At 56.8% G+C, this 138,709-nt stretch overlaps 3 protein-coding genes across 5 annotated transcripts; 1 reads left to right on the forward strand and 2 right to left on the reverse strand.

Annotated features, from left to right (window-relative positions):
* Positions 1-216: 216 nt before the first annotated feature.
* CAPN11 (calpain 11) lies at positions 217-18,535 on the reverse strand. The gene is made up of 22 exons (XM_059702251.1): positions 18,310-18,535; positions 13,325-13,578; positions 12,896-12,965; positions 9,961-10,079; positions 8,873-9,006; positions 8,511-8,679; positions 6,336-6,419; positions 6,155-6,240; positions 5,856-5,930; positions 5,544-5,704; positions 5,193-5,362; positions 3,799-3,810; positions 3,294-3,505; positions 2,690-2,729; positions 2,291-2,356; positions 2,168-2,225; positions 1,994-2,058; positions 1,641-1,709; positions 1,195-1,273; positions 986-1,102; positions 486-544; positions 217-374 (listed from the first exon to the last, which is right to left on the reverse strand). The coding sequence occupies exons 1-22, from the start codon at positions 18,533-18,535 to the stop codon at positions 348-350; spliced, it is 2,352 nt and encodes a 783-aa protein (XP_059558234.1). The 3' UTR covers positions 217-347.
* A 7,337-nt stretch (positions 18,536-25,872) lies between these two features.
* TMEM63B (transmembrane protein 63B) lies at positions 25,873-50,147 on the reverse strand. Of its 3 annotated transcripts, none has more exons than XM_059701569.1 (24): positions 49,875-50,146; positions 43,019-43,201; positions 42,662-42,741; positions 42,380-42,418; positions 41,360-41,450; positions 39,988-40,025; positions 38,945-39,087; positions 38,800-38,851; positions 38,220-38,328; positions 37,584-37,654; positions 34,376-34,456; positions 33,469-33,592; positions 32,735-32,868; positions 32,457-32,594; positions 32,170-32,323; positions 31,177-31,283; positions 30,857-30,943; positions 30,601-30,666; positions 29,279-29,441; positions 28,617-28,722; positions 27,515-27,682; positions 27,159-27,274; positions 26,908-26,988; positions 25,873-26,669 (listed from the first exon to the last, which is right to left on the reverse strand). In XM_059701569.1, the coding sequence occupies exons 2-24, from the start codon at positions 43,175-43,177 to the stop codon at positions 26,478-26,480; spliced, it is 2,499 nt and encodes an 832-aa protein (XP_059557552.1). In that variant the 5' UTR covers positions 43,178-43,201; positions 49,875-50,146; the 3' UTR covers positions 25,873-26,477. The 3 variants fall into 3 exon arrangements, with proteins under 3 accessions (XP_059557552.1, XP_059557553.1, XP_059557554.1); XM_059701570.1 differs by lacking the exon at positions 49,875-50,146 and adding an exon at positions 49,284-49,414; XM_059701571.1 differs by lacking the exon at positions 42,380-42,418 and having other exon boundaries at positions 49,875-50,147.
* Positions 49,490-62,250, forward strand: MRPL14 (mitochondrial ribosomal protein L14). The gene is made up of 3 exons (XM_059701572.1): positions 49,490-49,612; positions 59,236-59,327; positions 61,752-62,250. The coding sequence occupies exons 2-3, from the start codon at positions 59,257-59,259 to the stop codon at positions 62,116-62,118; spliced, it is 438 nt and encodes a 145-aa protein (XP_059557555.1). The 5' UTR covers positions 49,490-49,612; positions 59,236-59,256; the 3' UTR covers positions 62,119-62,250.
* The last annotated feature ends 76,459 nt before the right edge of the window (positions 62,251-138,709 follow it).

Raw genomic sequence — 138,709 nt, forward strand, 5'->3', positions numbered from 1 at the left:
CCCTGAGCGGGAGAGAGAGGCCATGCCAGGAGGGGTGGGCAGCGGGCAGGGGTGGGCAGGACAGAAAGGAGTCCTGGGGAAGTCTCACTTAGCCTTTAATAACGGGTGCTGAGAGGGAGAGGCTGTGGGGTGAATCCAGGAGCCGGGCTGGGGAAAAACAGAAACACTGAGCTGGGCGCTGGGGGCGGAGGTGCGAGGATGGAGTAGGCATGGCCTCGGGGACCTAGCTGCCCATCCCATCAGCAGATCGCAGAGTTGAGAGTGCGAAGAGTGCCCGCCCCTCTGGGCGGTTGTTGTTGTTGTTGGTGGTGGTGGTGGTGGTAGGTAGCCAGGCTCCTGCAGCCCCTCTATCCCCACATGGTTATCTGCAGCCACTGTGGGGAGAGAAGAAGCAGGTGTGAGGGTGGAGGTGGGGCAGGACAGCTGGGGAGAGCAGAGGGCAGGGGAGCCAGGGGTGGGGGTACCGGAAGATCCCTCCCATGTACCTGGTCCAGGTCCAGATGGATATGCCCAGTTTTCTTGGGGTCCATAGTTAGAAAGTATGCTGTTGGGGGAGGGGCGAGGGGAGAGGGTTGAGCGGAGTCAGTGGCTGTATCTGAGAACCCACTCCCAACCAGGGAGGGTGCACGCAGCTGTCCCTGCCTACCCCCCAGCCCAGCAGGGGATTCATGAAGCCAGGCCCCGTTCTGAGTGATCTCCATACATTCACCAACGCATCTATCCGTACTTTCATCCTGTGAGGGCAGGGCCATTATTACTCCCATTTTATAGGCAAGGCAATGGAGGCACAAGAGAGAAAGTGACTCGCTTAAGGCCCAGAGCAGCCACGGGGGGAGCTGGGATTTGAACCCAGACTAGCTGTGCCCTGTAACGGGGAGTGGAGGGGGGCTTTGGAACAGCTTTCCGCATGTGAGTATGTGGGAGAAGGCCAGTGGTCCCGCCTGGGGTGGGGAAGGGAGGGGGAGCGGGCAGGTGCCTGACTCACTGAACATGGCCTTCAGCCTCAGGAAACAACTGATGAAGCTGTCGAAATCCATGAGCATGTCGTCATTCGCATACCTGGCCACCAGAACCTGCGTCACCTTGTTGTTCACCTTGATGCCTGGGAGAGAGAGGGGAGCAGAGGAGAGTCCGATCCTCTGTCCACTGCCTCCCTCCTCCCGGCCCCAAAGCCCCCTCCTGGCCCCTGGCCACCTGCTTTCTCAATTGCCAAGCGCATCTCGTAGGAGTTCAAGGTACCCGAGTTGTCCTCGTCACATTCTTGGAAGATGTCCTGAAAGGACCCACAGATCAGGTGGGCCGTGTGCGCGGCATGGTGGTGGCAATCATTACTCGGTGTGGTTGACTCACAGCTGCTACCCGGGACCCTCGGGGCTCCCTGCCCTGGCTCATCCCCTGAGTGCCCACGATTCCTGTCTGCTGGTGACTGCGGGGTGGATTCCAGGCCTGGCAGCGGGCTTGGCACCAACGCTTCGGCAGATCCTGGCCTGCTGAGTGTGCATGTGTGTCCATGCATGAGCGTGTGTGCATGTGTGTGTCTAGTCAGAAGCTCCCCTTCTCGCTTCATCATTATCAGTCCCCATCCCTCTTGAGGCCGACCCTCTCTCACCCCCATGAGGTGCCCCCTCCATGCCCGTTACCGTCCATTTCTTGATTTTTCTCCACAGGATCTGGAACTCCGGAAGCCCTAGCTTGCCAGAGCCATCTTTCTGGGGGGTGGTCAAGGATATCTGAGAAGGGAGTGGGGGGCATCCGGGGGCCAGGGAAGCGGAGGGACTCAGGGGGTAGGGGAGGCATAAGACCAGGGGAGTCCTGATGGTAACTGTGGAAAGAGCCAGAAGAGCTGGCGTCATTTGCTACCCCAGAGCCTACTCCCCATCAGGAGGGAGGGCATGGCTGGCCCGAGAGGCGGCCACATGGGGACCAGGCTGAGGGGTAGGGGGGCAGGGGCAGGAGGGCACTGGACAGGACCGCCCACCGGGCGGGGGGATACGTCCATGATGTTGATCATGCAGCGGCACACGTCCACGCCGAAGCCCTTGCACTTGAAGTTTCTGACTGTGAGGGGGGAGGGCAGGAGGGGAAGGAGTGAGTGGAGGTGTGGGGGCGCAGACAGCGGTCCGGGTGGGGCCGTGCCGTAGGGGAGGGGCGGGGCTGGCAGACTCACGTTTGGAGACCACCTTGTTGAGCAGCCTGTGGAGCGCGTACGTGCCGATCTCCAGGTCCTAGGAAGGGGGACTGTCACCCTGTGCAGCCCACTGAGCCCCAGCCCCCGGCCCTCAGCCCTCACCTCTCCTGCCACTCTCTCAAACAGATGCTTGAAGTCCGGGTCTATGTCACTCTCCGAGATGACCTCCTGGAGGAAGAGGAATGGGAAAGGAACCCAGTCCAGAAAGTTCCTTCACACCCGCCAGAGGCTTCCTCCCATCCCCCCACCCCAGAGCCCCCCTCATCTCTTTTTTTTTTTTTTAAAGATATTTTTATTGAATTCAGAGCAGAAGGGAAAGGGAGAGAGAGATAGAAGCATTCATGGTAAGAGAGAATCATTGATTGGCTGCCTCCTGAACGCCCCCCACTGGGGGTCGAGCCTGAAACCCGGGCATGTGCCCTGGCCAGGACTTGAACCGTGACTTCCTGGTTCATAGGTCAGTGCTCAACCACTGAGCCACACCGGCTGGCACCCCCTCACCTCCTGGAGTATCTCGGCACAGTTGGCTTCATCTAGTTCCCTGGGCAAGAGAGAAGGAAGCTCGGGGTTACCAGGGGTCAGGGAGACAGGGGTGTCCGTGGGGGTGGGTGGTGGGAGGGGAGCCAGTCATACATCTGAAGCAATATGGGATGGGCGTGTGGCAGCTGGGTTCCAGTTCTGCTTCTGCCACTAACTGGGACTTCCCCTCCTGTGCCTCAGTCTCCCTGACTGTAAAACAGGGACAAGGTTGGGGGGACCAGATGACTGCTCCCTGAGCTTTAATTATGTTAAAGCTCTCTCTCTCTCTCTCTCTCTCTCTCTCTCTCTCTTGGTTAATCTTAAGGATATTTTTTCATTGATCTTTAGAAAGAGTGAAAGGGAGGGAGGGAGGGAAGGGGGGCAGAGAGAGAGAGAGAGACATCAATGTGAGAGAGACACATCACTTGATTGCCCCTCCCCACTCCCAGCCCTGACGGGGGCCAGGGATCGAACCCACAACCCTTGGTTCATGAGCCAGTGCCCTAACCATTGAGCGGCACCGGCCAGGGCAGCTATCTCACACTCTGGAGCAGGCGGCCTTGGAGCAGCAAGGCGGGCCCCTCACCAGGACTCGCTGTGCTTCTCCGTGAAGACCCGGAGCAGGAAGTCGGCGTCCTTGTGCTGCTCGAAGGTGGAGGGGATGATGATGTATTCCCCGGGCGGCAGCTGGAGGTGGCTGCTCACCTCCCGCGAGGTGGTGAAGATCTCCGAGAAGCCATGGTCCGGGTACTTCAGGAAGAACTCCTTCTTCAGGTGAATATCCTGGGTGTCCTGCAACTATATGTGCCCTGGAGGTGGGTACCGGGCTGGCCTGGGAGGGCTGGGGGAGAGGGGCCTCCAAGGAGAAGCCTGGCTGGGCAGGGTTTCGGGGAGACATCCCCACCGACTGACCGGTTCTGGACACCACCCACCTGGTAGTGACCCTGGTGTGACCTCTTTTTCCCTGGCTTCCACCCAGGGCGTGAGGGGGCTGGAATCCTAACCCAGTGGCCCCCAGAGCCCTTTGCCAAACTCCACCCTTGGCCCATCCACACGCGTCCTGGCCAGGATCAAGCCCACGTCTTCTGTACCTCCTTTGGCACCTGGGAAGGGAAGAGAGAGGAGGGTCAGGTCCCCAGGATGGTGAAGGGGCTCCAGCCTGTGGAAGCCATGTGAGAGGTGTGCATAGTGTGTGTGTGTGTGTGTGTGTGTGTGTGTGTGTGAGCGTGCACACAGGGTGTGTTAAGGACACCGGGGACTGGTGATGAGGTGAGGCATGGGCTCTGTTAAAAGTCCTAGCCTTTATAGTCACTCAGCTTCGGCCAGCAGAGTACAGTTCACACAGTTTGCCAAGGGGAGAGTTTTACCACTGCAGGTTGAGGACAGAATACAGCCCCCAAGAGGTGAGGTGACGTGCCCAGTGCACACTGCTGAGACTTGGAAGAGCTGGGGTGAAAGTCTAGAGCAGTGGTTCTCAACCTTCCTAGTGCCCCGACCCTTTAATACAGTTCCTCATGTTGTGGTGACCCCCATTGTTACAAATTGAACATAATTAAAGCATAGTGTGTTTTCCGATGGTCTTAGGCGACCCCTGTGACAGGGTCGTTCGACCCCCAAAGGGGTCGCGACCCACAGGTTGAGAACCGCTGCTCAGAGAGCATTTTCTTCACCACGAGCAGCTCCCGCTGTCCTGCAGCTGGTGGTGCGGGCCATGACACTGAGCATGGCACACCGATATGTTTGCGAAAAGGTGAGATAAACCAAGACAAGCAGGCTGCTCTCCAGCAGGGATGGCCAGGACTTCGCCATGCTGATGGCGCTGTAGCCTGGCGGTGGGCGGGGAACAGCCGTTCCCCTGGAGGACCGCCCCTCACCTTGGGAATGCCTTCCTACAGGTGTGTCTGTTAACCTGACAGACTCAGCCTAGAGGACGACCTGGCTCGTGTCCTGTTTCCGTCGCGGTTGAGCCGCCGGAGGCTGGACTGGGGCCTGGCAGACTCGGTGAATACGTGAGTGAACAAATAATGGCCGTTTCTAGGATTTTGCAAAGCGTGGTTCGGGAGACACTTGTCAGGGATTTCTCTTGGTCGCTGGAGTCAGTGCTCCTGCTGGGGCACCTGGGGGAGGCTTGGGGGGCTGGTGCCGACGTCTCCAAGTGTCTGGGAACCGGGACACAGGTTCTGCGGCTGCTGCGTGGAGGTGTGAGCTGGGGCAAGTGGCCTCACTTCTCTGGCCGTCGTAGTTTCCTTCCTCTTCATAAAAGGCGCTACTATTCACAAGGGCCTTCGGAAGGACGCCTGGCACAAAGGAAGCGCTACCTCAGTGTGTGATAAAATAATCTGTCAGAAGGAAACAGCTGGCCCCGCCTCAAAACACAATGCCCGACTCCAGACAGAGGCAGGGCTGCGGAGCCTGTGGGGGAGGGGCCCTCCCGGGTGAGGCCCGGGGAGGGAACAGAGTGGCTGGGGGCCTGCTGGGTGCCCACCTTGTAGAGGACGAAGCCGATGGTGAGCAGCTGGGCGCCCTGGGGCCGCGCCTGCCGCCAGTTCTTCTGCATCAGGGCGACCAGGCAGGTGCAGATGACTTCATCCTCCTCTAGGTCGTCGTCCTCCTTGAGGAGAGAGATCCTAAACTGGGGGTTGGTCCAGAATGTGTCTGTGGAGAAAGCAGATCAGGATGGCTCTGCCCTTCCCAGGGTGCCCTGGCTTCCCAGCCACACGCCTGCCTCCTCAACAGGTCTGACGGGGCCCCTGACCTCGTGGTGGACCCTGACCCCTGGGCCCCAGGCGGGGCTGTGTGGTGAGTCGGTGGCTCCTCCCGGGCCCCCTGCACCCACCGATGTGGTTCCTGCAGCCCCCCGCCGTGCTGCCCCGCCGCCAGCTGCCCTCGTAGAAGGTGGTGTGCCAACAGCTCTTGTAGTCCCCCAAGAGCGCGTCGGGCATCAGGCTGCAGATCTCCAGGGAAGTGAAATTGCTCATGAAGTCTTGGTAGGACATCCTGTGGTGGAGGGGTGGATGCAAGAGCCCATCATCGGCGCACCCACACCCATGGGACCCCTCTTCCCAGGACCCCCACATCCACCACCCAGTGGGAGCTGGGGAGGAAGTGGGGGACTCGGGGGAGGAAAAGCCCTTCAGGCTGCACTGACCAGAACTCCCCATCCTCCATCTTGTGCAGCAGCTGCTTCCGAGTGTCTGGGGACACCTCTTCCCACTCCTTGGCACTGGAGCAGGGACAGGCAGTGAGGGGGGCAGGAGGTACCTCCTTTTCTCCCAGACATGCCCCCGCCCCTGAGTGCCTGCCTACTGGGGTCCTGAGCTACATGGAGAATCTAGAGGGGAGGGGTGCACCTGAGTGCGCCCGTGGGTCCCTCTGTGGCATGGCCTTGCTCATGGGCCTGCTGTGTGCTCTGCCCCTTACCGGAGGGCACTGGTCCGGGGCACCTACTTGTCACTCCAGGCTCCATTCCACTCCATTCGGCCCCAGGGATTCCGGATCCGAATGAGGGTTTCCCTATTGCCGCGATAGGAGACCTGGGTCGGGGAGTGGGTCAAGATCAGGGGCATGGGGGCAGGAGGAAGTTGCCTCCTCACGTGCCCCCCAGGTAAGGTGCAGTGGTCGGACTCACATCCCGGAGGCCGGTCACTGAGTAGGCATGTCCTCTCACCAGCATCCTCTGGGTTACGGATTCCAGCTGGCTCTCGCTGGTGATCTGCGGAACAGAGGGGAAGGAAAGGGATTCAGGATCCGGGCAGAGGGATTGGGGGGCTGAAGACAGGAGTCCTTGAAGGTTATACTTTGCATTTCCAAAGAACTGAAGATGCAGCTGTAAGACAGAACACAGAGAGATCTCATGCGCCCGCAGCCAGTTTCCCCTGCTTGGAACCTCTCACAGAGCTACTGCTCAATGTCAAAGCCAGGATGCTGGTGTGGCTGCAATTGACCACTTTTATACAGACTCCCTCGTTTTTACTAGTCCTCATGTGTGTTCTAAATAGTTGTATCACACGTGTAGTTTCGTGTATCCACCACCAGTGGTGATAGATCTCTGTCCCCCAAACACCTCTCTTGTCCTCTATGACCTCTTCTTGCTACCCTCCTCCCTAACCTCTGACAACTGCTAATCCAGTGGTTCTCAACCTTCCCAATGCCGCGGCCCTTTAATACAGTTCCTCATGTTGTGGTGACCCCCAACCATAAAATTATTTTCGTTGCTACTTCATAACTGTAATGTTGTTACTCTTATGATTTGTAATGTAAATATCTGATATGCAGGATGTATTTTCATTGTTACAAATTGAATATAATTAAAGCCTAGTGATTAATCACAAAAACAATATGTAATTATATATGTGTTTTCCAATGGTCTTAGGCGACCCCTGTGAAAGGGTCGTTCGACCGCTAAAGGGGTGGCGACCCACAGGTTGAGAACCACTGCTCTAATCTGTTCTCCATTTTCATTTGTCATTTCAAGACTGTCATATAAATAGAATCATACAGCATGGAACCTTTTGGGATTGTTTTTTTAAAATATATTTTTATTGATTTCAGAAAGGAAGAGCGAGATAGAAACATCAATGATGAGAAAGAATCATGGATTAGCCTGACCGGCGTAGCTCAGTGGTTAAGCTTCTACCTATGAACCAGGAGGTCATGGTTCGATTCCAGGTCAGGGCACGTGCCCAGGTTGCAGGCTCAATCCCCAGTGTGGGGTGTGCAGGAGGCAGCCAATCAATGATTCTCTCTCATCATTGATGTTTCTATCTCGGTCTCCCTCCCCCTTCCTCTCTGAAATCAATAAAAAAAATATTTTAAAAAAATAGAATCATGGATCGGCTGCCTCCCGGCATTGGGGACCGAGCCCGCAGCCCAGGCATGTGTCCTGACCAGGAATCAAACCCTGACATTCTGGTTCATAGGTCGGTGCTTAACCATTGAGCCATGCCTGCCAGGCAGATTTTTTTTTTTTAATTCAACATAACTCCTTTGAGATTTGCCTAAGTTGTTCACATGCCAATAGTTCATTTTTTAAAATCCTCACCTGAGGATATCTTTTTGTTTTGTTTTTTTTTTAGAGGGAGAAGAAGGGAGAGAAACATCAATGTGAGAGGAACATTGATAGGTTGCCTCTCCCGTGCACCCTGACCAGGGATTGAACCTGAAACCTAGGTATGTGTCCTGACCAGGAATCGAACTTACAACCTTTTGGTACATGGGACGATGCTCCAACCAACTGAGCCACCTGGCCGGGGCTAGTTCATTGTTTCTTTTTATTGCTGAGTAGTGTGCTCCATGGTATGTGCGCCACTGATTAACTATCCACCTTCGAAGGACATCCAGGTTGTTTCCAGTGTCTGGCTATTATAAATAAAGTTTCTATACACATTTGTGATCAGGCTTTTGTGTGAACATGTCTTTACTTCTCCGGGGTAAATGCACAAGAAGGCAATCGCCGAGTCATACGGTAGCACTCCAGGTGCGTTTGTCCAGCTGAGCAAGTGTTGGGTGAGTAGCCATTGCATACCAAGTGCCATCCTAGGGCCCAGGATCAGGCAGAGAATGGGACCGAGAAGTCAGTGCCTTCATGGAAGGTGAAAACTGACTGCAGAAGAGACTAGGCTGTGAATAAATACACAGAGAAGAATTGTGTGTTGTGATTTCAATGGGGGCCGGGGCGGCTACTGGATTGGGAGGCAGGAGGGCTCACCCGAGGAAGGGGCACTTGAGCTGAAGTGTGCGCGCGAAGGTGCCAGCTGTGCGGTACCTGGGGGAAGGTCGTGAGGCAGGACCACGCATGACTTACTTCGATGGAGCAGCCCATGAGGGAAGAGCGGTCTGTGGCCTTCCTCAGCATCCTCAGCAGGTTCTTCGGGGGCTGCTGCAGCTCGAAGCTGTGGGTCACGCCCCCCGTGAAGTCCTCAAAGCCCTCCATCGTGTTGCCCCCCGCCAGGGCCTCGTAGGACCCGCTCAGCCTGTGGGCACAGCGAGGGCGCCGTGGGCTCCGGGATAGAGCTGCGAGCTTGGACACCAGGGGGTAAGGCGAGGGGAGGGAAGGACGCCCTGCCACCCCTCTCTCTGCCTTTCCCCTTGATTCCAGCTGCCCCATCGCTGCCAGCGGGCGGGCAGGTTTGGAGCAAGCCCAGTTCCTGGGCTCAGGGCACTCACTTGGCGTAGGCCTTCTCCAAGAGGGCACTCCAGAACTCAGCGCGCTCGCCCGAGTGCACAAACAACAGCTTGCCGTTCTTTGTGGGTAGCCGGTCATCCACCACCACGTTGACCCACTGCCCAAACTGCCAAATCTGTGGGCAGCAAGGTGGGCCTCAGGGGGCCATGAGGCATCTGGCTTCTGCCTGCCACCCCCTTCCGCTAAGCACAAGCACACACACACACACACACACACACACACTCACGCACGCACGCACACACACACACACACACACACACGCACACACACGCACACACACACTCTTTCTCTCTCACACACACACACACACACACGCACGCACACACACACGCACACACGCACACACGCACACACTTGCATGGGAACTCTGTTACACCAGCGCCTCCTGGTGGGCAGATTCAGTGGCACGCCAGTGTCAAAGATGTGACTCCCCAGAATGGCTGACGAGAGACTGAAAGAGGATGAGAAGCCTGAATTTCACCACCAGCCTCATCTGCAGGTCCTGCCATGGCCTCCTGGGGTACCCTGGCTGGACTTTTGACCTTGGCTGGACTTTAGGATTCCTGAGGTCTTAAGTCTTAAAAATTCTGTGATTCTCAGATATGTTTTTATGGCATGGTGAATTTATCCACATGTTGCTAAATTTGAAGAGCAATTGTGATGAGACTCCCAATATCATACATACACACATATATGTATATGTATGTGTGTGTATGAGGGGGAGAGAGAGAGAGAGAGAGAGAGAGAGAGAGAGAGAGAGAGAGAGAGAGAGAGAGACATCGATGTGAGAAACGTCAATAGGCTGCCTTCTGCACATGCCTGGAACTGGGGTCAGGATTTGAACCCGAAACCTAGTATAAACCCTGACTGGGATCAAACTCTTGACCTTTCGGTGAATGGAACAATGCTCCACACTGGCCGAGGCATAAATGTCATTTTTCAAAAAGAGAAGAAAAAAGGTAAACTTCAAAGCACATAGTCATTCTTTCCCTCCCTCCCTCCATACTTCCCCGCCACACACACACACCCGCCCCCCACAAAGCCTCTCTGACTTCCCATTGCCCTTCACCTGAAAATGGAAGATGCCAGCATAGTTTTTCTTGAAGCTCTGCCCCTTGGGCACCACGCGGTACAGCAGCTTGGGGCACGTGGTGAGGGAGCCGATGGCAGCCAGCAGCCAGCAGTCCCCTGCAAAGGCAGGCAGGGGCTCCCCCTGAGCGCTCCCACAGTGTGGGGGTCCAAATCCGACCACTGAGGAGCAGGAGCTGGCTCTGTGGCCCCTCTCTAGCCGGCCCTCCCACTGAGGAAGCTAATGGGGGGCGGGGAGCAGGGCAGGAGGGACAGCCTTTGCGGTGCGGGTGCAGTAAGCTTCTCCCCCGTTTCTTTTAGGTGAGGGATTTACCAACGAGAGCCGCGGATTTACCAATGAGAGCCGCGTGCTTCTGTTTTGGGATCTGGGGAGGAGGCATTTTTGGCCTCGGTGTAGCTCCTCCCTCTGGGACCTGCCTCCTTTGGGAGAGAGCCAATCATCTCCCAGGGCCCCCACCTCTACCCCATGGTTACACTGGTGCAGCCAAGACATCTCTCCCTGATGTCACCCACGTAATATTGGAGACCCAAGGGGCTCAGCCTGTACCCCAGGTCTCTGGGGCCAGGTGTTGGGCAGTGTGCCCGGGCTGAGGCCATCCATTGCCATCTGTCCCCTGGGATCTCAGACCCCGTGGTGGGGCTGGGGGGCAGGTGGTGCCATGTGGTGAGTACCCTGGGCCAGGTGGAGGCTGAGGGCCCTGGGCCAGCGTCTGGGATGACCCACGGCCTCCAGGCTGCGAGGTGCCCGGGAGGGAGGCAGAGGGTGGGGAAGGGAGGTTAAGGACACATCAATCCTCCGTTGCCAAAAGGGCACCCAGGGAGGAGCCAGTTTTCTTCTCCAGTAGCCCGGGGCTGCTCCAGCGCATGGGGCCCGAGGTCTCCTTGGCCTCTGCCCTGCCCACACCCCGCTCTTCCCACAGCCACAGGTCGGAGGGAACCCGCCCGGGCCTTCTCCCTGAAGATGCCAGGAGGCGTTTGGAGGAAACCATGGAATAGGACCAGGTTTAGGGAGGACAGTCTCCCTCGGGACTGTGCACGGGAGCCTGTGGGAGAGGGGCCAGGGGCCACGCTCTGCACCCGAGAGGCCAACGGGGAAGCCCTGACACCTGCCCCGGCTCCAAGACAGGGCTCTCCGCCCCCAGGAGGCGGGGCCTCCTCCCTCCCCTTCAGTGTGGGCGGGACTTCGTGCTGTGTGTGAGTGTGAGTGTGTGTGTGTGTGTGTGAGTGTGTGTGAGTGTGTGTGTGCGTGAGTGTGTGTATGTGAGTATGTGCGTGAGTGTGTGTATGTGTGTGCGTGAGTGTGTATGTGTGTACATGTATGTGTGTTGTGTGTATGTGTATATATGTTCTATGTGTACGTGTGTATATGTGTTGTATGTGTATGTGCATGTGTGCTGTATGTTGTATGTGTGTTGTGTGTAGTGCGTGTGTGTACGTTGTGTGTTGTGCGTGTGCGTGTTGTATGTGTGTTGTGTGTGCGTTGTGTGTATGTGTGTTGTGCGTGTATGTGTGTTGTGCATGTATGTGTGCATCGTGTGTATGTGTTGTGTGTGTTGTGTGTGCAAGTGTGTGTATGTGTGTGCGTGTGTGTATGTGCATGTGTGTATGTGGGGGTGTGTATGTGGGGGTGTGTGTTGTGTGTATGTGTATGTGTGTTGTGCATGTGTGTATGTGTGAGTATGCATGTGTTGTGTGTATGTGTATATATGTGTTGTATGTGTATGTGCGTATATGTGTTGTGTGTGACTGTGTATGCATGCGTATATATGTGTTGTATGTGTGTTGCGTGTATGTGTTGTGCGTGTGTTGCATGTGTATGTGTGTTGTGTGTGTTGTGTGTGTTTTGTGTATGTGTGTTGTGTGTGTTGTGTGTATGTGTGTTGTGCGTGTGTTGTGTGTGTATGTGTGCATTGTGTGTATGTGTGCGTTGTGTATGTGTGTTGTGTGTGTGTTGTGCATGTGAGTGTGCGTGCGAGTGTGTGTTGTGCATGTGTGTATGTGTGCGTGCGAGTGTATGTGTGTTGTGTGTGTGTTGTGCGTGTGAGTGTGCATGCAAGTGTGTGTGTGTTGTGCATGTTTGTATGTGTGTTGTGTGTGTATGTGTGTGTGTGTGTGTGCGCGTGTGTTCTCCTGGGAATAGGTGGTAAGACATCACAGCTCCCCCCTTGTCTCTCTCGGATCACTCACACCGGGGAAGCTGGCTACCATCGTGGACGCGGATCCGCCAGCCCCGTCCAACCTTCAGGCGACCGCACCCCCGACTGGCGTGCTGACCGCAGCAGCTTCCCCGAGGGCCCCGCGCCCCCCCCCCCCCCCGCCGCCCAGCGGTGCTGCTTCCGAGCTCCTGCCCCACAGAGACTTCAGGTGACAGCACGTCTGTGGCTGTAAGTCACTGAGCCTGAGGTGGTTCATTGTGTTGTGGCCAATAGCGAATATAACCCCCCCCAGCCTACCCCCTGACCCAGAGGGCAAGGGGGAGGGCGGGACCCAGGTGAGGGGGCAGCAGGAAGACCCCCTGGCACCCTCACTGCCATCTCCTCAGAAGGGGGTGACAGGGAAACGGAAGGTGTTGTCTGAACCTAAGGGCTCCCAGTTCCCCCTCCTCGAAAGACACTTTGGGCCCAGCCAGCATGGCCCAGTGCCTGAGCGTTGACCTATGAACCAGGAGGTCACGGTTCGATTCCCAGTCAGACACACGCCTGGGTTGTGGGCTCAATCCCCAGTAGGGGGCATGCAGGAGGCAGCCAATCCACGATTCTCTCTCATCACTGATGTTTCTCTCCCTCTCCCTTCCTCTCCGAAATCAATAAAAATATATATATTTTTAAAAAGACACTTTGGCACCCCCCACCTCCACGCTCCTCCCCAATTCATCCCGCCTCCAGGGGAGTCCAGCCTCCCTGCACCCCACTCACCCAGCACCCCCTGGCAGATGTCCGTGGGGCTGACCCCGTTCATAATGAAGTGAGGGTTGCTTGTGATTTCCTGCAGTGAAGGCATAAAGGTGTCAGGGAGCCCAGGACACCCCCTCCCTCCTCCCGCCCAACGACGTTCCTGGGGAAGGGTCCCCCCCTCCAAGCTCTAGGGGGCAACGTGGGTAGGGGCCGGGAGGGACAGGACCCGCTCGGCACAGTTGTAGGTTGCGATAGTGAAGGTTGGCGAGGACTTCCCCGGGGGTTGCTGAGAGGTTAGGCACGTGCAGAACTGTCCCCGGCCCTGATGGAGGTGGGGCCTCGTGCCAGGGCCAGCAGAGGGCTGAGGGGGCTGGAGAGGATCAGAGGGACAGGGCATCACCGTGCTCCACACCCCCCCCTAGGCGCCCGTGCTCCCCCCCCAGTGCCCACACTGGGCCGCCGCCAGCTGATGTTCTGCACTTTTCTGGAGTTGGGGCCCAGGTCCTTGAAGCCCAGAGAAGTGGGTTCGGCAGGAAAGGCGGGGTCCTTGAACAGTTCCCCCTTCCTCAGACAGAGCTCCCGCAGGTCCTCAAAGCTCTGGTTTCTGTAGTTGTGGGCGTTGTTGTGTTGGCCCACGCCCTTGGCCTTGAGTCTGTTGTGGCTGATGTGCGCCGCCATCCCCTTATTGATGAACTCCGAATCCACTTGATCATGAAAAGACAAATAACCCCGTTAAAAACACGGACACAAGATCTCCACAGGTATTCTTCGGAAGAAGGTATGTAAATGGCCAATAACCACATGAGAACGATGCTCAGCCTCTTTCGTCACCAGACAGCTGCACATCAATGACAGACCACCTCACACCCACCAGGATGGCTGTAAACCAAGGCTGACAATGACAAGGGTTGGCCAGGAGGTGGAGACACTGGGGCCCTCGAACACTGCGGGCGGGAAGGCGAATGGTGCTGCCACTTCGGGAAAACAGTCTGGAGCAGCGGTTCTCAGCCTGTGGGTCGCGGCCCCTTGGGCGGTCGAACGGCCCTTTCACAGGGGTCGCCTAAGACCATCCTGCAGATCAGATATTGACATGACGATTCATCACAGTAGCCACATGACAGTGATGAAGTAGCAACGGAAATAATGTTATGGTTGGGTCACAACATGAGGAACCGTATTTAAAGGGCCAGGAGGTTGAGAACCACTGGTCTGGAGGCTCCCCAGGCAGTCAAACAGAGAATCACCACAGGACCCAGCAATTTCACCCCCAGCTATATACACCCACGAGAAATAAGAACACATGTCCACTCAAAACCCTGTACACAGATGTTCCCAGCAGCAATATTTACAATAGCCAAAAAGCAGAGGGGGGAAACCCCAAATGCCCACCAGCTGATGTGTGGAATACACCTACAATGGAATATTTTTCAACATTTACTTGGCAACAAAAATAAATGAAGCATTGACACGTGCTACAGCATGGATGAACCTTGAAACCATGATGCTCAGTGAAGAAAGCATTCGCAAAGATCGCACATTGTACGATTCCAACAATATAAAGTGCCCCGAATAGGCCAAACTATATAGGAAGAAGATGAGGGGTTCCTGAGGACTTAGGGGGATGGAGGGGTTGGGGGTTGATGGCTAAAGGGTACAGGCTTCTTCTTTGGGGGGCGGGGAGAATGAAAATGTTCTACAATTGATTGTGGTGATGGTGGTACAAAAATGTACGAAAACCGTTACATTCGTGAGCTGTATGGCATGTGAATCATATTTCAATAAAGCTGTTGAAAACATGATCCCCAGCCCTGGCCGGTGTGGCTCAGTTGGTTGGGCATCGCCCTGGGCACTGAAAGCACAGGCCCAGGTTGGGGGCTCGATCCCCAGTAGGGGGCGTGCAGGAGACAGCCAATGGATGTTTCACTCTCAGACATCCATCTCTCTCTCTCTCTCTCTCTCTCTCTCTCCCCCTCTCCCTCTCCCTCTCCCTCTCCCTTCCTCTCTAAAAAAAATCAATGAGAGTGTTTTTTAAAAATGATCCCAGAGCTTGCAGCAGACACTGCCTATTGAGGAGCGTGGAGACAATGGAGGGCAGAGGGCAGGAGGGCAGAGGGCAGGGGCTGCTCCCCGGGAGGGGGAGTCCAGGCGGGCGGTGGTGCTGAGCCTCTGACGGGAAAGGTCAGGCTGGCGGCTGGGGCCCGGGACACCTGCCCACACGGCCTCCCGCAGAGGGACCACACGCTGCTGCGTCCCTTCCCGAGGACGAGGACGGCCTCCCACCCACACGCCGGGGACTGACTCCCGCTGTCACCAGCAGTGGACCCCGGACAAGAGCCGGGAGGGGGAGGGAGGGGGGGAGGCCACATTGCCGAGATCACTCTGGATCTCCAGTCCTACCCTGCTGGCCCCCGGGGGGGTCCTTCCTCTGGAATAAGGAGGAGCTTAGGGGGAGGGGAGGAAGGAGGAGGTCTAAACTAAACAGAGCCCAGCTGGGGCCAGCGTCTGCGAGAAACCTGAATGAGGAAAAGGAGGGGGACAGCTACAGAGAGGGCTGTCCAGAGGGGAGCCTGAGCCCCCCGAGGACTCGGGTCTCAGGGGCCAGAGCCGGGGTCTCCCCTATTCTCCCTCCCTCGAGCTGACCCCCAAGAAGAGCGGGAACAGCAGAGCTAAGGGTCCTGAGCACCTGTTCTGTGCCCCGCACACGGCCCTGAGGTAGGGCCCTGCAGACCTCCGCTGACCAGAAGGGGAGGCAGGAGCCCAGAGGTCAAGTCGCCTGCCCAAGGTCACGGAAGGAAGGCTGGGCCTGGGACTAGGCCCTGACCTTTGCCCTTCCCCCGCCTCCTGGAGGTGCCTGTCCTCAGCGGGGAGGCCTGTGGAGCCACAGCCACCTTCCTCAGCTCGGGGGCTCGCGGGCCATTTGTGGCTGATCTGATGCCCCCTTCCTCTTCCCACCCAGCAACCCATTCTCCCACCCACGTCAGCGTCCCCTTGGGACTTCCCCGGTCCAGTAATGACCCCTGTCGTCTCCTCTTGTTGGCCTGACAGGCCCAAACCTTCGGGCACGGGCCGCCTAGGTCCAGCTGCGTCGGATGGTTCCCAGCTCCGTGCCTCTCCCAGAGCCGGTGCCCAGTAAGTGGTGGGACCTGCAGAGCCCGACCCAGCACTGCCCACAGGCCAGGCCTGGGCATCGGTGAGGGCAGTGAACGGAGGTCCTGCCGCAGCCCAAGGCCTCGCTGGGGTCCCTGGGGGGTACCTGGGGCCTGGAGGCTCCGGGGACCCACTAAGGAAAGCTTCTTGGCTGTAAGGATTAGGGTGGGTTTGCTGAAGAAAGACTTGGGGTCCTGTCCTTGGCTCCGGAATCCACAGAGCCTGTGGCTTTGGCGGCAAGATATTAGGAATCCTCCCTCAGAAAAGTAACTAGCCTGTATCACAGTAAGAGTTAATGGTCTCTGAGGACTCGGCACAGGCGTGGCACGGTTAAAACGTGTTACACGCATGAACTCATCCAGTCCTCACGACACCCTTTTGGCTAGGTTTACTATTGTCTCCCCGCTACAGAGGGAGAAACCGAGGCACAGAGCGGTCGAGGCCACACACCTGGTGGGCAGCAGAGGCAGGGCCGCACCTGGGCGGGCGGGTCCGTGCTCCCACCCAGCACACCTGCTGCTCTCCTGGGAAGGAGCCTGTGGAGGAGCAGGTGCTGTGCTGGAGAGGGCGGAGGCCCATCCCTTCCTCCATCTCACTCCAGCCTCTGGCCTGGCCCTCAGCTGTGGGGGCGACAGAGATGGAGGAGGTGCTGGAAAAGGGGCTGGGCGGCAGCTGATTCCGCTTGAGCAGAGCTGTGCCCTGGGCTGCTCGGCCAGAGTGAGGAGCTGTGTGACCTTGGGCACGTAGCTTTACATCTCTGGGCCTTGGTATAAAGAGGCTACTGTACCCTTCCTTGCAGGGTGTTTCAGGGTTAAGGGATGCGACGCCCATGGAAAAGATCGGTGTTTAGTAGGTGCTCAGAGAACGCTCCTCGCCTTCTCCCCACCACCCTGGCTGGTCAACTGGTGTTGATTGAGGGCCTCCTACTAGGGTCACGTGGCTCCCTGAGCACCCTCCTTCTTGGGACTCATGGGTCATAGGAGAGCAGCACACGCACTCATCACGGTGGGGACGTCTGTGTTCGTCTGTCTCCATCACTAGGTTTGAGCGCGTCTCAGCCAGCCTTTGGGAATGTGTATTCTGTTCTGGGCCTGGAGGAGTCAGAAGTGGACAGTGCCCCACATGGACTCCGAGAAGGCCTCCCCAGGCTGTCCCTCCGCACGGTCAGCTCGCGGGCCACAGAGACAGGGAGAAGGGGCCAGGGAAAGAGGCCGCTCAGGCCGGGATCATCAGGGAGGTTCTGGGGAGTGACTGCCTCCTGTCACCTGCTCTGCGCTCACCCCCCTCCCCTGGGGTGGAGGGCACCAGGAGATCCTGGCTCTGGAAGAGTCGGGGGAGGGGCAGGGCAGAGGGCGGTGCAGCCAGGATCGGGGAGTTTTTCCTCTGGCCTTCTCTCCACCGCTCTCTTCCAGGCCGGCCCTCTGGGCTTCTCTTAGAAACGGTCCCGGAAACTCCTTCCCACTCCCTCAGACAGGGGAAACAGGGGTGTGCTGGCGTGTCTGTGGAATGTGTGTGTGTGTTTCTGTGGAGTGTGTGTGTGTGAAGTGTGTGTGTCTGTGAAGTGTGTGTGTGCCTGTGATATGTGAGTGTGTGTGTGTGAAGTGTGTGTGCCTGTGATGTGAATGTCTATGAAATGTGAATGTGTGTGTCTGTGAAGTGTGTGTGTCTGTGAAGTGTGTGTGTGTGTATCTGTGAGGTGTGTCTGTGAGATGTGTGTGTGTGAAGTGTGTGTGTGTCTGTGAGGTGTGTGTGTGTGTCTGTGAGGTGTGTGTGTGTGAAGTGTGTGTGTGTCTGTGAGGTGTGTGTGTGTGTGTGTGTGTGTGTGTGTGTTGGGGGACACGTGGCTCACTTCTCTGCTAGGAGCCAGGGGAAGGCTGTGAAGGGAGACCTGCAGGCCTTTCCCGAGGAGGGTCCAGAGACGGGTGGAGAACCCCGAGGGGACGAGAGGAGGAGCATGAAGAACCTGTTTGCTTCGTTGCCTGGCCTATCGCAGGGCTGGCAGGGCTGGAGCCTCCCAGGGCCGCCCACAGAAGTCAGGTGGGTCAGTGGGGTCAGTGGTTATCAACTGGGGACGATCATGCCCCCAGGGAATGCTGGGAATGCGTCAGGGCGTTTTCGGTTGGCATAGCTGGGGAGCGGGGTGGGGTGCTCCTGGCATCCTGTGGGCAGAGGCCACGGCTGCTGCTAACCATCCTAAGTGCCCGGGACAGCCCCGTGACCGTGATCCTGCACACATGTCAGGAGTGGCGAGGGTGGCGAACCTGGGCTAAGTGAATGGCGAAGGGCACCCACATGCCAGGCGAACTGCTCTGTGCCCGGGCTGTCCCCCGGCTGTGCAGAGGCCTCCTGGGGGCCTGGAGGACCCCGGAAGGTGCTGGTGCCAAGGGAACATCGGAGGGCAGACACGGCGATGACGGTGACGCCTCTTCCCTCATCTCCCTGGAGGCCTCCGCCCCAGTCAGCACCCAGCTCAGGAGCATTCTCACCGCCCTCACTGCAAACCTTGCTTGACATCCTGGACACCTAGTCCCCGGGGCACTCAGCCTGCTGGCAGGGAGGACTCATACACACACACACACACACACACACACGCACACACGCACACACGCACACACGCACGTACGCACACACTCCACCCCATTATCAACAAGCCTTCCCCAGAGAGGGCACGGGCCCATGCCCTGTTAGGTGGGCTAGGTGGGGGCATGGCCTGCAGACACGGACAGGGCAGGCTCTGGGAAGGACAGGCAGCCGGCGGAGCATGAGCGCCCAGGAAGCCTCTGTTCCAGCGCATGTCCTGTTTGCCCCCTCAGACTGGGCGTCATCTCAGAGAGTGGGGGCAGGGCTGTCCCCCATCAGACAGGACGGCTGAGGACCCACAGCTGGGAGGAACGAAGATGTTGACTGGATTCCCCGTTAGGGAGCTTCTGAGGAGCCAGGGCGGGGCTGAGGTCTGCTCCTGGGGCCAGGCCCAGGTGAGGGCCCGAGAGGCTGGGAGGCGGGGTCTAGGGTGTCCCTGAGGCTGGCTCCGGGGCAGGGCTGAGCCCCCACAGGCTGGGGGGCGCCCGCTGGCCACTTACCTCCCACCCACAGAACAACTCAGTTCTGCCCAGCCCTTCCTCTCCCCACTGCGGTCTGCTGTGCTCCCCGCGCTCCCCAGCCCTCACCCGCACCCCCAGCCCTGAGGCCTGGTGCCTGTGAGCCTGCTCCTGCGGCCGAGGGCCTGCTTTCCAGGCCGAGGACAGCTCTCTGTCCCCCGAGCTTTATTTCTGTCGCTGGGGCTCCCTCACGCCGGCCTTGTCCCAGGCAGCTGTCGCAGTGGTGAGCAGTCCCCCCCTCGCCCCGTCAGCCTCTCAGTGGGACCAGGAGGAAGCTCCTGTGTCTGAACCACGGCCTGTTCTCTCCCCAACTGTCTGAGGAAGAGGACCCTCAAGGGGACACAGCCCCTTTTCCGGGGGGGAGGGGGCGTGGGGGGCCGGTCTGCAGAGCACAGGCCTGGGATGTGCCCCGGATCCTACCTGGGGAGTACATCATTTTGGTGGCTAGTCTGGTACGTGACAGTTGAAGGTTCTGGGGGGAGGGGAGGAGGACCCCACCCCCGCCCAGAACGCTCCAATTGCAGTGGGTTCTTAGGTCGGTGGCTCCTTTTAACAGCTGCCTTTCCGGGCTCTCTCCTCCCCAACGCCCCCAGGGGGCGCTCTGAGGCCCTCTCCCCGCAGGGATGGGAGACTCAGCACCCACCCAGGGGGCCTCCGCCGGGTGGGCTGTCCTCACGTACAGGATGGGGCAGAAGTGGGCTTACAGTTGTTCCTAGGAAAATAATACAATAATTAACAATAATACAAAAATAAACTCTGCTTTGTGGACTCATAACTGTAAACCTACTTTTGTCCCACCCTGCTTATCCAATCAGGACAAGTTCTAGTCCGGCTCCTTCAGCCCAGGGCTTGCCCCTGACACCCCAGCCCGATTTTTTATCCTGAAACTTCCTCATTTCCAAAAGCCACTCCCTGCCTGTCCTGTGGCTCCTCTCACAGACGCCAGGTGTATAGGATGACGGGCCACCCTACCCCAGCATGACCAAACCTTAACCCATTCCTTCTGCAATGACCCTATTTCCAAATAAGGGCATGTGCAGAGGTCCTGAGGTAGGACTTCAAGGTATCTTTTTTCGGGGGACACAACTCCACCCTTGACCTCTCCAGGGCATGGTTAGCCTGCTGGCCTGGCTGTCAGGCCTCTCCCTGGGGAAGAGGGACTCTGGCAGGCAGTGCTGCCTGTGGCACAGTTTTCTAGCACAGAATGTAGGGCCATTGAGGATGGGGACTGTTGAAGTTGCCCGGTGCTCCTCGGCCCTGCCAGACGGTGCATCAGGCACAGGGCAAACGCTCAGGCAACTGAATGGAATCCCAGAGCCTTGTTCCAAGTGGACTGCAGGCAAGTGCTCTCTGCCTCCCTTTTAGGTCTCAATTTCCTCATCTATAAGAATATAAATGACTAGAGGCCCGGTGCATGAAATTCGTGCATGGTGGGTGTGGTGGAGGGTGTCCCTCAGCCCAGCCTGCACCTTTTCCAATCCGGGACCCCTCGGGGGATGGCTGACTGCCTCTCACAATCTGGAACCACTGGTTCCTAACCGCTTGCCCACCTGCCTGCCTGTGTGATTGCCCCTAACTGCTCCCCTGCTGGCCTGATTGCCCCTAACTGCTCCCCTGCTGGCCTGATTGTCCCTAACCACCTCTGCCTTTCCCTGCACCTAGGACCCAGAATTCCCTCCCGCTGGCCAGCTGCAGGCACCCAGGACCCTAGCCGGCTTCACCTGGGCTGGCCGCAGCCGCAGGGGACTGTGGGGCGGGCCACTTGTCCCTATCCCAGACTGCAGCCTGGCTGGTCCCCATTCCTCTCTCACGAGCTCATTTGTGCGTGGCTCATCCCCATTCCTCTCTCCCCAGTGTTGAGTGTCTGAGCTGTTATGGCGTGAGGGCGTGAGGGTGTGATGGCCATTTGCATATTAGCTCTTTATTATATAAATTATAGTTTACTAAGTTCTTTGTGTGGCAAACACTGGACTAAGAACTCTTCACTTCTTGAATCCTTAAAACAGCTCAAGGCCATGGTATCATTATCCCCATTTTATTGATGAAGAAAGTGAGGGCCAGAGGTGACACAGTAAAAAAATATGTATTTGGTCTCTGCCCTGGTTCCTGACATAGAGCTCCGGAATCCCTAAGGGTTTCCTGAGGGATAGGAGCACCTTTTGTTCAATGAGGTGGCTCTTGGCGCCTTCTTGATGGCCTCAGGATGGGGGCTGTCGCCAGAATGTCTAAGCCATGAACTTCCGGCCCCAACCTCCTCCTCCAGGGAGGGCGGGGGTCTGGGGACTGAGTTAATAAGCCATCATGCCTAGACACAAGGCGGAAGGAAGACGAAGCAGCCGATGAGAAGCAGGAGCGTACAGGAAGAAGAAGAAGTGGAGGCAACAGAGAAGGGAGCTAAACCAGCGCCGGATTCCTCCCGTTGTCTGTGATGCAGACCAGGGATTGCCAACCGCTGTGTCACAAGCGTTTGAAAACATGCAATACCTGACTATTTAGTCAGGGCACTGGCCTCTTTCCCCTTAGATGGTAAACAATATGGCAGCAGCCAGCACAACCATAGCCATCCTGTGTGAATGAATAAAAATTACACCTATTTTTTTTTTGTCAGGTTGGCAAAAAACTCAATGTATTTTTTTGTGTGCCACAGAATTTTAGTAATTAGTTTATGTGCCACGCGATGAAAAAGGTTGAGAACACCGATGTAGACGCTACCTGCCTGTTAGTCGCATAGTAGCCGTCGTGGTTATCGGAGAAAGAGAGACTACATTTACAGAAATTATAATTGTCCTATTTTACCTTCAGTTATGGTTGTTCATCTCTTCCTGGGCCTAATCCATACATTAAACTTTGTTATGTATCGGAAAACACAGACTCTATAGGGCTCAGTGCAATCTGCAGTTCCAGGCACCCACTGGGGCCTTGGACCATGTGCCATGGATAAGGGGACGGCTGTAGTAGAATACAGTGCACACGTTTAATGCTGTTGTCACCAGGAACCGATACTTCCATTGTAAGAGACAAAGACATGAAAAATCAAAGAAATAAAAATAAAAAAATTCTACCTTGCCTCTGTGATGAAACCTCCATAAAACTTCCGGAAGTACCGGGTTTAGGGAGCGTCTGGGTGGGGGACGTATCCACCTGCTGGAGGGTGGCACCTCCCAGCCCCACAGGGACCGAAGCTCCGGGGTCCCTTCTGGCGCCCCTGTACTTCCTCATCGGGCTCTCCCCTTGTACCCTTCATCATGTCCTTATATAACACACTGCTACATGTAAGGAAGGTGTCCCTGAGTTCTGTGAGCCGTCATAGCGAATTATGGAATCTGAGAAGGGGGTGGTGGGAACCCCTGCTTAGAGCTGGTCAGCCAGAAGTACAGGTGACACCCCAGGACTTGGGACTGGCGTCTGACGTGGGGGCGGTCTTGTGGGACGGAGCCCTGACCCCACGGGATCTGATGCTGAAGCCTCATCTTATAGAAAAACTGAAAGTTTAACCCTGCTATGCTGGCTTCTGTAAACGCTTGCTTGCTGGCTTGAATAAGAAGGAAAATTAGCCTACTCCCATTCCAGAGAGGCCATCAACTCTGCCCCAGACAGAGTTGTCAGTGCTGGCACCAGGCCAGGCCTTGGGATATGGTCTCATGGCCCCTTCCCAGCACACGGGCCTTCTTTCTCAGGAGGCCCGGAAGTCTCATTCCAAATTTGGGAGACAAAGAACTAGAAAAAGTATAAATAGGGAAGGTTTCCTCCATGTTGGGGGCTCAGAATTTGAAAGACACATTTTTCTCTGGGCCCGTGCATAATTATAATAACATGTAACTCCCCTTTCTAGTGTTGCTTGGTTTTTCTCTGGTCTTCTGTAACCATGCTATCTTCAGGGAAGACAGTCCAGAGCTGAACTGGATTGCAGGACTCCCAGCTGGTGCCTGCAGAGCTGGAGGATTGGTTGGTGTGGGAACCCCCCCCCCCCCCCCCACAAATTTGGTGTCAGCAGTACTTTGTGTGTAAAGGACATGAGTTCTCCTTTTTGAAACACCTTGCCCAAGGCCACACAGCTGGTAAGTGGCCGAGCCGGGATTTGAACCGTTATCTTCTGCTGGCCCCACTTAGAGAGGAAGTGAGGTGGGCTTTGGGGCCCCCTGTGGTCTCCGTCTTCCTTCAGGGATTCCACCACTCGGCTCTTGGCTCCTTCGCAGCACCCAGCACTAGGCTGGCACTCAATCCCTGCTCAGGAAATATTTGTCAAATGACAGTGTGGTAATCCCTCCTCGTGACCCGGGTTCTGCCCATGAGGAGGTGCCAGGGGCAGGGTGTGGGTGAGAGCAGGCGTTCTCCTCTCTGACAGCCTCCCACCTGGGGCAGGGCTCTCCCGGGACCTTTGTTCTGTCTGCTGTTGGGGCCTTACCTGGAGTTTCACATCGGAAACACTTGAACTTGGCCTTCAGCTCAGGTGCTTCCAGAAGACCCTTTAAGGCGGGGTTAGGGGAGACCCTCCCCCGGGAAGGGAAGGCATGCTGAGCAGTGAGGAACCAAGGGGTCTAGGCTGACGATCTAGAGCCCAGGCTGAGGTCTGTCCAGGCCAGGCTTGCAGATAGACAATGGGCTTGGCAGGCGGGTGACGATGATGTGCCTGCCCCCTGTATGGGCACAGCCTTCGGGAGCCCCGAGGGGCCTTCACGAGCCAACACGCTCGGTTCACAAGCACTCCGGCTGGCACTGCGCTCCCGCCCCTGGCCTGGCAGCTCCTGCAGCCCCAGGACTCTGGGACTCATTTCCCAGAGCTGCAGATCTGACCTACGCCAGAAGGCCAGGCCCGCCTCCATCTCCACTGTGTTTGGCCCACATTTGCCCATGGCCAGCCAGCAGGAAATACTGGCCCTCCAAGCAGTTCCTTGTGCGGGTGGCTTCTCTCACCCCAGGCAGTTTGCTTCTGCCCCTTGCCGGCTCCTGGGCGATTGTTACTGTCTACTGTCTACTGTCTGCTGCTCCCACTGCTTGCGGTCTCTTGTAGACAGTCCGCAGGCCTTGGCAGACCTGTTCCTCCTCCTCCTCTGAGCTCTCTTCTCCCCTGGGAGTTCCTGGACTCACTTTCTCCTTGTGTGGGTCCTGCTGGTAGGTGGGGGGAGGGTAAGAGGATGCAGGGCCTTAGGGGTCACCTGGTCACATGCCCTGATTTTGGAGGAGAGGTGGCTTTCCTGGGCTTGCACAGCGTCAGTGACAGAACCAGAGCTGGGGTCCTGCAGCACACACAGTGTACACTCTTGTGCGTGTGGTCGGGGAAGGGGGTGACCGCATGCCTGTGGGCCTCTGGAGGATGGGCTACAGCAGTCACAGGACATTTTTTTTTTTTAATATCTTTATTGATTTTAGAGGGGAAGGGAGAGACAGAAACATCAATGAAGAGTCCTAGCCAGGAGGGGATAGAGTGTCGGCCTGCAGACTGAAGGGTCCCAGGTTCGATTCTGGTCAAGGGCATATGCCTGGGTTGCGGATACAGGCTCCATCCCTAGTAGAGGGCGTGCAGGAGGCAGCCAATCAATGATCCTCTCTCATCATTGATGTTTCTATTTCTCTCTCCCTCTCCCTTCCTCTCTGAAATCAATAAAAATATATTTTTAAAAAAAGAAACATCAATGAAGAGAGAGAATCATTGACTGGCTGCCTCCTGCACGCTCCCTACTAGGGATGGAGCCTGCAACCTGGGCATATGCTCTTGCCTGAAATTGAACCCAGGGCCCTTGAGTTCACAGGCCGACGCTCTATCCACTGAGCCAAACCGTGTAGGGCCATAGGAAATTTCTTAGAGAAGGTGCATTTGAGCTGGGTCTTAGAGGATGAATAAGAGTTGATGGAGGATGGGAGGGGGCTTTTGGGGAGGGCCTTGAACACTCATGAGGGTTAAGGAACAGATGGGCTGGGGTCAGTTCCCCGAGAGCCAGCAGGACCTTTCAAAGTCCCTCCCAGGCCGGTTTAACCTTGGCCAACCCCAAACCCTCCCTGGGCCTGTGTCTTCATCCACAACAAGAGGAAATCCACACTACTTTGTAGGTGCTATTCACGATCATAGTATTAACTATAATTGATGTTTATTGGGTGCTTATAAGTAAGTGCCAGGTGCTGGGCCAAGTGAACCCTTGACATATATTATGTAATCCTTGCAGCAAACCCACGCCCGACTCGAGCAAGGTCTCTGAGTAAATGCTTTACAGCTGTCATGGCCATTCAGCACAATCCCAGGCACATACTAACCCCTCAGTAAGTTGTGTAACAATGGCAACAAATCATGACAACAGAGTTTGGTTGACGACTGCGGCGCTGTTTTCTTGCCTCTTCCCCTCCAGTGCGGTCTGCTGAGCCCCTTCCTGGAAGCAACTTTCTTGGGAACTTCCTCCTCCAGGAAGCCTTCCTAGGCCAGCATGGCACTTGCGGCCTTTCACAGCCTTTCCACCCTGCATCTCTATTCTATTTGTATGGTTCTTGGGGATTCAGAATGTTGGCCTGTGTCCCTGTCCCTCAGTCTGAGTGGCCCCCAAGTTCCTCAGGGCAAGGGATGGAGGCACAGTGGGCGGATGCAAGGGGAGGGGGGTGGCAATGTGAGCACAGCAGGCCCCTCCCCTGAGACCCCCAGAAGTCTCTGCACAGGAAGTCTACCCAGGGTCATGTGGGAACTCCTAACAGATCCTCCAGACTCACAGAAGGGTGGCTGGCCCCCGGCCACGTGTCCAGGGCAGCAGCACAAACAGGACACCTGTCTCGGAGCTTTTCTTTCCATTTTTATTTTAAAGGAAAAAAAAAAAAAAAAAACAGTGCAAAAACCCATTTTCCAGTGTCAGCCATGCCCATCCCCCACCCCAGGTCACCCCCTGGTTCAGGCCTGACTCTTCCTCCCACTCGGCACCCCCTCCCCTCTCATGCAACCCTCAGGGCTGGGGCTCCACCTCCCTGGAGTGCCAGATCCCAGGGGGCCGTGGCAGGGAGGACAGAACTGGGGCTGCCCCGATCTGCCTGCACGCCCCCTCCCACTCCTCGTCTCCAGCCATGGCACCAGGTACCCACCTTGGCTCTCATTAACCCTTTTCTGACCACACGACTAGCCTGGGGCGGGGGCACTGATCTGGGGGAACTGTGTCCACACCCCTCTGCCCCGGGGCCGGCTCGGGGCTCTCCTCACTGAGGTTGGGGCTCTCTCTCCCCCCTGTGGTGGGGGAGAGCAGCAACGCCCCAGGTTTAAATACCTTAATGAAAGCAGGGATGGGGGAGGAAGGGGCTTCAGATCTAATAAATTATTAGCGTTTTTTTAGTGTCCATGAGGGGTGGGTGGGTGGGGCAGGGCGTGGCCTCCAGGGCCCTCCCTCCCCTTACTGGTGAATCTCATTCTCTATGAGGCTGTCCTCGCAAGACTGGAAGTCTGTGTCCGTGAGGCCATCGGGTGGCATCAGCAGCTCCTCATCCTGGGACGAGGTGGACGGGGGCTCGTCCCCCGAGCTTCCAGGACCCCCATCCCCATCCCCGTCCGCCTCTGAGTCCTGCAGCACCTGAGCGATGTATTTCTGAAGGGGGAAAGGAGTGAGGCGTGAGGGTGGACAGCTGCCCCTTGTGGGGAGGGGTGACGGACGGACGGGGAGTCGCAGGGCCTGCAGGGGAAGGGGCAGGACCCTGTGCCCAGGGGAGGCGGGCAGACCCCAGTGAAGCAGGTCTCTCCTGCCCCCATCCCCTTACTGGAGGATAGTGGGTTGGCCGGCTGTCTCCGAGGCCCCTCCCACCCTGGCCATGGAGTGGAGCACTTACCGCAGATTTGGGGACAGCGGCAACAGTGGGGGGACGGCCATTGCTTCTGGAGTCTGCGGTATCTGTCTCTGTGTGCTCAATCTTGAGGGGCCGGGATGAGTCAGGGATTGGGGGGGTGTCCTTCGTCTCAGCCACCATCACAACCCCACACCCTTTCGGCACCCGCTGCCCCTGCCCTCAGCTCCCAACCACCCCCCTGGACGCCCTGGAGCTTCAGCCCTCGGCCGCCCCCGGACCCCCTCGCCCCACACCTTGTAGTTGTGGGCACTGAGGTATTTGAAGTGTCCGAAGCAGACGTGGCAGAGACAGATGACAATGGTGATGACCAGGACCACGAATGTGAACATGGACGTGGGGGCTAGGAACCCTGTTATGGGGGAAGGGGGGGGGGGCAAAGAACGGGCTGCTACCTCTCCTCTGGTCCCCTCCCAGGGGCTCCCACTCCGTTTTCTACCTTCTGAATGCAGCCCCACACTCCCACGTGCTGCCGCCTCTCCCTGGCCTGTCTGTGCCCGCTCCCCCACCACGGACCTTCCTGGGGCCTGCTCTGCCCGGACTCCGGAGGGAGCCCCACGGCCCCACCCCAGCCCCGGGGGAGGGCCCTCACCGGTGCGCATGGTGGAGAAGAAGAGCAGCCAGAAGAGGCAGAGGATGGGCGCAGCCACCACCTGGTTCACAGCCCCCGAGTGGATCTTCTTGTCCAGCTTGGCCGGCAGGTAGGCGTAGTAGAGGTTGTACCTGTCTACCAGGTGCTTCAGCAGCATGTACATGAGCCCTGGGGGAAGCCACACGGGCCCTGACCTCGAACCAGCGCCGCCAGACCTCTGTGCGTCCGGCACAGGTTGTCCGGGTCCTTCCGCGGTCCCTGAAGGGCCGGCCTCCCTTCTCCTGCCTCGGCCCACACAGGCGCGTGCCCCCAGCCCCTGCAGGCCCAGGCGCAGCGTCCTCTGCTGCCACCCCTCGTTCTGCGGCCCCTCACTGGCCACTCTACTATGAGAAACCCGCTCGTTTGGGTCAACAAGCATCCTGTTAAAATCCACACTGTCTTTTCCTGCTGCTGTTCCTAACAGACGAGTATACATTAGGAGGCACCTTCTGTCTTCCTGGAGGCGGAGGGGATGGGAGCTTTGGGATGAGGACAGGGAAGTTAGTTTGGGAGTTTGGAGCCTTCAGTAACCGGGGAGGGTGGTTAATGGGTTAGGATGTTTTTTGGGGGAAGTAGAGGCCACACGTGAGGGCAACAGTTGAAGAGAAACTTTGCTAAATTTCAGAAAGAAGAGGGACTGGCCTATGTCACACAGCTCAGTCAGGCGCTGGAGGGATCCAGCCCCACCCTGGACGCAGGCCTTTCCTGAGTCTACAGGGCTGTGTACAGGAGTGCCCACGGCTCCTGTGTGGCCGTGTGTGACGGCTCAGTGGGCATGTGATGTGTGTCCCAGTAGATCCCGTTGGGTGGAAGCCTTGGTGTGGGCGAGGATGGTCATGTTGGGGTGACTGTGCCCGAGGGTCCAGCCTGAGCTGAGATGGCTTTTCCCCTCCTCCCCCCAGGCCGGGTCCCAGACTGAGCCAGGAACCGGGTGGGAGGCCGGAGGGGCCGGTCTCCCAGCCAGGGCCCTGTCCACTCGGGGTGGCCTGCCTCACTAGAGTGGAGAGCGTGAGGTCCTGGGTCCCCCCGAGCAGGGCCCAGGTCCCGGCGCGGCGGTGCCTACCGAAGGGCACGATGATGGGGCAGGTGATACTGTAGGTCATGACCACCGTGAAGACGCACATCATCCAGGCGTAGGCTGCGCCAAACTGGAACTCGTAGGCCTGATGCTGGGGGGGAGATGGGCAGGAGGTGGCTCAGGGCGGGGAGGGAGAGCCTGGAGGGGCACAGGGCAGGTGGGAGGGGAGGGGGCCAGGAAAGGCAGTGGGGAAAAGGAACCCATTTCCAGGGCAGGGCAGGGCAGGGCAGGGCAGGGCAAAGCAGATGAAGAGAGGAGCTGTGGCCGAGAAGGAGGTCAGGGTGGAGAGCGACAGGGCAGGGCAGGGGCCTTCAAGGGAGCAGGGACTGGCAGGGGGTGCACTTGGGAATGGATGCTCAGAGTCCTGTGGGGTTAGGACCAGGGGCCCTAGGGGTAGGGACCTGGATCTCCCCCAGCTCCCACCACAGAGCACTAGACCCTCAGAACTGGCCAGGGCCTTCAGGGTTATCTGTGTTGACTCATCACTGTGCCTAGGGGAAAACTGAGGCCCAGAAGGGAGGGGGACAGCCCAGGGCCGGGAATGGGGCTGCCCCAGCACCCAGAAGCCCCACACGCTAGCACTGCCGCTGTTTCTGGTCGGGCCCACCAGGGGGCGCTGTGCAGGCCGCTGCGCCGGGCGGCCGTACCCGCTTCACGTTGCGCCTCTCGGCGGCCGAGCGCGCCAGGCAGAGCCGGATCATGTACATGAGCAGGCCTGGGATGCGCAGCAGGTCCATGGCGTTGCCGATAAAGGCGGAGGCAATGACGTAGTTCACGAAGAAAGCGCCGTTGTCGGGCAGGAACACGCACCTACGGGCACCGGGTGCTCCAGCACTGTACCCTGGGGGGCCTGGGGGCCTCCTGCCCACTGCACCAGCACCATACCCAGCCCCCCACAGCTGCCTTGTGGGCACCAGGTGTCCCAGCTCAGCCCTCAAGCGCCTGGGTGGTCCAGTCCCCCCAGAATGTGAGCCCCATAGGCAGACGCCAGGGTGTCAGCGACACCTCGGACACCCTCCATGTGCGTGGACACCCAGAGGTGCCCTGAGAACCTGTTCCCCATAAAGCCCCATGGAGAGGGTGCTTGAGACCCCTAAGGCCACCAGTATTCAGGGTATGACTCCCGAGATCTCCAGAGACAACCCCTGAGACACCCCCCCCCACCAAAGATCCCTGAGACCGTGTCCCGGAACACCCAGAAGGCTCCCCTCTGTAGGACTTAACTGAACCCAAAGTTACCCCCGAGGATGAGCCTCAGTCACCCCTAGAACACAAGCTCAGAAATCCTCCCCTAGAGATGTTCAGAGGGAAGAGCCCAGGACGCTCATGACGCCCCAAGTGTGAGCCCAAGATTCCCACAGGTGGCCCAGAGCAAGACCCCAAGAGCTGCACCCACAGTACAGCCATGGCACACCTCCCTAAGACACCCTCCCAGGGACTCCCCGAGCAGGTGCCCAGAAAGAACGCCAGTCACACCTCTGGACAGGAGCCTGAAGCGAGAGAGGTGTTCCCAGAACTTGTGCCCCATAAGTACCCCAAAGTGTGAGCCCGAGTCCCCCACAGATACTCTCCAGAAACCCTCAAGGAGACCTCTAGGGACCCCCAAGATCCCACCACGCATACCTCTCCAAACCTCCCAAGGGACACTCTAGACTCTCAGAGTCCACCCCAGAATCCAAACCCAGAGCCCTCAAGCGCCCGCCCGCTCCCCTCCGTGTGGCCTTAAATACACCTTGAGGGTGACCTTGGAGTGAGCCCCAACACAACCCCAGGGACAACTCCCAGGCACACGCCTGAGACACGTGAGGGTCCTCTGGGATGATCCCGGCAGCCTGTGATGTGAGCCCCTCTTCCTCCCGGCTGCAGGGGTAGGGAGCGTTCCTGTGCCCTCCCAGGGGCAGGAGGGGTCTCCCAGGCATTCCCATCCTCCTTCCAGTCTTCTTCCCTGGGGGCCCCCCCGGTCACTCACTCAAACCGAATAGCTGCCTCCGCCAAGAATTTCTTGTCAAAGAGCCAGCGGAAGAAGAGGTCCAGGCTGGAGAGGAGGAGAGGTGTGGTGGGGGGCTGGAGCAGGGATGGGGAGTCCCAGCCAGGAGCCTCTGAGGATGCCCCTAGACACGGGGTCCCTCGCTTGGGAGGGGAGGTGGGAGCCTGAACTGCTCCCTCTCCCCATCCTGCGACTTCCCCGCTCCCCCGGCAGCTCCCGTCCCTTCCTGCGGACCCACCTGCTCAGTCCCAGCGAGGGCAGGAGCAGCACCATGAAGATGAGGAAGGTGTAGCACTTGTGCATGGTGGTCCTGTTCTCCCCGGAGCTGAGGCCGGGGGCAGAGGGGCCGAGGTCAGGCGGGCCAGTCCCCATGCTGCTCCCCCAGCCAACACAGCGTCCCAGGAGGGGCCCCTGGGGAGAGGGGCTTCCCACGGTGAGGATGCTGGCACCACCCCTTCCCTGCCAGCTCTGGGGCCCCGGGGCAGGGAGCCTAAATGGCAAAGGGCTGTCCAGTGGCACGGGTGTGCCTCTAGGGGTCAGGACATGGAGGGGTCTCACCGTGTCCAGTGGGCTTCGAAGAAGGCAGAGTAGTAGACGATGGTGGGGAGCAGGGCGGAGAAGCACCACAGCAGCAGGGTGGGGAAGAACTGGGTGATGATGGGGTTCTGCAGTGGTACATGGGGGGGGGTGAGTCAGGTGAGGGAAGTTAGTGGGTCCGGCTTGCTTTGCTTACCTGCCCCCTCCCCCACTGAGCCCTGCACCCACATCAGGAGTCCAGAACACCTGGAGGCCAAAGGTTGAGGGTTGGGGCCAGGGCCATATGCACAACCCCAGGGTGAAATATATTAGTATTTGCTGAGTATGTACTATGTGCCAAGCACTGATCATGTACTTTACATGTATTCCTCGTAACACTATTACTCTGTTTTACAGATGAGCAAACTGAGGCAAAACCCCCACACAATTCAATAGCTAATCCAGCTCGTAAGCAGTGGGGTGGGGATTTGAACCCAGGTAGCCTGGGACTTATTTACTGTGCTATTAACGCTCAGAGATTTCCAAACTATCCTCCTTTGAATGATGTGGCAGGAGGGGTGAGGGGAGACCAGGTAGAGTGTCCCCCACTCTGTTGTCATCTGAGGAGCCTTGATTTTCCACATTGGGTTTCATGTAAGATTCCTTCTGATGAAAGCTCCAAGTCAGGAAGCCAACGACCTACTCTGAACCTTCTATTCTACTGTTGGGGAGAACGAGGGATGAGGGGTAGGACTTATCCAAGGTCACATGGTCAGTTAGGATGGGCCTGGGCTCCCTTTCTTCCCCGGTGTCTCTTTGTGTGTGCACATGGAAGGTGGGCTCCCCTGGGGGAAGGTGGCGAGGAACCCAAGGGAAGCACACAGTGGGATCTGCAGCCCACGGTCACGGGGGAACTTCTTGGTGGGGGGGGCTGGGCAGGAGGCATTCTGGTTCCCGCCCCTTCCCTGGAGGGATTCAGAGCCCGATTTCTGTGTCCTGAGACACACAGTGGAGGGGTGGGGTACGTGGCCTCACATTGAGGTACTCCACGGGCTTGGTGACGTTGAACTTGTCCATGGTGGTGATGATGATGGCCGGGGTGGTGAGGAAGAAGAGGAGGATGAAGAGGATGACATTGATGACCAGGCAGCGCAGCCACCAGATGAAGCCGCGGATGGAGAGGTGCTCCCTGGGAAGGAAGGGGAGGCAGTCACTCCAGGGACCGGATGCCTGGTTGGTCCCCAGGGACACCTAGCTCTCCCTCCCCTCCCCTCTGCCCACTGGAGCCCACCCAGGTCCCATGAAGCCTGCCCTCTGCTCACCAATAGATGTTCTGGGGGTCAGGGGCGTAGGTCACGGTCCAGTTGGAGATGTGCAAGGACTCGCTGCAGGACGAGGAGCGTGGCTCCCCGCGGCAGGTGCAGCCCTGGCATTTACACACGTTGAAATCCTTCAGGATACTGTGGGGATGGACACCAGTTACCGGGGCACCAGCCGGTGGGGACCCCACTGCCGACAGCTGATGAGCCCAGGGACCTGGGAGTCCCTGCTGATCACTGGGGGCCTCGGGCTGGGGGCCTCAGGCTGGGAGGAGGCTCACATGGCGGTGATGGTCTCATTGTGGAAGGTGACGAAGGCCATGCCAAGAGGCTTCTCGTTCACCTTCTCCCTCTCCCGCTGGTAGTCCTCCTTCAGCTTCTGCTCCAGCTTCGTGTAGTACTCGATGGCCTCCACCTGCCAGGGAGGGTGAGGCAGATCTGGGCAGAGAGCCCCCAGCACCAGCCGGCACTGACCTACAGCTTCCTACAGGCCAGGCACTGCTTTGAGCTGTCCGTCTCTCACGATCCTATGAGGTAGGTACACTTAGCCCCATCTTACAGATGAGGAAACTGAGGCACAGAGCAGTTAAGAAACCTGCCTAAAAGCCAGTGAGCCAGTAAATACAGCACAACGCTATCCTCTCAGCTCACCTCTTCTGATTCAGGGCTTGAAAATTTGGTCACTGTAGGGACGGGGGACAACCCAACCATGGGGATGGGGCTGCAAGGACTGGAGGAACAGGTGGGGGGCCGCTGAGAGAGGTGCTGCGCCCTGCCCTGGCCGGCTCCAGCCCGGCCTGGCCTCCTCTGGGAGTCTGTTTACCTTTGGGCATTATGCGCAGGGCCTGCTGATATGTGTGTTCCCAGCGCTGTGGGACATACATCGCAGGGAGCATCCATCTCTGCTGTGACCTGTCCCCTCAGGACCTTCCGACTCCTCCCCATGCCACCTGCAGCTTTGGGGCCCCGGTGTGAGCCCAGGCCAGGCACGCCCCTGGGCCAGCCCACCTCATACCTGCTCACAGCCTCGCACCACACAGCAGCAGAGGTGGCCACAGGGCTTGGGGTTGATCATGGTGGGGACGTTATCTTTGCTCTGGAGGTTTGTGAAGTACAGCTTTCCCCGCTCAGCCTTCTTCCTGTGGAACCCAGGTGCCCAGTCACAGCCTGCCTGGCTGGGGTAGGGCTGGGGGCTGGGGCAGGGGCAGGGGCGGGGGCTGGGGAATAGGGCTGGGGCAGGGCTGGGGCTGGGAGGATGGGCAGGGGGCCCAGCTCAGGGGTCATTTAGTCCACTCTCCAAGGACGGGGCTATCTTGCATGGTTTAGGATACACGGTTCAAACAAGTCCCCATCCCAGGGTCTGCCTACCCATCCCTTGAAGGCCAGGAATTCTCCCTAGAGCAGTGATAGCAAACCTATGACAGCGTGTCAGGGGTGACACGCGAACTCATTTTTTTGGTTGATTTTTCTTTGTTAAATGGCATTTAAATATATAAAATAAATATCAAAAACAGAAGTCTTTGTTTTACTATGGTTGCAAATATCAAAAAATTTCTATATGTGACAGGGCACCAGAGTTAAGTTAGGGTTTTTCAAAATGCTGACATGCCGAGCTCAAAAGGTTCGCCATCACTGGACTATAGTCTGGCCTCCATTCCTGACACTGTAGTTAAAGAAGGAAGGGTCTGTCCTCAGAGGGGGTGGGGACGAGGAGCCCCCTTCCTTTTGCAGCCAACTCTGACTTCTAGGCCTGGCTGTCTCCAGAGCTGACCTGATGAGCACTCCAGGGGCTGAATTAACATCAAATGCCTCAGGAAACACCTGGCAGGGGAGCCGGGCTCCTCTGTGGATCCAAGACACCCTCCTCCATGGGCAGCAGGCCCGTGGGTGTCCCTCCCCACCTCCAGTCCCTGGCCCATTACCTCTCTGCGTCGAGGAACATGAGGCGAGCCACGTTGTAACATGGGCGGGCTTCCAGGACCGTGCAGTTGGGGTAGGCCTCCCTGAAAGAGAGTCCACCATCTTCTTCAGCGGGGACCCTGCCCACACGCCCCAACTTGCATGCATGACCCCATCACCTTCAAGACACACATCCTCAATTCAAGCAAGCTCTTTCCTAGTCTACACAAATGGGAGTTCTCCGAGAACACAACTTTGAAATTCCTCCTCATGCGGACCTGAGTCGGGGGAGTGTGCACAGATGTGTGGGGACTGTGTGAGCGCGTGTGAGCCGCCACGACTGTGGTCTGATTCTTGTCCAAGGCTGTGAACTCTACGTCGAGCGACTGTTTCTCCTCGTGGGTGGCTCCCTTTACCCTGTCCCCAGAACGTCTGGGTCCAGTTCAACATTTAGCCTTGACCATGGACTGACCCCAACCAACCCCCAGCCCAGGCGACAGAGTGATCTCTGCCCCAAGCCCCACCAGAGATCGATCCTGAACCCCGATCTAAGACTGACCTCTAACCCTGGACAGAGCAAAGACGGATCCTTTGCTCTGACCCAAACTGATCGGTAACCTAGACCCAAGAATGACCCTCTAACCCTGACCCTAGATGGACCCCAACCATGACTTGAGACTGACCACAGACTGTTCTTGGCTTTCAGTACCTGGTACCTGGCAGGGCTCACGGGGTACCTGCTGACTGGTCTTAATCCCTGATCTGGACTGAGCCCCATTAAACATTGTCATGAAGGGCCAGTAAGTGTTACAGATGCATGAGACACGGTTCTGAAGCAACCAGATGGACCACACACACACACGAGAGTCTGGAAACTGAAATCTGGGATGGGGATCTTGAAAAGCACTTCCCGGACCTTCCCGCTGACAATGTTGTTTTCAAACCCTTTTAGGGGTCCTCTTCGGAAGGGCCTCGCCCCTGTGGCAGGGCGAGCCCTCGTTCTCACCAGACTAATCGCTAATCCCTTAATCCCCACCACACAGGATTTTGCACACAGGATATTCCCTAACTCTGCTGGGCCAGTCCTCCAATCCAGACAGACCCCAGGCCTGGACGACAAGCCCTGCCTAACACTGTCCACTGGCCCAGGGGCTCCACGAGGACAGGAAGCCTGTGTATCACCACATACCCATGCCTGAGCCAACAGCTCGCACACAGTAGGTGCCCGATGAACATGTGCTGGAGCCTGGATCAATGAAATGGCTACGCCATGATATTCACCCCATGTATCTCCCAAACTCCAATTAGGACCACCCTGCTTATAGGCTAACCACCATTTTAATCAAAGGCTATTTCCTAAACAGAACCACAGCCCGACCTCTGAAACAGACGACTTGGATCACGAGCTCCCCACAGACAGCCACCATGTCTGGATCTTTGTCTTCCTGGTATGATGCACACAGTAGGTGCACAACAAATGTGTGTGGAATGAATGGATGCTTGGCTGTGGGGTTCACTCCCTCACTGCATGCAGGTCTCTGCTCAAATGTTCCCCTGTCAGAGTCCACCGCCCCCCCATCCCATCCGAACACCCTTCCTGACTCCTTCACTCCGCCCCTCTTCCAGCTTTGGTTTTCTTCTTTTTTAAATATATTTTTATTGATTTCAGAAAGGAAGGGAGAGGGCGCGAGAGAGAGAGAGAGAGAGAGACATCAATGATGAGAGGGGATCATCAATGCGCTGCCTTCCGCCCTGGGCATGGAGCCCACAACCCGGGCATGTGCCCTGACTGGGAAATGAACCGTGACCTCCTGATTCATAGGTTGACGCTCAACCACTGAGCCACACCAGCCAGGCTGTTTCCTTCTTAGCACCTACCCCTACCTGACACAGTGTCTATTACCAGTTCATTTGCTTACTGTCCTCCTCAGCCCCCTAGAATGTAAGCAGGTGAAGGCGGGGACTTCTTCTTTTCTGTTTATTGTTATTTCCCCAGTTCCTACTTCAGCGAAGCCACAGGGCAGCTCAAGAGATACTTGTTATTAAAGGACTCATCAGTACAAGCCGTCAGCTGACGCCAATTGGACGGTAATATTAAGATGTCACCTAATTCGGAGCATACGCTGTCCTTAATCCTGACCCAGACTGCCCCCTAATGCTGATCACGGCTTGAACGCCAGATAGGACCCAAATCATTCTCTCATACTGACCAAGTCTGATTTAATGCTGACTGCTGTGAGGGCGGGCCTGGTTCTCATTTACTTATGCCTGGGGTATAGGAGGTGACTAATAGATGCCTACTGAGTGAATGAGTGTTTATCTACCCATGCTGATCACAACGCAGTCATTTTCCCATAACACAGAGGGAGGAACCTGACCCTGACCAGACTCACTCTCAACTGTCCTGAGCCGGAACAGCTCCTGACCTCTGATCCCGGCCAACTGACAGTGAGTCCAGACCTCACCAAATCCCGATCCTGACACAGATAGCCCTGATTCAGACCATCAGTGCCCCTTATCAACTCCTAATTCTGACCACAGACTGACCCCAGGCCACTCTGTGATCAGGCCCTGGACTGGCTCCTGAAGCTGACCTCCGTACGGCGAACCCCCGAGAGCTCGACGATCCTTCATTCACACGTCTAGTCCCGAGGCCCACCACACTGACTCGTGCCTGAGCACCTGAGGAAGTTTGCTGAGCGGCCTGATGAATGATGCTAGGATCCCTGATCCTGCACACAGACCGTCTGGCACCTGGGGCTCCTGGAGGTGTACATGCCCCTCCCGGCTGAGACAGCCTCTCAGAGCTGGGAAGAGCCTCAGAGAGCCCACGGCCAGGCGCTCCTGGGCTCCACGATGAAGCTTCTCCCCGATGAAGCTTCTCCCCGCCAGGCTACACACAAACTCCAGACTTTATGAAAAAGCTACACGTCATGGACCCTCGGGCAACAGCCCACGATCCAGCTCATGTCGGAAAACGGCGGGGGATGGAGGGGTCGGGGGTGGTTGTGTGGCACAGACTGGACTCACTCTCAAGTATTTCTCTTGTGTTCCTAGAGGTGCCGATCACCCAGCCCAAGTGTTAGGCCTTCCTAGAGCCAGAGAATTCTTTAGTCCAACCTCCACCCTCATGCGGCCCAGGCCTTGGAGGGGGAGGAGTGGGAGGCGCGTGAGGAGGGTCTTGGGAGTTGAAAGGCAAAGTAGGGCTGGGGTAGGAGTGTGGCTACTCACTCAAAATGCTTCTTGATCTTTTCTGACTCTGCATATTTGGAGATTCCATTGATGAAGAGAGTCCGCTTCACCTGGCGTGAGAGGCGGGTGAGAGGGACGGAAGATGCAGGGAGGGGTGGGGAAGTGGAGAGCAGAGAGGAGCAGACAGAGGTGGACAGGCCTTGGTGAATTTCTAGTAGAAATCAGGCAGTGAGCCTAACGGAAGAGCCATCTGGCCCCTGCAAGTGAGGGCTTGCAAGTGAGGAGATGGGGTGCCAGTCTCAGATCCTCAGGCCGTGAAGACCCAGAGCAATGGCTGGCATGGAGTGTGGGCGTTTGCTACTAGTTTAGGGAATCAGTGGAGAAGGGGAGGGGATTTCACAACCATGGCATTTCCTGAACGCCAGGCACAGCACGGGTGCTGTCCATGCATCACCTCACCTCACCTTCCCACCACCCTCAGGACAGGCACTGCTGTTACTTCAGTTGTCGGAAGAGGAAACCAAGGAGGTAACAACTAACTTACAGGGTGGGGGCTCCTGAGCTGCTGAACCAGGAGTCCAACCGAGCTGGCCTGACTCTGGGGCTGATGTACCTCAAGCTGAGGCAAGAGAGGCAGTGGGGTCCCCATGGTTGTCCCGGCGCTGCCCCACTCACCAGGTCATCCTCCTTGTAGCGCATCTTGGACGTGTGTCTGCGCATGCTGTAGACGGTGAGCAGCAGGTACAGGAAGGCGAAGGAGGTGTGCAGCCAGAGCAGGTGGTTCCTGGCAGAGCAGAGGGCACAGAAGCCACAGGGGCTCGAAACCCACTCAGACAGCCCTGACTTCTCGGTGGTAATCAAACCCCGGTTCAGGGCCACTCCACGGCCACGTCTTCTGGAACGGATACCCCACAGAGAGGGCCCACACCCCACATCCTCTAGACTCCGAGACGATCCCATTCCAACGGAAATGTCCCAGAGGTCACCTCTTCGTGCCCTCCCCCCTGGCTACGCTGCCCTCCACCTGCCCCCAGGTGGCCTCGCCGGCCTGGCCTGAGGCTGCATCCTCCTCTCTGTACCTGGTCCTTCCTGGCCACCCACAGCCGGTTCTACCTCTTCTGCTTCCACCCCCAGCCTCTGGGCCCCACAGCCTCAGCCTCAGCCACTGTCCCCCGACACTCCCTCTCCTTCCCTCCTTGTCAGGGCTCAGCTCTGACCCGGACCCTGGCCTCACAGACCTGCTTCTCAAACTCACCCTGATTTTAAGTTAGCAATGGTGGTTCTCCCGAAGCTGTAGGCATTGTTCTCTGGGGGGTGAGGAGAGGGAGAGGACGGCGGGCGTCAGGGCCTGTGGCCTCCGGCCCCTCCTTTCCGCCCCACCCATCCTGGCCCTCACGGACCCAGCAGGTCCCCTGAGAAGTTGACAGGCAGCACGATGCCCACGGAGAGGACGCCCACGACGACCAGCAGCCCGATGATGTGCCTCTGGAAGGACAGGTAGTGCACGGCGTCGCCCCCGCACTTGTCCCGGATCTCATCATCCCTGAGGTGCAGGGGACAGAGGCGGCAGGTGAGGACCAGGCCACGAGGGAGAGGGACCTGCCTGCCCTTGCCCACCCCACCCCACCCCCACCCCCAGCCCCAGCCACTGCCAATCTGGCAGCAGTGTGGGGCTGAAATGGGGTCTGAATCTCCTATTTGCTGGGAAGGGAGGGAGAAGGAGCGGGAAGGGAAAGGGGAAAAGAAGGATGAAGGGAGAGGGGAGGAAAAGGAAAAACAGAGAGAAGGTGAGGAATAACTGAGGGAACAGGAAGGAAGTTCAGAAGGAAGAGGGGAAGGAGAGAGGAGTAAAAGAAGAAAGAATGCACAGAGAAATGAGGGATGGAGAGAAAGGGAAAGGAACAGAGGAAGATGGGAAAAGTGGGGTTGAGGCAGGAAGAAGCAGCCGCAGGAGGCTGGAGTGGGGTTTGGGAAGCAGGCCCCTTATGGGTGCTGGTGCACGCAGTACGTGGCACATGTGGGGAGGGCCTGGGGGCTGCGGGTGGCAGCGGTGCTGACCTGTGCGGCTTCCTGCCTCTCTCAGCGCTCACTGCCTGCCTGCCGCACTCGCGATCTGCCTTCTGCTGGAGACTGGCTCCTGCCTGCTGCTGGCGGGCTGCTCCCAGCCTGCCTGCTGCTCCCACCCACAGGGGCAGGGAGAGCGGTGGGCGGAGTGGGCCTCCCAGGCAGGGGGCACAGGAGACCATGGGTGGTCGTGAGGCTAGCTCAGGGCTCCGCAGAAGCCAGGGCCCCAGGGCCAGGCTCCTGGAGGAAGGAGGAGGGTGCTGGGCTGGCTAGGAGCGCTAAGGCCCTCAACGCTGCTGGCCTCTGGATTTTGTGGGGAGATGACAAGTTCTGAAGTTTTTCTGTTTCTTTCTTTACAGCCTGAAGACCATTCACTTACTTTATCCTGAAGATGGCTGTCAGCCAGGAACAGAAACCCTGGGGGGACAGAGGGCCATCAGTGGCAGCCCCGGCCCCCACCGCCCTAAACCTCCCCCCCACTCAAGTCCCGCTCACCCTGGCGCAGCTTCTACAACCTCCCCCCGACCCCCAAGAAACTGGCTCACCCCAGGGAGGGAGAGAGGGAAGGGCCAGCCTTCAAGGAAGAATGGGGCCAAGGGCAGAAGGGACCATGCCCAGAGCTACGATCCCCGCAAACACCCCACAGGGCGGCAGGCTGGAGCAGGGTAGGGATGGGTGGGATTCAGGGATCGAGGAAGAGCAGCAGGGACCGCCAGACCTGTAGCTAAGACGGAGAGTTGGCAGCATGGCTGCCACAAGCAGCGGGCTGGGCCACACTGCCTGGGATCCTGCCACTTGTCTGCCGGCACACCCCAGAGGTCGCTGAGCCCCATCTCCCATCCACAAGTCCCCAGACTCAGAGCCGGGGGATGCGGGAGAGGGCTGGGCAGGAAGAGCCCTTCCCCACCTTCCTGCCAGGGAAAGGTCCAGGCTTCACACAGGTCGGGGGAGAGAGCTACCCTCTGGCCAAGATGCAGGACTGTGCTACCTGTTGCCAATGTCACCGAGTCTGGGGACCATCTGGGCGCCTCTGGCTGGCAGGTGACGCCTTCGCTTAGCCACTTACCAGCAGGCGGCCAATTCAGGAAGCGGACAGGCCTCTTCTGCTACAGCTATCTCAGCAGCTGCTGCCCAGGGGCCGCAGCCTAAGCGGACTGACCAGGGCCACCCTAGGGCCTGAAGATTAGGGTCTGACCAGGACACTCACCCTGGCAGAACGCCAGGGCCAGGCAGGGAACGCCAGGGCCAGGCAGGGAACGCCAGGGTGTTGGGTCTGGTGTGAAAGGGGGTCTGGGGACGGCCGTGAATCCCCAAGGACAAGCCGTATCTTCAGGGGCCCCTGCCACTCGGCTCCAATCCGCCAGCCTGTCAACTGGCCCCACCCACCCAGCCAGCCAGGGGCTGCCTGCCTGCTGCCCCCTCTAAGCAGCACAGTGAGTTCTGTATGTCTTGTAAGCGGCATGGAAAGCTCATTATTGCTTCTAAGACCACGTCTAAGGAAAAAGGGGTCCTTAGAATTAAGCAAGAGGCAGGCACTGAACGCTACAGTGGAACAAGTCTGAAATCACGAATTAGGCTGGTGCCAGCGTGGAAGCTGGCATGGAGGACAGCGCCAGGAGTTCTGGTCTGGGTGGTTATCCTGTGGCTCCCATAGCACCACAGGTCTGACTGGTCACCGGAAGCTGGAGGCTGCGGCGCTCCCCTGCCCCAGAGGACCAGGGGTGGCTAAGAAGTCTGGGGAGGGCACTCACGTTGTCTCTTTGGTCAAAGTCGACGGAGCTGGAGACAGACGTGAGACGCTCATACCGGTCATGACTGTCTCCGTGCATAGCTGAGGCCACACTGGGGGTGAGGAGACGAGAAATGAGAGCCTGGTGAGTCTGAGCCCCTGGCGAGCAGGGGTGAAGCGGGTGGGCTCCCCCTCCAGAGCTCCAGGCGTTAGACAAGGCACAGAAAGCGCAGTGGCTGAGCAGCAAGAAATGACTACCCTCTCCCTGCCTCCTGTCAGTCTACCTCTTCCCTTCAGTGGGGTCTGGGGAAGCAGACACAGGCCGCAGGGGGAAGGGAGGAGGGTGTCTTCATCATCGCCCCCTGGAGGTTGAAGTGAGTGTGTGAACCCGCCCTGAAGGTCCGGAGCTGACAGGGCACAGGGCAATGGGGAAGTTGAAGGAAAGGATGGACTAGGAGAGCCCCAGAGGGTGGGGATAAGGGGGGCAGGAGGGGGGGGGATGCCTCCCAGGTGGTCCTGATCCACCCTCTTCCCTGTCCCCAGCAGCTGCCGAAATTCCAACACCAGTCCTACAGACAAGAGACCGAGATGTGACACAAAGGGCTAGACTGGGGGCTCCTTGGGCAGCTCCCCTCTCAGGCCTTCAGGAGAAGTGAACAGAGAACCCTGGAATATGAAGAACCAGCTGTTAGGGAAGCCACAGGTGACACCCAATCTTGTCTCTGCCACCCACAGGGTGAGTGTACTTTGAATTTCCGGGAGGATGGCCCCTCCACTCCAGCCAACCAGGGCCACGAAGGCTGGGTGCACGGGGAGGGCTTCTCCCAGGCAGAGAGCCATGGGGAGAGATGGGGGGGTAAGGCAGCGACAAGTTGGGGAGCCCCCTGCTCTGCAAAGCACACCGCCTGCGTTAATCCGAAAATGAGCCTGCAGAAGAGACAACTGCGAAGAGAAACCAGCAACTTGGCAGAAGAGGAGAGAAGCATGAGAGAAGGAAAGAGAAAGCTGGTTTAGTGGATGAGGGGGCTGGTGCCCCACATACTATTCCTGTTCCACTCGGTCCCTCTCCTGCCGCCGGAGCCTGGGGGCAGAGAACAGACAAAGTTAAGGGGGGGGGGGCGGGGGGAGGGAGGAGGGTCCCTGGAAATGGCAAGGGACAAAGGCCCAACTAGGGGCCCTCATGCCCCCCTTGCCTGCTCTGGGACGGGCCCCTCTTTGTCCCCCCAACAAGGGGGGATGGCAGAGGGCTGGCCCTTTTCTAGAGGCGTGTGGGACAAGCTGTGTGCATGTGTAGGGGGGGAGGGGAGGAGCCCCAAAGCTTTACCTGTCTGCATCTGTCACCAAGGCCAGCCGCCCATAGTCCCAGGCTACCTTCCGGAGGATGGAGAACAAGAACAGCAATGCCTGAGGGAAGAGGAGGGGTTGGCAGGTGGAGAGGCCACTCACACACTGGACTAGCCAGAAGAGCAGGGGCAGAGGGGCCAGCATCTTGTCTTAGAAGGGGGTGGCCCTGGCCTGGGTGAATGGTCAGAGGCTAGGCTTGGGCTGTGTGATGGGGATCCCTCCTGCAGTTAAGTCTGGGGAGTCAGGGTCAGGTGGGAGAGTGGTTAGAGCTTCAGGCATAAGCCAGCTCTGTACAGAGTGTGGGTGCCAAGGGTGTGGGTGGCATGCGAGCACTCACAAGGAAGCACATGAAGTCGAGAGCCAGCACGGTGGGGACGCCCCCAAAGGGCAGGCCCTGCAGGACGGTGCTGCGGATGCGGGCGCTGTAGCAGTAGTCCTTGGGGTTGCTGTTGTTGAGGGCCGTGTTGCCCAGTGTGGCCAGCAGGAAGGGCAGCATGGCTGCTACTGCCGCATGGTCCTCCTGGGCAGAGGGCAGAGTGGTCAGCAGGGGCTTGGCCCCGGTCCCTCTCAGAGCTCTGGCAAGGTGGGTGAGGGGAGGGGGAAGCGAGGGCAGGCCACCGGGCTCCCTGGGTGGGTGGAAGCTCTGGCCTCCAGAGATAAGGGCCGGGAAGGGGCGGGTTGAGTCACATACGTTTACCTTCACTGGCTCTCAGGCTGTGACGCCACCCGGGTCTGGGGAACTTGGCCCAGATCTGGACTGGGGAGACTGGTTTTTCTAAGCTAGAAGTCGTCTGCGGGCCTCTAATACCTACCACCCACCACCTCCACACACTTGCAAATACTCTCCAAACACAGTGCCTCTGTCTCCTTCTTCCCCTGCGTGAGGCAGGGGGCCCGGCTGAGCCTGAGAGAAGATGGGGAGGGGTCCTAGGCTTGAGGATCCAAGGCTAAAAGGAGGGGTCTCTAGGCCAAGGGAGGGTGGGCCAGGAGCCAGCGACCGCACCCTGATCTTCTCTTTCTACCCCTATTAGAAAAATGGCACGTTTTCATTTGCTTTGAATTTTCAAGTGTTAATCACCATCCCAATATAACTGACTTCAAAAATAAGATATTCATCTTCAGAGCTGCCCCCTCTGTCCCCAGAGTAGGGGGTCTGAGAATAGGGCCAGAGTGGGAAGTCGATTAAAAAGCAGGACTTCTGGATCTGTGTTACTTGCTAACCCAGTCACTGTCGCTTACTCTCATTCCTTGTCCCCTGCCCAGGCAGCAGCTACCAGGGGTGGGCAAACTTTTTGACTCGAGGGCCACAATGGGTCTTAAACTGGACCGGAGGGCCGGAACAAAAGCATGGATGGAGTGTTTGTGTGAACTAATATAAATTCAAAGTAAACATCATTACATAAAAGGGTACGGTCTTTTTTTTTTTTTTTTTAGTTTTATTCATTTCAAACGGGCCGAATCCGGCCCGCGGGCCGTAGTTTGCCCACGGCTGCTACACCCTTCTCCACTAGACTGCCTCACCTCCAATGATTTCTGCAAAGGAGTCACCTGAACGGTGTGGAGACTACAACTCCCAGAGTGCCCTGCTCCAGAGGCAGGAGCAGGGCAGGCTGGGAATGCCGTGCCTCCAGCGAGCTTTTCCATTGGCCCAGGAAGGGCGAGTGGGCGGGGTCCTCTTAGCCTGCCCAAAGCCCTGGCTGCCGGGTGCTGCCATCCAGTCTGGTTCCCTGCTACTGTAGGGCGGTCCAGCCCTGGATGGTCCGACGGTCCAGGCGGAGGGTGGGGAGAAGAGAAGAGACAGGCAGCCCAGATGCCTGGGTTCTGGAAGTGCCTGGGGACGGCCACGCAGGGCTCTGGGGAGGCGCCCAGGGAGAAGTGTGGCTGTGGCATCACTGCCCCACCCCGTTTCACTGGAGGGCCCCTGGGGCCCCCTCCTGCTGACAACACTGAAGCTCTGCTTTGTGGGGGTGGGGAGGGGTGGTGTCTCCAGGGAAGAAAGGAAAGCAGACAAAGAGAACAACAAACCCAGAATTGGTGACTGCAACCCGGGGTCGTGTCCCCACAGCCCCATGGGGTGACTCAGAGTTTTTCCTGCCCACCAATTCCTGCACACAACACCGCCCCCCCCCCCCGCCCCCAACACTTAAACCACAGGGCAAGAGGCACGAACGCTTAGATGGAGGGAGAATTATGTGTTCCATTTGGTCCCCGGGAGTCTCTGAAAGCTTGGTAGGAAGGCTAAGGGAGTAACTGCCCCGTGTGATACGCCTCCTCTTCCCTTCCAGCCTAAGTTGCCTTACACCACCCCCCCCCCCCCCCACACACACACACTAATTTAGTCATTGTAGCAGGTGTCATTTAAGGGTACCCACAGTTTCAAGAATACATATATGGCCAGAACCGGTTTGGCTCAGTGGATAGAGCGTCGGCCTGCAGACTCAAGGGTCACGGGTTCGATTCCGGTCAAGGGCATGTACCTTGGTTGCGGGCACGTCCCCAGTGGGGGGTGTGCAGGAGGCAGTTGATCATCAATGTTTCTCTCTCATTGATGTTTCTGGCTCTCTATCCCTCTCCCTTCCTGTGAAAAATCAATAAAATATATTTTAAAAAAAGAAAAGAACACATATATGATTTCATTTAATCCTCGACAATCCTGAGTTAGATGACTTTGGCATTTTAAGATGAAGACATGGGGGCTCAAAAAGGTTAAGTAACTCCTGAAGTCACACTACTAACAAAACGATGGGCCTGGGATGCAAACCTAGTTCCACTTCTTTCTAAGGCTAGACCACCCTTCAGGGCACCACGGCGCTCTTCCGGTGCATAGGGCTAGCATAGGGCTCTGCAGACCACGGAAACGCGGTATATGCTCATTCAGTGTCCTCTGGCGAGAGAACACGGGAGCACCGGGGGTGTGCACCTAGGTTTGTAAATGCATGTTGATGCATTTATGTGTGTTGTGTGGGGTGGGGGGAAGCTAGGTGTCTGCATGGCAGCCCACAGAGATAGAGCGAGTGTTGGGCTCTAAGTGGGGGTATGTATGTGGGGTTGTCTGGGAGCCTGGATGTGTAAACACAAGGTGCCCAGAACTCTGGGGTACTAGGGGAGGCAAAAGGTAGGTATGGGTCACTTGGGTCTCTGGCAGTTGAGAGGCATGAACCCCCAACTCCAATGCACTCCAGAAATTAAGATAGCCCATTCCCACTCCTTGTCTGTTTCTCTCCTCAACTCCAAGGCTCCGCCAGGTCAGAAGGTAATGGGTACAAACCTCTGGAGCACCCCCCTACACGCATCTTCTCCAGTTGGAAAGATGTGGAATATTCTGGGAGCTTCTATATGAAGGGAACCAGGTAGGGTGCATGAGGAGGGTCCAGGTAGATGCTTAGTAACTGAAATCACCATGTGCATCCGGGACTTCCTTTTTACAGTCACAAAGCACTCTGCCCCCACCCCGCCCCCCAATTGCACTGATCTCCCCACCAATCCATGAGGAAAGCAGGGCAGGCTCGATCAGAGCACTATCCCCATTTTCAGGGACCCAGGGAGGAGAAGCCCCTCAAAGGAGGTCACAGGGCAGGTAGGATGGAGCCAGGGCTGGTGGCTCTGTTTGCTGACAGGGTTACTCCACGCTCTTAATTGTGGGGGTGGGTTTGCTGGGCTGTTTCACCCAGGGCAGCTGTTTCCTCACTGAGAGCAGCAGAGAGGGAAGAGAATGAGGCAGAATTTTTTTTTTGGGGGGGGGGGTAGGTAGTAGAGGAGCAGGAGAGTTCCTCCACTCCATGGGGTTGCCAGAGCCAGCTGTATCCCGGAATTTCTCTCGTCTGATGCAGGCTTTTAGCTGGAAGTGTGTAGAGAGTGATGGAAGATTTTATTTATGGCTAACTGAAGGCTGTTATTTTACCATTAAGAAGAGTGTGCATGGCAGGGGTGGGTGAGTTATAAGTTACAAGTCTGTTCTTACAGAGTTACTTGGGAAGATTTAATTTAGGGCTTGAAATCCTAGGAAGATAGTGTGATCTAATGGGAGGAGATGAAGACGAAGGCTACTCTGTTACTATGTAACCTGGGCCTCAGTCTTCTAATCTGTAACAGAATTAATAGCCTCTCTCTGTTCCTACCAACTTCAGAGGGATAGGCAAAAATGTATCCACAAATGAGCAGGAAAAGAATGCATTTATCAAATACTTCTTTAACTCTTATTCTGTGCCAGGCACTGTTCTAAGCACCTTACAAATATTAGCTCATTCACTCCACATCACAACTCTGGGAGGACAGTGAGGTACCGAGAGGGTACATAACTTGCCCAATGTCACACAGCCAGTCTGTGGTAGATCCGGAAATGGACTGAGGCAACCCAGTTGAAGTCTATGTTCTTAACCACTGCACTTTGCTGCCTGGGCCAACAGAGGAGCCACTTCTACCAGGAAGCTGGGGGCTGCCAGCTATCACTCTGGAAAATGCCACACCCTATTTTCTACCTGTTTGCCTTCCCTCTTGCTTGTAGCTCCCAACGCGCCCCCCCGCTACCCCCCCCCCCCCTTCCCCACACACACACTCAGGCCTTGGGTTTGTGATTTTAGGTTCTGGGGCAGGTGTAGGAAACAAGGCACAAAGCCTGGTGGGTAAAAGCACAGGCTCGAGGATGAGACAGATCGGGCTTGACCTGGGCCAATTACCATCCTGGGCCTCAGTTCCTTCATGCGTAAAATGGGGCAATAATGCAGTCCTGTGATTGTTTTGAGGATTAAACAAGATGACTTACGTAAAGCTCTTAATGCAGGTCAAGGTACATAATTGGTTCTAAAAAAATGCCTTCTGTTATTAATAAAGTGTGGGGGAAAAAACTGTTCAAAATAAAAAGAAAAACAAAACATATAATTTAATATGATAGAGCCCCTCAGTCAGGATGGGCTTCTTGTTTCCACCTTCGGGCTTATACCACATTCGGGACTCTGCCACTGAGAGGCAGGGAATGTTCCCAACTCTTCAATCGTACCCACTCCCTGGGTAGCAGGAGGTGGGAGTACAGGAGGGTGATGCTATGCTAGAATGGGTCAGAAGTTCAGAGAAGAGAACCCGTTATTGATCAACTACCAGGCAGGGTGCCAGACTCTACCTGTGTTGTCTACTTTGATCCCCACGATAAATCTTGAAAGGAAGTGATAGCAAACACACTTTTTAACTGAAACTGAAGTTCAGACAGGTGAGGTAACTTGTCAAGGTCACACAGCTCAAGAGTGGCAGAGCCGGAATTTGAACTGAAGTCTCTAAGACTGTTATAATTGGAGGGAACTTGTGGCATGTCTAAAAGGGGGTTCTTAGCGACCCTCCACCTGCCTTGTGCCTTGCAACATCCCCACCCACCCACCCATGGACCAAGACTGAGTCGGATGAGCCAACAGCAGGCCTCGGCATGTGCCACCTGGGGCATGTCAGGGCTTGGACCCTCTGGTGCCCTGGAGGACGGCCATGCTGCCAGCACACCCCCACTGGAAGCCAGGCAGACACTCCCACTCCCCTGCTCACAAGTGCCTGGGAGGCAGGGCCAGGGGCCCTCCTCGGAGAGGTTAGGCTCAGCCTCATCTTCCTAGGCTGCTGCAGACCCAGAGTGAGGCTGGAGAGTGGTATGGAGCCGAGAACCCCCGGCCCCTCCCTTCTCCCCTGGGGAAGCGTAGTGCTCAGCGGCCAGACCTCTGCCCAGGGGACCCAGGCAGGTGGCAGCACAGAGCAGTCGGACCAAGGGCAGTCGGCCCCTCTGACCTCTCCTCTCCACTTCCCAAGCGTCCTACTCTTCTGGGACACAAGGCGCCAAAGCTGTGAGACTGTCCTCCCACGGTGGTCAAGAAGGCCAGGAGGGACAAAGCGCGCCTCCTCCCAGCTGGGCCTTTGCCCCACTCCCGGTTCCGCGCTGACTCCTTTCTCCACCGCAGGCCCGGGCGGCTCATGAATGAACTGCACTGTGTGGGGCGCACGGAGAGGACGCACGCTCCCGGGGCTCGCCGCCTCCCCAGCCTGCCGACCAGTCCCCAGACTGGCTGGGGGCAGCGGCCGGCCTCGTGCCAGCACCCGCGAAACCTGCGCTTCCCCGAGCTCGAACCCCTGCCCTGGGATCGGCCTCGGGGGTACTTGGACCCGGGAGCACGAGAAAATATAAAAGAAACCGAGGCCATCGGACTTGGAGACCCTGGAATCCAAAACTCGGGGGCGGGGGCGGCGGGTTCCCCACAGCGGCGGCGGGTGGACTGGGCGCAGCTGGAACCCCGGAGGGCCGCGGAGGGGAGGCGCACCTGGACTGGGCAGCAGGGAGAAGAGTGGTTCTAGGGTGGTGGGGGTCCCACCCCTCCGGATCTCCGGAGGGGTGGGGACAGAAGGCGGTGCACATCTGGAGCCCCGGCAGGGGTCGGAGGGCTCGCATCTGGCTCAAGATGGTGTGGGGTTAGGGGCAGCGCGCGGCACCAGCAGGTCCCGCGGGCCCGGGCACCTCTGGGTCCAGCCGGAGGTGGAAGGGAGGGGACGCGCAGCTGAGTCTGGGGTTTTTCCTTGGGTGGTGGCGGGATCGTCAAAGAGGAGAGAGGGGGGCTGGGGAAGGGTCGCGTACTCACCCCCAGGCGCAGACTCGGCTCCGGCTCGGAGCCCCTGGTTGGGGCGGGGCGGGGCTGGGGGAGGGGGAGGGGGAGTCGCTGGGCGGCTCGAGCTCCCGGCTCCTGCGGCGGCCGCGGCAGTGTCCCGGGAGGGGGGCGGAGGAGGGGGACGGGGCGGGGCCACGCAGGGCCCACCCCCACGCCAGCACACGCAGGGCGCGCGCGCACTCGGAGCGGGGCCCGCCCAGCCGAGCCGGGCGCAGGCGCAGGGAGCGGCCGCGTGGGGTGCGGGGGGAGGCGGCGCTTGGCCGGAGGGGCCCGCGGCGGGATATTCCGGGGCGGCGAGAGCGGTACGGAGGGGAGGCGGGGGTGGGGGCGTCCTGCTCCGAACTCTTTACTTCCTCCGCTTTCCCTGCAGGCAGTGGGGGAGGCGCACTTCCCGGGTGGGTGAGCGGAGGCCGGAGAGGGCTGAGGGTAGGCGCATTGGGGCACAGGGGCTGTGGGAGGCGAGGCGAGGCCTCGGGCCCGGACCCTCCTCCCTCCCACCCCCACGGGCGGCGCGGGTCTCCCGTGGCTTCTGCGCCCCGCGCCCCGCGCCCGGGCGGCGCTCACCTGCTTCCCAGGAGTTTGGGGCCGGCGGCCTGGGCAGGGGCGGGCTGCGGTCAGGCCTTGGCGAGGTGTCCTCGGCCGGTCCCTCCGGCGCGGCGCGTCCCTCCGAGTCTGTCTGCTTCTCTCGCCCCCGCTCCCCTTCCCAGCTTGGATCTGGAGATAACTTGGTGACTTGTCGGTCAGGCGCTTTGTGGTGTGGAGAGTGAGTCCACTGCTTTCGCTGTCATGCGAGGAGTGCCTCCGCGGCTCCCGGGGGTTCCCTGGTTTCTCATTTCATCGGAGGCGGCGTCTGCCAGGGATTAAGGCTGGATGGAGAGCTGAGCGAGAGATGTGTGTGTGCGCGCGCGCGCGGGTGTGCGGACACGGGCACAGGAGCGTATCACCCACACAAACAGGCACAGAGCACCAACTGGTTCACTTAATTGTGGGTTCCTTCCTCGAAGGTTTTCTTCCCTTCAGTCTTGAAGGGGCTTGGTTTGGAGACAGAAAGGCAAGCATTGCTTTTCACAGAGGGCAGGCAGCACATGAACTTCGCCAGCCTAAGAGATGGAATGGGCTGCATTTATAAAGAGGTTAACAGAAGGGCCTATGGCAGAGTCATTTGGGGTTACTGGGATATTGGGAAAAGCTGGGAGGTTGGGAGATGCTTAACCCTGGGCTGCCGGACCTGGGAAGGGCACTGCCCACCTGCCGGCTGTGTCTCTGGGGGCTTTTTGAAGCGTTCGTTAGTAGCTTGTGGAATGAGGTGATCAGTTTTGATCTAGTGCAATTCAAACTGAGCTCCCAGTCAGAGTCGCACTGATTAGTTGGAAATCAGTTTAGTGGATCACAACCATCATTAAAGAAAAAGAAATAGAAGATATCGGAGTGCGTTGTCCTTGTAAGGGTAAATATCGTTTCTTGACACTTGTTTCAGGTACACACACATGTGTTAGTGCATTAAGAGATGTTAGAAAATGTTTCTGTGTCTAACAGAAAAGCCAGAAACATATTGGTTACCTGTTTGCCCCCTTGCTTTCTTTAACCTGAGTTTTCATTAATTTAAACCTGTCCTGGAGGATGCAGTTAGCACACCAGGAATATACAGTAAAGAGCAGAGTGGGTCTCCTTCAGGAGTTGACTGCCCAAGAAGAAAGGCGGTCAGTCCCTCTTCACTCACTGGAAACGCGTGGGATTGGAGAACAGGATTTTGTTAGAGTAGGAGCAAGCCGATTAGATGAAAAGGCAGCTACTCTGGTTTTTGTTGTTTGTTTGTTTTTTGGATGGAATTGTCCATTTTACATCAGAGCTTCTTGGATGTGTATTTCCTATGAAACTTTTTACATCTGTTGACTCTATGGCTGTAAAGCTGCCGTGATCCCTGGCCAAGTAACACTGTGTCGGATATCTGGGAAGTGGACATGGAGGCCATGCGTACCTGGTGTTTGGACCTCTGAGGATCACTTCCTGGTTCATGGGCCATTTATTATGTATTATTATTTTTAGGAATGCAGTTATCAGTCTGAACCTGTGATGGGTTCCTGATCTGTTCCTGCCAGTGCCTAACTAGGGTCTCCACGTGTTAACAGATAGGTGAGAAGAGTATTAAGGGCATTGTGGAACCCTGGAAGGAACAGTGGCCAGAATGTTTTATTACTGCTCCTGAATACGAAGGGTAAAAATCTCTCCTGGAGTCCATTTTTCAGGAGGTACTCTCATGGGCAGGTTCTCCTCAGCAACTAGAATCTTAGATGATGCAGGAGTTCTTACAGCCTGTCCTGCCCCACTTCTGTCTTGGGGATGATGACACCTGGACCCACATTAGGTGGTTCTTCCTATTGCTTTTATGGTTGTGTGAGATCTTAGGAGGGTCTCAAAAACCCGTAATGATTTCGCCGTCTTTTTAAAGGCCGATGGCTTGTTCTGGGTTGTAGCTCACTCTGGTGCGATTTTACAATCCAGCCAGCATGTAAGAAAGAACTGTGATCCACGTCCCAGAAATGTTGCTCTGGTTCAGTACTATGCTCTCTTATTAAGAAAGGTACTAGGTTGCTTGTTATTCACGAGTGAAACAGCTCAGAGTTGGAAAGTCTCCCTGTCCAAACCTTCAAAAAAAAAAAAATCACCGATGTCCCTAGAAAAGAGAGGGAGTACTTTTCCATGGTGACTTTAACTTGAAAAACACTTTGAGGCCGGGCCAGTGTGCCTCAGTGGCTGAGTGTCGACCCATGAACCAGGAAGTTACGGTTCGATTCCCAGTCAGGGCACATGCTTAGGTTGCTGGCTCAATCCCTAGTAGGGGGCATGCAGGAGGCAGCCGATCAATGATTCTGTCTCATCATTGACGTTTCTCTCTCTCCCTCTCCCTTCCTCTCTCTAAAATAAATAAAAACATTAAAAAAAAGAAAACCACACACAAACTTTTAGGACGGAGTGATCTTAAAGAGACACTAATAGTGCTGCCCTGAGAACAGGGAGTGAGGATTTGGGAAACAAACTGCTTATCCTGCAGACTTGGTCCCTGGTCCCTACCTGCTCAGTGTAGAAAGGGACTCCCCCCTTTAAAAGGACCACTTACATGAATGAACCTAAAGCACAGCCACTTCCGTGCCTCTGTTCTTCCCAGTTACCCTTGCTTGGCAGGGAGTCATTGAGGACTGGAGTAGTGGTTCCCAAGGTCACAGACTTAGCAGAGGAGGGGAGGACAGGGTGGAGACGATACGTTTCTATCAGCAGCATTTCCTGTTTGAGTCCAGGGACTCCTCTAGGCTTTCCTCCTTTGCCCATCGCCCCATCTGACAGCGCCATAAACCTGGCTTCTTGCCGCTGGCCCACGAGAGGTGGTAATAGGTAGGAAATGCGTACACGGTTGAGTAGAACTGAACTTTGTGCACTTGCTCTGAGTTTGCCCATACTGATTATTACAAACTTATTTTTGGACTATAGATGTTTGGATACCTGTGAAGTCGGGATCTAGGGGGCGTTTGAATGGTTGAGAATTGTCAGGTACATTTTAAAAGTATTTTTAAATACTTTCGTGACAAGGCGGGGAGAGGCGAATAAATAAATGCAGGACAAGAGTTCTGGGAACATTTTTCTTTGGTGAATCAAATTGAGGAATGGGGTCTTCAGTGGCAGCCCTGGCACGCCCAGCTCATCATGCTGACGAAGACACTGTGAAGACTCGGGTTGGCAGGGGAATCAGGTCAGCTCAGCTCTTTTCCTAGGCTGTGCTGGGTGTAGTACAGATAGTTATTGAAAAGACAGCTTTTTAATTCCCGAGTTTTTAAAGATTGCACGGCAGCCTCGATGGAGAAGAACGAGCCCTGGTCCTGTGTGGGGTGTGTTTTCTTCGGTGAGTTTTATTAGTGGTGGAAGCAGCATCTTAGCTGTGCAGGTATTGTGCAGGGTATGATAGAAACGGCCTTCTGATCTTGAACAAGTCAACAAGTCACTCAGCGTTTCAGGCTTCATTTCTAGTCTGCAAAATGGTACTTGCCTTACTGAGCCCCCAGAACCACTCAGAATCCTTAGCTGTTCAGCCCCTTGCAGATGGTTGCCCTTTGTTATTTGTCTTTGTGTTTCCATTGGGTGCTCAGGAATGAAATCATCCGAGAAGGTAATCTGCGGCGAAAGTACTTTGAGAATTGTAACATGCTGTACTTGTGTGAGGTTAAAGAAGATTCCTGAAAGAGGGCCGTTGGACAACAAAACAGGAATGAGTTTTTAAGCAACAAATAAGAGTACTTGTTGGTCCAGAGTGACTGGGGTGAAACCTGCAGGAGATGGCAGGGTCCCGGGATTTCCTTTCCTTGCTTCCTCGAAGCTGCCAAGCCTCTGCGTTTTCCTGCTTTAGCTAAGAGGACACTTACATCCGCAGGCTGGTGGAGTTTCTCCTTGTTGTGGGTGCATGCTGCATTTGATTTCTTTCTTTGTTTTTTAAATATATATATATATATATATATATATTGATTTTAGAGAGAGAGGAAGGGAGAGGGAGCTAGAAACATCCATGATGAGAGAGAACCATGGATCGGCTGCCCCCTGCACGCCTCACACTGGGGATAGAGCCCACAACCCGGGCATGTGCCCTTGACTGGAATCGAACCCGGGACCCTTCAGTCCTCAGGCTGACGCTCTATCCACAGAGCCAAACCGGCTAGGGCTGCATTTGATTTCTTAGTGTTTCTTTTCCGTCCTGTTACTTAGTAACAGAATCTCCTGTAAGCACTCCTTTATGATTGTGGAACTTTTATTCGTTTAGTCTCTTTTCTGTAGAGCCCATTCCTGTGGAAAGGCCTTTGACATGTATGTAACATGCCTGACCTAAAGATGGAAATCGTTCATGTGGAAACAATGTATAGTTATACATAGGGCTGTGATACTAAGTACATTTCCCTGACCCTCAAGTAATGGTGCTTTCCAGTTTTCCACAAAGCACCCATTGTTTTTTCAGTCAGTCTCTCTGTGTATTAAAATTAGTTAAAAATGAGCTCTCAGTGGGTAGGAGGCCCTCCCAAGTCACTGGGAGACAGGCACAAGCAAGACCACCAATCCCCCTACACAGAGCCTTCTGGAGCTGGGGGATGAATTGCAATTGCAGATTAATTTTATTCATTTGACAGATACTCACTGAGCTGCATTTGTGTGCCAGGCGCTGTTCTGGGTCCTGAGGGTGCAGCACTGTACAGGGCAGGCAGGCAGGCAGGCAGGCAGGCAGGCACGGCCCTGCCCTGCCCTCACTGAGCGCCCCTCCCATGGGACCTATAAGGTGATGCCAAGTGAAAAACTCACCTATGTGTACCTGAAGTGTACAGTCCTCCCTGGCTTCCACCACTTAATGTTAAGAAGGCAGACCTTAACGTTAAATCAGGTGGAAATGGGCCTGGTTCTTGGGTTGTAAGTAATTTATTCTTGTAAGTAATTTATCATTTCCTTCCTTCCTTCCTTCCTTCCTTCCTTCCTTCCTTCCTTCCTTCCTTCCTTCCTTCCTTCCTTTTCTTTTTTAAAATATATTTTTATTGATTTCAGAGAGGAAGGAAGAGGGAGAGAGTTAGAAACATCAGTGATGAGAGAGAATCATTGATCAGCTGCCTCCTGCAGGCCCCTTACTGGGGATCGAGCCTGCAGCCCGGACATGTGCCCCTGACCCGAATCGAACCTGGGATCTCACAGTCCCCAGGCCAATGCACTATCCACTGAGCCAAACCAGCTAGGGCTTCTTTTCTTTCTTCTCTCCCTCCCCTCCCTCCCTCTCTCTGTCCTTCCTTCTCTCCCTTTCTCCTTTCCTCCCTCCCTCCCTTTCTTCCTTCGCCCTCCCCTCCCTTTACTTGCCCCTCCCTTCCTCCTCCTTTCCCCTTCCCCCTTTTGGAGAGGTTGTGATTCATAGTCCAAACCTGAAGGGCAGTACTCAGTGCTGGCCAGAAAGTGGCATGAAAAGCCACCTCTGGCCCTGGAGTCGTGTGAACACCTGGCCTCCCTGAGTGAGAGTGTTGTAGAGGAGGAAGTATCACTGGGGTTATTTTCCGTGCACACATAAGACTCCGTGCGGAATAAAGCATTATATATAGACTACATTTGAAGTGAATCAGGGCCTGTGTCTACAGGATGGATTTATGTTAGGAAATAACATCAAGGCCAATCAAAGTTACTTTGAAGTAAATTGCTGCCTCCATTATCCTTCCTTGATTCAAACCAGTCATTTAGTGGTGGGATGAGGTGTTTTTCTATAGTGGGCAGTGTGGGCACCAGGCCTGGGAGATGATTCCGGGGGCCTGTAAACAGCATGGGCTAATCCTGCCACCACGGCACTGTGGTTCTCCTAAAGCATGTTTGCCTGTGATGTCCTGGTTCCCGACAGACAGATCAGAGCTCTACAGCAGCGGCCGCCAACCTTTCGGACCTCACGGATTACCAGTGGTCCGTGGACCACCGGTTGCTGGCCGCTGCTCTACAGTGTGTCTGGAGCCGTGAGTAGGGATGTCTTCTCTTTGGCTACTTCGTTTATTTCATTCAACCAGTGTTTATTGCACTCCTCCAGGAGGACCTGCTGAGGTCTTGCTAGGGTGGGAGTAGAGGAGGCCACAGACTTTTTTTTTTAAAGGAATAAAGGATACACACACACACACACACACACACAAAGTGAGTACATTTGGTTCTTTTGTGCTTTCAAGTTCGTAGGAAGGCTTACTGTTGTCCATTTGATGTCTTAGGCCCTTTGGGCCTGAGGGTCATCATTAGGTCACCAGGAGTAGTGCAAAGTCCTTGAATCAGGCCCTTTCTTGTGAAACTGTAAGAGCTGCTTGGAGACGGGAATGTGTACTCTTGTGTCTGAGGACAGCACAATTATTCCTCATGATCTGAGTCTGTGCGGTTCCTGAATTCCTGCAGTGAGTTCAGACGCCACGTTATCAAGATTTCTGTGGTTTCTGAGTTTGAGATAGTGGCAAGAACTAGAATGTTAAGGGTTATCAGCCTTAAGAAAAGAACAACAACAAAAAACCCCACAAGGGATATCAGCTTTATTTTTTAAAAAGTACCTAAATTTGCCCGGCCGATGTGGCTCAGTGGTTGAGCATCAACCCATGAACCAGGAGGTCACGGTTCAATTCCCGGTCGGGGCACATGCCGGGGTTGTGGGTTCGATCCCCATGGGGGGTGTGCAGGAGGCAGCTGATTGATGATTCTCTCTCATCATTCCTCCCTCCCTCCCTCCCTCCCTCCCTCCCTCCCTCCCTCCCTCTCCCTTCCTCTCTCTGAAAGCAATAAAAACATATTTTTAAAAAGTACCTAAATTTATTCGCTGTTTGAGTTTGGATCCTGAAAGTTGGAGCATGAGAGATCTTGGCACGGGCTGCCCGGATGTCCTCAGCGCTCAGGGGGCACCTGATGCTGCAGTTTTGCCTGAGGCTTCATGGAGGAACTGCCCTTGGAGTTGGTCAGACTTAGCCGGGCAGAGACGGGCATCGGCTGTGGGGCTTGCGAGCGCGGCACCGCGAGGCCTGGGTGTGTTTGTGCACGCACTGCCCTGAAGAGTTTAGGCACCTTGAAGGTGGGGCTTGTTACACTCGAGTCGAGAAAGTTCTGGGAAGCCCCAGGCACTTCTGCAGTTCTCGGACTAACATTAGTGTTACTGAGGAAGCAGAGTGGTGTGAAGAGGCAGGTGTCTCCTGAGGAGAGGACGTGTAGGTTGTGGGTGGTGCTGGGCTAACCTTCAGGGCTCCGTGGAGGAGCTGAGGAGCCGCCTCTCTCAGGAGCAAGGCCGAGATGGGCGGTAACTGCAGCCTGGACCAGGACTGCTTTTCAGAGCAGGTTTTTTTCAAAGCCAGTAGTCAGTTATTGCTCCAATATGGAGCTCTTGCCACCCATACCACAGATTGTCTCAGAAACTTAAATTGGGTTAAAATGAATAATTTTAACCCGATATTCATCTATATTTCAGTTGATTCAGCAAACATTGAGTTGGGTATGAGTAAAATGTGCGTGGAACAAGGATGATTTAACAGTTGGAAAAAAATATTAATTTTTAAATTAAAGTTACCATGTTAACGCTGTTGGCCAAGAGCAGGGGCTCAGGAAGCCGGCGATTTGGGTTTAAGTTACAGCTCTGTCATTCCTGGCTGTGTGGCTTGGGCCGCGTTACCTCACGTCTCTGGGCCTCGTTTCCTCGTGCACAGCCTGGGGCCAGTGGCAGCGCCCATTTCATAGGGTTGTGTGAGGCTTCAATGGGATGATACTGTAAAGCATTTAGTCTAGTGCCTGGTACATAATACTCAATAAATACTCAATAAATGTTCTTAAAGGGAACAGAAAAAGACCAGATTACCCCTACAGCTGCTTCTGACCCTGAGCTTCCTTGTGTGGCGTGAGTTGTGTACGGCAGAGCGAGGCTGTAGGGTGTGGTAGAGGGAACCTTGGATGGAAGCTGGGCCCACTTCTGGTTCTGGTTCGGCCCTGGGCTAGTTGTGGGGCTTCTACGTAAGTCACTTCATCTCTCTGTGTCTCAGTTTCCTAGTCTGGAATGAGATGTGACTAGATGATGATGACGATGACGATGAGGACAGCTAATAGGTACCGAGTGCCAGACACCGCGCCCTGTGCTCTGAACGGATGTGTTGCAGATGGGGACACGGGAGCTCCGGTTCCTTCTGCAGGGTTGCCGCGCTCTCCAGGTAAAGCCTGCCGCATCCAGTGGTCCTCAGTGCTGTGCATTAGATGTTAGTAGTTCTGCAAGTTAGCCGACTCCCTCTGCATTTAGTCTTGTGGCCATCCTTCCATTTTGGCCAGTGCTTACTGGGTTGTCATAGGGAAAACACTGGAGAGTAGGCCTGAGATCTGAGGCTAACTTGCAGTTAAAAAGCGTTTCTAAAGTGTTAGATATTCCTGTGGAGGTAAATGTGGGTTCCCCGCCCCCCACACCCTTATGAAATGAAGTCTCACTTGAGGTGCTTTGAACTTGGGCAGGGCTGATGTAAACACTTCAGCGGGGAGCCGCTCTCCGCAGGGCTCTCCAACGAGGCCCTCTGCAGCCAGACATTTGGAGGGAAGAACGGGCGTGTTTTGCAGTTGGAAATACTAGCTGGCTGCCGGTTTTTCTTAAACATGCCCCTCACGGACGCCCAGGTGTTGCAGGAAATGGGGGTGCCAGGTTCTAGGGAGCCACTGGGCTGTGGCTGTGCAAGCTGGAGCCATGAGTGTCCCGTCGGGGTTTGCTCTCCCGTACCCCACGTGAGCTGCAGGGTGGGGCAGGTCGTTTTTCTGTGTTATAATGTTGTTTGAGATTCTGACCCAAATGGAAACTTTGGTCAGTGACTTGTCAAAGGCATCGTCTGGCTCCACTTTGCGAGCCTTGAGGTGTCCAAATGTTCTGGCGTTTACATGACATTTGGGGGAAAGGTGATGTGACAGACAACCTGGGCAGTGGCTCAGATGATCTGCTTTCTCTCCGGGAGTAGAAGTTCTGGTTTCAGGCGGCCATGAGTGTCAATATTGTGCAGGTTTCCTCTGTGGGGACCTGGAACGTGGACGCCGGCGGGGTGTGTAGCAGGGATCGATGCTTCCCTCCGGCCGGTGGGAGTGGTGTGGTGGTGAAGGCACTGTCTGTGCTGTTGCAGTCCTTATGGCGAGAACTGCTCTGGGTCACTCCGGCTCTCTGACCCCAGTTAGAATATGAGTCAGCAGAATTGCAGCTGGAGTTCCAGCTAATCACCTGCGTATCTTTTAACCACTAAGATTTATATTTAGTGGCTAATGATCTTGTGCTGGAAGTGCCATCTCCCACACAAGTCCCCAACAGTCTTTTATTAAAAAACAACAACAAAGAAAACTGGCTCTGCGTAAGGCCACTGACTTAAAAATAACATTTCCCCCTTTCCTTTTTCTGCAGGATCTGCCCTCTTGGGATCCCATGGCTTTCTTTCCTGGGCTGAGGGGCCCTTTCACCCACATCAGCAGAGCCCTCAGCCAGCGCTGTTTCAGGTAACTTTCCCCAGGAAGTTCTTCAAGCTGCATCTTTGATAAGCCTCCCTCCCATCAGGGCTGGGTATTATGGTGACTAGAACGGGAGCGGAAACTCAGGGAAGTGGGCCGTGGGTCAGGAAGCTGAAGGAATCAGACTGGGCTGGGGCCTGGTGAGGTCAGGTGAGGGGCATAGGTACGGAGGTGACGGTGCTGTGAGAGGCAGGATAGGGAAAGGCATGTGGTGGAAGATGGAACTGTTCAGTCCTTGCCAGACTTCAGTGAATCTGACATCTCTTAACCCTACCGCCCCCCCGCCCCCCCCCCCCCCCCCCCCAGTGCATTGAAACCTCCTATTTTAAAACTGGAATCATTTTTTAAAAGTTACTTACTACCAAAATCTCAAGCATGACAGAAGTGTGACAGCCTGCCCTCCTTTTAGACGCTAACCCAGGGGGAGAGCACGGCTGCACTCCTGTTGGCAAACATGCCTTTTGGCCCCATCCGTGCACTCATTTCACAAGCGCTTACTGAGCACCGTGTCTGGGGTTGGTAATAGAGAGATGAATGAGAATTGCTTCCTGCCCGGGAAGAGTTCTCACAGTTGGCCATGGGAGCAGACTTGGAAACAAATAACTGGAAGGAAATGTGACCAGTGTAATAATAGAGGTTTGTGTGGTGCTGTGGAAGGCCCGAGACCAGAGCTGCTGATGGAGGAGGAGGAGGAGGAGGAGGAGGAAAGGAGAGTGGAGGCGGCCTTCCCAGAAGGGAGGAGGGAGCAGGCCCTGGGCAGGCCTCGGGGAGGGCTGCGAGGGGCGTGTGCTTGGCGAGCTCCAGAGCTTCCCGGCCACTGGGGCACAGGGCGGGCGTGTAGGTGGTAGGAGGTGGTACCTTCGAGGGCAGGTACAACGGGGCCAGGTTGTTGACAAGTAGAGAGTGGGAAGCCATTGAACACGCCCAAGCAGGGGGTGGCCTCAGTTTATATTCTGAAAAGAGCTGCTGGTTGGCATAGTGAGGCGCACTGGGAGCCAGTTAGGACACAGTGTCTTGGTGTGAGAGAGTGAGCCGCTGAGCCTAGGAAGTGTTGATGGGGTGCAGGGAGAGGGCAGAGCTGCTGAGGAGGCAGTAACAGCGGGACGTGGCCGCAGCGGAGGGTGATGGAGAGAGAGGTGTATGGCTTGGGCGCTGGAGCTTCTGGAGAAGCCATTGCCTCGATGGGAAACGCAGCCGCAGGAGGAGGAGCGCCAGGGGAGGCGACAGGGTCCGTGTGGGGCCTCCTGTGCAGTAGCTGTAGGATGTGTAGTGAGTTTAGAGCGGAAACACAGGACTAGAGCACAGGAGACAAGTGGGGCTGGAGGTGGAATTTACCAGTTGGAAGCAATGGGCATAGATAGAATTGCCCAGAATAAGCATGTGGGGGGAGGGGAGAGGACCTGGGGCTACCTGGGGAACACCAGCACGTAAGGGGCCAGCATCAGGAAAATGGAAACCCACTGTCATCAGGTTACTTAATGATAGCTTGTCTGCCTTCGATAGGTACCTGTTTAAAAAACAAATTTCTAAAAATCTACACTAATAAAAGAGAAAGATGCAAATTGACCGCACCTTCGCGACACCCAACAGCCAGTCAGGAGTGAGTATGCAAATTAACCCAACAAAGATGGTGGGTTAATTTGCATAGCAGGTGCCGAGTGGCTGGGGGGTGGGGCGGGACGCAGGCATTCCGCACAGCCCCAGCCGCTCTGGGCCTCTGGGCAGCGTGGGAAGGCGGAAAGGCGGCTCTGGGCCACAGTGAAGGCAGAAAGATGGCTCCGGCCAGAGCAAAGGCGGTGCTGGCAGCCAGGGGAAGGAAGCCCATTCTTGCACGAATCTTCGTGCATCGGGCCTCTAGTAAAATAATAATAATAAACCACAAATTTATTTTGAGTGGGGGAAACTGCATTAAAACAGAAGACTGTTCCCTTGACATATTTCCTGTCTCTGCTTTGTGGTGTCAACAGACTCCCTTAGCAAACCTACTCACTCATATCTCTGGTTCCCAGCAACATATAGATGAGAAAATTTGGGAATCAGTATAGTCTGGGGGAGCAGGGTTGGTAGGCTAGGCGGTGGGTGAGGCCTGGCCCATGAGGCATTCCCTTAATACTCAGAGTCCTTTTGGAAATCAAAGGCTTTCAATGTAGGCTGCCATGAAGTTTGTTGTAACAGAAAAGCGGCTTCTCTTTAAAACCCATCCGAGTGAAGTTCTTGACCCGGCAGCGGGAGCTCCTGTCTGTGCCGAAACTGTCGCGGGAACAGAGGAGCCCTCGGCAGCACCTGCCTCCCCGTCAGAGCTTGGGTGGTGCTCTGTTCAGCGTGTTGTTGCTAACGTGCGCTCTCTCCCATCCCGGCCTCCGCACTGGACCGGGGGAGGTGCCGACCTCAGACTTTTCTCTTTCCCACCAGCACCACCGGGACCCTGGGTGCAATTCAGAAGATGACGCGGGTGCGTGTGGTGGACAACAGTGCCCTGGGGAACACCCCGTACCATCGCCCTCCTCGCTGCATCCACGTCTACACCAAGAATGGGGTGGGCAAGGTGGGCGACCGGATACTGCTGGCCATCAAGGGACAGAAGAAGAAGGCGCTCATTGTGGGGCACCGCATGCCTGGTCCTCGGATGACCCCCAGGTTCGACTCCAATAACGTGGTCCTCATTGAGGACAACGGGAACCCGGTGGGGACCCGCATTAAGACACCCATCCCCACCAGCCTGCGCCGGAGGGAAGGCGAGTTTTCCAAGGTGCTGGCCATTGCTCAGAACTTTGTGTGAGCAGAGCCCAGCCGCCGCGGCGGTGGGGCTCCTGAAGGAGCAGTTCCGATAACCGCGCCCTTGCTGGCGGGGGGTTTGGGGCCCCGTGGCTGGGGAACAGTGTCCTGTGAGGAATAAACATTTTCACATGTGTCTCCTTCTTGAGCTTTCTGGAATGTGGTGGTGAGGTCAGTGGCACGGAAGCAGTTACAAGGTGGCCAACCCCTGTCAGGCCACAGACGGCAGTGTCTGCCCGGAGTAGCCCCTGAGCTCCCCCAGGAGCATCAGGCTCTGGGCGATGAGGGTGCAACCCAGTGCCGGTTTGTAAACGTACAGTGGGATCCGTCACTTCTGACCAGGCAGACCCTTCCCCCGGTCGCAGGGTCCTGTCCCCGTGTCAGAGGGCGGGGCTGTACAGTGGGTGTGAAGAGGCCTGGGTGGCCCTGAACAGGAGCAGAGTGACTTGTTGGATGTAGTGGGTGTTGCCTTTCGGCTCTGACGGGACCCAGGCAGCGATCCTTCCTCTGCCGTGGCGCGCCCCCTGCCAGGGGCCAGAGCCACCCCTAGGCCCACGACAGGAGGCTTCCTTCTCTGCGTGTGGGGAGAGGGACTAGCCCTGTGTTTTGTGGGTGACTGATCTGGGGCCTGGGCAGGTGATTCAATGGCAGTTTATCTTCCATTTATTTATGGGTCTCCTTGGGGCGGTTTGGGGCCTCTCTTGGTTCCTTTGATGGAACCTCATTAACTCCTTTATGAATTCATTCATTCAACATATCATGGGCACGAACTCATTAAATAACCCAGTGGCCTCTGTGAGGCAGAGCCGCCTAATGATCAAGAGCTCTGTTCTGTAGCCAGACTGTCTGGCTTTTATGGTGACTTTGAGCCAGTTCTCTAACTCCTTTGTCCCTCAGTTTCCTTCCCAGTAAAATGGGGTTATAATAATGATACCTACTCATGGGCTGATGTGAGAGTTTCATGAGTTAGTACCTGTGAATGCCTGGCAGTAATAAGCACGTGACAGATATTAGCTATTTTAAAAATATATATATATTTTTTTTTTTATTGATTTTTTACAGAGAGGAAGGGAGAGGGATAGAGAGTTAGAAACATCGATGAGAGAGAAACACCGATCAGCTGCCTCCTGCACACTCCCCACTGGGGATGTGCCCGCAACCAAGGTACATGCCCCTGACCGGAATCGAACCTGGGACCCTGGAGTCTGCAGGCCGATGCTCTATCCACTGAGCCAAACGGTTAGGGTGGTGTTAGCTATTTTCTATGATCATTGCTGAGCATGTGCAAGCACAGGGAAACAGGTGAGTCTAAGCAGATACGGTCCTTGTTCTTGTGGGGCTGACAGTGTCCTAGGGGACGTCGACACAGATCACACAGTTACTAGTAAATGCAGATCCCTCGGTGTAAACAAGGGCCTACGAATGAGGAATTCGACTTTTCCAGGGGGCTTGGAGGCAGCTTCCGAGAAAGGGTTGCATCAGCTGCATTCTGAAGAATGAACAGGCATTGTGGCAGGAGTCACAGCAGCGGTTACCGGGGAGTGGGGAGGAGTGTAGACTGAAAAGGGGGCAGGAGGGCGCTGTATGGGTGCTGGATTGTTTGAGGTCTGGGTGGAAGTTGCATGAATGTGTACATCTGTAACTAGGAAGCTGTACTCTGATGCACTTTATGTACTTTACTAGAGGTCTGGTGCATGAAATTCGTGCATGGGGGCGTGTGTGTCCCTCATCCCAGCCTGCACCCTCTCCAATCTGGGACTCCTCGAGGGATGTCCGGCTGCCCGTTTAGGCCCAATCCCAGTGGGCAGTTGGACATCCCTCTCACAATCCAGGATTGCTGGCTAACCGCTTCTGCCTGCCAGCCTGATCACCCCTAATCACTCCCATGCCAGCCTGATTGACACCTAACTGCTCCCCTGCCGGCCCAATTGCCCCCAACTGCCCTCCCCTGCCGGCCTGGTCGCCCCTAACTTCCCTCCCTTGCCAGCCTGGTCGCCCCTAACTGCCCTCCCCTGCCAGCCTAGTTGCCACTAACTGCCCTCCCCTGCAGGCCATCTTTGACTACATGGGGCGGCCATCTTGTGTGTTGGAGTGATGGTCAATTTGCATATTACCTCTTTATTATATAGGATACCTTAGTAAACATAAATGGAGAGGCATTAGCTATGTGGCAGGGGGAGGGGGGGTATTTCAGGCTGAGGGAAGAGCATGTGCAAAACCCTGTGGTAGGAGAGAATGGGGTAACCACCGGGGGCGGAAGGAAAAGCCAGTGTGGCTGGAGCAGGGAGCACAGAGTGAGCGCGGTGCAGGGTGAGGCTGCAGCAGGTGTGTGGGGAGGAGGGTTCCTTTTCGGAGGGCCTGGGGTACTGCTGTGGAGTCTTTAGCTAGCAGGGCAGGGTGTTGGGAGGGAAGCATGGTTCTGTTTGCTCTGTGGAGAGGGCTGGGGGAGGCCAGAACGGATGGGCATAGGCTTTGTTGGAGACTGCAAGAGGATGACATATGTTGGACTAGGACGGGTGATGGAAGGGAGTAGAATTAGGTGGTCGAGTTGACTGGGCCTGGAAATGCGTTAATACGGCGGGGGAGGGCCAAGAGTGGGTCCTGGGTTTCTGGCTTCCATCCATGTCTGTACGGTTCCTGACCAGCCCTGAACTGGGGTGCCCTAGGAGAGGCCTGGGCGTGGGGGAGGAGAGCAGCTGGGGGCATCTGAGTGGGGGTGCCTTTGAGACAGCCAGCAGATGTCAAGTAGGTAGCTGGATATAAATAAATGCTTAAATTGGAATAGCACTTAGCATCTATTTTGAAAGCATCTATGTGTATATGCATATTCTTGGTGCTCCTCAGACCTTAGGTTTGGCAGACACCGGTCCTGTTTTTTAGATGGAGACACTGAGTTTCAGAGGCCACATGATTTCTTAGGGTCTCCACACCTAGTAGGTGCCCAGGCTGGTCTCAGAGCCCGGGCCCGTGACTTCCAACGCAGGTCGTCCCACACCGTGAGGGCGGTTTGCTGCCGAGGAGCCCTTCCCATCTCGAGTCGATTCTCACTGGCTGTGACCCTAGAGAATGGTCCCGTTCTCCCGTGTTCAGTGCGCACGCTGGGAGCCTCTGGCCTGCTAAGCCTTGACTGCAAGGAGGCGAACACGGGCTTTTAGCGTCTGTCTTCCCGGTTGAGCGGCGCACTGCTCCCCGGGCCTTCCCGACGGAGCTCGATTCCGGGCACGTCTGGGTATTTTAGGAGCTGACATCCCTCTCCATCTGGCCTCTGGCAGGGCCAGTAGACTCCGTGGCGTGGTCGCTGCAGTGGCGCCTGGCCCAGGAGGAGGCATCACGCCCAGGCCAGGCCGGCTTCGCTCACGGTGAGTGTCTTCAGCAGCAGCAGCTGGGCCTCAGCGAGCTCTTCCTTTCTGTTCCTGGGCTGCTCCCCAAAGCCTGCAGAGGAGGAGACCCTGTCCCGAGGCAATGGGGAGGTGGGCTTGGCATTCTCATCCCGGCACCGTCTGCCCAGGGCCTGGGCCTTTGCTCCGACCGGGCAGCTTGACCTGAGTTGCCGTCTAGCTTTGCAGGTCACTTGCTTTCTGGGGTCGGGCTCGCTCCTTTCTCTATGCTTGGCCAGCAGAACGTGTGCTCATCCTTTCACGAGTTCCCAGGCCACTGGCTGCTCAGCTCCATCCCCTCACCCCCTTCCTCACTCAAACAACTGTCCTCGCTGCCCCGCTCCTGGTCTTCCGCGGGCTCACCGCTCCTCCCAAGGTGTTCTTGCTGCCCGCTGGAAGGCTGCGGCCTCCACAAAGCCGCTGGCCAGAGCCCACACTCTGACGCAGGCCCGCGCCGCACACAGCCCAGAATAGCCCAAGTTACTGCTCTTCCAGCTGCCCTATCACTTTGCACACCGGGCTCCAATTTGCTGTCCACCCCCCACACCCCGGTCTCTCAGCCAGTACTGCTTTCTTTGCTCATCAAATATTTATAATCACAGATTATGTTTCCCTACGAGTATAAACTTGCTTTTGTTTTTTTCCCTTCCGTGCCCTGAAGAAGCTGCCCCTGACGGGTCAACGAGCCTCCTTTCTCTGGGTTCACAGCCTTCGCTGCAGTGGCCGCTGAAGTGCCTGCCGAGGCGTCCGGCCCCGCTCCTGGTGGGGCTCCCTCTGCTGCACTGCCGCGGAGGGAAGGGGGTGGGAAGGGCTGCAGACTGGAGGCTGTGGTTGGGAGACCTGGGCTGCAGTCGGGCCTGTGCTGCGAACTCCAGGTGCCACTCTGGGCAAGCCACAGCTTCGGGGGTGGCGCGGAGGCCTGGTGCTCGGGACCCAGCAGCGGGGCGCCCCGCTGGAGCAGACCAGGCCTGGCTCTGACTGCAGCCCTTGCCCCAGCCACCTTGAAGGGCGTGCCCTTGGCTGCACATGGGGACCCGGCCAAGAATGTGCAGAGATCATCCCGTCACCCTGAGCACTCCTGGAAAAGCGGCCAGGCCACTTCCTGGATGACAGGCAGTTCCCTCCTGGAGCTCTCGAGCTCAGCCTGGTCTCAGTGCCGGCAGGGCAGCCGAGGGCAGTGAGAGCGCTCACTGTTACAGGCAGAACGCACCCGAGGCAGGAGGCATGCCGCCTCCCCAGCAGGGGGGCGCGTCCCAGGCCTGGGGGGGGGGCGGTGGGGTCCTCTGGCCTCGCCTGGGCACAGCCTCCTGAGGTTCCCTCCTCCACTCTCTCATCGCCTTTCTTGGCTTCTCATGTTCTCTCATGTTCTCTGAGAATTCTTGTTTTTGAAGAAAATTGCATGATACTGGAATACTTCACTGAAATTCAAATCTGCCCGGCAGCTGCATTCCTTTCCTCCCCCTAATTTGGTAACTCAATCTTTAACAAAAAGGTTCGGGGCTTTGTTTTATTCTTTCCCACCTGGAGGATGGCTGTAGATCAGAGGTCAGTTCCCCCTCAGCAGTTTACACAATTGCCGAATTGTTTTGCTAAATATTAGTAATTTTCCAAATTATTTGGGCTTCCGAAGCTGAAAATGGTCATAAGTTTGCTTCTCAGTTTTCAACATCAAGCCAGTTTCTTTGTGTTTCGGCCAGTGGGTTCCACCCTGACTCAGGAATAGGGATGATCAGTTGTCATTTGCTCGATATTGTGACAGGCGACCTCGTAAGACATGCCAGGTGTCAAGCATTCCATCTAAAAAGGAAAGGCAATTTAAACGCATTTTATTTTGAGAATTTCACAAGAGCTCTTGAATAATTGGGATGCCCTTGGATATTATGAAACCTTGATTGGCAGTTGATTTTAGGCCAGATGTTTACTTGGCAACTCGAGTCACCTCTTGGTCAATTAGGACTGATCAAAGCCATCCGTCCTGCTCCCCCCTCCTGGTACCACCTCCCGAGGGCAGGGAGGGGAGAGAGGAGAGGCCTTGGAGAAGCTCTCCCACGCGCTGGCCTTTGCAGGGATGCCGTGCCTGGCCCCGGGTGGACTTCCTGGGCTGGGAGTGGGCTGGCCGCCCCATCCCACAGGCTAACCCAGTGCTCTTGTTGGCTGGTTCCCACAGGCCAGGGACTAGAGCTCTCATTTGTCCACTTACCTCACTGGCACTGTCCTTAGCCAACTGAGTTAACTCATCATTTTGCTGCCAGCTCTGGTTAAAGGTTTGCTGGTGAAGAAGAATGAAACCCTTGCTTGAAGTGGGGTTTTAGGGTTGTCCGTGAATTTTGTTTCTCCAGGCTGGTCCCCACAATGTGCCAACACTGGAGAATCGGTGGTAGAGTTCTCCATTTATTTTTCAGCCTGTGCTGCAGGTCTTCTGTCCCATAGGCTTCCCTTTGTACTTAATTAAGTTGCTTTCTGGCAGGTAACTGCTTGCAGAGAGACATTACATGTATCCATATTTTTTCTTCCTTTTGTTACACATAAAAGTTAATTTTAGTCTTACCCATTCCCTATATAAAATGTCTTTATGTTTTTTAATTAAAAATATTTTCATTGATTTTTTTTGAGAGAGAAAGAGAGAGAGAGAGAGAGAGAGAGAGAGAGAGAGAGAGAGAAACATCAATGTGAGGATGCCTCCTTACATGACCCCTACTGGGGATCGAGCCCACAGCCAGGGCATGTGCCCTGATCAGGAATCAAACCAGCAACTTTTATTTATTTTTTTGTTAATCATGACCTGAGAATATATTTTTTCATTGATTTTTTTTGAGACTAGAAGGGGGAGGGAGAGAGGGAGGGAAGGGGAAAGAGAAAGAGAGAGAGAGGAGAGAGAATATTGGTGTGAGTGAGACACATTCTTTGGTTGCCTCCTGCATATGCTCCGACTGGGGCTGGGGATCAAACCTGCAACCCGGGTACACACCTTTGGTGAGCAGGCCGATGCTCTAATCGCTGAGCAACACTGTCCAGGGCTGAATCGGCAACGTTTGGTGCACAGGACGATGCCCAACCCTCTGAGCCTCATTGGCCAGGGCTGTTTTTTAAGAGCCTGATGCTGAGTGAATTAGGAGTGAATTGTCATGATGTCTGCATAAAAAATTACCTACTGATGAATCTAAATGAGTATATGGTGATTGTGCCATTCTTTCCACCTTTTTTTAAGTTTAACATTTTCAAAAAACAATGTTAAGGATAAAAGAAATAGAAAGGAATTGTTGCTTTAAAAATTCTGATGAAAAATAAAAGAAATAAAAAGGAATTTTTGCTTTTCAAAAAATTCTGATAAAACCAAACCTATGTTTGAAATGCGTTCCCCTGGCCAGGCCCAGGCTGGGTCCGCTGAGCTTGTAGCTCTGCACTGACCACTGGGGATTGCACAGTTCAGAAGCAGGAGTCCGGGTTGCGGAGTCCACCTGCCCGCTGCCCACACTCCAGCTCCTGGCCCCTCCTTTCACACCACCCCTCCCCTCTCCCTGTGACCTGGGCTTGGTCTGTAGTCTTTCCTTCTTTCAGTTTAGGAACATGACTATTATATTTCCTTTAACTCCATGTTCTGAACATCTGGCACATAGTAGGTATGCAGTAAATGTCATTACTAAATTGCTTCTGTTCAAGTTTGTGGTGCATTGTTTTTTAAAAGTATGTATTTTCATTGATTTCAAAGAGGAAGGGAGAGGGAGAGAGAGATAGAAACATAATGCATTGATGAGAGAGAATCATTGATCGGTTGCCTCCTGCATGCCCCCTACTGGTGTTCGAGTCCGTAACCTGGACATGTGCCCTGACTGGGAATTGAACCGTGACCTCCTGGTTCAACCACGGAGCCACGCCGGGCAGGGCTGTGGTGAGTTTTTAAGGGAAGGGAGAACTCTGTGCTCCCTAAGTAACCACTGTGAGGAGTGTGTACTTGGTTTCCCTTTGGTGACACGTGGTTGGGAACGCACAGGTGCCTTTCTCACTGGGCAAGGGCTTGCCAGAGCTCACCCACCTGTGAGTTCATTTCACTCTGACCATGTAGAGTTGGGGGCTGAGGAGGCCCCCGAACTTCCCAGGTGGAAGTAGAAGACTCAGGATGAGAACTCGGCTTTTCTGGTTCCCAGTCCAGGTCTTTTCAGTTCCTCACAGCATCAGTGAGCACTATTTCTTTTTTAACCACCGAGTTTAAACACTTTGGACTAAAGTGGGATTTTTAAAATCTTCACTGTGCCTACCCAGCCCGTGGGGTGGGGGGGAAGCAGCTGCTTGTGAGGAGTCGGGAGGATCTCGGCTGCCCTGCCGAGCCCGTGTTCCCGAGATGACGTGGCGGTTTGGTGTGCGTGGCGATGGGCCGCAGAGCAGCAGAACGCTTGTGCTGCTGCGGTCCGAAGCCTCCCTCTGGCCCCTTCATTCCCACGGGGCCCCCCAGCTTCAGAGCCTGTCTCACTGCGTTCTCTTCCTCCGAGCAGCAGGGCGCTTCCTCAGGGGGTCCTGTGGTTTCTGAGCACCACGGGGCAACCATGACCTCTGCCAGCGCTCTTTCTGCACCGCTGTCTCACCTCCGCCACTCACCTCCGCCACCCACCTCCGCCACCCACCTCCGCCACCCACCTCCGCCACCCACCTCCGCCACTCACCTCCGCCACTCACCTCTGCTGGCTGCGAGGGTTCCTCCGGCCTCGGTGACACTGTGGGTGGCATGTTGGGCTGCTGTCCTTATTTTATAGACAGAACGCTCAGCGCGCAGTGGTCTCTTTATTACTCTGTGGCCCTGCTGTGCCCACACGCCAGCCTGGCACGCTCACACCTTTGTCACTGTCAGGCCCCCTGGCTCTGAGCAGGGTCCGGCTGCTCACTGCTGTTCCGCTCTGCTTCGTGGGTGCACAAAATATTGGCAGCTCCGAAGTTAAAATTTGGATTCTCAATTTAGGAGCGGCCTCCTATGGGAGTTGGCAAAAACGAAGACATTTACGGAGTATTTCCAAGGACCGCTGCCGGACAGGGTTGCTTATCTCCGTGTAGATCCTTACCCAGTGGATTTCACCCACACTGGCCGGACGCCCAGTGTTTCCTGCTCACAGGACACCTCCCCATGCCAGGGCCCGGCTGATAACCCTGTTACACTGGAGTGCGCATTCATGTGCAAAGAATCAATGTGTGACTTTTTGGAGAGGACCCAGGGTGAGGTGTGGCTTTTGGCCATACCTTTGATGTCTGACCAGGACGAGCCAGGAGGACAAGGAGCCCTTACCTGGAACTTGGTGTCTTTCTTTTCCAAATATAAAATACTGTACCTTGCCCTGGCTGGTGTGGCTCCGGTGGCTGAGCATCATCTGGGGCACTGAAAGGTCACCAGTTCGATTCCTGATCTTGGCACATGTCCAGGTTTCGGGTTTGATCCCTGGTTGGGGTGCATGCGGGAGGCAATTGATCAGTGTCTCTCACATCAATATTTCTCTCCCCCCACCTCTCTCAAAATCAATAAAAACACATTTTAAAAAGTTCTGTACCCTATCCTGAACTTGCTTTCGATCACAAACATTTTAATACCTTCAACTGTTCGGGCAACAATAAAAAAGACAGCTACGGGTGGCTGTGGGGCAGGTTTTCTACAGTGGTTCAGAGGGCAGCACTCCCTTCAGGCTGGGGGGATGGGAGGGTCGAAGGGACAAGGCGAATTTAAACAGCTCCATCCTGGGCTCACATTCATTGGTGTCCTAGGAGGCCGTCAGCAATCCTCGGGCTTAGGCAGGGACAGGAAGAAAGGGAGTAAAAGTAGGAAACCGACAGGAAGATGCAGGCGATGGCAAGTGACGATGCCGCTCTGTAAGTTGGCCTCAGCGCTCTTCAGGCCCAGGTGTTGGTTGCTTCTTGCTGACAAAGCTCTGCCACCTTCCTCCATCTTATTCCCCGCCCCCCCCCCCCCCATCCCCACCCAGAGGGCTGTGGAATAGATGTGCTGACTAATGGGCTAAAGTGGGACTTTTAGGAGGAAAGAAAGCTGTGTAAAGGATAAGGCAGTGGTCCCCAACTGGGGACATTTGTTTGGAGACATTGTTGGTGGTTAGAACAGGGGGTGGCATCTAGTGGATAGGAGCCAGGGAAGCTGCCGGAGGTGCTGTGATATACAGGGTAGCACCCCCCTCCCCCCCGAACAAGGCCATCCAGCATCCAGCCCAGGTCCAGGTGAGGAGCCCTGGGGTGAGACTAGGTGGGACCTAGTGTAGGGGACAGAGGATATCTGGGAGTCAGAGTGAACTGTCGGTTCCTAAGTAATGGTGTAGGATTATAGGAATGCAATCCACACTAAAATCCATGAAACTGCACTTGATCACTATTTATCTGCCCACGACCCTGACTTGAGCCTTAAAGGTGGAGCAGGTAAGTCCTCTGGCGTAGCTCAGTAGTTGAGCGTGGACTTATGAACCAGGAGGTGACGGTCCCATTTCAGTCAGGGCACATGCCTGGGTTGCAGGCTGGATCCCCAGTGTGGGGTGTGCAAGAGGCAGCCAATCACTGATTCTCTCTCATCATTGATGCTTTTATCTCTCTCTCTCTCTCTCTCTCTCTCTCTCTCTCTCTCTCTCTCTCTCTCTCCCCCTCCCTCTCCCTCTCTGAAAGAAATAAAAATATATATATTTTTAAAAAGGTAGAGCAGGTAATGGGGAATTCAGAAGGGCTGCAGCTTACTGAAGAGTTGAGAAATAGACCAACAGCGTCAAGGCCAGCAGAGCACGGGGCACTTGGCTCACAGAGTGCAGATGGAAGAACTTGGTCCACATGAGGGCTCCGGCGGGGGGGGGGGGGGGGGCGGGGTGCCTGAGGTCAAGGCTGCCATTGGACTCAGCCATTTGCTATGGTTGGGTCAACTGGGCTGGTCACTGTCTCAGAGCTTCTGCCCGTGTCTTCATTCTCCATGACTGTCACAGCCGTGGCACCACATCCTTCCTACCTCACAAATCCTACAACTGTGGGGTCACTTGTGGCTTTGTCCCACTTTTTCTCGCCCACTTTTAGTTTTCAGCAAGTGCTGCCCGTTCTGCAATGGTAGAAGCGGCCCTCCTCCTCGTCCCCCATCTCGGGACCCTCGCCACCTTGCCACACTGCGGCCAGGTTCCTGCGACAGTCCTGCTGCCCCCCGCCCCCCCCACCCCAGTCCGGGTCCAGCACGTGGTTGTAGGAGCAGAGAAGAGACACCAGTGCCCTGAGGGCATCCTTGTGTCTGTGTTGTGCTCGGGCTTCACACGCTCTGTTCCAGGTGGTCCTCGCGATGACGTGGTGATCGCTGTGCCTGACGCCAGTCTGAGAAGAGGGAGGGGACAGGCAGTGTGTGGCAGGCCGGGATTGGCAGGCAGGCCCGCCCGACCTCACAGCTCCTGCTCTTTTCCGCTGCGTGGACCTGCGGTGGAAATCTTTCCTGGTCCCGTGCCCTCCCTCAGCTATCGAAGTCGTCCTCCGGGAGCATCCGCTGGGTGCCCACTGCAGACACTCGCCGTTGCTCCGGTTGCCCCTCGGTCAGCTCCTTCCAGCGGCCACGGCAGTGCTCCCCGCCGGAAGCCCGCTCCTCGCCTACGTGTCAGCACCGTCTCCTGGCCCTGTCAACTCGAGCATCTGCTCCGGCCAAGGACATGGGCCTCTGCCTTCCACTCTGTGCGCCCAGCCAGCGGGGGGCTCCCTGGGCTCGGCGTGCATCCGCAGCAGCAGGACTGAGCGGCGCTCCCTGTGTGCTGGGTGTGTGTCCTCCTCACCTCCACGCCTGGCGGCCTCTGCTTCTCCAAACCCATCTCCCGGCTGGAGCTCCCAGGCAAGGAAGGCCAGCTGCACAGCTGGCTCAGCGGCCTCCAGGGGGCAGTGGGTTTGTCAGCTCACTCTTGGTTTCCCCAACCCCGCTGCTGCCTCCATAAACGTTTGCTGTGTGGCCCCCGCGGGAGGCAGGCGGAGCCCAGCGCGGGGCAGGCTGCACCTGTTCGGCTGGAAAGGTCCTTTCCCCCTGGAGAGGCGGCCCCTCATCCCACGCAGCCCCCTCAGTCATCCCCTCCGTTAAGTTCTGGTCCACTGACAGCTATGGAGCCCCGGGATTGACATCTGGATTTGTCCTCCAGGGCCCCTCATGCCCCTTCCCACCTGCCTTGTGCCCTGAGCCCGGAGACTGGCCCGTGTGGACTGCGTGAGGCTCCAGGCCTCTGGCTTCCAGCCGGGCGTGGCCAGTGGGAGGGGCAGCAGGAGGTGGAAGGACAGGAGGAAAGAAAGGGCTTGGGGTATTTATCACTGCCCGCACCCTCTCTCCTCGCATCCCCCGCCCCCACCACTTGCCCCTCTCTCCTGGCAGGGCTGGCAGGCTGGTCATATGCCACCACACTCGCCCCAGGGGCCATGGCCCCAGGGCACTGCGGTCCGGCTGCACTGGCCCACACCTTTGCAGAGAGTCCCTTTGTTAAATGCTCCTCAGATGACCCTAACCAGAGTGACCCAGCTGTTACTGCGGGGACCCAGAGGGCACAGCTGCTTCCTGCCCAGAGGAGCTGCGGGGAGGTGCAGAATGGGTTCACTCCACAGTGTCCGGATGCCTGTGTGCGTGACCCGTTAGCCCGGGCGAGTCAGAAAGGCTTCCCGAGGAGATGCCCGGAAGCTGGAGGATTAGGCAGGCCGTCAGGTGACGGTCTGCAGTGCCGGCGCCTTTCAGCCCAGCCCAAGCCAGGGTGCCCCCCAGTGGGAGGCACCTGGACCTGCCAACTGTTCGGGGCTCCAGGAGGCGGCAGTGAGTGAGGTGGCGGGGGGTGGGGGATGGGGGGTGTCACATTTAGACCTTGTCGCTGCCCGTCCTTAATGCTCAGTGGCTCCTCTTCCCAGGCGTGCGTTTGTCAAGCTTGCCCAGCGGCTGTGCAGAGGAGCCCTCTGAGGGGACGGTGCGGGGCCAGGCCGGCGGCAGGGGGTCAGTAAGTTCAAGAGATGGTGAGAGCATCAGGGCAGAGCAAGTCAGGGATGGAGGGTGGGGTCAAGAGAAACTGGGGGGAATCGGAATTTAACAGGTTGAGATAGTTCGGCGTAGAGGAGTCAGGCTGGAGGCAGGGCAGTGGGCCAGAAATTCAGGTTGGCACCACCAAGCTATTGGGGGACAAGTTATTGAGGGGTGAGCTTTGTACCCAGAGGAACTGTGTGGTGGGAAACCAACTCGGCCAGCTCGGGGGTGGCTGGTGGTGGCCTGGGCCGAGGAGGGCAAGAGTGGTGCCCCCACATCCCTGTGGTGGGGAGACCTGCTCCCATTGCCGTCCTCTGTGCTTCCCGGCCCCGCCCTCGCCCTCAGGAGCTGCCCCTCCTCTGAGCCACGTCCTTGGAATAAGGTGCAGCCGTGCACCCTGCACCTTGAGTGTTAAAGCTGCTGGGCCACCCGCTTGTCACACTGGCCCAGAGGTGGACGAGGCCGGACCTGGTGAGTGAGTGGAGGTGGAAGGAGGCCAGGTGCCTTCTTCCTAGGTCTCCCAGTGTGGGCTGCGGGTGGGGCCCCTCGGGTTCTGGGGAGAGGCTCTGGGAGGAGGGAGTTCTTTTCTGGTTGTTGAGTTGGAGGGTTTGGGGGACAGTGGGCTACACTAAACAGTCAGGGGAGAGAGCACGCGGGACCTTTCACAGCCATCAGGACATGCATGGTTCTTGACCATGAGGTCACCGGAGGAGAGGAGATGGGAGGGAGAAAGGAGCAGTGAGGTAAGAGGTGGGAGTGGAGCCCAGCCAGTGTGGCTCAGTGGTTGAGCATCTGCCCATAAGCCAGGTCACAGTTCGATTCCTGTTCAGGGCACATGCCCACACAGAAGGCTCGATCACCAGTAGGAGGCATGCAGGAGGCAGCTGATCGATGGTTCTCATTTCTATCCCTCTCCCTTCCTCTCTCTGAAATCAATAAATATATATTTTTTTAAAAAAAAGAGAGAAAAGAGGTGGGTGAAGGAGGAGGAAGCTGGACAGGAGGTCGAGAAGCAGTGGTCAGGGAGGAGGAAGAGGCTGCCGAGTGGAGTCCTGGAGGCAGCGGGTGAGGGGCAGGAGGGAGTGTCCCTTGGCCAGATGTGGTGGGGGCCATTTGACGTGAGGTCTCTGGGGGCCATTTGACGTGAGGTCTCTGGGGGCCATTTGACATGACCACATGGCCGTCATTGGCGGAGGGCTGGTCAGAGGCACCGCAGTGGGTTAAAAAGAGGATTAGAAGGGGGTGTCCCCGGGAGTGTGGGGGACTTCTTCAAGCGTGTGGGCTGTGGCTAGAGGGCCACAAAGAGGAGAGTGTTAGGCTGGGAGAGACCTGAGCACCTTTGCAGACATGCGGGTTCTTCCCCTCGCTGTGCGGGGAGATGTTAGCAGGTGTTAAAATAAACCACAAACGGAGACCAGCCTTGAAGATTTCCCAAGGAGACAAACCAGTTTAATCACACAAGCAAAGCTTAATTGTAGCTCACCGTGTGAGTCTCCCGTGCCCTGTGGCATTTCCTGTTTATGCTCTGGAATTCAAAAGCAAAATGCGAACTGTTTCCTCAGGTGGATAGGAGGTATCCCCTGCCCAATGCCTGTCACTTCAGAAAATACTAATATTGTGACCCAAATCTGTGAAGAAGAGACAGACAGGCACTGCCTTCTCACTACATGAGCGGCTTCTCAGCACAAGCCCCCGGCCTCAGTCCGTGTCCGGTCTGCGCGCTCCCGGTCTGCGGGCTGTCTTTCTGGTGCGCGCACAGTAAGCGTTGACTGATGGCTGCTTGGCGACTCCGTGGTTTACTTCTGTCATTTCTGACTGCTGACGCTGGTGAGCGCTAAGAGGTCAGCGTTGGCGTGAGAAGACCCACTAGCGCGGTCTGTGTTTCACTCCTCCCAGCCACCCAGGCCCGGGAAGCTGACCCCTGGGAGGACCATGGAACAAACCGCCTGCTGGCGAGACGGGCCCCGGCGGGAGGTGGCAGACACCCCAGGAGGGATGGATGTGGGGGTGCATCTGACTTAGACGGCAGGATGACTGGATGGGGACAGTAGACGGCCGTGCGGTGCCACCCTCAGGTTCTGCATCCTGACCCCCAATGACCATTGATGGTGCCTCGTGCCCTGTCAGACACTGTGGGGGTGCCTCGGGGTTCAAGCAACAGCAAGCAGCCGGTGCACACCCACCCGCAGCTCCCTTCCAGGGGCTCACCTTGTCTTCCCAGCGCCGTAGGTCTGTCTGTCTGTCCCCCTGGGTTTGCCGGTGCTGCAGATGCGGGAACCAAAGCTCAGGCCGGTGGAGTAACTGTGTAAGGTCCCGGGGCGGGGGGCTGGCGGTGCTGGGGTGCTTAGCCTCTGCAATGCTGCTGGAGGAGGCCCCGGCCCAGGGAGACCAGGGTGCCCAAGCAAGCACAGGGCACCCTGAGCCTGGAGGCAAGCGCAGGGGGGTGGGACAGGAGGTTGAAGTCGTGCACCCTAAAGGCCTTGGAGAGGGAGGCCGTCCACTGAGTGTGGGGGTTCAGAAGGAGGGAGAGCCGAGGATGGAGAAAGGTTTCCCACCTGTGCACTGGAGCGGGCTGTCCAGCAGGGCTCAGTGGCCGCCTGGGGGTGGGGGAGGCGAGGGGGTGGCTGGGTCATCCTGGGTCAGGGTCTGAAGGGCCCCGCAGGGAAGCGCCCCTCTCCCCCAACAGGTTTGTGGCCCCAGGACAGAGTTAATGCCAACTCCTCTTCTCCCCCTGTGTCTGAGTTTGTCTGTTCCTGGGCACCATGCACGGAGCTGTGTGCGTTGGAGTAGGAGTCTGACTCCAGGGCAGCGTCCTGTCAGACTCCAGAGCAGTGGCTCTCAACCTTCTGGACCTTTAAATACAGTTCCTCATGTTGTGACCCAACCATAACATTATTATCGTTGCTACTTCATCACTGTAATGTTGCTACTGTTATGAATCGTCATGTAAATATCTGATCTGCAGGATGGTCTTAGGCGACCCCTGTGAAAGGGTTGTTCGACCGCCAAAGGGGTCGCGACCCACAGGTTGAGAAAAGCTGCTCTAGGAGGAAACATAGAAAAGGATGTGTCTTGCTCTGTCGCCAGCACTTGAAAGGATGCTAGCACCAGGGACCTCGCTTACCCCCAACTGTCCAATTTTTGGCCCCCGGCGCCTAGTAGGTGACCTCAAATCTGTCCCGCCATCACAAAAGGGCCCCATGCTAACCTGACTAGCTCATGGAAGGCCTTGCAAACTCAGAGACTTTAGGTAGCAGCAAAGGATCGTCCGAAATGAAAACTTTTTAAACTAGAGCAGTTTATGGTGGGCAGTCATGTCCTAGGCCGGTATCTTCCCGGAAAAAGGCCAATCTTTACCTTACCCGAGCTTGTCTATTGTCTTACTGCATCTACGATAACATAGCTTTGGATGTCAAAGTGATTCTCCCTTTTCTGGACCCCTCAAAGCACAGGCACCCTCTGCTGAGACCACACGTCCCCTCAGTGTCACTGAGTTCATTGTTGACTGTTAACTATCCCGCACCCACCTATGTAAAGACGCATGTGTCTGTCATTTTACTCTTTATCCCTGTCCCAGAGGTTTCCCCCCTTGGCTTTCTCCCGCCTCCCTAATCTATCACCAGTGGATTTCATGTAACCCACATAAGTCTCCTCTTTTGATTGTAGTGTTAAAACAAGGTGCAAAACTGCCATTCTCCGGAGCATTATCTCAGTCCCTTGAGATTCTGCTTCCCGGCAATTGTTGACAGTTTGTTTTCACTAAACTCACGAAAATTCTTCACAGGTTTGAGTGTTTCTTATGTTCACAAGGGGAAGGGCTGGGGCTTCTGTTTCTCTTGAAACCCTGAGGACAGGGTTTGGTCCCTTTGGTCTCTGCTTCTCCCAACACATCTGTGCGCGCGCGCGCACACACACACACACACACACACACACACACACACACACACACGTGCTGGGGTCTAACCCCAGCAGGTCCAGGGGTCCCCAAACGTGTGGACAGAGTCGGTGAAGAAGGAATGACACAGAGACAGCGTTCAGTTGATCAGCAGCCTAGCCAGGATCTCTAGCCAAGTTCTGGTCAGGATCTCCAGCGAAGTTCTGGTTAGGATCTCCAGCCAGGTTCTGTGTCCATGTTCTCTTGCTAGGTTCTCCAGCCAGGTTCTCCAGGTTCTCCAGCCAGGTTCTGTAGCCATGTTCCCTCGCTAGGTTCTCCAGCCAGGTTCAGTCACCAGGTTCTAGTCAGGTTCTCTTGCCATGTTCTACCCAGGTTCTGTAGCCAGGCTCTGTCTCTAGGTTCTTCAGCCAGGTTCTCTAGCTAGGTTCTGTCTCTAGGTTCTGTGGCCAGTTTCTGTCCAGGATCTTTTGCCATGTTCTCTCCAGCGAAGTTCTTCTGTCTCTAGGTTCTGTGTAGGTTCTGTGTCTAGGTCCTGTGTCCTGTTGTCTTGTTACGTCTGTATTTATACCAGTTGAGTCCAATCCTATCAATCTCTATTCCAAAGGTTAGGGCGTTTCTTATCTCCATTCCAGGGAGTAAAGATTATGTAGCTTAAGCATGATTGTTCGTAGTTAAAGTGATTAATTACCCGCCTGGCACTTAGTTAAGGGGTTTTATTCCCTCCCTAACTTCAGGGGAAAATCCCTACCTGGGGAAACAACCTTTCTCAGAGAGGTGACCTTGGTTAAAACACATAGTGCCAAGAAGGTGAGCAAACATATTAAGAACAGTATGCCATATATGCCAGGTCCCTTGAAACAGCAAGGATGGACCGGCTCCCGGCACACATGCTTCAGTCAGAGCTGCCCAGAGCAGGACCTCTCTGGGCCCAGGGCTTGTCCCAGGCCTCCCTGGGGCCGCATTGTGGTGTGACCCAGAGCGGGCGGGCAGGGAATCTGCTCCCAGCATAATCGCTCCTCAATTTGTCCATGGCAGGTTTAGACTGAGCGTAAGGGGCTGTGGGCTCCGGGTGAGCCTTGATGCCTGCCCTTGAGAAGGTTCTGGTTGCCTACAGGGCATGGCCAGCAGTGAAGGAGGCCGAGGGCAGGGATACACAGCAGCACCTACTGTGTGCTTTAGATGAGTTCATTCACTCCTCATACCTGTGAAGCACATTGTAAAGTGGAAACTGAGGCTCAGGTGTTAATTAGTTGCCCACGGCAGGAATGGAGCCAGGATTTTGGCCTCAGTCTGGCTTCAAAGGTCCTCTCAACCCTAGATGGACTTCTTGTTAGCAAAACCGCTGGAAGAGGCTCCGTGGCCCACCCCGTTGCTCTGAGCACATGACACGCCATTGCTATGGAGAGAGAGGCACAGAATTAACTGGGGCCAGTGCTTCTTAGCTGTTAGGGCCCTTTGAAAGCCTGGGACCTGGTAGGGATGACGGACTCTCTCCCACAACAGGCCATCACGCAGAGGCACGCACAGATAGCTTTGGGCACGATTTCAGGGGTTCGAGGCCCCCGAGGCCCCCAGTGGTTCCCAGGTTGAGCGTTCCCATGAGAGGTGTTCCTTAGCAGCGTGATAGACGAGAAGAGGTGACTATCCATGCCCCGCACAGGACACGCATCACCGTGCACGCGGAGGTCTGTTTGTGCGCGCTCATTTCAGCCCCGGTTTTAATAGCAAGACCTGGAACCAACGTGATGACCACTGGTAGTGGCTGGTTCCATAAGCAAGCGCCACACACAGCTCCGGGAAAGGATGGCACAGGCACAAATAGAGCTCCTCTCCCAGGCATGTTGTTGAGTGGGCGGGGGGGGAGGGGGGGAAGCATGTTGAAGCGTGATACGCACACACATCACTTATGCAAAATAAAACACAATAAAAGCACTCAACAATAGCACTTATTACCTACACATGCAGATAAATATACGTGAAGGCATGTATAATGGCCTGGAGATATCCGGGACGCTGCTAATAGCGAGGGTACTTTGGGGAGGGTAGAAGGTCCCGGACAAAGGTGACATAGCCTGTCTATAGTGCTGTAAATTTTTTATAAGGAGAATATATCCCTTTATTATTTGTGTACTCCATACTAACTTTATTTCTTATTTCAGAGAAGAAAGGAGAGGGAGAGAGAGAGATAGTAACTTCACTGGTGAGAGAGAATCATTGATCAGCTACCTCCTGCACACCCCACACTGGGATTGAGCCCACAACCTGAGCATGTGCCCTGACTGGGAATTGAACCTTGACATCTTGGTTCATAGGCTGATGCTCAACCACTGAGCCAAACCAGCCAGGCCTTAATACTAACTTTAAAATGTGGCACACACAATGGGCATATGGGAAAGGAGGAAGGGATGCTGAAAGAGGTAGTGCGGGGTAGGGAAAAGCCTTCATGTTGGACAACGTTGTATCCCAGTCCTGACCTTGACAGTTACCTGCCAGTGACCTTGGGCAAGTCATTGGGCTTGAACTTTGAGTTCTTGAGGCTTGAGGTTGAACTCTCTGAGCCTCAACTTCCTCGTCTGTGTAATGGGATGATAATGTTTGTCTTTCAGGGAAAAATAACTCATAGCACATAGTAGGTACTTGATGAACTATGGCCATTATTGTTATTTCAATTTTCAGCTGAAAAGATATGAGCTATTACTAGGTGACAGTTGGGTTAGGACTTAGGGACCATCTGATTCAATCTGAGATGACTTCCTGGAGGAAGAGGAGGAGTTTGAGCTACTTAAGGGGGAATTAGGGCAGCAGTGAGAGAGAAGGCTGTGTGCAAAGGCCAAGAGGGATATCACAGACAAGGACACTTGGAGTTTCTAAATTAGTTGCCCATAGACACAGAGTGAGGAAGTGCAGAACTGATCATACAGAAGGAGTGAGCTTAGGAGGAGAACTTGGGAAAATGCAGAAACGGGGATGGATCTGCGGGAGGGAGAAGAGGGCAGAATGGGCTTGGGTACCAGAAAGACTCCTGAAGACAGGGGTGTGGGGCATTTAATGGCCAGTGCGGCCTGGGTGAGCACTCCGTGAGGGTGGGGAGGGCCGGCCTCGGGGAGACAGCAGGACCTAAGGTCTTATATTTGCAAGATGCGTTTGACAGAGGCCCCGACCAGCAGCCCTCCCGCTCCCCCAGGCCCGATCGGGAGGACTCGGGAGGCTGCTGTCTTTCCCCAGGAACCTCCCCAGGTGGGTGAGTTGAGCGCTGGCTGGTGGTGCTACACCACCTTCAGTCAACGTGTACCCTGTGACCCGGCAATTCTGCTCCGAGGTTCTCAGGCCCACAGGAGCCACGTGCAGTGGTGCTCACGCCAGATTATTGAGGGCCGTTGAGGGAACCTCGGTGCCCAGCACCCACAGCGTGAAGGGTGCCCACCGGGGACTAAATATGCCCATCGCCACATGGATGGGGTTTTTAAAAACTAAAACTGAAAAATACGTGCTCAGGTTTTGCAAAAACACATACAAATGGTTGGCTACGGGGTGGGGTGAGGAATGGGGACAGAAGTGAGATAAACACAAAGGGTATGTGGTGAGAACCAGTCTTTAGGTGAGAGGGGAGGCAAGCCCTCATTTCTGTGTGCATCTCGCCATCTAGTGGGCATGGTGGCTCCCTGCTCCCTGGGTCCCAGAGTTGGTGTGCAACCTTGGTGCCAGGGCACCTGGGGCAGCGGGGGGCGGGAGCGGGGAGGGCCTGGCTGGGTTTGGCTGTGGGCAGGCTGCCAGGTCGGGGGTGGGGGGCTGCACCAGTGCAGGGTGGGAGAGGGTGGATGGGCTTGCCCTGCTTCCCCTGAGGGCCCTCTGTGCCAGGGGGCCACCCCAGCTGTTGCAGGCAGGCAGGTGTTCCCGAGGGGCCAGAGCACGAGGCCCAGATGCAAGCGTGTCACACACAGCCTTCACTCTGGCAGGGTCATGATGAAAGCAAAGAGCGGCGAGGGGAGAGGGCAGAGACGCTCAGAGCCCAGCGAGAACGAGGGCTAACCGGAGACCCCCTCGCCGAGGAGCGTCCACACCCGGACCGGGCACCAGGTGGCCAGGGTTCCAACCCCTTGGACAGTTTCCCCTCCTTGGAACACGATGGTGTTTACCTCGCGGGGATGTGGTGAAGATGAAATAGGCGAGAGTAAAACACTGAGATCAGGCCCCCCTCGGCGAGGGCTGTTACGGGCTGGCTGCTATCAGTATCTGAGGGTCACCCAACCCCGTGAAGCCGACACCCCACCCTTTATGCTCCCAGATAATGGGGGCTGGGCCTGAACGGACAGCTCTGGGCTGCTGGGGGGTCGCTGGCACAGGGCCTGGGGCTATTGGCTGAGAACGGACGAAGGACCCAGGCCAGGCCTGAGGTGAGGGTGGGGTCCCAGGCTGTGGCACCCCAGATTTGGGGTCTGCAAAAACCCCTCCTTCCCCACTGCCGAGCTCCGAGCTCCGCTGCTCGCCCAGGCCTGCCAGGCCGTGGTGGTTAAGTGTGATCAGGATAATACACCGCTGTGGGTGGGGACTAACAGTGCTGGTTATTTTGGGGTGTGAGGGGCCCACCCTGCCTCCCCACCTCCCACTGCCGTTCAGGACTCGCCACTTCGCTCTTTCCTTCTCTCCTTTCCTCGTGTACTTTAGCCGTCCCTCCCCCAGCCCCAGCCGTTCCTGGCTCCGGCACCCAAGGTGCTTTCCGAGAGCACAGACTAGCTCAGCCCGCTCGAGAGCCTGCCTTTGCTTCTCCTTGCCCGCGAGTCAGTTCCGATGTCCTGACAGGCATCCAGGTCCTGTTGTCTGGCCAAGGGCGCTCTCACACCTGTCACCGTGACATCCCTTCTCCCCAGCTCATCACCTCCACCCTCCAGGCAGGGCCTGGGCCCCCATCTCTGCCTTTGCTCTGCTTTCCGCCTCCTCCCCACGTCTCACCTGGTGAAGTCCCCCTCCTTCGAGGCCCGGTTCCATTGTTAGCTCCTCCACAGAGACTTCCCCGGCACACTGGCCACCCCGGGCCCCTGTCATAAAGTCAAGCGTCATGAATCACTCACAGTCACCTCGTTTGGAACAGCCAGCCCAGTGCCTGCTCAGAGGGTAGGAGAAGAATACCGTGTGTGCTTGGGCGTCAGATGGCAAGGTGGGCTCTCAGCTTGGCCGCTCTCCAGTTGTGTGACCTGGGCAAGGTAGTTAACCTCTCTGAGTCTCGGTTTTCTTATCTGCTAAATGGGGATAAAGCTCTTATGACCTAAATTCCTGACCACGGCCTGCAAGGCCTTGCCTGCCCCAGCTCCTTCCTCTCTCTCGGGTTCCGCGCTGCAGCCACGCCAGCCTCCCTGCTCGTCCTGGAACCTCGGAGACCTTCTTGCCTCCTGGCCTTTGCCTGCCGCTCTCCACCTCGAACGTTCTTCCTCCTCAACCTCCTCCACCTGGTCTTTAACGTCACCTCCTCAGAGAGGTCCTCTAAACACCCTCTAAATCCCCGCCTGTGTCACACCTTCTCTCTGTTTCCTCCTAGGGCTTTCCCAGTCCGCACTTTTCCTTCTTTCTGAATTGGTTGTCAACTCTGTGAGGATGAGGCCATTGTCCCTGGGATTATGGGGATGAACAGACTTGACGAGTGTCAGTCCTGGCCTCGCCCCTTCCACCCACTCATCTCGGGCGTGTCTCTTGTGTCTGCATTTGGGCACCGGGCACTGGGCCTGGCCCAGAGTGGGCCCTCCATCTGCCCTCTCATCCTCTTCTCTCCCTTCTTTTCCCTTCACACCCCTCAAGGCCAGCTCATGGCTTCTGATGCATGTCAGGCGGAGGGGGCTGTGCTGGACAGGCCCAGGTCTCTTTGCTTCCAAGCCAAAGACAGGATGTTAAGCGGGAGTGTGGGGTCCGTTCCAGGCTGTCGCACAGAGGCCTTGGCCATGCCCTCAGGACAGCGACCCCTTGCCGGTGGGCGAGCGTGGGCTGGGAGCGGCCCAGGAGGAGTGAAGAGGCCTTTGGTTCACAGAAAAATTGGCCCCTGGACATGGGTTGTCCCTTCGTAAGCCAAACCGGAGGTCCTCCCGGAGGTCATCCCCTCGGCGGCTGGAGGACAGGCCTCTGGAGCCGCACGCAGGCGCAGTCTGTTGGTGTATAGAGGCTGCCTGGAGGCTGTGGCACTCAGCCCGCCTGAAGGCAGTCCATGGCTATGGACACGAAGGGGTGGGGAGCTGAAAAAGCTACCCCTGCGGGGAGGATCCAGGGCCGCTCTCCTCCCACCCACTGGGCAGGTGAGGCCGGATGCAGCCCCTGCCCGAAGAGAGAGGCTTGTGACGGGCGGTAGGGCCAGGCTCCTTGCATTTGAAGGTTTACTGATACAATTTCAGGAATTGATGGAAGGGTTGCTGGCACCTTATTTTGTTAAGTAAAGACATAAGGGCAATGGAAAAATAATTTCCTGTTATTACATCCTAAAAGTTGAACACTTTAATACCTCCCCCCCCCCCCAAAAAAAAAATTAAAATTGAAATAAAGACGATGAGTCCTTCCCAAGAACGGTGGATAGGCACCCTTACACCGGCGTTCTGAGCTGTGGGCAGGTGAGGACACGAGGGAGCAGCTCTCGGGAATTCTTGGCTCAGGGGTGTGTGTGTGTGTGTGTGTGTGTGGTGAAATCCTATGGGAGCAGGTAGCTGCCTAAAGGGTTGTGACTGGAGGGGAAAGGGAGTGCCCCTCCACCCTAAAATCTCTAGGGTGAGACCAGGAATTCTTTACTTCCCTGTGTCACTTAGCTTTCTGCGGATTAACAGGTTTCTCTTTGAAAGTGCAAACACCCCACGGGTAGGGCCCATCAGGGACCCGGACAAACACCTCCGGGAAGGTGTTTGTCCAGGTGGAACCTGGTTGGGATAAATGTCAAGGGCGTGTGTGGGTAAAGGGAGGGAGGAGAGGGCCCGGCCACGGCTGAGCCTCCCTGCGCGTGTCAGGCACTCTGCCCCGGCTATTCCACGTGTGTTAACTCAGTGAATTCTCCCAAAGACATGGAGAGCTGCTGCTCCATTTTCCAGGTGAGAAAACTGAGGCCCAGAAAGGCATAGTGTCTGTCCCAGGTCACACAACCAGTGGGGGAGCCAACAGGCTATACAATCCAGGCTTCTCTGAATCCAGAGCCAGAGCTTTTGCTGCTGAGTGGGCCAAGGCACAGAAATGTTTAAGAACGACTTGAGTCCGGCTTCTGTGGCAGCAGAGTGTCTGGTAGACTTGTGTCAGGTTTACACTGTCCGTCCCTGTGCCAGCTGCTCCCAGGCCTGTGGGGGAATGTCAAGAACTGGTCTGTCCAGGCTCTGCCCTTAAGTCACTTAAAATGTTTTAAAAATAACACAAAATTTACCATCCTAACCATTTAAACGTGTGTGCTTCAAGTGTATGGGATTCAGAAGCGTTTAGTGCGTGTACCATGTTGAGCGACCAGCTGTCTAGTTCCGGGACCATTACGTGGCCACTCCTAGTCCTCCTCCCCAACCCCTGGCAACCACCAATCTGCTGTCCATGGATTTGCCTATTCTGAACATTTCACATAAATGGGATCATACAATATGTGGCCTTTTGTGACTGGCTTCTTTTACTCTATGTCTCAGCATAGATGAATATTATGTAGCCTTTTTACAGCTACACTAGGAGCCCAGTGCTCGAATTCATGCACTTTGAAAGGAACTGTGGGCCGTGAGGCTGCAGTGGGCACAGGAGCGTGTCTCAGCCCATCCTCCGTGCCCCCACCCAGCCTCTCCCACTGCAACCCCCTGTCTGCTGGCAGCCCTGCTCCCACCGCTGCTCCTACATGCTGATGGTACAGAGCAATTGGGGCCGGCACCAGTAGCAGGTGAGAGCGGGGCAGCGCCATCAGCGGGTGTGAGTGGTGGCTGCTGCCCCGATCGCCCCACAGGAGCAGGGGGAGGTGGAGAAGCTGCTGGTGCCGAGTGATCGGGGTCAGCGCCAGGTACCGGCACAAGCACCCGGTGGGACCATGGTGTGCAGGAGCAAAGAATTTTCAGTAACCACCAGAGGCTCGCCCCGATGACAACGACCAGCACCCTGCCTTGGTTTGGCGCCCCTGCTTACCTGCTCCACCATCCCACTGCAGCCGATGCCCACCATGTTCCACATGCACCCCCTGGTGGTCAGCACACGTCATAGCAACCAGCTGTTCGGTTGTACCACCATTAGGTCTATTTCCACATTAGCCTTTTATTATATAGGATTATTATATAGGATAATGTTCCATGGTATATGATGTGCCACATTTTGCTTATCCATTTAGCAGTTGATGGGCATTTAGGTTGTTTCTACCTTTTAGCTCTGTGAATAGTGCTCTTGTAAACGTTCTTGTCCAAATTTGGGTCTGAACACCTGATCTCAATTTTTGGGGTACGTACTAGGAGTGGGATTGTTGGGTCATATGATAATTCTATGTTGAACTTATTGAGGAACAGCTGTACTGTTTGCTACAGTAGCTGCATCATTCGACATTCCCACCAGCAGTGTGTGAGGGGACAATTTCTCCAGTCCTTTGCCAACATTTGTTCTCCCCACCCCCCTCTTTTTTTTAATCCTCACCTGAGGATATTTTTTCCATTGCTTTTTAGAGAAAGTGGAAGAGAGAGGGAAAGACAGAGAGAAACATCGATGTGAGAGAAACACATCAATTGGTTGCCTCCTGCACATGCCCTGACCAGGTCCTGGGCTGGGGAGAAGCCTGCAGCTGAGGTACATGCCCTTGACCAGAATCAAACCCAGGACCCTTTAGTCCACAGGCCAACACTCTATTCACTGAGCCAAGCTAGAGCTGTTCTTTTCCTTTTTATAGCCATCCTAGTGGGTGCAAAATGTGTCTCACTGTGGGTTTCCTTTGCATTTTTAAATGAGTGATGACACTGATCATCTTTGCCCTGAACTCTTTGGGGGCGTGTCTCAAGCAGGTCCCTCACTCTGTCTATTGGTTGAGTTTCCTCATGTTGAAATCAGGGCACTACCTAGGGTTGTTGTGAGGATGAAATGAGTGAATCATGAAAAGAAGAGCATCTGTGCTGGAGGGGCACATAGTAGGGATGCTCAAGACCATCTCGGGTCGTCCGAGCCCACTCTTGCTCAGCTAGGGGAGAGGCTGGCCTCTCAGGGGACCTTCTGGCTCTGACCAGCTGGGACTCTGTGGGGCAAATTAGAGCCGCTCCCCTCTGCCTGACAGTCCCCACCCCCTCTCCACCCTGAAGGACATAGGGAACCATGAGCCTTCCGAGGCTGGGCCAGGACTGCTTTCCACTCATCCCAGGAGACATTTATGGAGTGTGGCAGAGCCCCGAGACCCCTTTTCCATCTCTGTGCATGCTCCCTGCCCTCCGTGCACGTTCCCTTCTGTGTGCACACTCTCTGCAGACTGCCCACAGCTACGGGAGCACCATGGATGTGCTGGAAGTTCATCCCCCAAGGAGGTCCTTAGCCAATGACTGGCGTGCAGGAGAGGGAGGTCTCAGCTCCCTTGCCTCCAAGGGAGCAACCCTGAGGTGGAACTTACAGGTCTGGGTCCCCTGGGGGACAGCATCCTCTGCCCCTTGTGGCCTCTCCCTCTCCCATCCTGCTTCCCCCAGTCCCTGTCCTGTCGGTGGTGGTGGGGGGAGGGTAGGGGGGGAAGGGGCGGGAGGGGGCACTCCCTCAGGGACTCACTCAGCCCGGAATCCCCGTCTCAGGCTCTGCTTCTGGGGGACTCCACCTAAGACACAGAGTACCTACTGTTGCTAAATCCTGTGGAAAATGCTGAGAAAGACAAAGACAGACAAGCTGCAGTTTCTTCCCCAGAGGAGCTGACAGCTTGGATGGGGCTGGTTCTGATATCAGTGGTGATGCTAATAGCCAACGTTGCACACTTTCTATGTGGCAGGCACCGGGCTGGTTGCTTTAAATACATCACTTCATTTGAACTTTGTAATAAGCCTGTGAGGGGACGGTATTATCCCCACTTTACAGATGAGGAAACTGAGGCCCAGAGAGGTTAACCAACATGTGGTCTCCGGTTGCACAGCTGGGAAGTGGCAGCACTCACCGGAGCCCCAGCTTTGTCTGCCTCCAAGACCGTGCTCCTGCCCACTGTACCCCGAGTCATTCCTCCTGAGGGGGACAAGCTTCAGGGGGAGGGGGGTGGAGGCCCCAACTCCCATTTAACAGGGGACAGAGGTTCTCCAGGGCCGCTCTGCGACCGGTTGTGAGGGGGTTTCATAAGTAACTTGTTACTGATCTCGGTTAACTTTCTGTGAATGATTTTAATAAAGAAAAAATAAGTGAATTTAGGTCCATCTCTCTGATGCTGTCCCTTCCCTTTCACTCTGTTTGCTGAGCAAGAACAAGAGCCGAGTGCAGGTCCTGTCCACACGCTGGTGCTGCCGCCCCAGGTAAGGACCCTACTACGTGCTGTGGTGTAAACAGGGTACCAGCTGCTGCCTGGCCTCCCCACCATCTGAGCTCCCATGAGGCAGATGGGGAGGGGGTGCGGCCATTGGCCCGTGACCTTTGTGACAAAGCACCGCCCCACTGTCAACAGCCATCAGACCCCTGGGCAATCGGAAGTACGGTCTTCGGGGAAGCCGGGCTCGCAGTCTGAGTGCACTGGGTGGTTAAGAGCACAGACTCAGGGCAGACTGCCTGGGACCCAGTCCCAGCTCTGCTGTTTACGAGCCGAGTGACTTTGAGAAAGTTATATACTCACCCAGAGCCTCAGTTCCCCCATCTGTGAAGTGGAAACAGTGACAACTTGGCCTCTTAGGATCCTTTGAGAATTAATTGAGATCATATTCACAAGGCAGACAGAACACGACCTTGCACACACTAGTCCCCTTATCTGCTGGGGATACGTCCCAAGACCCCCAGTGGATGCTGACACTGCGGACAGCACGAGCCCTGTATATGCTATGCTTTTTCCTATGCATATATATATATAATCAATCTTTATTTTTTAAAATAAATCTATATTGTTCAGATTATTACAGATGTTCCTCTTTTTCCCCCCCATAGCTCCCCTCCACCCGGTTCCCACCCCACCCCATGCCCTTACCCCCCCGCCCCCACTGTCCTCGTCCATAGGTGTAAGATTTTTGTCCAGTCTCTTCCCGCACCCCCCACACCCCTTTCCCCCCTGAGAATTGTCAGTCCACTCCCTTCCTATGCCCCTGGTTCTATGATATTCACCAGTTTATTCTGTTCGTCAGACTTTTTATTCACTTGATTTTTAGATTCACTTGTTGATAGATGTGTATTTGTGGTCACTTTGTTGTTCATTGCCGGGGTCCAACCCCAGCAGGTCCAGGGGTCCCCAAAGGTGTGGACAGAGTCAGCGAAGAAGGAATGACACGGAGGCAACGTTCAGTTGACCAGCATGATTGGGTTTTCTCTCCTGGTTCTATCTAGGATCTCCAGTCAGGTTCTGTCACTAGGTTCTCCACACTGGTTCTGTCCAGGATCTCCAGCAAGGTTCAGTCACCAGGTTCTAGTCAGGTTCTCTTGCCAATTTCTGTAGTCAGGTTCAGTCCAGGATCTTTTGCCATGTTCTCTCCAGGGAAGTTCTTCTGTCTGTAGGTTCTGTGTAGGTTCTGTCTGTAGGTTCTCTCTTCTAAGTCCTGTGTTCTAAGTCCTGTGTTCTAAGTTCTGTCTCTTGCTGTCTTGTTACATCTGTATTTATACCAGTTGATTCAATCCTATCAATCTCTATTACAAAGGTTAGGGCGTTTCTTATCTCCATTCCAGGGAGTAAAGATTATGTAGCTTAAGCATGATTGTTCATAGTTAAAGTGATTAATTACCCGCCTGGCACTTAGTTGAGGGGTTTTATTCCCTCCCTAACTTCAGGGGAAAATCCCTACCTGGGGATTCAACCTTTCTCGGAGAGGTGACCTTGGTTAAAACACAGCGCCAAGAAGGTGAGCAAACATATTAAGAACTGTATGCCATATATGCCAGGTCCCTTGAAACAGCAAGGATGGACCGGCTCCCGGCAAATTCCCCCTTTTTTATTTTTTAAAAGCAAGCATTAAAAAGAAAAACCTCAAATGCTCTCTTATATCCATTTTAAGAGTAGGATTGGCGCTTTCCGCTATTACCTGAGTCCTGGTCTATCACCCCAGGGAGAGCTTGCCAATCCTGCACTTTCCCAGGGTAGAAAGGCTGCAGTGGGGTTAAGGATAAGGCTCCTTGGGCCTACCTTCTCCCATGCCATTACATTTACCTTTCCTTCCTCAGAAAAGCATGGACATACTTCTTGTATAAAACGTTCTGTCTGACTGGGAGTAACCTTAATTCCTCTGCTAGCAAGCATATATGTTAAAAGATCAATACAGAGTCTTTTTTCTTTAGACTCAGTATGGCACATCTTCTTAATCTAAAGATCAATACAGAGTCTTCTTTCTTTGGACTCAGTATGGCACATCTTCTCAATCTAAGAATCAATACAGAGTCTTCTTTCTTTGGACTCAGTATGGCACATCTTCTCAATCTAAGTTCTGTACTATCCACCTTCTTACCCTACTTATCCTCTATAGGGGGGTCTGCAGTACCCTGGTGGAGTCCTATCCGTCCCGAGTGTGGGGTTCTCAATGGTGCGGGGGCTTACCTAGGGGAATCCTGTTCCAGGGGTTCCCAAAGGTGTGGATGGAGTTGGCAAAGACTATCCACCCTCTTCCTATGGTGGAATCCTATCCGTCCCGAGTGCAGGGCGCTTACCTAGGGGTCCCTGTTTGGGCGCCAGATGCCGGGGTCCAGCCCCAGCAGGTCCAGGGGTCCCCAAAGGTGTGGACGGAGTCGGCGAAGAAGGAATGACACGGAGACAGCGTTCAGTTGATCAGCAGCCTAGCCAGGATCTCCAGCCAAGTTCTGGTCTGGATCTCCAGAGAGGTTCTGCCTAGGTTCTGATTCTGTTCAGGATCTCCGGCGAATTTCTGGTCAGGATCTCCAGCGAAGTTCTGGTTAGGATCTCCAGCCAGGTTCTGTAGCCATGTTCCCTCGCTAGGTTCTCCAGATTCTCCAGCCAGGTTCTGTAGCCAGGTTCTAGTCAGGTTCTCTTGCCAATTTCTGTAGTCAGGTTCAGTCCAGGATCTTTTGCCATGTTCTCTCCAGGGAAGTTCTTCTGTCTGTAGGTTCTGTGTAGGTTCTGTCTGTAGGTTCTCTCTTCTAAGTCCTGTGTTCTAAGTCCTGTGTTCTAAGTTCTGTCTCTTGCTGTCTTGTTACATCTGTATTTATACCAGTTGATTCAATCCTATCAATCTCTATTACAAAGGTTAGGGCGTTTCTTATCTCCATTCCAGGGAGTAAAGATTATGTAGCTTAAGCATGATTGTTCATAGTTAAAGTGATTAATTACCCGCCTGGCACTTAGTTGAGGGGTTTTATTCCCTCCCTAACTTCAGGGGAAAATCCCTACCTGGGGATTCAACCTTTCTCGGAGAGGTGACCTTGGTTAAAACACAGCGCCAAGAAGGTGAGCAAACATATTAAGAACCGTATGCCATATATGCCAGGTCCCTTGAAACAGCAAGGATGGACCGGCTCCCGGCAGTTCATCAAGTTTATCTTTACCTTTTTCTTCTTCCTCTTCTTAAAGATTAAATTTAACTTATAAATTAGGCCCAGTAAGAGATTAACAACAAGAACTAATCATAAAATAGGACAATTATAATATACTGCAGTAAAAGTTTGTGAATGAGCCATAATTAAGTAAAATAAGGGTGACTTGAACGCGAGCAGGACGTTACTGGGACAGTTGATCTGATAACTAGGAACTGACTTAACGGGCAGGTGGTGTATATGGTGTGAAGGCACCGGACAAAGGGGGGCTCCCATCCTGGTGGGACGGGGCCAGATTTCATCACGCTACTCAGAACGCGTGCCATTTAAAACGTGTGAACTGTTTCTTTCTGAAAATTTCCATTTAATATTTTCAGACTGCGGTTGACTGCAGGTAACGGAAACCACAGAGGGCAAAACCACAGATAAGGGGGGGCTACCATAGTACGGTGTGGGCTCTTGTTATGACTACTGCCATGAAGGGAGAGGCTAGGCATGGCCAAGACCCCTGACCTAGAGGAGCCCCCCAGCTCCCGGGAGCCTGGGAGTCTGGACACGCCCTCCCAGACAGACATCTGTGGGTCCCTCTGTGGGTCCCTCTGTGGGTCCCTCTGTGTTCCCAGGGGCAGGATAAGGGCCTCTGCCTCCCTCCTTCCCCAGCCCGCCTCTCCCTGGCTTGCATCTCACCCAGGCAGGGCTCCTGGGGGCTCCGGCAGTGGGACTGGGGACTGGAGGAGCTGGTTCCAGGCATCCCACCCTGGACTCTGACCCAGGGCACGTGGTCTCCCAGCCCAGAGGCCTCATGGGAGTGGTGATGGGGGGGGGGGGTTTGGCAGCTGGTAGCCGTGAAAAAGTCAGCTCGACCACTACCTACGTGGCCTTGGTTCCCTTCTCGGTCCTGGTGACAGTATTTATGAAATATTACCTCATTATTCCTCAACGTCACCAGGATTCTCATTCTCATTACCCGACGTGGAAGCTGTGGCAGCATGAGGTGAGTAACCACAATAAGAACAGAGACTTGAGCCCTAGCTGGTGTGGTTCAGTGGATAGAGTGTCAGCCTGCAGACTGAAGGGTCCCGGGTTTGATCCCCACCAAGGGCACATGCCTGGGTTGCGGGCTTGATCCCCAGTAGGAGGTGTGCAAGAGGCAGCCAATCAGTGATTCTCTCTCATCATTGATGTTTCTATCTCTCTCCCTCTCCCTTCCTCTCTGAAATCAATGAAAATATATTAAAAAAAAAAAAAAAAGAACAGAGACTCGGTCGGGGGAGGCTGGGCTTCTCCCCACGGACAGGAGTGGGTTCTCCGTGCCCCTCTGTTCCAGGCACGCGCTGTGAAGGTGGAGCTGGAACCAGACCCAGGTCTGCGTGGATAGGGGTCCAGGGCCTCAGTGCGGGGACCAGGCCTCTGTCCACACGTGGACCCTGGGAACAGGGAGGCCTGGCCACACAGGAGGCAGGGGGCTGCCTCTCCCCAATCAGAGTGGGGCTCCCTGAGTCAGGGGCTCATCCCCTCACATGACAGACTTTCTCCCTGGGAACTTGTTTTAAAGTTTCTACCATGGAAACTTTCGAGCATACACGTAAGTAGAGATCAAGCGTAATAAACCCCACGCACCCACTGGCAGGCATGGCAGCCGTCACTCATGGCCAATCTGGCTTCACCAACCCCCCCCCCCACCCCCCCACCCCTTAGGTGATTTTGAAGCGCATCTCAGACTCCATATCATTTCACCGCTGTTTCTGAATGCATGTCTAGAGATAAAGACTCTTCCAGAAAAGGGAAAACCCCTTAATTATAGAGACTTGCGAAGCCAAGGACTTGCTTCTCATGTGCCCCCTGCACCCGGCCCAGGCAAGCCCACTGCCCCAGGCCTGAGGCTCTTTAGCGGCCGTGTCCAGGGAAGAGAGCCACGCAAGCTGTGGGGGCTGCGTGAGCATCCGATTGACTCCGGCCAGACCTTCCCCTGCCAGGCGGTGGGGTGGGGACCTCTGGGGTCAGCCCAGCTCTGACCTCACGCCTGTGAGCCTGTGCCAGGTCCCGGGCCCATCCCCTCCGGGGCCTCAGGTGCGGAGCTGGCCTCCCTCAGGCACAGCAGGTGCGCCGGCACCACCGGCCTTTCGTGTTTTGTTTGTATGTTTATTCCTTTGCATCCCCTTCCCACACCTTCTTTCTCTCAGTGTTTGCTGCCCAGCTTTCTGCTTGTAGGTTTTCTTGCCAACGGGTATTGCTGTTTTATAAACACGGTTTTAATTGTTTTACTTTGGTAAATGCCATTGTGAAATAGATCTTCACTCAGCACTGTTTTAAAAATCTACCGTGTTGCTTCAAACAGTTTCCTCGCACTCGGTGATGTGCAAACCCACACATTTCTGCCCTCCCCCTCCCGCGCCCCCCATGAACGAGCTGCCTGGCTCCCCCGGCCTGGCTGGTAGGGCCTGGGCTGAGATTCTGGGACGCGGTCAGGAGTGGCGCTGCGGGTCACAGGACACACTGGTGTTTCCTTTCATTAAGCACGACTAACCCCGGGGGCTGACGCGGCCACACCCGCCGAGCAAAGGGCTTCTGTGTCCCCACAGCCGGCCAGCGCTGGGCTCCGGCCAGCTCTCCCGCTCTGCGCATCCGCGGGAGGTGAAGGGGTGTCTGATTTTCAGCGCCCTTTCTCAGGCCTGTGAGCTTTGGGGTCTTGCCTCCTTGGGCTGCCTATTCCTTCTGCCTGTTCAGCCTCTCACCCGTTTTCGGGGCAGGGCTGCCTCCTCGTACTGCTCGCAGGTGCTCCTTGTGTCTAGGATGTGAATCCTTTGTCAGGCTCCATCTGGCCGGCGCGCACCGTCATTCTGTCATCTTCAGGCCCTTTGAAACCTAACTCCGCTCCCTCCTGCCTGCCGCCCGGCCTGTTCTGAGTGGATGGCACAGGTGAGGCCCTTCTCACTGTCCCTGCCCTTTTGGTAAATGCCAGGCGTCCGGAACAGGGTACAGCCTGCACCAGGAACTTGCTCTTAGCACGGGGCCTCGGGGGAGGGGGGGAGGGAGACTGGCCAGGGCAGGGCAGCAGCTGCCCCAAAGCCCCGTGCCTACCCCGTGGCTGCCCTTGCCCCTGGCAGGTCGAGGCCCAACTCATCAAGGTTCCTTCATCCCACACGCACCAGCACTCGGCTGCATCCTGGCATCGGATCTGGGGCCTCCATTTGACGAAGACTGGGGCCTGGTCTCAACACCTCCAGCTCAGTGAGGAAAACAACTTTTTCACTGAGCTGGGAGGCAGCTGGGCCTCAGAGAGAGGGCCCTGCGAGACACAGCTTGGACCACTGCTGGTGCTGGTCAGGGAGGGCCTCCCAGAGGAGGCGCCTTTGGGCTTTGGAGGCAGCACAAGGTTCTGCAGGCCTCAGCAAAGTCTTAGTTAAAACCCTGAGTGGGAAGAGAAGGGCAGCTTGTCACCTCCACTCCAGGGGACATGATTTCTTTTGTCATGGCCTTTGAGGTAAAGTGAGCTCACCTAGACACCCCCACGGTTTCCAGATCAACTCCTACCTCCTGTCCCCTCTGCAACCCCCCACAGGACCCCTTTCCTGCTGGAGCCCCCTTGGCCCCTGCCCCGGCTTTCCTTCTGAACTGGGGGCCAGGGCATCACAGGGCAGAGGAGGATGGCGTGGGGCTAGCAGACCTGCCTTTGGCCCTCACTCGTGGAGGGACCTTGGGCAAGTCCCTTTTCCTCTGCGGCCTTGGCCCCTGTGTGAGCGACGAGGGTGCAGGGTGGAGAGCCGCTCCCCAGGACCCTCTGGGATCCCCAGGAATGGAGTCAGCACGGAGGTGGTGACGGTCTTGCCTTTTTCTGCCCTGTCACTCCCTTCCAGGGCCGGGGCGCTGAGGGCACTGGTGGCCCGAGCCCATGGCCCGGCCCTCCTGCCTCTCTGCTCTGCTGATGCCCCTCCCGCGGCCCCAGGACGGGCTCCACTTCCTTTTCCGGGTTTGCGCTCCGAGCCTTTCTGGGTTTTCCTCATCACAGCTCCTGGGAGTTGAGCAGGTCCTGTGCACACCGGGCACTGTGCTTCATGTGTTACAACCGTGACCTCACTCACTTCCCACACGTCTGTGAGGTGGGGGCTAGTATCCCCATTTTGCAGAGGGGCTCAGAGAGGGTAAGCCACCTGCCCAAGGTCCCCCAGCGTATCTGTAGTGGGACAAGGATTTCACCCCAGCTTTGCCTGCTCCAGAATCCGTTTTCTGATCGCCCCTTCCATTCCAGGCCTGATGGTATTCCCTTCCCTAGACTCCAGCTGCCCTGTTAGAATCCCTTGGCTGAGCATTTTCCACACTGCTCGATTCCAATCCACGGCCTCACATAGACACCCCACTGCTTCCAGATCAACTCCGACTTACTGGCCCCTCTGCAGGCCCCCAGAGGACCCCTTTCCTGCCGGAGCTCCCTGGGCCCCCGTCGAGCCCCCTTGTTTCTCTGCATCTCCCTGGAGTGTGCCCAGGGGCTGGGCGCCCGTGAAGCCAGGGGGTCCCCGAGGCTCCTCATTAAGCCCCCGCCCTGCTGCATATGCTGGCTCTGAGGAGGGGCCTGAGTGGGGGCTCTGGGCCTCATATCCTGGGGAGTCAGTCACCCCTTCCTGAGGTGGAGAAGGGTCAGCCATGGAGGACGTCACCCTCTGGGGCCCAGCGGGGCTGGGTACCTGGGCCTCGGCACTGGCCTGGCACGTGCCAGACGTGGCCAGCCTGAGGGGCCGTGCCGGGCCTGCTGGAAGCTGCTGGGCTATTGGAGGGGAGTGAGGGGGCTGGGACACCTGGGACGTGCAGGCACTCATGCCGCCTGGGGGGGTGCGTGCGCGCATGCACGTGCGGGCTGTGCTAGCCCAGGGCACTGCAGGCCGGCCCCACAGGAGGTGGTGGGCGTTCTGGCTTTAACACCTGACTCTCCTGCAGTTAAACTCCGCAGTGTCTGGGAGCCAGCAGGCCTCTGACCTGTCCGCACTGCTATTATTTTTACGGCTAGGAGCCTAAATCTCATTTGCTTTCCCCCTGGGCAAAGCCTGTTTTCCACATGAAACCCCAGCTGGTGGAGGGCTGGGAGTGGTGCGTAGAGCGAGCGCTGGGCTGAGAAGGCAGCGACTGGGCTGCGCGCTGACTCCACCTTCTCCCAGCCGCAAAGTGTTCACCTCTCTGAGCCTCAGCTTCCACCCTGCAGGAGGGCCAGCACCCATCCAGAGGGAGCTGGGAGTCTGAAACGAAATGAAACCGGAGGGAAACTGCACACATGCCACAGTCAGGGCAGCATGAATGTGGGGGTGCTGCTGGTCAGCGTCTTTTACTTCCACTCGTGCTGTGCCGGGCCCAGAAAGGGTGATGGATGGACCGGACTCCATTTGTTAAGGATGTAGCTCATGCCCTTGAAAATGGGTGGTGTTGCCTGGGCCCCTAAGATGTGGAAGATGGTTGGGTGAGGTTCACCTGATACATGAATGAAGACATGAAGGGGCGTCCATCAGTGCGGGTGCTGAGGCAGAAGGCGGCCCCCCTCTGAGAGATCATGGGGTCCTTCCTGAGTCAGGTGACATTGGAGGTGACTTCCCACTGCTTCTTCTGTCCAGATTCTGTGACTTGAACTGAGTTCTGCGCACTTTCGAAGAACTGCTCGTTCCCAAGCCTTTCCGTGGCTGGTGCTGAGCTGGGCACAGTACCTTCTGTGCCCACATGGTCCTTCCTTCAGGGGTTCCTGGGTCAAGGTATAGGGCAAACCCACAGCTAGCAGAGTTGAAACCCATGCAAGACCTATGTGATGGGCCAGGGGTGAGGTAGGGGAGGGAAGAGCATCGTTTAAGGTCAAGGCTGGGTGTGTGTGGGCACTGCCAACCCTTTGTGGATCAGCCTGGAAGGCTTCCTGGAGGAAGCAGTATTGAATCTCATTTTGGGAGACAGAGTGGGACCCTGGTCCCGGCTGCACAGGCTTGGTGAGACTAGGATACACCTGCTCTCTGCTTGTCCCCTGGTGCCCAGTCCATGGCCCTGGAGGGCAAGAGGGAGGGGTGTTCTGCTGTGGTAGCAGAGGGGCTCGGGCCCAGGTGAGCACGGGAACCCTGAGCCTCCAGTTCCGTTCTCATTGGCTCTCCAGGGGCTGTTAGGTGTGGTTCTGACACTGCCTGACCTTGACGGGTTCTAATCTCTCAGAACCCATTTCCCCCCTTGCAAAAAAGCGGTTTGCAAAGGGGACCATCCAGGGACCCCAGTGTTAGGACTCTGGGTGGGGGTCTGCTGGGAACGACCTGGTCAGCTCAGCCCTGGGGTGAGCTGGGGGTGAGGGTGACTTCTCTCTTTGTAGCTGCACCTACTGGAGGGCCTTTTGGGGGGGGGGGTGGGAAGAATCCCCAGCAAGGTTCACGCCCTGGCATCTGCCCCCCTCCGGGTCCCTTTGGTGTTACATTCCACAGAGGAAAGTGATCCCGCACTCAAGGCCGAGGATTACAGGTCGGAGAGAAGCCGGCGTTGCCCTGGGAACCCTCACGTGGTCCTTTCTCAGTGGTGCCCTGCTCCTCCCGCGAAAGGCCAGGGTGGGGCGATGACCCTGACACACCCCAGGCTGAGTGAGCAGCAGGGCCTCTGGGGGTGGGGGTTGGATCAGTGACTCCAGGGAGGGGGTACACTGTGCTGAGCTTCTAGTGGGAGCTCTGAAGCGGTAGCTCGGGGCTAGGCTCTGGGGTCACCGCATGCCTGGGCTCACCTGCCCCCTCACTTCTGCTCTGAACCCCCTTCCAGGCTGAAGCCCCCTTTCCCTCCCTCCTAAGCCGGGGATTTCCGCAGGCTGAGCCAACCGCCTGACCCTAATTATGGCACCTTCATCCTGTTGGGGTTAAGCTCCCAGTGGCCTTCCCTGCCCCCACCCCAGAGGCCAGGCCTGGGGTCAGAGATTCAGGAGGCTCAAGCCTGCTAGGCCCCCTCTGGGAAGGGCCGAGGGCCAGTATTCTCCCTGGAGGCCCTGGGGTGGGCGAGGAGGCAGTTTGTCCTGGGGGTCATGGTGGACAAGGTGAGAGGCCCAGGGAATGCTAGAGGACAGTGTCGGGGCTTCTCTGCAGAGCCCTTAGGGCAGGGGCGCCCTGGGGAGCTGACCTCTGGGGGACAGGGAACTCTGAAGAGGAGGAACTCCCAGAGCCCCATTCTCAACCCTGGCTTCATATCGAATCAGCTGGGAAGATTTTTAAGAATGCCCATACCTCAGCCCCACTCCTACCGATTCCGATTTCATCAGCCAGGGATGGGGCACGCATTTTAAGAATTCTCTCCGGTGATTCTCGGGTTCAGCTAGTTTGAGCATCACTGCTCTGTCCAACACCCGCCAGAAGCCTCCTGGGGTGGTCGCTCTGTTAGTTGGACAAGGCTGAGCCAGAACCTGGGGCTTCTAGCCGCATAGCAGGCCCCTTTCTCTGTCCCCCGCAGGTTCGTTGCGTTGTTTGGGCATTAGGAGCTGTGTGACGCCGAGCAAGTGGCTTCACCTTGCTGTGCCTGACTTTCCTGTTGCGGTAACAGGCCCCAGCGATAAGAATTGAATGAGATGGGGCCAGGGCAGGGTCTGAGCAGAGGCTTTCTTCATTATCCTGCTCATCAGGACGTGCAACCTTCAGGTGGAGTGGGGAGTCCCTGGAGGCTCCCTGGGTCCTCAGAGGGAGTTGGGAAGTGCAGGGAAAGGGCTGGAGAGATGGCTCCCTCACCCCCCAGACCTCATGCCCTTCCAGTTGAGGGGTGTCATGGGTTCAGGCCTTGCAGTTTCAGGAATGGCCACCAAGTGTCACCCTCAGCTCATACTTGAAGCGAAGGCAGCCCAGAACTGAAACTGGGTGGAAAAAGGGTAGTTCCACTCCAGGGAGTGGTTGAGTTTGGAGAGGGCCCAGCCTGCTGGGGTGATTGTTAATTTCTTCAGGAAGGTGATCTGCAAGGATTCATTTGTCTGCTTCCAGAATTCTCCTTCCCAGGCTGACAGCAAATCACAGTTCAACAGGGTTTTTGTTTGTTTGTTTGTTTGTTTTTGTTTTTTATGGGCACCTGCTGCATACAGGGGGAAGCATCCTATTGCACACCTACCATGTGCTACACCCTGTGCACACAGTAGGCCACTCAGTGTTCACAACAACCCTCTATAGTAAGTGTGAGTAGTCCCATGTTATAGATGAGGAAACCGATGCTCATACCAGTTATGTCTTGGGCCCGAGCTGGACAAGGATTGAGGCCTGTCTAGAGCCTGGATTCTTTCTCCTACCCCAGGAGAACTTCCAGAGCGTCCCAGGATAGACGTCCTGCACCCTGCCGGGAGAGGATGCGGCAGGTGGCAACCCTACCTGGCACTGCTAATCAGGAGCTGGTGAGGAGCGCACAGGGCATGCTGTAGCGGGCAGTGAGGGAGCTGTGCTCGCCAGGGTGGGTGGAAGTGAGGTCGGGTGGGCGCCGGATGTTACGCCTGGGCAGGCTGCAGACAGGCAGCAATGAGAGCCTTCCTCTATCTGCCCATGTGCTCCTCTGAACGACCCCTCCACCCCACCCCTGGGTTATCACATTTTTCTCACCGTCATTCTAGGGGTAGACTTTATTCAACACTCTGTCCCTTACCCTCTGCCAGGCTCTGAGCTGACCACTTCTCAGGAAAGATACTAAGATGGACAAGACAAGCCACGCCGATCCACAACCACCCCATCTTAAGCCTAGACCAGTGGTCTCCAAATGTTTTTGATCTTGCCCCAGCAGTAAAATATCTGTTGAGCCTGCACCTGCAATATAAGCATATTTGTATATTGTTTACCGTCTGAAACACATACTACATGAAAAAAGGATGAGATGGAAAAAAATGATGTCCTGCTAGTTTCCTCCTGCACCCCTGTGAGCCATGCACACACAGCACTGTCAGACCCAGCTGCTCCAGGAGCCGGGGGCGGAGCCAGTCCAGCCCGTTCAGGATGGGCCTGTGGCCAGTGTTCTGGAACATCCTTGCCCACGCCTTTGTGCCCTAGCACAGGAACGGAGACACGTCAGGGACAGGAGCAGCAGGTGGCATAGCAGAGCCGCGACTGGGGAGAGACCCAGATGACCTGGACAAGAAGCCGGTTTTTATTTTAGACGCCGATGCTGAAAGTTTTGTGATTCCCTTTTACACAGAACGAGGACATTGTGTCCCAGGTGGTATCTGATTTCATGTACCTGAGGTGGTTCTATTCCATTTCCAACAGTTTCAAACACCCCCACCCCCTCCTCCCTGGAAGTTGGGGACCGCTCCCCACACCACACACACACTTGGGGCAGGAAGGACAGAGCCTGGCTCCACTGCCCCCCCCCCCCACGCAGGGGGTTGGAGGACCCTGTGTCCCCTTTGCCTGGGCAGGTCCTCATGCAGGGCCCAGGCCTTGGGGGCCTCATGGATATGGGTTGTGAGAGAGGAAGGGCAAGAAGTGGCATCTGAGGTACGGGAAGGGAGCCCCTCTAAGAGGCCCCCGTACTCAGTCTCAATAGAAGCCCCTTCCCCCCAACAGAGCACCCTGTTGGAGAAGGACCAAAAGGTTTGTGAAAGCATCTGCCTGCTCCCAGGGTGGCTGCCAGGGCGGCAGCCACGATGGCTCAGTGGTGTGGGTGCCTTTGTGCGCAGTGACTGGGTATCTGTCTCTGCAGTGACTGGGCGCTTGTTCTGTGGGGTGAGGGGTGTGGGGGTGGGGGCATGGCCTGTGGCTGGGCATGTACGTGAGGCTGGGCACGAGCAGCCTCCCTCACCAGCCCTACTCCTGCCAGGTACACTGGCTGCGAGCGTCTGCCTCCTCCCTTCCCTGGGAACGGCCAGGCCAGGGGGCAAGTGACTTCGCGAGCACCTCCCCTCGCTGGGACCCACTGGGGCAGAGCAGGATCACCTGGGGCACAGCCAGGGCTGCCAGCGAGGTGGATGCTCTGCCAACCCCGCGCCCTACTCCTCCCCAGGGGGCTGGGGTGGTGAGGCACAGGCGGGTGCGCAGGGAGAGCTATGCCCCTCTCCTCTCCCAGACTGTGGATGGGTAGAGAGCAGGGCAGAGGGAGCTGAAGGAAGGGGGAGTTTCTCTGTTTGGGGCCAGGAAGTAATTTCCATGCAAATGAGATGCAAACTCCTTAATGAGTTTGCAATTAGGAAACCGAGGCTGTCTTGCCCGGCCTTGCCTGCGAATTTTATGAATGGGCCCGCGTGGGGGATGGGCGGCCCGCCGGCCCGCCCCCACACTTCCCTGCGCTGCGCCCGCCCGCGACATGCCGCGCCGCACGTTGCTGCGACCTGGCCCGCCGCCAGCCGGTCAGCTGCTTCGGATGGGGCTCGGGAGGCTGCGGGCCAGAGTCCCCGCCACGCCGCCGGCCAGCGACCAGCCAGCGACCAGCCAGCGACGCGTCGGGACGACGACACGCCCCCTGGGGGCCCGGCAGGGGCGCTATCCGCTGGCGCTGGTTTCCCGGGATTTTGGACCGGGCTCCCGAAGCAGGAGGGATGAAGCCAGCCTTCAGGCCCTGGCTCCCTGCGGATGAGCAGCCCTGGGCGGGGGTGGCGGCCATGACCTTGGGCAGGGGGGAAGGGCGGTCGTTTCTGGGTGTCCCGGGTGACCCAGCGGGTCATTGTTCCAGGACCCCTGGGAATACCAACATCCAGGGATGGTCAGGTCCCTTCCATACAACATTTGCATCGGTGGGGTATTTGCCTAGGACATACACACATCCTCCGGGATACTTTAAATCACCTCTAACTTACGATACCTATGACAATGTAAATGTTATGTAAATAGTTGTTATACCGTCTTGTGTAAGTTACGACATGAGAAAAGTCTGTACATGCTCAGTACAGATCAACCATCAGAAGTCTAACCATCATCAGAAACAAGGTAGCATTTTAAAAATAATATTTTTGGTCTGCAGTCGGTTGATATGAAGGGCCAGCTGTACAGTATGGGAGAGGGACCAGTTCCCATCCCAGAACCCCCTCACCTTCCCATTCCTTCTCATGCTAGTTCCCACCAGCCTAACCTCAAATGGCCTGTTCCCACCGCCCCAGGGCACCCGCCTTTATTCTGCAGGGACACCCCCTTCTACTCTGGGCCTTGCTCTGAACTGGGGCCCAAGAATGTATCTCCTAGGTGGATGGGTTCTCTCAGCTCAGCTCTGGTCTGGACTCACCAGAGTGTGAGGGTTTGAGCCCCGTGAGGCCACAGGCCCTCCCTTCCCCCATTGCTTTCAGAGAAATTAACTGCCTCCGATGAAAACTCTGCTCCCTCCTGGGCCTCACTCCCTGCTCCTCTTCGCCCTGCTGGGTCTGGAAGAGGGCCTGCCAGGAAGGCAAGTCAGTGCATCAGTGAGTGCAGTGTGGGGAGGGACGGGAGGGAGGGAGCCCACAGTGCCATTGGCTTCTGGGGAATGGTCCAGGCAGCCAGCCTCTGCCTTCCTTGGGGTTGGGGGCGGGTTCTTGGGGGGGCCTGTGAAGGTCAGGAGCAAGGGCTGCCTTTGGAGGTCAGACCTGGGTGAAGGGCCTGCTCTGATGCGGAGGCCCTGGGGAGGAGCAACTTGAGAGGCAGGTTCTAGAAACTATAGAACCTGCTGCCTCCCGTACCCAACACACCAGGAGAAACCCCAGATGTCTGTGTGTCTGTGTGTGTGTGTGTGGGGGGTCTACCCTCTCCCTCCTCTCTCTAACCCCAGCCCCTCCTGCTGCAGCAGTAAGAGCTCCTTCATCCCTTTCCTCCTACCCCCTTCAGTGGCCCTGAGGTTCAGGCCCTGGGGCTAGCATGGCCGCTCTGCCCTGCCACCACCCTGCCACCACCCTGCCCACGTGTGAGACGTGATTGGGAGGATGCCGGGTGGCTGGAGTCAGGGTGATGGGTTGTTGGCCTAGGCCTCACCTCGGGCAGAGCTGGCCTTCCTGAGACAGGCAGAACCACACAAGGCTATGACTCAGGCTCCTACACCACCTTGAGCCCTGCCATGCCAAAACCCTGGGCTTGGGCCATCATGTGTATGTGGGGCGAGGGTGGGGGCAACGATTTGCCAATCGCAGACTTTTCTCTGGAGTCACCTTCTCTCCCGGCCAGGAGGAGCCAGGCCATGACTGGAAGGTTCAGAGCCTCCAGGCCTGGCTGCTCCTCCCAGCCCACCACCCCACTAGAGGCTGCTGTGAGAGGCCCCTGTCAGGCAGCAGCAGCAGAATCAGCAGGTGTGGGAGCCACCCAGGGCAGGGGCAGGGCTCTGCATGGGAAGGGCTGAGCCTGGGGTGTCTTGAGCCCCCATCTGCCAGCTTGGTTTTCCCTCCTTGGCAAACCAAGCTGGCTCAGAACTCCCACCTCCAGGAGGGCTTCGGCATGCCCCCCTGACCTGTGGCCAGCTGGCCGCCACTCTCTGCTGGCTCCCCGTTTTCATTTGTTCCTCTGCCTCCTGCCCCTTATCTCCAGACCCTGGGTGAATGCTTCCGCAGGACTCCGTTCTTTCCTGCGCGTCCTAGTGGCCAGCAGAGGGCGCCGCCCCAAAACGGAGGCACTAGGGAGGGAAGAGGCGAATCCGCTTCTCTGGACCCAGGCACTGTGCAAAGAACAAGCTCCCGGCCCGTTTGTGTGCAATGAATGTGACCAGGCCGCCTTCCTTTCTGGGGACCTGGACGTAACCTGTCAGCAGTGCGCTAGAGGTTCGACCACAGGTTGAACCAGGTGACCCAGAGCAGGAAGGAGAGGATGAGGGAGCGGCCCCCTCCCAATAGCTGAGTGGGAAAGGGGCGCTGGAGACCCCCAGCTTTCGTTCCTTGACGCTGGGAGAAGGGCTGGGAGGAGCTGCATGGAATAGCCAGGGTCCCACCCTGTGGGAAGGGCTGCTGTGGACATCTGGGCCACAGCTGGATTCCTGGCAGGACAAGGAGCTGGTCTGTTTGGGATCCTACAGGGTTATAAGATCCACTCCGCGGTGGCCTCTCACCCCTACATTCCTGGGGAGCTCTTTACAAACAGGTGTATAGGGCACAGCCCCCTGATGCGGGGAATTCATCCCCACCTGGGAGGGTCCCTCCTGACAGGCCTTCCTTTGGATGTGGCCCTGGGGGCCTGGGCAGCAGCCTGTTCGTCTGGGTCACCCAACCTTTCCGCCGTCCTGTCTGAGCGCACATAGTGAAATGCTGGCTCTCTCCCTGTGGAAATCGGGGACAGGCTCTGCTGTCCACCCTGTCCGTGCCCCTTCCTCCAGGTGGGTGACAGAGGGAGACGGGGAGTCAGGCTACAGGACCTCTTAGGGACCCCACCTCCTGACAGGCCGAGTGGAGTAGGGCTTGCTGTTGGGTGATCTCACACAAAAGCCTGGGAGTGGGTTTGGCACAGGAAGAGGGAGGGGGCAGCGGGAGTGATTCTTTCCCTCGTTTGGGCTGGGTTCTGGGTTCTGGGGGTGAGGGGGGTGTGTGTACAGCAGGAGAAAACCCTCTTGGTCGGCTAGGTTCCAGGACGCCCAGGCAGGCAGGGAGCAGTGGATTGGCTGTAATGGCCTGTAGCAGGCAGCGAGGCGAGGGGAGAAGTGCAGGGGGAGCGCGCGCCCACCCGGGCTTTCCCCCAGCCCGGCTCCCCCGCTCTCCCCCGCCGCCGGCTGCGGCCCCTCCTCCGGACCTGGGCGCCGCCTCCCCTCCCCTCCTCCTCCCCTCCCACCCCGTGCCGCAGCTGCTGCCGACGGACCATTCTGCACGTAGCGAATGGAGGAGACGCACAAGGGAGGCCCCGAGTGCGCGCGCGCGGGAGCCGGAGCCGGAGCGGCGGGCGGGGGAGCGGCTGCGGGCGCGCGGCGCGGGCCCTGAGCGCGCGCCCAGTCCCGGAGCGCGCGCGCGCGCGCGGCTTCTCTGCGCCGCGAGGTTGGGGATGCTCGGCGTTGGGGTCCTCGCTCCTCCCAGACTTTCCCGCGGCATTCTGTCCCCCTTGCAACGAACGCCACCTCTACCCAGGCCCTTTTCATCTTCCACCCCAATAGCACGGCCCTTCGCGCATAGTAGGCGCTTCACGATGACTGGTTGCTGAAATGAATGGATTCCCTCGCCTCCTCGTCCTCTGGGTCCCTGCCGCTCACCCACCCTCTCCGCCCCTCCGGGGCATGGGATGAGGCATCTCCTGGCTGTGCGGGCTGTGCGCAGGCAGGTGCAGGGCCTTGCCAAGGGATGTCTGCATGGACTCGGTTGCTAGGACCTGCTGAAGTGGCGGTGGGAGTTGCAGGGGACTGGTCAGCGGCATATGGGGAAGGAGGGAGGTGGCTGAGGGCTCTTTGTCACATATTAACCTGAACTTGCCTTAGTTTGATCTCTCTGAGCCACAGTTTTCTGTCTCCCCGGGAGTACAGCATTCACCTAGTTGAGGGTTAAAATGTAGTCTGCATATAACCTGCCTCACTATTGAAGGCAGATGCTCAGCAAGAGCTGAATCTTTTATTATGATTATGTGCGGACTGGCTGGAAGGCTGGGGGCATTTCCCTCAGCTGTATAGCCACGGATAGAGTGAATTCAAATCCCAGAGCCCGCAGCCCCTTGGAGGTTGGAGGCGGCGGGTTTTGAGAAAACTATGGAGAAACCGGTTATATGTCATACTTCTGTCATCATCCAAGAATGGACGGTTTTACACTCATTTTCCAGACAGAAACATCTGAGACCTTAACAAGAGATATTTTAGATGGAAATCACTAGTAGGTATTGCACACACTTTTCGGCCTTCTTAATCAGAGGTTGCAGAACATGTGAGTCTTTATGATTCAGAGTTGTTGTGGTTACAAGTGAAAATTCAAGATTTGGCCCCACAGGAAAGACCCAAGCCATGAGGGCTACATTGTCACAGTTCTTGTGTCTACTTTTCATGGCTCTTCATCACTGGATCAGCCACCTCCCTGTTAGCTGTCCCTTCTGCTATCACCAACCTGCCTACCTCAGGGAGACCACCCACCCCATTCTTCTCAGCTTGTTTCTATTCTGCTGTGGGCTGAGAAATCAGATCCTGTCTCTTCAAGGAGGTGAAAAACAACAAGGGCTTTTTTGAACTTGACAAATTATATTAAAATTCATCTGGAGAAATAAACATCCAAAAAGAGCTTGGAAAATTCCGAAAAAGAGGCGTTATAAGGGACGGCCAGAGCCACTAAATGTAGGATAGAGCTGCAGTTATTACACTGGCACAAGAACAGACAGACAGATCAAAGGCGCAGGAGAGAGTACAGACACACATCCGTGAGCAAACGCAAATTAAATATATGATAAAATGACATTTTAGATCAGAGGAGAAAGGAATTATTCAATCAAGTGGACAACTGACTAGCTGTTTAGGAAAAAAAAAAAAAAACTAAAGCCAGTTTTCCACTGGCTTTCTTTATTCTGAATCAAGTCCAAGATGGATCAAATATTTAAATGTAAAAAGAAAATCATAAACTTATTAGAAGAAAACATTAACAACATAATTTTAAATGCATAGCCTTGGATGGGGGAAACTATGACACAAAAATAGGAGTCACAGAGGGAAAGCTTGTTAAAAATTGGCTATATGAAAATGTAATATCCTAAATCTAAAGGCAAATAACAAACCAGAAAAAATGTTTTCAATATATATGACAGATGAGTTCCTACAAGCCAACAAGGAAAAGCGAAGCAAATAGAAAACTGAGCAAAACTTATGCACAGAAAAGGGTATATCAGTGGCTCACAAACAGGTGAAAATGCCCTCCCTCAGTCAGAATGCAAGTCATCGAAATTAGACACAATAAGGTTCTCTTTTTCCTGATCTGATCGACAACTAAAAATGGGCAGCCCTTCACTCTGTGGACACAGGCACCTTGAAGTTGGCGGGAAGACAAATTGCACCTGTGAGGGGGTTGGTGATCTCTATGAGAGGAACTAATTTACACACTGTTGGTTCAGGGGTTCCATATCTAGGAACTTACCAGATGCACGGACACAAATGTTGCAAATGTTCAAACTATATGGACAAGTGTGTTCATTGCAACATTGTTTCTAAATCTGAAAAACTGGAAGCAACGTCAAGTCCAAGCACCAGAGTGCTATGCGGTGGATACAAAGAATGAGGCCCATCTTTATGCCTTGAGATTCACTAGGTGGGAAGGCAAATGGGGGGACTTTGCTTCGATGTTGCTAGTCAACAAAGGGCATGCCCTCCGGGCAGCACCGGGCAGCACCAGCATTCCGCAGAGGCGGTTAGAGACCCAGCATCGTGGGTGGCCTCAGAACACCGGGGCCAGGAACTCGGGGCTGGGGCCCAGCAGCCCGGTTTAACACTCTCTCTCTCTCTCTCTCTCTCTCTCTCTCTCTCTCTCTCTCTCTCGCAGTGGTTCTCAACCTGTGGGTCGCGACCCCTTTGGGGTCGAACGACCCTTTCACAGGCGTCGCCTAAGACCGTCGGAAAACACATATGTAATTACATATTGTTTACAGTAGTAAAATTACAGTTATGAAGTAGCAACGAAAATAATTTTAGGGTTGGGGGTCACCACAACATGAGGAACTGTATTAAAGGATCGCGGCATTAGGAAGGTTGAGAACCACTGCTCTAGGGGGTTCTGATAGGTCACGTTTCAGAAGCACTGGTGAGAAGTGTCATAATTTGTGTAAAAAAAATGGATATAAATCTCTCTACCCTCTGCTTGGAAAATTTGAGAGCCACTCTGGGCAGAATGAGGTGGGGCTGAGCTGAACTCTCACTTTGCACTTTATTCGCTTCTGACGCTTCAGACTTTTTACCCTGAGAATACATTACTTTGATTTTCTAAAAAAAAAAAAAGAGTAGTTAACACGTAAGCTACCCACAAAGACCAACAAAAAGTGATCCATACAAGCTGAGGAGTGTTACTCAGGCTTGTAAAGGCAGGACATTCCTACATGCTACAATGTGGTAAAACCTTGAGGAGATCTCGCTAAGTGAATCAGCCAGTCATAGAAGGACAGACACCGTATGACTCCACTTTAATGAGGTACCAAATTCATAGAAACAGAAAGTAGGGTGGTGGTTACCCGGCGGGGGAGGGGAGGATGAGGAGGCATTGTCTAAAGGGCGGGGCGTGTCGCTTCTTTTCCAGGAGATGCAAAGACTTCTGGAAATGGACAGTGGTGATGGTTGTACAACAACGTTAATTACTTAACGCCACTGAAATGTGCATTGGTTAAGATGGTGACTTTTCACTGAAACGTGTGCTTAAGATGGTGACTTTTATGTTCTATGTGATTTACCATAGTTTAAAAAAAATGTTTAAAAAATACCAGCTACCTGCCCAAAAAGTGTGTAAAAAAGTAGGGATGATGACAGAAGCCCGCAGGTCCCGTGAGAGCCTCCCCCTCGGTTACAGAGTATGAACTGGAGGGTTGGGCTCTTTCTGCTGTGGAGTCGGGCTGCAGCAAGTCTTGGCGTCAGAGAGGAGCGAGACCATCTCCTTGCCCGCACGAGGGGAAGCAGACCCCATGAACTGGCCACCTTGGCGATGGCCGAGGCTGGCACGAAGACAGCGAGGAGGGCGGTCTGGGTGCAGAGGCCTGCTAGGGAAGCGGGGTCAGGGCTCTCCACAGGGACCAGGGCTCTGCAGAGCGTGGTGAGTCCCGTGGCCTGGGGGGAGATGGCTCCTGTGGGGAGAGGATGGGGAGAGGGCAGGATGAGCAGACACTGGCAGGGCCGGGCATGGGTTTCTTGGGGACGAGTCTGTGCTTAGACATCTGGCTGGGGCAAGGACTGTACTTGAAAGAGGGATGATGCCAGGGTGGGGGTGGGGAGGGGAGGGGGTACTGGCCAGGCTGGCCCTAGCACAGCCAGCTGGCTGGGGCCCAGGGGCAGAGGAAGGCACGCTGGCTCCGTCAGCCCTCCTGCCAGCTGCGGGAGCAGGCTCTTGCACCAGGCTCTGGGGACTTCTCCAGGTGGCCCATTCTGGCCGCGAGGCACACCTGCCAGAGCCTCCAGGAGCCTGCAGAGCCTCGCCCCTCCTTCCCGGGCACCAGGAATCCGGAGCTGCCAGGGACCAAGTGGGAGCTTGTGGTGAGGAGGTGAGCAGGTCCTGCAGGCAGCGGAGGGGAGCGGGAGAGGTGGGACAGCTGTGGGCAAACCACAGCCTGCGGGCCGGATCCCGCCCGTTCGGCTGTTCTATCGGCCCGCGGAGCCAAAAGAGCGGAGGGTTCTCTTGCTCTCCCCTCCGCTCCTTCACCAGCAGCAGTGTTAACATGGCAACGTCGGGAAACACGGCCGCAGCTCCTTCTTCTGAGTCCAGTTTAAGAACCCACTGTGGCCCTCGAGTCAAAAAGTTTGCCCACCCCTGGGATGGGAGAACCTTCGGAACTTCCGCGGGCTCTCTAGGACTAGGGCGGGAGATCCCGCTGAGGACACCCCGAGGTTGACATGGGAGGCTTCCTGCCTGAACCCCTCACCCCCAGGATCAGCTCAGGCTGGACACTTAGCCTGCGCCCACTTAGCCAGTTCCCTTCAGGAGCTGGAGACCAGTCCCTGACCCCAGGGAGCTCACAGTCAGATGGGAGAGGGCCACCCGGCCCAGGCAGAGTGGGTGCCGCCCCCACGCCTGGCTGGCTCACTCCAGGGCTGGGTCTCCCCTGGCTCTGCAATAGTCACAGCCTCAGTGCCCACATCTGTGTAATGGGGTGATACTCCGCACTCTCAGCCACGGTGACACCCTGTTCTCTGTGCTTGCTGGGAGGCACCTCTCTGAGCCTGCCTGGGGGTGGGGTTGTCAGCGGAACCAGGAGGGCCCAGGGGTCTGGCTTCTGTTGTGCTCACACCAACCCCAGTGCCGCCCTGTGGTTCACTTCCCTGGAAGGGTGTGGGAGCCGAGGAGAAGGCAGGGAGGTGGGGAGGGAGTGTGTGTGTGGGGGGGAGGCTGGGCGGGCCCTGCTGCTGGGTGGAAGGTGATTAGGGATGTGGGGGACTCTGGGCCCATCCAGAGTTTCCTGCTTCCTTCAAGACCATATGAATCCACTCTAGGGTGGGGCTGCCCCCTCCTGGTGACCTATTTGGGGGGCTAGTGAGCAGGACAGGGATGAACAGACAAGGTTTGGGACCCACCTCTTATGCCGACTTGGACTCGCAGGAGCCGCCTCGCCCGGGCTCCCCAGGCCACAGAGGCCCAGGCTTGGCTGCCCGTCCCCACGCTCAGCTGCGGGTCCAGGGGCACGGACCCTGCACCCCCCTCCAGCCGAGGGCGGCCCAGTGTGAGAGGCTGAGGCCGAGAATGCCAGCTCTCTCAGCGAGACACCCACCCAGCAGCCCCCATCCTGTGGGCCCACCCTGCCCGTGAGATGATTGAGCACGAGAGGCAGGGGCTAGGCCGTGGGAGGGACCACGGGGGTGAGGGGTGGACTGAGAGCTGCTCAGGGAGCCCCCGGCCGGTGAATGTGAGTGTCCTTCCTGGGGGGAGGGGGTTTGCTGGGAGGTCGATTCCGGCCGACTCCAACCAGCCCGAACCTCAAGTGCTGTAGCCGGTGGTGACTCACCTGTTCCAGAGCAAGGGGATCCAGGTCAGGCCCGTTTGATGGGAAAGCCACCACCCATGTCCTCAGGGAGCCCAGTGTGAGGGGGCACGACCCTGTCCTCAGGGAGCCCCAGTCTGAGGGGGCACGGCCCTGTCCTCAGGGAGCCCAGTGTGAGGGGGCACGGCCCTGTCCTCAGGGAGCCCCAGTCTGAGGGGGACACGGCCCTGTCCTCAGGGAGCCCCAGTGTGAGGGGGACACGGCCCTGCCCTCAGGGAGCCCCAGTGTGAGGGGGACACGGCCCTGTCCTCAGGGAGCCCAGTGTGAGGGGGCACGGCCCTGTCCTCAGGGAGCCCCGGTCTGAGGGGGCACGGCCCTGTCCTCAGGGAGCCCCCACTCGCTGGGGAAAGGCCATGTGCTCCCGATGTCCCCTCCTTGGAGTGCTACCTCCCCCTCCAGCCCCGTCCTCTCTCTCCTGGAGGTTTGCTTCCTCCTCAGGAAGGACCGGGTGGTGGGCCTGGGGCCCCTGGCGGTGACTCCCAGCCCGCTCACCCCCGGCCCGCTCACCCCCGGCCCGCTCACCCCCGGCCCGCTCACCCCCGGCCGCTCACCCCCGGCCCGCTCACCCCCGGCTTGCTCACCCCCGGCCCGCTCACCCCCGGCCGCTCACCCCCGGCCCGCTCACCCCCGGCTTGCTCACCCCCGGCCCGCTCACCCCCGGCCCGCTCACCCCCGGCCGCTCACCCCCGGCCCGCTCACCCCCGGCCCGCTCACCCCCGGCTTGCTCACCCCCGGCCCGCTCACCCCCGGCCGCTCACCCCCGGCCCGCTCACCCCCGGCCCGCTCACCCCCGGCCCGCTCACCCCCGGCCGCTCACCCCCGGCCCGCTCACCCCCGGCCCCTCACCCCCGGCCCGCTCACCCCCGGCCGCTCACCCCCGGCCCGCTCACCCCCGGCCGCTCACCCCCGGCCGCTCACCCCCGGCCCGCTCACCGTGTCCGCACAAAGCCTGGGGGGCCGAGCGGGAGGGCCCCAGCGGGGACACTGAGTCATGGTGACTCAGGGGTGGACTGGACCCTCCTCCCGACAGCAGTGGCGTGAGAGACACAGACGCGGGGCAGGGACAGGAGGGGCGGGAGCGGCTCCCAGCCCTGGCCCCCCTCCCGGGGCCGGGCCGCGCACGCGCACGCTGGCGGGAGAGCATGTGCAGCTCAAGGCACGTCCTCGCGTGGAGTGAATCATGGAGCTGGGGGGCTGGGGGGGGGGGGCGATGTCTGGAAGCCAGATGTGGCCCAGCTGGTCAGGGCAGGAGCCCAGCAGCCCACAGAACAGATGTGGCGGCACTTCTGTCTCCCTCCACGCTCCACCTCGCAGGCTCTCGGAAAGCGCTTCTGCAGGGGGTTCTCCCCCTCCAAGGGGAGGGGTCCTCACCTCCCACGAGGGGGTCCCCAGGCGGGAAGGCCACGCCCCCCCACGCTCTCACGTGTCCCCCTCTGCTGGAGCCTGCACGCGTCTGGGCCCATAACCTCAGCACACGGGCTTCTGCCCAGGATGGGAGGGTGTGGGTGACCCAGGCAGGGGCAGTGTCCCTCCCGCAGTGTCCCTCAGACACGGACCCCACACGGGGTTCCTGCAGCGACGCTGCGTCTCCCGTCGCACTGTCCCTTCCCCAGCGCAGTGTCACCGCACCTTCCCTGCAGCGTGCTGTCCCCCGAGGGCGGGCCTCCTTTCTCCCTGTCACCCACGCAGGAGCTGCCTCAGACACGGACACCCAGGCTGGGGCTCACTGAGGGCAGGGCTGCGTGTCCCCATCAACCCAGGGTCCCCGTGGGGCAGGCCGGTGCCTGGCCCCTCCGGCTGCTTCCTCCTGGAGGCGGCCTGTGCCTGGTGGTTGCTGCACTTGCAGCCGATTCCCAGCATCTTGAGGCGGTTGGTGACTCAGCCCCTCGGTGTCTCCTCCTGCCTGGACGGCCCAGGCCGGATGGTGGGGAATGCCCTCTCCTGCTGTCTGGGTCTCAGCCTGTCTCCCACCCCCCCCCCGCCTCCCCCCTCCTCCCAGGAGTGAATCACGCGGCTCCATTTGATCTCACAAACCTAAGACACAGACAGGAATGGGATCTGCAGGGATGAGTGAGGGAATCGGGCCCAGAGAGGTTGAGGGGACTGCTCAGGGGCACACAGCTCTGGGAGGGATGGGACTGCAGGCAGGGCCTGGCATGCAGTGTGCCCGCCAGTCGCCCAGCCATGGCAAGGCTTGCTCCGCCTCTGCCCTCTGGGCGCCCAGCCTGGGCGTGGGGTTTAAGGGAGCTCCCGCCTGAGTGACGCTGTGCACTTGGGGCTGTGCTGTCCCCTTCAGACTCTAACCATCTTTCAGATGCAGGAGACATGGCTGGCCCTGCCTGTCCGCCTCGCCCCACCGCCAGCACTGACAGGGAGAAGCCAGTGTTGTGGAGGGTGAAGGACAGGGCTGGAGCCGGCCGTGCCATCAGGGCCGCCCGGCTGCGCATTGGCGGCCTGCAGGGAGCCCGAGGGTCGGGGGTGGGCGCGCTGTGGGTTTAGCCCGAGGCCATGGAGGCTGGGAGGGCGGGTTCCGCTGGCAGGCAGAGGCCTCCTGATCGCTCCGTGGAGGGACACTTTGTGGCCAGGTGAAGGGCGGGAGCACCTGCCATGTGTGAGCACCCGCTGCTGCTCTTCCTCACGACATCGCTGCCCACTTTACAGGCCAGGACGGTGCCCAGCCGAGCCCATGTCGGTCGGACCCCACAGCTCTAGTGCCCGTGGGGTAGGGGCTGGGCATCGCCCAGGGCTGTCCCTGCTCCTGCTGCGTCCTGTTGAGGAGGGTTCGGTTCTAGACTCAGCCTGCGGCGTTTGAACCTGCCTCGGTCCTCACCGGCTGTGTGATGGTGGGTGAGTCACACGGCCTCTCTGTGCCTGGGTCCCCCCGTATCCAATGGCTGTCATGTCACGGGGCTTATTCCACTGAAGTGCACTGGTGTCTGTGAGCAGGCGACTCTGAGTAACTGTACAAAGATGCCAGCCTCCTCCTCCTCTCCCTCTGCAGGCCCCTGAGTCCAGGAGGAGAAGAGTAGCTGAGAGATGGGGCTCAGAAACGGGGCCAAGGCCTCTCTGGGGATGGAATACTCCCCGAGGGTACAGGGGCCAGCCCAGGCCCTTCTTTGGGAGTCCGGGAGGAGCAGCCTCACTTCCCACTGGTCCCTTCTGCGTCAGGCCTCCGCCCCCCGCCCCCCACTGCCGCGTGTGAGCATGTGGGCGCTGGCACATCACATACCAGGTGATAAGGGCCACCCGGCAAGCGAGACGTGGACTACGTGAGGGGCCAGCGGAGGCGGCTGCTTTGGCCAGCAGCTGCCTGCCCAGCTCAAGGGGCCAAGGCCAGGAGACTAGGCTGTGGGGTCCATTGTCTGCCGGCCCCCCTACCCCCACCCCCCTCTTGCAAACACAAGCTCAGCAGCAGCCGGCAACGGGCTCTTGGCAGAAGCTCCGTCCTGCTCCCCCCACGCAGGCACGCCCTGGCCTGCACGTCCTCGCCTGGGCCTCCAGCCACTATGACGCTGCCCACTGTGCTGGCCACTGCTGCTTCTGGCCCCAGGGGCACTGCTTGGGCACCTGGGAAGTCCTTGGAGGGCGAGCCGGAGCCCGGGGGCCTCATCTTTGGGTTGTCATGGGCTCGGTCCACCAGGTGGGGGGATTGAGAAGAGGGCAGAGGAAAGGTGGTCCCCTGGGCAGGGAGCTGGGCAAGTGACCTCCCGGATGTGGCCTGGAGAGTCCTGGAAATGTCCATGTTGGACTTTAGGTCTGGGGGTGGACAGTGGAGCAGGGAGCTGGTGCTGACCAGTGGTGCAACCTTGGCTTCCTCTCCCAGGGCCCGGTTTCCTCAGCTGGGCCGTCTCCAGGTTCAATATTCTGTGATTCATGGCACCCTTGCTCTCCCTGGCTGAGCTCAACCCCAGCTGAGACCAGTGGACAAGATGGGGCAAGTCCTGATCTGTGTCTCCCTCTCTCCTTCTCCATCAAAGTGGGGTGAGGGCTGGGGTCCCTGCAGCCCAGTGCCCTGGGGTGTCACTGAGGGGAAGTTGACGGCTCACTTAGCCCTCAGAGCCCTCCAGCCCCAGGCCACCCAGGGCCAGAGCTGTGGCCTGTGATCAACAGGTTAAAAATAACCCCATGGGCTCTTCTCCCTGCACAGGAATGGCATTTGTGTTGGCATCTGTGGCTCCCCCGGCCCTGCCAGCTTCCACAGCATGTGACCTTGTCAGGGACCAGAGGTGTGAGAACACCCGCCCAGGGGCGCGTGCTGTGCTCAGTCCAGGTGAGGGCGTGATGTGGGCTCAGAGATGGCTGGCAGGGCCCCCTGTGGCCACGGGGCTGCCACGGGGCTGAGGGTACGTGCTGGGCGAGGTGAGGCCCGCGGTGGGAGTGAAGGGATGCGGCTGCAGGCGGGCCGTCAGGTGCTGGACCAGGGCTGCCCGGGCCAGGGCTGTGCTGCACGTCACCCCGGTCCTCCGATCCCAGAGTCGGGGAATCACAGGATGGTGGGACCAAGGAATTCTAGGCTTCAGCAGCCATCAGACACATCTGCAGCCCAATCCCTGCTCAGACAGGAGAAGAGAGCGGCTCCCTAGAGAATATTTATGGAGCTGGCCCTGGGTGCCAGGCTTTCCGCTGGCAGCTGCTGAATCAGTCTCCCAGGGGCCCTCTGAGCCCAGCTCTGGTTTTTGTTTTTTTAAACAGAAGAAGAAACGAAGGCGCAGAGCAAGGAGGTGGCTTCAAACTCACCTCTGTGGGGTCCCGGACCCACGCCCAGCATCGCCACCTTGTCCTGGTCCGATTCTGTGGCGCTGGGGGCAGTGGAGGCTGTGCTCAGGGCTGCAGGGCCTCTCCTTCCTGTCACAGCGCCCTCCCCACCAGAGCTCAGCCTGCGGGCAGCCAAGCTGCTCCCTCAGGGCACCTGGAACCCCGTGACTTTAACATCAACTGATTTATTTCTTGTTTGCTGTTCCAAGGAGACATGGCAGCCCTCAGCTCCCCTCATGAAGTCCCTTCTTATCCTTCACAGTGGCCTCGCTCATCATGTCACCACCTGTTTCCCTGGGGAGTTTTAGGAAAGGTATTCCCAGGCATTAGCCCGTGTAACCACTGGAGATAGCATTGAGGTCCACCTTGAGCCTCCCCTCCCCTTTCCTTCCCCATAGGACAGTCCACGTCCTCCCCACCCCGCCCCCCCCCCCCCCATCTCAGGCCCGTGTTTGCCCTCCAGGTGGCCCCTGCTGCCCTGCCTGGCCTCTTGCCAGGTTCTTGTGACCAAGGGCCTGGCCTGACTGCAGTGGGACAGCAGGCTCAGCCTTGGCCTCCCCCCATACTCTCCCTCCCCCCTCCCCCCGTGCCCTCAGGATCCGGATGGGGAGGAAGGTGTGGCTCTCCCAGGGCGTTCTGTTACTTGATCTTTAGGGTCCCCAAGGGTTGGGGCTGCTGTTCTGGGGCGCGGAGCCCAGAATTCCTTCCCTAAACTCGCACCACAGGCCAGTTGCCGGCAGCTCTCTGTTCCTTACACACCGGCAGAGATGGACAGGGATGGTTTTCCGAGCATCTGCACTGGGCACGTCACAGGGGTCGTCTCCCTGAATCCTCATGACAACTGGTGAGGCTGGCCCACTTCACGGGCGAGGGGTCCCAGGTGTAGAGCAGGGCTGGGGGTGGCACTGGCGTAATGACGTGCTGATGCTGTTGGCGTTTAAAATCCCTGTACATTTGCCCTGAGTAGTGAGTCAGCAAATGCCCATTCCCACGGCATAGACGGGAAAACGGAGAGTCAGACAGGGGCAGTGGACCAGGTCAGCCATCCTGCTCTCCCCACCCTCCCCAGCCCGGGTGGCTGTAACCTGAAGCACTTCCCAGGATATTTTCTTCCTTCTGGATATCTCTCCTCATCTCACCCGCTTCCCTGATTCTCGCTTCTGCCTCTCTATTCCTTTCTCCATCCATCCATCCATCCATCCATCCATCCATCCATCCACCCACCCATTCATTCATCCATTCACCCACCCACCCACCTAGCCATCCCCAGCTCCTCATGCGGCTCAGCCTTCCCAACAGGGCTCCTGCTGGCCTCAGAGCATACACAGAAGGAAGGCGACTCAGGGATCTTCTCTCCCAGGCACCCAGTGTCCCACCCCGTCCAGCCGCACGCGAGTTTGAGGGGCTTATATCAGAGCTGGGTTTGGTTTCTACGAGGTAGACGTGCATTTCTTGCTCATGTACTTGAAGCCTGGGGGTAAACACCCCCGGGCTGGGTTGACAGCCACATGCTGCCAGGGGCCCTCTCCTTCTTCCTTATTGATCTGCTGGGTGTCGTTTTCATGGCCAAGGTCGCGACATTGCTCAAGATGGCAGCTGAAGTTCAGCCAGCAGGACGGAGGAAGAAAGGGTTGAAGGAACGCCCCTCCCTTTGAAGGAAACTTCCTGAAAACCACACGCACTGCTTATATCCCGCTGTGAACACGCACTGCTTATATCCCGCTGTGAACACAGTCTCCCAGCCACACTTAGCAGCGAGCGGCGGACAAGTGGGAAGAAGGGACGAAAAGATGCTGGGAGGGCACATCTGCCGCAAGGCCCCTGTTCCCTTCAGTTTGCAATTGGCTGAGGGTAGGCGGGGGCCTTCCCAGCCCCCTTCCTCCGGCGCCCAGGCTCTCTCCTTTCTCTGAAGCCTCCGTTCTTCCCTGATATTGATCTGCTAATGGCAGCAGCACAGCGCCAGGAATGGCCGCCACTGGCTGTGTGTTGTCCGTCCTCTGCAGCTCCAGGCCCCTGCACTCATTCATTCTTATGGCAGCAGGAGGGGCAGCTAGCCTTAGTCTCATTTTACAGCTGAGAAGCACGGAGGCCAGAGAGGCTGGGTGACTTTCCTCAGAGCACCCAGCTGGGCTGCAAGCCCAGTTGCTGTGTGTTCCTTTTCTGTCGAGCTTCCCTATGGGAGGGGATGCCCTGGCCTGCCTCAGGGTCGGACAGGAGGAACTGGAATGGTCTAGGGCCAGGAGTGGCCTGTCTCGGAAGAGAGGGCAAGCAGGGGCGTGACCTCGCTCCGCAGGTGTCTCCTCAGCACTTACTCAGTGCTTGGTCAGCGACACGTACGAACAGGGTCAACTGACGGCTTGGGGGATTTCTGCTGGCGCCAGGAGCTGGCCGCTGTAGCCACATCCTCAGCTGCCACGTTCCCCATCCTGGACCCAGCGGGGAGGACGGGCAGGGAGAGGTGGCCTCCACCACTTCCCCTTTCTCCCTTCTGCCCACCCTGGTGGGGAAGGGGCAGCAGGGACTGAGGCCCTGCCCAAGCTGGGCTGCCTGGGGGCAGGGAGAAGGGTGTCCAATCAGCTCGGAGGGGAAGGGACCAGACTCAGGGCTTCTCAGGCAGACCAGGGTCATCCAGTCCATCCGCTGGCCTCTGGGGTGGCTGGTCGTTGCTGGCTGCTAAGGGTGAGGTTGTTTTGGCTTCGGGGTCTCGGGGGAGGTGCTCTGCGCGTAAGTGCGGTCACAGCCGCGACATGCGGTTAGTAATTTTACTGTAATATCTGCTCCCCATCTCCAGCCAAGAGGAAAGGCTCATGAGCTGTGAGTCACGGCTGGCAGCGGACCGTGGGGCCGGCCACGTGCGGGCGGCTCCAACGGGGGTGTGCTGGGGATGGCCCTGAGACCCAGACATGACCTCTGCCCTCTGGGAGTTCCCACCGGAAACAGGCAATGAAGAGGAAGAAAGCTGTGAGCCTGGAGCCCCTGCTCCCTGCCGGCCTTCACCAGGAAGTCTTCCTTGATTAACTCCCTTGGGATTGCCCCGCGGTTGACCTTGACTTCCCAGCTCTGGCAAGAAGGGCTTTGTTTTTTTCTTGCTTTACCATCCCACCAAGTCTGAGCAGTGAGTGCCTATGTGTTCGGTGTTAGGGGCAAGGGTGCGGACAGGAATGTGGTACTTTTATTAAATTAAATTCACTCACTCATTCATTCATTCATTCATTCATTCATTCATTCATTCATTCAACAAATGTGCCAGGTGCTCAGGACACTGGGCTCTGAGGACTCAGTCCTGCTCGCATAGACCTGGGGAAGGAGAGACTGAAAGTAAAAGTGACATAAATATAAAAGACTTACAATCCGCCAGGGGGAGCAGGGCTGGGGGCGGGGGTGGGGGTGGTGGGCAGGGGCCTTCCTGAGGCTGGGCCACTCCTGGTGGGCACTGACCTCCCTATCCCCCCCCCCCCGCCCCCGGGAGCTTCTCTTCCACCGACAGGGCTCTGCAGGGAGACGGCTGGCCTGCTCGGTGGCACGGTGCCCGCCAATGGGGGCGGTGCCAAGCATGATGCGATGTGTGCTGATCGCTTTCCACTCCTCACTGAGGACCGACGTCTGCTCTTCCCGCAGCACAGGGAGCCCGGGGCGACCCTCCCATCGCATCCCAGGGTTTGGGGGAGATGGCAGAGTGGGGAGAGGGTTCCCCTTGTGTTGCGGGCGGGGCGTGAGTCTAAAAGCACCACCCTCCCAACATGGAGTGGATGGGGCTCCTGGGCCCTGTCCACGCGCAGTCCCCTCTGCACCCACTCGCACCCCTGCGATGGGCACAGGAGGTGGGCCCTGGGCCCTGTCCACGCTCAGTCCCCTCTGCACCCACTCGCACCCCTGCGATGGGCACAGGAGGTGGGCCCTGGGCCCTGTCCACGCTCAGTCCCCTCTGCACCCACTTGCACCCCTGTGATGGGCACAGGAGGTGGGCCCTGGGCCCTGTCCACGCGCAGTCCCCTCTGCACCCACTCTCACCCCTGCAATGGGCACAGGAGGTGGGCCCTGGGCCCTGTCCACGCTCAGTCCCCTCTGCACCCACTCGCACCCGTGCGATGAACAGGGAGGTGGCCCCTGGGCCCTGTCGCTCCTCTCACCTTCCACGCCTTGGCCCTCTCACTCCCAGACACGTGGGAGACAAGTTGTCCCGCCCTCTTTGGTCCCAGTTCCGGGGGAGGGAGCGACTGAGGGGTCTTGGAAGGACCGGGGTTCAGAGGCAGAGATGCTTCCATCCCCCAGAAATCACCAGTGCAGGTGGCTGCGCGCTGTCTCCCTTTTCCTCCTGTGGGGTCCCCGCCTCCGGCCCAGGGGCTGTGCTGGGCAGAGCAGGTCCGAAGCAGCCATTGTATGTAGGTATGCATTTATTTATTTTTAAAATATATTCTTATTGATGTCAGAGAGGAAGGGAGAGGGAGAGAGAGAAACAGCAACGACGAGAGGGAATCATTGATTGGTTGCCTCCTGCACGTCCCCCCACACGGGGGATCGGGCCTGTAAGCTGGGCATGTGCCCCAATTGGGATTGAACTATGACCTCCTGGGTCATAAGTCGACGCTCAGCCACTGAGCCACGCTGGGCAGGCAGCAGCTCCTGCATTTACATGTAGACTTTCGGGTCTCGCTCCCAGAGGCTCCAGCCGGTGAGGTCTGTAAGGAACTGAGGACTCTGCATTTAAAAAGCTCCCAGGCCCTGGCGGGGGTGGCTCAGTTGGTTGGGGTGTCGTGTGTGCACCAAAAGGTGGTGTATTTTCTTCCCGGTCAGGGCACAGGGCCAGGTTGCAGGTTCCATCCTTGGTTGGGGCGCGTCCAGGAGGCAACCAATTGAAGTTTTTCTCTCACACGGATGTTTCTCTCTCCCTCTACCTTCCTCTCTCTCCAAAAGCAATAAAAGCACATTTTAAATAAATAGATAAAATGGAAAGTGCCTCAGTGTTTGTGACACGAATGGCCAAGGGGACCGCTCCCCTTTGGAGGGAAGAGCTCAGATCCGGGAGGGGGTGAGTCTTGAGCCCTGGCCCCGCTCCCCCTCCTGCTCGCTGGGCGGCTTTGGACACTCACTCTGGAAGCCTTGGTGTTCTCATCTGTACCGTGGGGCCGTGATGCCTACTTTGAAGACTAAGTAGGCAAGTGCAGGTGAAGTGCCAGCATTAGGCCTGGCACCTAGAAGGTGCCCAACCAACAGGGTGCATTCTGGGTATTTACCCAGCCCGTCTTCAAACGCCGCTGGTCCCGTCACTCTGTGGGCAGCGCTGGGGCCCCTTGTCCCTCCCACTACTTGGGGTCCTGGTGGGATGCAGGGGTGGATGCAGAGGTTGGGAATGAGGGCTGTGCCAGGAGCGGCTTCGAGGAGGCGGCTGCTGCTGGAACAGGGAAGGGTGAGAAGCCCCCACCCCCGCCCCCGCTCACAGGGAGTCTCACCCTAGAAACAATGACCTAAACCAAGCAGCACTACCTACCTGGTATGTGCCAGGCCCTGCTCCGAGTTCATTAACTAGTGCAGTCTCCATGAGGAAATGCTACCCCCTTTTGCAGATGGGAAAACTGAGGCCCAGAGGGGTTGAGGACGCTGCCAAGGTCCCACAGCCCGTGGTTGCAGGGCGAGGGCTGAGCGCAGGCCGCCTGGATCTGAGCCGCCGCCTCTCTGGCAGGGGGCTGCTGGGAGAGAAGGGCGGACTTGCCTTACCCTTACCCCCTTTCTGGGGCATCCTGGGCGAGGCTGTCTGCATGGGCCTCTCGTGCTCTGGTGGGAAGAGGCAGGACCCACTGCGCTTCTTGGGATCTCCCAGACTCCAGCGCCCTGCCCACCCTTCCCTGGGCATCTCTGCTCCTTTGTGGTTGCCTCCTCCGCCCTGCGCTCCCAGGCCCACATACCCTTTCTCCAGCTGCAAGCATCTGTCCCTGGGCTCTGCCTGCCCCAGGCTGCCTGGCTCAGAGCCCAGAGTCGGGGAGAGGCGAGGAGCTTCCTTCCCAGCTCCATCCAGCCCGGCCCCGCAGCCCAAGACCAGTGGCCTCGATGCACTGCTTCCTCAGTCCTGGGGGCTGTGGGCTTGAGGGCGCTGGCCCTCCTGGAGCTGCTGTTTATGGCCCGGTAAATCACTCATGGCCCTGCCCTGGGCCTTAATGAGGGCCAGAGCCTGCTAGACACCCAATTAACCACACCATCTGTTTCCCTTTAGTGGGAACAGTGTGGCTGGTGAGCAGGAGCCCAGAGTGGGACGCCGTGGGGTGGGCTCAGGGGCTGTTTGCCGCCCTGGAAAATGACTTACCACCCACCCCGACCTCTGCCTCGCCTTCCCCTCCCCCAAGGGGCACACTTTCCTGTCCCGGGGCAGCTAACGTCTGCCACAGGCTGGACGTGGGTGCAACGGTGACTCAGATGGGATGCAGGCTTCCTGGAGATTTCGGAGGCCAGACAGATGTCAGTACCGGCAAAGGTGTCTGAGTGCGGGAATGGGCAGAGGTGAGGACGAGGAAAGGGAAGCCAGTGGCTGGTGAGGTCACTCCCGAGCAAGCCAGGTGTCTTTCATCAATGCATGGGCTTACGGAGCTCTTCCCAAGTGCCCGGCATTGACTGGGCACCGAGACACGCAAGGGAGTGGCTCTGGGGAGCCTAGAGGCCAAACTTCTTCCTGGAGGAGGTGTGGGCTGGCTTCAGTTCAAGAAATGAGCCCACTTCAGCTCCAGCTCTTTCCTGAGGTCAACGCCTGAGGTCAGAGCCCTGGTGAGCGTGAGAGCTGGCGCTGGGGAGGGGTTGGGTGGGGGAAGGAGTCAGGCAGCAGTAGGAGCTGTTGGTGAAAGGGGTCAGTGAGCAAATGCTGAGTTGAGGAAATGAGCAGGTAGAGTCACTAGGGACGGAAGCAGGCTGGGGAGCAGCCTGGGGAATATGGCCGAATAGACCCCAGTCTGGCTTAAGCAGAAAGCACCTCTGTTGGTTCCTCCCTCAAATACGAACGTCCATGTGGTCACGTCCACTTCTCCCCGGACGGCGCCACTCGCTGATCAGCGTGCTCTCTCCTTCCGAGGCCAGGGGCAGCCTCACGCTTCTCCTCACGCACGCCGCCAGGCCACCTACTCACTGGTCAGAGTGGACGGAGGAAATGGAAATCTCTTTACCTGCTGGACTGGGGTCCAGGTCTGCACAAGGGACTAAGGAAACTCCTAGAAGAAAACTCATCCAAAGGGAAGGCAGTTGGGAGACAATCTTGGCCAAAAGGATAGGGCTTCCTTGTTAGAGGGCAAGGGCAGCTGTAAGCCGGGCTAAGCCGGGCTGTGATTGCCACTGGACTTGCTCTGGTCCAGCTCTCTGGTAGACTGAGATCTGAGGGAGAGAGAGAGAGAGAGAGAGAGAGAGAGAGAGAGAGAGAGAGAGAGGAGAGAGATTGCAGGGGACAGAATCCACTCTGGAGAGCTGAAATGGAAGGGATTATTACAGAGTGTGAACTATTGGGAGGGCCGAAGATTGGGGTTGAGTTTTCAGAAAAAGCTCTCAAAGCCACGCTGCAGAACTGGGCCACCAAGGGGGCTGCGGCCTGCTGGGTAATCGCGACGTCACCAGCTCGAGGACCACATGCAGTGCCGTCATGGGGGAGGCTGCTACTGCTGCCCGCTCCACACTGTCCCTGCTGCGAGCCACACGAGTAGATGGATGTGCTAGGCCTCACCTCTTGCCCCTCTCCAGCACTGCAGCAAAACCACGACAGCAACAACACAGCACTAACAACAACAGCAGCAGCAAATGCCACCTTCCCCTTGTTCCCAGAAAGCGGCAGGCGCTGCGGAAGCACAGCCTCCCAGGTCTCGTGTGAGTGCATCTGATTGATCACATTTGAATCTAAGTCTTGAATCCCGATAGCAAAGGCGACTGGGAAATGTAGCTCAAAAAAAAGCTCTCCCTGGCTCCAGTCTCAGAAGGCGCCTAGCGAAGTGTGGGCTCAATGGATGCTGAAAGCCAGCCCGCCACACACTTGCTCCTAAACTTCTGTAAGATGCCAGACGCAAGCAGCTCTCCTGGGTGGGAATGGAACGGGAGATGCATTTCCCTCTCTTCACCTCACACCATGGTACAGCTCTGGCCCCTCGAGGGCTCAGGCACTTCGATGATGCCCTTCGAGGGTGGTCCTGGGGGCGTTCTGGCACCAGCCATTGCACCAGGTGAGGAACCTCCAGGCCTGTCTGGGAATCGTTGGTGGGCCATTGGGAGAAACTGGGATCAGCAAATACGGTTATTCGGCTCTCAGCGATGTCATTGAACTCTGGGACAGATCTATCTTTGGAAACACTAACACAAGCACCTACTATGCGCCAGGCGTGGTGCAGGGTTTTAGGAATACACAGAGGACTGGAACGCAGCCCCAGCCGTCCTTTGTGTGTCCTTGTCTAGCCAAAGAAGAAATGTGGAAAGCAGGTAAAAGGCTGCCATGGCGCTGGGGGTTCACAAAGGAGGATGGTCCGGGAGAGCTGGGGCGTGTCCCAGGAGAGGCGACTTTGGAACTGAGTCCCCGACAGCCCAAGGATGCTGCGAGGAGTCCTGGGTGAGAGACAGGGTGCACATGAGAAGGCCCCAGATCTCAGAGAGCGGGCTCGGGGGACGTGGAGGTGCAAAGAGACAGTGTCTGGGAACCAAATAAGGGCTTTCTCAACGTCTGAGATGCCGCCTCCTGCTCCAGACCAGGCTGGAGGCTGCTGCACTGGGCACCTCCGTCTGGCTGTCCTGAGCCTGTGCCCTTCTCTCCTCATTGGCGGGGAGGGTTTGCTGCCTCTGCGCGCACGGACTTCTGGGAATGACTCAACGGCCGAGGAGAAGCTGATGGCATCACGGGCTGCTGCCCAGGCTGGGGGCTCTGTGGAGGCCGCTCCCCCAGGGTGATGGCAGCAGAGGAAAGCAGCCCATGTGGGCCGGCAGCTCCAGCCCATCCCTCCAGGCCTCCAGGCAACGGGACCAGGGGCTCCTTGGAGGGAGCCAGTGGGACCCCCAAGCATCCTCCCTCCTTGCATTTCCCTCCATCCTGGTGCCAGCACCCCTGGCTTGTGCAGCTGCGGGTACCGTGTTGGGGTCATTACAGGACACAGCCGCCTGAGGGTCAGAATGGAAGAGGCCCAGCTGTCAGCTGGAACCCATCAGAGTCCAAACCCAGCCTGGCAGCAGGCGGGAGGGGGGAGTGTGGCTGGGGAGAGGGGGGTCCCTGCTAGCTGCTGTCAGCCGGGCTTTCCTTAACCCTTCCCTACCCTTCCCTACCCCTTCCCTACCCCTTCCTCCTCCAGCAACAGGGCGTGCCCTGAGAGTTTCCCACCATGACAAGTGGCTCCAGGAACCTAGTTCTTCAACCCAGGTTGGTAGGAGTGGGGTGGGGTTGACTTAATTGAGAGACCCTCCCCCTGCCTCAGGCAGCCCCTAGTCTGAAGGAACACACACACAACACAATCCCGGTATCCAGGGAACCCCAGTCTGAGGGGGACACAGCCCTGTCCTCAGGGAGCCCCGGTCTGGGGGGAGATGGGGCCCTGCCTTAATGAGCTCAGGGTCAGAGATGGGGGAGGTGCCATTTCTGACGTCCTGTGTTTTCAGTGAAGAACCAGAAACATGAGCACCCACCTTGTGCCCTAAAAACCCAGGAACAAGGCGTTTGCAGGTCCCGAGAGCTGCCTCAGGGGCCAGTTCGCCTGGGCTGCCTCCTCGGCACCTGCTCTCAGAGACCCCTCCTCAGCCCCACAGCCGCTCAAGTGGGTCCTTTCCAGGAGCTCATTCAGCGCCTTCTTTGGTCTCCAGGAAACTTATATAACTCACGGCTCTCAATTAACAATTAGACTTGGTGAGCAAGAGCACAAAAGGAAACATGGCTACGCTTCCTACGTGCAACTGGCCCTTCGTCCGCGGCGTGGTTTACACGTCTCTGATTTATTTTCCACAATTAGCGGCTGGCCTCCTCCCAAGCTCTCTCCCCGTTCTCTTTGTAGGACCTGCTGCTGGCTGGGCACAGCCGCGGGCGAAGCTGTCTGAGGCACCCTTCCCCTGCTGGGATCACCCGAGAGTTCAGGCCTCTTGGTTACTGGGCTGCACGAAGCGAATTACCAAAACCTCCGGGGGGGGGGGGGAGTGAGGGGGGGGGTCCAGGCCAGCCTGCAGGGAGAAGAGAAAAGGCTGAGAAAGTGCTGGTGCCTTTGCAGGCCTGTGCTGTGCTCTTCAGCCCCGAGCAAGTCACTCCAACTCCTGGGCCTCACTTTCCTCCTCTGTTAAATGGGTGTGAGCGATTGGGTGAGGTGGCTCCAGAGTCCCTTGCACCTGGACTTCGATGCGCTTGCCTGCTTCCCCCTCCACCCCGCTCTGGGCTCTTCTCACACATCTTGGCATGACCACGGTGGGTGGGTTAATCATTGACCGGCGGCCAACCCCAAGAGCTGCGGGCCCATCTCTTCCAGCCTTAGTCTGCTCTCCAGGGCCTGAGGACAGTGTGGATCTACAGGCCAGTGGAGCCGTTTGGCCACATTACCCAGGACCCCCTGAGCCAGTCTCTGGGCCTCCCCCTGCAGGGGCTCCCAGCACAGCGAGGTAGGTGCGGAAGGGAGGCGTGCCATGTGTGTGCTGCAACCACCAAATATTTCTCGAGTGCCTGCTCTGAGCCAGGTCCTGGGCTGGGCAGGGGGTGGCAGTGGTTCCTTGTGGTGCTTAGAGGCAAGTGTGCGGGCCCTGATGTCTGTCTATCAGATTCAAACCCTGGTCTGGCGCTCCCTTGGGCATTGTTCTTCGCATCTCTACGCCTCGGTTTCTCCACCTGTAAGATGGGGTACTAGCAGCGCCTCCATCACGGGGCTGTGGTGAGGATTCAATGAGTCAGTGAACATACAGTGTTTGGAGCCAGGGTGTTCATTACACTTTTGTTTTAGGAGCACCAACCCGCTGGGGTGGCATTTGGTGTAAACTGCTCCTTCAAGGGAAGAGCAGAGGTTGTTTCTGGCCTTCGTGAGGGAGAGTTGGTTCCACGTAAAGTTGGAAAGATGGAGCTAAACACAATAGGTAGCAATGGGGGAGGGCATTCCGGGAGGAGGGACAGCGCGGGGAAGGGCTGGAGGCAGAGCAGCGGCGGCCGGCGGAGGGAACTCTGACAACACCGGGGAGAGGAGAGCATCAGGGAGATAAAATCGGGAAGTGGGCTTGAACCAGATGAACGTCTAGACCAGTGGTCCGCAAATTGTGGCTCGCGAGGCCCCTTGAGTGTGGCTCTTCCACAAAATACTGACTTCTGCACATGGGCCATGAAGTTTCAATCGCACTGTACGTGCGCGCCCACACCTGGTATTTTGTGGTATTTTGTAGACTCTAGAGCAGCTGTGGGCAAACTACGTTTGCTTTGAATTTATATTAGTTCACACAAACACTCCATCCATGCTTTTGTTCCGGCCCTCTGGTCCAGTTTAAGAACCCATTGTGGCCCTCGAGTCAAAAAGTTTGCCCACCCCTGCTCTATAGCATAAAGTAAACATCATTACATAAAAGGGTACGGTCTTTTTTTTCAATAGTTTTATTCATTTCAAACGGGCTGGATCCGGCCCACGGGCCGTAGTTTGCCCACGGCTGCTAGACCAGAGAATGTGCCTTCATCCTGCAGGCAAAGGGGCCCGCAGGTGGTTGCTGAGTGAGGGGTCCTGCAGGGAGAGGAGCTGCCGCATTGCAATGAGAGGCAGGGCTAGCTTCCCTGGCGAGGATGATCACAAAAGCCTTCCATGTTTTGGATTTATAGCCCACCTGGTGCTGGACGATGTGGGCAGGCATTCCTTTGTCTGATCAATGGCAGCCCCGAGGGTGAGCCGAGCAAGGATGACACCTCCGCTTCATGGAAAGGCAGGTGAGACTCACCCAAGGTCACCAGCAGGTTGAGGCAGAGCCAGGAGGGAGACGAGTGCCCAACCTGTGGCTGCCTGGGGGCTGGACCATCTTCTCAAACCCCATCCTATGCCCTCTTCTGGTCAGGTGGCTCGGCCTCATCGTTGGGGCCTGGTGGGCCCATAGTGTGTGTGGGGTGGGGTGGGGTGGGATGAGGGTGTCTGTGCAAGGAGCCCCCCTCCCCCAACCCTGCTACCCTGTCAGGCCAGTGCACCTAGCACACAGTAGGTGGGCACCTAACTTCTGACTGGTACAGAGAGCAGCAGTGACGTGTGTGTGTGTGTGTGTGTGTGTGTGTGTGTGTGTGTGTGTGTTTGGGGGGGGGGGTGACTAGGCCATTTCTAGGCAGGGGGGCAGGGCTCCAGGGAGGTGGGGTAGGGGCACACACAGCTCTCCTTACAGTAAGCTCTTTGCTTCTAGAAGCCCCCAGCCGAGCAGCAGCCAAGGAGGATGGGGAGAAGCCTCCATTTGCTTTTCCCCTCCTGCCCCTCCGCCTGTCTCCTCCGACTCCTGCCCCAGGGTTGGGGGTCTGGCTGCTGACACCCCAACCTTAGCTCTGTCCTCTGTTGAGATCTTGACTGCTGACATTCTCTCCCTTCCACATGGAGGGTTCCTCCTCTGACGTTCACGTTCTAGGTCCCAGAGTTCGCCTGCAGGGCCCGGGGAGGAAGGACATGGTAGAGCCCTGGATTCCCGCCCCTGCCCCTGCCCCTGCCTCCCACCCAGGACAGGTTGTCTGCCTTCTGGGGGACCCCGCCCAGGGCCTGCTTCTTGGTGTAGCCAGGGGGCATCTGCTGATGCTGTCTGCCAGGCCCCACTCTTTATTACTTTTTAAAATTAATTTCAGAGATGAAGGGAGAGGGAGAGAGAGATAGAAACATCAACGATGAGAGTGACTCATTGATCAGCTGCCCCCTGCACGCCCCACACTGGGGAGCGAGCCTGCAACCCTGGCATATGCCGTGACCAGGAATCGAACCGTGACCTTCTGGCTCATAGGTTGGTGCTCATCCACTGAGCCTCGCCGGAGGGGCAGGGCCCCACTCTGAGAGTCCGGGGCCCCAGGGGGTGACGGTGAACCCACTGACGGAGGCACATCACCCTATCAGCCCAAGGGTGGCCCCAGCAGGGCCGAGGGCTTGCAGCAGGAGTGGAGGAGCCTGGGAGGGTGTGGGGCTTGGATGGGGGAGGGGGCTATCCAGGGGGTTCTCCCCGAGGTGGGAGCTGGCCTCACTGAGCTGCACGGGCAATGGGAGAGGGGGAAGGGCAGAGGGAGGTGCGCATGCCGCCGGCCCGCCCTGGGAGGAGTGTGCCCTACAGGCTGGGGGTATGGGCTGTCTGTTTATTCATTCACTCACTTACTCATTCGTTCACTCATCCATTCACAGCGACCTCCTCTGTGCCAGGTGCTGTGCTTGGGCTGAGGCTTAATGATGTGCAGGGCAGATGCGCTCCTTTCCTCCCGGAGCTCCTGGGTGAGCTGGGCAGCTGCAGAGCAAACAGGCTGCCCAACGCACCGAGCTCAGTGCCAGGAGGGAGGAGATGCAGGGCCCCGAGGGAAGAGAGGGACACCCGGCTTCAGCCCCAGCCCCGGGGGGAGGGGGGCGTGACAGGGAGGCTTCGGAGGGGAGGTGGAGCAGAAACCTTTGGGATGATGAGGGGACTGGGAGGAGGGCCTGGAAGGAGATGGGAGCATCTCAGAACCAGGGGGCGGGTGAGTGGGTGCTCCGGAGAATGACGAGCAGCCAGGGCGTGCAGGTGAGGTGCAGTGGTAGCAGTGTCAGATCCCACGTGATGCGCTGTTAACGGAATTGTCTGGAGGGCAGTGGGGAATCTTTTTAAAAATTTTTAAAACATACTTTTATTGCTTTCAGAAAGGAAGGGAGAGGGAGAGAGAGAAAGAGAAACATCAATGATGAGAGAGGATCATTGATTGGCTGCCTCCTGCACGCCCCCTACTGGGGATGGAGCCTGCAACCTGAGCATGTGCCCTTGACTGAAATCGAACCCGGGACCCTTCAGTCCGCAGGCCGATGCTCTATCCACTGAGCCACACCATCCAGGGCTACTTAACTATTTTAAAGTGTACCATTCAATGGCTTTTAGTAATGTCACAGTGTTGTGCAACCATCACCACTATCTAATTCCAGAACATTTTTATCACACCGAAAATAAACCCCATAAAGGGGGGAATCTTTGAAAGGTTTTAAGCCAAGGCTGGCTGGAGGGCGCCTGGCGGAAGTCTGTACCAGGTTTGGCTCCAGGACCGAAGGAGCGCCCCCTGGACAAAGCCCCGTGAAGGCAGGACCGTGGCCTTGCTCTCACCCCACAGGCCCAGGGAGGGGGTGTTGCCCAAATCCCATTAAACAAGTCCCTGCGGGGCCTGGCCGGGGGCCCGTCTTCTTGCCCGTTGGGTCCCTTCCTCTGGCCGGGGTGCAGCCACAGGTTAAGCCCAGCCTGTGACAGACGGGACCCCAGGGCCGGGGGTGGAAATGAAAGTCATGGTCGAGGTGACAGGTGTCCTGGGCTGGATTTCCAAGCCTGCCCGCCTTGGGAAGGATGAGGGGTGTGGAGCCTGGGCCTTGGGGGGTACGCCTCACCCCTGAGCTCCTCTGCAAGCTGTGTGGGCTGGGGCACGGGAGGCCAGTGATTCGGGACGCTTCCTTCTCCCCCACTTCCCCACGCAACCGGTCCTCCTAAGGGGGGAGGGGAATGGGAGGGCAGAGGAGGGCTGTTTGGCCAGGCCCCCAGTGCAGCCGGCCTGGGAACCCTGCCCAAGGCTCCCGAGACAATGCTGGGAATGAAGGCGGCCTGGCCAGAGCGGTGCCCACTCCATTCACAGTCCTGGCCCCTCACAGGCCCACAGCATCCTCCCTCACTTTGGGCTCCCTGCCCTGTACCAGGCTTCTGCTCACCCACCCCTTGGCACTACCAGCCATGCCGTCCTCCCAGAAGGCCCCTCTCCTACCCAGCCCCATCCTAACCCTCTGAGGGAGGAGTGTGAGTGTGGGTGTGTCTGAGTGTGCTGTGTGTGCACGGCATATGAATGAGTGTATATGTGTGTGAGTGTTGGAGTGTGTGTCTATACAAGCACCTGAAGGTCTCTGTAGGTGTAAATATGTGTGTGAGTATGTAAGTGCATGTGAATGTGAACCTATGAGTATGTGAATGCATGAGTGTGTGTGTCTATGAGTGTGAGTGTCTGAGCATGGCCATGAGTGTGTGTGTGTCTATGAGTGTGTGTGTCTATGAGTGTCTGAACATGTCCATGAGTGTGTGTGTCTATGAGTGTGAGTGTCTGAGCATGGCCATGAGTGTGTGTGTGTCTATGAGTGTGTGTATCTATGAGTGCCTGAACATGTCCATGAGTGTGTGTGTCTATGAGTGTGAGTGTCTGAGCATGGCCATGAGTGTGTGTGTGTCTATGAGTGTGTGTATCTATGAGTGTCTGAACATGTCCATGAGTGTGTGTGTCTATGAGTGTGAGTGTCTGAGCATGGCCATGAGTGTGTGTGTGTGTGTCTATGAGTGTGTGTATCTATGAGTGTGTGTATCTATGAGTGTCTGAACATGTCCATGAGTGTGTGTGTCTATGAGTGTGAGTGTCTGAGCATGGCCATGAGTGTGTGTGTGTCTATGAGTGTGTGTATCTATGAGTGTCTGAACATGTCCATGAGTGTGTGTGTCTATGAGTGTGAGTGTCTGAGCATGGCCATGAGTGTGTGTGTGTCTATGAGTGTGTGTATCTATGAATGTGTGTGTCTATGAGTGTCTGAACATGTCCATGAGTGTGTGTGTCTATGAGTGTGTGTGTCTATGAGTGTGTGTCTATGAGTGTGTGTGTCTATGAGTGTGTGTGTCCATGAGTGTGTGTGTCTATGAGTGTATGTGTCCATGAGTGTGTGTGCCTATGAGTGTGTGTGTCTATGAGTGTGTGTGTCCATGAGTGTGTGTGTCCATGAGTGTGTGTCTATGAGTGTGTGTGTCTATGAGTGTGTGTGTCCATGAGTGTGTGTGTCTATGAGTGTATGTGTCTATGAGTGTGTGTGTCTATGAGTGTGTGTCTATGAGTGTGTATGAGTTGAGCCAGGAAGGCTGAAGAGAAAGCAGGCTGAGCTCAGTGCCAGGAGAGAGGAGATGCAGGGCCCTGAGGATTGAGAGGGACACTTCTGCTTCAGACCCCCGGCGGACACAGGAAGGCTTCGGGGAGGAGGCGCAGCAGAAACCTTTGGGATGATGAGTGGGCTGGGAGGGGAGTATGTGTGAGTGTGAGTGTGTGTGGTGAGGAATCAGAAGCTGTGTCCACTCTCCCGCCCCATCCCTCCCCCAGCTATCCTGACTGCAATGGGTGCCCTGACCTCTCATCCAGGGATATACACTGGCGTTTCTCAGGACAGTCCTCATTCAAACAGTTTCCCCACACCCACTCTTATTCACGGGGAAAATGCAGTCCTTTTGCTGGGGGCCTCCTTATCTTAGAGTTGAGGGAGGCCCTGCTGGAGACTAGGTTTTGGTTTGGGGCTGGAAAAGATTCTCTCCACCTGCCAGCCAGAGTGGGGCTGGGGGCCGGGGAGGGGCCATTGCAGGTTACAGGGGAGATGGCCTCCATTTCTGGGGCTCTAGGTGGTGCGGACAGGCCTCCCTGCTCCCAGCCCCGGCGTAGCCCGGCTTTCCCTGGAGGGGACAGTAGGAGGGAGCGCTAGCCTGCAGGAGAACTGGGATTTGGTTATTAAACCAAGTGGCAAGCTCAGTTGGCTTTCTAGCCAACTTTTCTTCCCTCCTCCCTTTCTTCTCAAGATAGTAGCAATATCAGGGAGGGGTTCCTTTCCGTGCTGCCTGCTGGGGGAGGGGGGCCCTGCCATTGGCCCAGGCCCCTGTCATCCAAGGCACACCCCCTGGGCGGGGGCCAACTCCACCCCCACGCCACCCCACAAGGGGGAGCAGTTTCACCAACGGCTCTGTGCAGCTCCAGCTCTGGGAGAAAGAGGCCTCTGACCTGCTCCCAGGGAGGACCTGCTCACCCTGAAGGCCGGGAGCCCTTCCTGACATGACCTCCTGACCTCTGTCCCTGACCCCTGCCGGGCCCTGAAACCCTGGTAGCAGCAGGGATCAGTTGGGGCATTGTGCCGGGGTGTGAATTCTGTTCAGCCACTTTCCAGCTGTGTGGCCCTCTCTGGGCCTCAGTTTCCCCACCTGTAACTGGGGACGACCACAGTGCTGTCCTCACAGGTTTGCTCTGGGGACGCAGTGAGTCAGTGTTGGTAAGGGTGTAGTGATACCTTGCTCTATGTAAGTGTCGGTTAACAAAACACATCACTTCCCCGTGATGGCCAGTTAAGGAGGAACAGATGGACGGGTGGGTTGTCCACTGGGAACACCTAGCTGCATGTCTGTCTCGGCACTCGCTCCTCCCAGGGCAACCAGCTCCTACCCTGCATGGCCCAAGGCGTCTCTGCCCCCTCGCTCCTCGGCCTCGGCATTGAAGGCCCGCCCTGGGCATCGCATCTCCTGGGGAAGAACATGGAGGCCATGGGGTTTAGGAGGAAGTCTCTCACCCTGACCTGTGTCCCGGCTGCTCATTGGCCACAGCAGCATCCCCAGAAGGTGGCCTGCGGGAGGAGGTCTCTCCCAGCACCTTCGAAGGTCCGTGCTGTTTTGGAAAGCGGGCGTGGCAGCTTTGCCTGCTGGAGACGAGCTTTTGGTTTGAGGATGGAAAAGATTCACTCATGGAAACTCACCCGCCTCCCTGAGACAGTGATCCTGATTCCTCACCCGCCGTCCACGCCAAGCCGGCAGTTTGCAGGGCTGCCCTCCGCCCAGCAGGGGTGGTGGAGGGATGCTCTGTCCTCTCAGACCTCCCACTCCCTCCCCAGCTTCTCCCTCGCCACCAGGCTCAGACCCCACACCCTTGCCACCTCACTCTTGCGCTCACTGTAGCTCCAGCTCACTGTAGGTCTGCAGACAGGCAGCTGTGTCCCTGCGCCTGGGCCTGTCTGAAGTCTGGCTTCTTGGTGCTCAAAGTCCTTCATCTCAGCCCTGCTCTCATCCATGTTCTGAGCACCCGCGCTGTGCTCTCCTGGGCCCGGCACTAGGGGCAGGGATGGAAAAGGCCCAGGTACTCCTGATCACCAGGGAGCTCCTTAGCCCGAGACTATCCCTCAAAGGGAGGCCAATGGGCCCTGGGATTCCTTCCAACCTCTCCCTTTCCGCCTAAAGGTGAGTCACAGAGCCCCTCCATTGCAGCAGGCGTGTGCTAGGCCTGACCACAGTGAAGGCTTCCCCTGCTAGAAGGTCCAGAGGGAAATCCTGGACCCACCAGGGGGGCTCTTTTCTTTGAGTTTCACAGCTCTGCTCCCCGGGGACTCCTAGAGGCAGAAACTGAGTCTCCACCATCAGACTATGGGCTTCTTGAGGCACAGGCTGTCTCCACCATCAGACGCAGGCTTTCTGAGGGAGGGGCCTGAGTTGTCTCCCCCTGGATCTCTGGACTCATTGATTCCTGGATTCATTCATTCCATCACTCAGGGGGTGCCGGCTATGTGCTGGGCTCTGGCTTATCGGCCAGCCATGCAGAGGCTGTCTATACCCATTCCCAGTGGGCGAAAGGAAGCTGGCCCTGGGAAGGAGGTGCCAGGCAGAGGGAGCAGCATGCGCAAAGCCGGGAACCGGAGGACTATTGGGGGCGGGCCCTGGGTGGATGTAGGAAGGGGCTTTGCAGTTGCAGTGACTCATGGAACCTTGGAGAAAGGAGATTTTGAGAATGGTTGGAGATTTCACTACTGTCTCAGGAGATAAAACTCAGGAAAATGTCAAGCATCTTTGCCCCAAGGAAGAGAGGGAAATCTATGGGATCTCTGACTCATCCATCCCTGGAGCGGAGGGAGGTGGGAGAAGTCTTTAGTTCTGGCCTGCCAGGCTGGTCAGCTCCCTCTCCACGGACTCCTCCCTCCCCTGCCTCCTCAAACTCCCTGCCCTGTGGGGAATGTATCCTGGGGCCTAGAGGCCATCAAGTTCTCCCTGTTGTCTCATCATAGTCTCTCCTGCTGTCCTTGGTGGAGATGGACCACAAGTCGGCCTGCAGTCTCTCTTTCCCATCCCCCCAGGCCCTGGCAGAGGCCCTCTTCCTCCCTTACCTGCCCCAGATCATCGGAGCTGGGCCCAGGGCATGGGGCTAATTTCTGGGAGGCAGATTCACTCTCAGGCTCAGGCCACGCCTCCACCTGGAAGCCTAGGATGGCCTGAGGTTTTAGATCACCCTGAGAGGGTGGAGGGGTGGAGGAAGCGCACGCTCTGTCCCTGTCTCTTTTTTACCATGACTTTTCATCTTTTTTTCCATAGTTGTCTCTTTCTGTCCTCAACTCTCTCTCCACCTCTTCCCCCTTTCCCCCTCTCTCCTTCTCTCTGCTGTTCCTCGGTCCTGTCTCCATCTCCTTCCTTCCCAGTCTCCTTTTTTCTTCCTCCCTCTAGGTCTCATGTCCTTTCTGTCCCCGTGTCCCACTCTCTTTCTGATGGTCCCTGGCAGTGTCAGAGGATGAGAAGACAACTTGTGGAGCTGCAGGCATCTGTGCCCAGCAGTGTGCAGGTGGCCTGGCTGGGGCCATGGTGCGTGGTAACCTCTTCTTCGCTAGAGTCAGAGGAGATTCGGGGGACAATGTCTCAGATCGGCCGACTGGCTTCTATCCCAGGCTGTTGGAGGGAGTCATAATAAAGGCCCAGGCACCGAAGCCCTGAGAACTTTCTAGAAGAAAAGCATTGTGGTTGCTTCTCTAACATGGAAACCTTGCCCATCCAGTCAAGGGGAGGAAGAACCTGTAACAGTTGGACTTTGTCTCTCCTGCCTAACGGTGGGATGGGGGACACTGTTTGTCATGGGGAGGGGATGGTTTAGAGGCAGGACGTCCCCTCGTGGGGAGGGGATGGTTTAGAGGCAGGACGTCAAGGAGGAAGCTGGCCAGCCTCGCTTCCGGCCGACCTGTAGCTCCCGGGACATCAGAGCGGGGCTGGCTGTGCCCGGGGCCTCTGTGTGAGCATCTGAAGGAGGCAGGAGAGGGAACGCCGAGTTTGCAGAGGAAATTAAGCTCCTGGAGAAGACACAAGCCAGGACAATGGAAACAGGTTTCTGGAGGCCCCCTGGTGCGGTGTCGCGGGCCAGGAAAGCAGGGTGAAGGGAGTTTTCTCCAACGGAAGGCAAAACATTTTAGGAAAAGCATGGAACTGAGCTGCCAGATGCGTGTGCCCCTGGAAGTCTGATGGGCCTGGGCCTCTTGTGAGGGGTGGATAAACAGGGTGATCTGTACCCCAAAGACTGAGCCCAAGAGTCAGGGCTAAGCGAGAGAAGGGTCTTCCTACCCCCTCCAAGGGCTGGGTGAGCCTGAGACTGTCCTATTTGAGGATAATTGTGGGGAGGGAAATGTTTAGGAACTTTCCTGGTGAAAGACTCAGTTTGATTGACTGAGGGCACTGGGGTAGAGAAAATGGGACCCCCCGCCCCAGCCTGATGGAGGAGGGGTGAAGGCTGGCAGGACTGCTGTCCCTCTGGGTGGTGGGCAGAATCAGGCTGCCAGGGCAGAGGCAGCTCCGTCCCTACCCCGGGCCCCCACTCATTCTAGAAAAATGTGGTAGCCAGTGCACACAAAGCACATTGTTCCACTCCCCAGGCGTTTGCCGCTGCCCCTGTCAACTATGTTGCCACTTCCTGGTGGCAAGCTGGCAGGCTCCCTCTCTGAGCCCCGGGCTGCCCACCTGGCTAAGTGGGGGTGCCTTCCCTGCGTACTAGTTGTCCCCAGGCAGGAGAGAAGAATAAGGGCCACTCTGGAGCAGGGACGTGCATGCTGGGCCTGCTGACCCCCAGGAATGGCACCCAAGCCCCACCCTGCCAGCAGCCCACCCTGCACACCTTGCCCTATTCCAGGATCTGCCCAGGCTGGTCTACTTTCCACCCCCACCCCAGCTCGTTGTTTCCCCATGAGTCTTTGCAGAGGTCAGTTTTCCTGCATGGGCTGCTCACCCTTCCTTCATTCCATTTCTTAGGCTTCAATTCCTGGCTGCAACTCACCTCCTCTGGGAAGCCTTCTTTGATTGTCTCATAGTCCATTCCCCCTGGGCCCTGCCAAATTGCTGGGCCACCGCGGGCTCACTGCAGGACCGATACCCAAGTCTCCTGGCTGAGCGTGTTGCAGGGAACAGCCCCAGGGAGGGGGAGGGCACCCACCACCGGCTATGCACGTCCTGTGCAGTATTCACTTCATTTACACATCAGCCCTTTCAGGCAGAGGTTATTACTCCTATGTAAGCAACGTTTTTGAGGTCACACAGTAACACCCCACCAACTATGACACCCTCAAAATGACATGGGAATGGTAGGGGCTTCCAGGGGAGAGGGACACATCCCCCCAGCCCCCAAAGGAGTTGGTGTGTCAGCTCCCAGCTGTGCTGGGATGGATGTCCAGGTGTTTCTACCAGAGTTGGGAGGGAGGCAGGAGGCCGAATGAAGTGACCCCTGAGTGCTGGCCTGCCGGAAGCCGGTCCATCCTTGCTGCTTGACACAGTTGCTGCAGGGAAGAAACATTTGCACAGCATATGTTTCAAGGGACCTGGCATATATGGCATACTGTTCTTAATATGTTTGCTCCCCTTCTTAGTGCTATGTGTTTTAACAAAGGTCACCTCTCCGAGAAAGGTTGTTTCCCCAGGTGGGGATTTTCCCCTGGAGTTAGGGATTAACAGGACTAAGGAAGGGAATAAAACCCCTTAACTAAGTGCCAGGTGGGTAATTAATCACTTTAACTATGAACAATCATGCTTAAGCTACATAATCTTTACTTAGGATAATCTCCTTCAGTTACTTCCTTGTAGCTTAACAGAACAATAAAGTAGTGACCTTGGAATGGAGATAACAAATGCCCTAACCTTTGGAATGGAATGGATAGGATTAAAATCAACTGGCATAAATACAGATGTAGCAGGAGAATAAAGACAGAACCTGGCTAGAGAACCCAACTATGCTGATGATCTGAACGTTGTCTCCATGTCATTCATTCTTCGCCAACTCCGCCCACACCTTTGGGAACCCCTGGACTTGCTGGGCTGGACCCCAACACTGGCTCAGGTTTAGTCTATGCCCTTTGCCTTCCCCCTGAAGACCTCCCAGCACCACCCTCCCAATGGAGGGCTCACCCCCTCCTGCCCTCCCAGGCCCTGCCCCCTTCTCTCCAGACCCTGCCTCTGGCTCCCTTCCCCACGGATGGCCCCGAGATGCCTGGTTCAGAGCAGCCTGCTGGTTCCCTGCCCCAGCTGGTGCCGGAGCCGGTCCGTCCTTGCTGTTTCAAAGGACCTGGCATATATGGCATACTGTTCTTAAAATGTTTGCTCACCTTCTTGGCACTATGTGTTTTAACCAAGGTCACCTCTCCGAGAAAGGTTGTTTCCCCAGGTAAGGATTTTCCCCCGAAGTTAGGGAGGGAATAAAACTCCTTAACTAAGTGCCAGGTGGGTAGTTAATCACTTTAACTACAAACAATCATGCTTAAGCTACATAATCTTTACTCCCTGGAATGGAGATAAGAAACGCCCTAACCTTTTCA

Source organism: Myotis daubentonii, chromosome 6 (assembly GCF_963259705.1).
Source record: "Myotis daubentonii chromosome 6, mMyoDau2.1, whole genome shotgun sequence".
NCBI classification, from domain to species: Eukaryota; Metazoa; Chordata; class Mammalia; order Chiroptera; family Vespertilionidae; genus Myotis; species Myotis daubentonii.

What these genes read in the sequence shown, in the direction of transcription:
- CAPN11 (XM_059702251.1), bottom strand. Translation starts at nt 18,535, where the DNA reads ATGTCAAGCAAGGTTTGCAGTGAGGGCGGTGAGAATGCTCCTGAGCTG. An exon ending in TTGGAGAAGGCCTACGCCAA is followed by an intron (nt 8,680 to 8,872) that starts GTGAGTGCCCTG and finishes CTGTGCCCACAG; the next exon opens with GCTGAGCGGGTCCTACGAGG. An exon ending in GAAAAATCAAGAAATGGACG is followed by an intron (nt 1,274 to 1,640) that starts GTAACGGGCATG and finishes GGGTCCTTTCAG; the next exon opens with GACATCTTCCAAGAATGTGA.
- TMEM63B (XM_059701569.1), bottom strand. Translation starts at nt 43,177, where the DNA reads ATGCTGCCCTTCCTGCTGGCCACACTGGGCAACACGGCCCTCAACAAC. An exon ending in GACCCCCAGAACATCTATTG is followed by an intron (nt 32,324 to 32,456) that starts GTGAGCAGAGGG and finishes CTTCCTTCCCAG; the next exon opens with GGAGCACCTCTCCATCCGCG. An exon ending in AGCCCGTGGAGTACCTCAAT is followed by an intron (nt 31,284 to 32,169) that starts GTGAGGCCACGT and finishes GTACCACTGCAG; the next exon opens with AACCCCATCATCACCCAGTT.
- MRPL14 (XM_059701572.1), top strand. Translation starts at nt 59,257, where the DNA reads ATGGCTTTCTTTCCTGGGCTGAGGGGCCCTTTCACCCACATCAGCAGA. An exon ending in CTCAGCCAGCGCTGTTTCAG is followed by an intron (nt 59,328 to 61,751) that starts GTAACTTTCCCC and finishes CTTTCCCACCAG; the next exon opens with CACCACCGGGACCCTGGGTG.